Source organism: Manis pentadactyla, chromosome 2, assembly GCF_030020395.1.
Source record: "Manis pentadactyla isolate mManPen7 chromosome 2, mManPen7.hap1, whole genome shotgun sequence".
NCBI classification, from domain to species: Eukaryota; Metazoa; Chordata; class Mammalia; order Pholidota; family Manidae; genus Manis; species Manis pentadactyla.
The window spans coordinates 184,980,922-185,125,100 of record NC_080020.1 but is presented as its reverse complement, the minus strand read 5'-3'; the positions used below and the strand labels follow the sequence as shown (position 1 = coordinate 185,125,100).

Below are 144,179 nucleotides of genomic sequence, written 5' to 3'. Positions count from 1 at the left end.
ATTGAACTTTCCCCCTTCCTCCCCACCATACCACCCCACACACACACCTGCATGGTCCGGAAACCACATACCAGCCTGACCATCTCTGGAGGAGCTTACTCCCTGAAGACCTTCTTTGGGGCCTGGGCATTGCAAGTGGTCTTTAATGTGGATGGTCCCTCAGCACTAAACTGACAGTCTTAGATGATGAGATCACTGACCACAGCAGGAAGAACTAGAACACTCTCTCCACTTGAACCCAGCCACGTCCCTCTCCTCTACTGTCCCCTCAACCTGAGACTTTAACAAGGCAATGGCCCAGTGACGTGGCTCCCAGATACTTTTGTTGTGCTGTTCAAAGGTTTGTAATTGTTATCACCTGACCATTTCCATCAGCATGCATTGTGTTTACTGCATTCATGTTTAAGAACTCAAGTGACTTTAAAGTCACACAATAAAAATGATTTTTCTAGTTGTTTTGGGTTATCTCATTGTGGTAGGCAGAATTCTAAGATGTCCCCAAGATTTCTGTCCCCTCATATTACATGTCCCATATAACATCCTTCCCTTGAACACCAGACCTACAAATATGATGGGATCCCATATGGCACAAGGGATTTATACAGATGTAATTAGAGTCCCTAATCAGTTGACTTTGACTTTGAATAAATCAAAAGAGATTATCTTGGATGGGCCTGGCCTAATCAGCTGAGCTCTGAAAAGAGACAAGAAGCAGCAATAGACACTCTCCCTTTGGCCTGGTAGAAGCAAATGGCCAGGCTATGAGCTGTCTGTGGAGTGAGTCATGCAGCTTGGAACTGAGAGCAGTCTTAGGAACTAGAGCAACCTCTACCAGTAATGAGCAGGAAAATGGGTTTATTCCTATAACCATGAGGAGCTGAGCTCTGTCAACACCTGGAATGAGTGTGGAAGAGACCCCTGAGCTCCAGATGGGAATGCAGCCCTGACAACACCTTGATTTCAGCTTTGTGAGAGACCAGAGAAGAGACCCAAGTTATTCTGTGCCCAGACTTCTCACCCACAGAAACTGTGAGATAATAAATGGGTGCTGTTTTAAGCCACAAATTTGGGGGCAATTTGTTACACAGCCATAGAAAACTGATAGGCTCACCCTGGGGCTACTTCTTATCACATAAGTTTTAAGGTAGGGCCTAATGTAGAACTGTTTCTGTTTCCCTTGGTTATCTTTAGAATTTTCCCCAAAATATTTCTCATGTATCTCTCCATTTTGGCTTTGAGCTCTCTTTGTCTTTTTATCATTATACTCTCAAGTCTTGGCTCATTATCCTGCTTTGAAATAATTGTTAAATATTCGGTCCATCCAGAAATCCTCAGCCTCATGCCACTGTGACCTATTAGGTTCTCCATTGGTTGGCCCAGCATCAGCATTTCAGCACAGCTTTGTTTTTCTCTGCCAGCCTTCATCTACACAACATTCCTTGAGAAGTACTATTATGGAGGTCCTAAATTTAGAGATTGCAAAGTTCACTTGGCTATATCCCTTGAGGATTGCTAAGGGCTGGTATGCCTCGGAGTTCCAAAGAAGATATAATTGGCAGAAAAGGTAACCAGTATTCTCAATTAAAATGAAGTATTTGAATGAATGACACCAAATATGAATACAATAAAAGTTCTTTAATGAACCAATGGAACCCACCAAAATGAGCTTTTGCTGTATTTGATTTAGATTGCAAAGAAGCTTCTCTATGACCAGCACAAGTGTAATTAGTAGTTTTAAAATTAATTAATATATGAATGAATGAATGAAATATTTTACTTAAGCAGAAATAGAATTAAGGCCTGGTAGGAATGGTACCTATTAAACATCAACATTCATGGTTCTTCACTTTTTCACTAAATTGTGTGTCACCTATTTAAATACAAGTGTCAGTAGTATTAGTTACTATTTATGCTTAGTTGTTCTAACAAAAAGGTTTATTTTTAAATTCCATTTAATTGAGGGGGAGAATAGCTAACTTCTCTTTGCATATGTCAGTCCACAAGATAGTAACTAAGCCCCTGCACGCAGGTGACAGACACACATACTATGGAGGGCAAAGCACCTTTCAGAAAATAATTGGATGCCTGGATATTGTCCCAGAAAAATTTGAATCCACAGAGATAATAGCAACTTGAAATTTCTTTATAAACATTTTATAATTCTCAAAAATTGGAAACAATCTAAATATCCATCAAGACAGGATGAGTTAAATAAATTATGGTACATCTGAATGGAGTAGTATGCAGTCACTTAAAATAATGGTAAAGACCTATATTTATTGACATGAAAGCATTTCAGGACAAACTGTTAAGTAAAAGAAAAGCAGGTTAGAAAACAGTATTTACAGCATAAGTAGGAAGAAAAAAAAAGAGACTAGAAGGCTATGTAACAGAAATGCTAACCATGGCCATCCTTGGGGAACAGAGCTTCTAAGCATGTCCCCTGGTTTGCCTAGGACAGCCTAATTAAAAGAACACTCCTTTACTCCTGTTCAGTTTATCATATACACAATACTTCTGTTTATATGATAATTTAGAGGGTCACCCTAGCTTTACTTTATTCTTTGATTTTTGCATTTTAGCATGATTTCTTTTTATCATCAAGAAAATAGCTATTTCCATTTTTGGGGGAGAAAGCATCTTAGAATGTTCATTTCTCATCATTTAAGTGGCTCATCCCCAGGTTATATTAAAGGTTAATCTAAAATATATGTTTTGGCTCACTTCAGTGATGCCTCCTAAACAGCAGACACCATGGTAGGCACAGGGGATCCAAGTCCCCATTCTCCAAGCCACAGAGCTCAGCACCAGCGATCACTGTCCAAGCCCCAGGTTAAGCACTATACATGCATTGTCTCCTTTGACAACTGCAACACAACTCAATGAAGTAAGCACTATCATTATTCCCCTCTTACAAGGGAGGAACTATCAGAGAGGTTCAGCTACTTGCTCAAGGATGCATAGCCAGAATTTAAAACCAGGCAGTTTGCTCCAGCAAGCATGCTTCTAACTATCAGCTGGAGTATATGATCTGGAAGCTGGCAGCAGATAGTAACAGGTCAATATGATACCACATGGAAAGTCCTGTGATAAAAGAATGCAGAAAGCTGTGAGATCACTGAGTCTTGGTAGATACCCCTGCCCAGGATGGGTAGAAAGAAGTGGAGAGTGTGAGTAGGCAGACATTCCAGGCAGAGGCAATAGAATGAGTGTTGGTAGTGCTGGGGTATTGTTAGAGTGGCAAGTAATGGGAGTTGGCGACTTCTAAAGTGCAAAGGGGAAGAGGCCCAGGCTGGCGCATGGAGGGCCTTGCATGCCAGCTAAGGAGCTTCACCTATGCCTACGAGCAACGGCCTACTTGTAAGGATGGGGAAGAGGACCTTCTACAAATTGCACTGGGAACCGTGTGGAATGTGAATTAGAGGGGTGAGGTGGTGCTGGGGGATCACTGAGCCCCAACTACATCATGGCAAAAGGATTCACCATGACACTTTTGGAGTTTAAGCTTCGGGGCCCAACCCCAGCAGGGGCACCCTCCAAGGCCTGCTTCTAATTTTGATTTTATATTGTAGTCTTCCTAAAGGCCCCTCCCAAAACTTTTGAAGCTTCTGGTGCCTTAAGCCTATATCTGCCCTCTGTGAATAGTACTCATCTTGTGCCAGCTTCTAATTCCCAGTGCTTTAGTAAAATTCATCTTCTTTAAATTCTTTTGACTTTAGTTTCTCTTCCTCTTTTTTTAAAGAAATACCTTGTTTTTCTTAATATCCTAATCTATTCTTATCTTCTTGTTTTCATTTTGCCACCTAGTTATATTTGTTACTGTCAAACTTCTGCTGCATTTCATACCATTCCTCTCTTTCTGCTGTACCTCATAATATTTTAAAGTGTAAACAACAACAGAGTCTGGTGAAATGGAAATAGATGCTGTACAGACCCTATCCATCCCATAGCTGGGCTTCTGCTGCAAAGAGCCTCTGAACAGCCCCCGCTGCCCCTTGTTGCCCAACCTCTGAGCGGCTTCTCCTCTCTGGGCTTCTCCTTTCCCTCTTACCTTCTGTCCCAAATTTTCTGCTAATTTATTTTCTTTTAACTCTTTTCTCTTAGCCTCTGACAGGCCTAAAGTCACCAACCCAGTTCCTGTCTTTCCTCCAAAATCAAGCTTTGTCTTCATCTCAGTGTGGCACCCATTATGCACTTCAGCAAATGAGGTGGTTATTATGGGGTTCCCAAAACAGGTGATCCCTTTGGGGGTACCCTGAATTGAGTTAGAGAAGAAGAAAGGTATAGTCTATAAGGAATATGTACATGCAAATTGACTGTATATGCAAATCAATACATAAATTTCACCCACCAATTCTGCCTCTCAGCTTGCCCTGGGTGCTCATCCTCAGCATTGAAGCACATGAACTTTATCATCATTTATGTCCTTCTCACCCTCCCTAAACCCATACCTTCTGAACCTTCTAGCAACACCCTGACTTAAATATTTATCACCAATGACCATGTGTTCTAAATGCAAGCATTTAGATGACCCCATTAGCAGATAAGTTAATAGGGTTACCATACCCATATTTCAGAAAGTGAATTCTTTGAGAGAATGGCTGGTTTGTCTTCTTTGCTTGCTGTCTGGTATTAAAACTAAGTAAATAAGTCTTTGTTGTATAAATAAAGCTCCCCACCCCCTGGAGATAATATGACCTCAAAGTGTGCCTTTCATCATCTTTGCTCATACAAGTCATTCCACCTCCAGGATGGTCCACCCATCTCCCTCTCCGTTGCTGGCTTGAGAGTGGGTCTTCCTGTGCCTACCACACTCTCATCAGCCAAGCAAGCAGGGCAGAGAAAAGAGACATGCACAGAATTGCCTTAGTAACAAGTCCTAGGCCATCAGGTCTCCCAGCAAGGTCAAGCATTATGGTGTTTCTGAGTGCATTTTTCATTCTCCCAAGTCAAAGCAGCCAAACAAATTAACACAGGTCCATACTCATGAGGTCAAATCAGTCAACAGTAATTAAGGGTCTCCCTTAAAAACTGGTTGGTTGGCCCATAGAACTGGTAGAATTCTTGCTCGGGCTGCTAAAGATCAATGTAGCACATGTATCATGATGCCACACTGGTTATAGTTAGAAAGATGTGTGAGCAGAAAGGTCAGAGGTGTCAGCCAGGGAAAGATAGCTGCTGGGCCTTCAAGACACCTCATGGCTTGGACGGTCTTGAGGAATATATCACAGTCCAGCATTGGACTCTCAACCTTGCAGTATTTGAAAATGGACTTAATCAACAAACCCAGAGATGATCAGATTTTCAGTGGTAAATTCCAGCTAACTAAACCCACAAGAGACTGAAATATAAATCTGAATAATAGTTTATTATTTTTACATGGGTTATCTCTTTCTAGAAGCCAGGAAGTTCCAGTCCCCCAACCCAAACTCCACCCTTTCCCTGTGTCATACTAAATTAATAATCTGAAGCTTGCTTGATGAGAGAGAGCAGAGCTGGAACAAATGGTAACTTTATATTTAATTTCTTGATGAACTACCAGTCTGTTTTCTAGAGTAACTGCACCAGTTTACATTCCCACTGGGCGTGCATTAGAGATACAATTTTCTCACATCCTCTTCAACACTTGTTATTGTCTGACTTTCTGATTATAGCCATCCTGCTGAATATGAAGTGGTATCTCATGGTTTTGATTTGCGTTTCTCTGATACTGAGCATTTTTTCATGTTTTTTGGCCATATGTGTATCTTCTCTGAAGAAATGTCTTTTCAGATAACTTTTATTTGGTTTATTTATTTTTTTATTATTGAGTTGTAAGAGTTCTTTATATGTTCTAGACACAGTCTATTTATCAGATAAACATTCTTTTTTATATGTGCTAATGCACTAAAATATTAAGACATTCAGTCTCCTTCCCCTTGCACTATATATTCTTCATTCTAAAACTCAAGATTTTTTTCTGCTTTGGTATTTCTGGCATTGAAATAATTTTATTAAAAAATATGTATGTGTGTTTCAAATGGTAGTAGACTCCTAGACATTGAGAAAGAACTAGTGGTTACCAACGAGGAGGGGTTGGGTAGAGGGGGAGGGGGAAAGGGTAAAGGGGCACAATAGTTCATAATCACAATATAAGTTGGTCACGGGGATGGTAGTACAGCATGGAGAATACAATTCATGATTCTGTAACATCTTACTATGTTAGTAGATAGTGACTGCACTAGAAGGGGTGAGGATTTAATAATAGGGGTAACTGTTGAGCCACTGTATTGTATAATTGAAACCAACATAAGATTATATATCAATGATACTTTAATTTTTAAAAAAACAAAAAAAATATGTATATGTGTTTCTTTGCCCTCAACATCTAAAAGCCAGAATTAGAAAAATGGTGTATCTTACAACTGATGATGACTTGTTAAAGGGCATCTCAAGGTCACCCCTAGGTAGCTATGGTTTTGCAGACAGGAGAGGGAATAACTGATGGGAAGAATAAAAAACTAGAAGAGGTAATCATCATCTTCAGATGTGGACTTGGGACTGTTGGAAGTGGAGCATAGGAAATACTTCTGTAAGTGTTTCCTACTATAGAAAAAAAATCTAAATACTTTTCTTTGGCATATACAAGGAAGCCCCAAATTAGGTACCCAACTACCAAGTGTTCACCAGATAGATCAATGACTCTTGTAGTCTTAGAAACTGACTAGAAATCAAACTACAAGAGGCTAAAGCCCCTAGGCTTTATTTCAACAAACTCTTTTGCACTGGAAGAAAATAGAGGGAGGTCCTAGTAAACTAAAATGACAGATCTGCCAAGCCACATTAAAGAGGCATTTTTATAATGCAAAATGGGCTCTCATCTTGTTTGAGGTTCTTCTGGGTGTAAGGAATAGAAATGCCCACCCATAAGCTGGCTTGGATACAAAAGAGAGGGATGGCATTAGCCACACAGAGATGCTGCTAAGACAACTGACCACCAGGGATGGGCCTTGGCAATCCTCTGGGCAGGACAACCAGTCTCTTTTGAAGCCAGGAACATAGGGCCTCCTATGCATCAATAACCATAATAATAGGTAACATTAATTGAGAGCTGGCTATGTGTCAGACACTGTTCTAATCACTTTGTGTGTAATTAGTTCATTTAATCCTCCAACAACCTATGAAATAGAGACTTTCCTTATGCCCCTTTTAGAAATAAGAAAACCAAATCATTGAGTGGTTAAGTAACTTGCCCAAGGTCACACAGCTAGGGAGTAGGGGAGCCAGGACTCAAACCAAACCAGTTTGACTTCAAAGTCCATGCTCTTAACCACAGGGCCTTGTTTTACTTTTTTCTAGGGTCACAAACTGAACTCCAAAGCCCGGACAACTCCATAAAAATGCACACAAAGGACTAGGTGGGAAATGAAAATGAATTGCTATTGTCTCCATCTTAGATTCTTAATGCTGAGCAGGACCTACCAGATGATCTAGTCCAGTGGTTCTTAAAGTGAAGTCCATAGACCCCAAGACCTTTTCAGGGGCATCTGATAAGGCCAACAATTATTTCATAATAATACTAAGACAGATTTGTCTTTATCACTGTGATGACATTTGCACTAGTGATACAAAAGCAACGGTGGATAAAACTGCTGGTTACTGAGAATGAATCAAAGCGGTGGCAGGAAACTGTACTATGGTCATTGTGTTCTTCACTGCTATGCAATAGCAGTTCAAAAACGAAAGAGCCAGTGCACCTCAAGAATGTCCTTTATAAAGCAATAAAAATTATTCTATTAAATCTCAACCCTTGAGTTAATATGCTAATGGGACAAAATGGGACGTACATGAAGTAATCTGCTATATTCCTAGTATGATCCTGAGCAATGACACTGTGCCATTACTGAGCTGTAAGCGGAAGCAGTCAATTTTATCATGTAACATCATTTTAAAGTGAAAGAACAATTGACAAACAGGGGCTCTTCACGCTTGAGTATGAGGCAGATATCTTCTCAAAAATAACTAAATTAGCCTATTTCAAGGAAAAATGATAGTATTTGTTGACAATGATAAAATTCAAGCTTTCACAGAACATTTTGAAGTTTAGAAAACCTGTACCCACCACAGTGAGCTTGACAGCTTCCCAGTACTTAAAAAACTTTTCTGACAGATAGGTGGTGATATTAACAAATGTGATCTTTTGATATTATATATTTTGTATTATATAATTGATATTGCATAGTGAAATGTGTTAACAACTGGAAGAGCTGTGTAACTCAGTAAACCAATATTTTCCAAATGATGAACATATGATATTATAAAGTCATAAGTGTGTAAACAATCCATTCAAAGTGTAAGATAAACTGATAAATTTTAATGGAATAGGACTGGAAATTAATTCATTTCATATTTGAGTCATCATTTCAAAAATTATTTCATATTCCACCTTTATTAGAATTCTCCATTTTCCAAATATGTATTCCCATAAAGCTGGATTTTCTTCATATTCTTCAGCAAAACAACATATCATGACATATTTAATGCAGAAGCATATATAAGAATCTGAATGCCTCCTACCAAACCAGACATTAAAACATGCTCTTTTCAATATCTTTTTGGTTTGGATATATAATCACTTTTTTTTTTTTTGGTGAAGCAGAGTGAAAGTTTTATTTAGTTACTTAAAGAGAGAAGTGCAGCAGGCAACCTCAGCAAGGAGAGTCACCTTGAAAGGTTTGGAGAGACAAAGTTTAAGATTAAACGGTTATGCACTTAGAAAGTGCGGGCAACCTCAGAGACGGGAGCCTATATAATCACTTTTTTTAAAAATGTTATTTATATTAACATGCAATGTGTTTATTATTATTTGTACTGAATTAATAAGGAAATATTTTAAGTGTATCATTTTTAATGTCTAACATTATTAATAACAATAGAATAACTCACATAAAATAAGCTCCTTGGAGTCTTCAATAATTTTAAGAACAAAAAGTTTGAGAACCTCTAATCTAGTTCAACAATTAACAACTATATTCCAGAAGTTAGTAAGTTTTCTTTAGAAAAAAGGGTTCTATGGCCAAAATAAGTTTGAAAACTGCATTTAAAAATACATGTGTATATGATATGTGTAAAATATATGATACACATACATACATATATACACATGCACATATATATATATAAAAGCATCACTTTACTGCAGAACTCTTCATAATCATGCTATATACTAGTGGGCATCATGATGCTCTAGAGGGAGATGATGGTATGTAGATTTCCCCAAATGAACTTGATCTCCAATTCTTCATTCATGGAAAAGTCTTAGACTACATTTTGAGAAATGTTCATCTAGTACCACCTCCTTATTTTTCATAGAAAACTGAGTCTCAAAGTAAAGTGACTTGCTATAAATTACACTACTAATTAGTGGCAACACTGAGATTGTACTCAGGTGTTCAGACAGCTTATCTGCCATTCTTTCATTTATTATAACCTAGAAGCCTCTCTGGGCCTCTTCTTCACTGGAAGGGATTACAACAGAAACTTCTGCTTATTTGCACCAACCAGTGTTTCTAATCTGTTGCCTCCAAGAGATAATCCTACAAAATGTAGCAGAATGTAGATTCCAAAACCTGCAGAGATTACTTTTATGGGAGGAGGATTATCTGTGTAATCCAATTAACTCAGCAAGCCACAGGAAGAAAACACAGGCTTTAGATTAGCAATGGGGGAGGAGTTGGGAAAAGATATTAATTCATATTATTAACAGGTTCATGAACCTCTCGAGTACATTTACACTTTCCGAAATCCTAATCATTAATCTGCAAGGTGAACTAATAGCTTTTGGAAAGAATCTTACAGCCAGGAATCGAATAGTTTTAATTTTTAGAATGCTTCCTTATGAATGTCCCAGTTTCCTTTGAGAGCAGACTACATTCCCATCCCCCTACTCCCACCAAATGAAGAGTTTATAACTCACTACATTTCCCTCTTCATCTTGGCTGCCAGGAAGCTTTGAGTCAAATAACATGCACCCAGATAACCAAATCAGTATTATGATCCCGTAAATGGTTCCCAAATTCCTGGAAATGGGGGACCATGTATTTCATGAGGTATTAGCTAAATAATCTTTCACCTCTCAGTGGGTCACTTTTGCCATCTATTGAGCCAAATGAAATTACCAGCCACTACCAAATTCCCTCAACAATCTTCCCAGGTCTCTAGGCAACTTCCTGTCTAAACTCATGGTTGTAGCTGCTAAGAATCAAAGTGGTCATCAGACTGTTATTCTGTCTTCCTTTCCAGTGTCTCCTATGCTAATATGATCAATAATTATGCAAAGGGCAATAATATTAAACCCCTTTTATCCCTTGAAGGAAATGCTTATGTGCCCAAGACAGCCTGCATTTTCTGAGTATATTCTAAAATCTCTGAAGATTTATTCATGCAAGGTAAGCTTGACCTTCAACTAAACTCAAATCTATAATTTAAAGTGACCTCTTTGACTCAAATCCTCTCCATTTCAATGCCAAATGGATCATCATCTGCTTTCCAAGTAATATTCGCTCCAAAGGAAGGTTCCTGCTACTGATCAACGCACATTTTTGCATTTCTACTCACAGACTTTAAGTTCTGCTCTCCAATATGTGACTGTAGCTTAATTGACGGAGGAATGCAAAAAGAGATTCACAGGCATCTGACTACTGTCAACTCATTGACTTCCCTCAGAGAATTCTTTCACTTGTCTTTTAAATTTTTCTTTCTTGTCAAAATTGCAGGTGCAGATAAATGCTGGAATCTTATTTCAATCAGAAAGTGCCAAGAACAAGAAAAGATGGAGAATTTTGATTGTCGTTGAGGACAGAGACTCAAACAGCTGGAGGCCTTCCATTCTCTTTAAACTTCTATCCATCTAAGGAAAAAATGCACTAAGGATTTCGCTCAATTTGTGTGGAAAGATGAGGAAATTCACACTGAAATGAAGAACCACACTCCCAAACGGCATTAACCTAGAGCAGCGCCGGCTGCGGGAATAAGAGACCCTGAGTGCCGTTTGGTCCAACCTTTGGCCTAAGGTCAAAGGCACAGCCCAGATGGATTCTTGTGTGGCCATTAGCTGATGACGCGCTTGCTTTTCCTTTTAGAAACGCTGAGAGCCACCTCAAGGATTTTTCATCTCGTCAGATTATCTGTCTCCAGACCAAACAAATGTGTGTTTCAAACAACTTCTGAGTAAACCTAGAAATGATTATGGGAAGGAAAAAAAACTCCAACTCTGACTTAGTTGTCATTCAGAGCCTTTCCCTCAGGATGGGTCAAATGAACTACCTCAGGATCTGTCCAGTGCCTGCTCTTAAACCTGCTGCGGCACGCCAAAGGAATCCAAAAGGTTCTGTAACCAGGCTGTCTCCGCACTTGTCTGGATCCAGGTTGCCAGTGCCAGGGACTATGTTTGAGGATCTCCAGCTTCCAGCCCAGCTTCTGGCATATAGTAGGTGTTCAGTACAGATGGTCCCTGACTAATAATGATTTGATTTAACAATTTTTGGACTTTGCAATGGTGCAAAAGCAATATGCATTCATACTTTGAATTTTGATCTTTTTGTGGGCTAGCGATATGCACTACAATACTGTCTCATGATGCTGCAAAGGGGCCAGGAGCCGCAGCTCCCAGTCAGCCAAGCAATCACAAGGGGAAACAGCTGATACACTTACCATCATTCTGTACCCACACACCATTCTGTTTTTCATTTTCAGTACAGGATTCAATAAATTCCATTAGATAGTCAACATTTCATTATAAAATAGTCTTTGTGTTGATGATTGTGCCCAAATGCAGGCTAATATAAATGTTCTAAGCATGTTTAAGGTAGGTCAGGCTAAACTTTGATGTTTGGTATATTAGATGTATTGAATGCATTTTCAGCTTATACTTTCATTTTATAATGGGTTTATCAGGATGTAACCCCCATTATAAGTCGAGGAAATCCATAATGAACTAAAATGTAGTCCCTTGGTGAATATTTGTTCATTTAGGAAAACAGCAGAACCTGCCCCTAGGCCAGATGTCAACCCTTCCTCTGGTCCTCCTCTCACCCCCAGCCTTATCCTCCCTTAAATCTTCAACTGCTCAGACCCACGCTGTCCAATACGGTAGCTACTGCCACATGTGGCCACTTAACATGTGGTTGATCCAAACTGAAATGTACTGCAAGTGTAAAATGTGCACTGAATTTCAAAGAGTTAGTACAGAACAGAAATGCAAACTGTCTCATTAATAATTTTTATATTGAGTACCTGCTGAAATGATCACATTTTGGATATACTGGGTTAAATAAAATATGCTACTAAACTTAATGTCTCCTGTTTCTTTTTTTAAATGCAGCTTCTAGAACAGTTAAACTAATCAGTGTGGTTTGAATTCTATTTTTATTAGACAGCTCTGGCTCAGATCCTATCTGGCTCCCATCCAGACCTGGCCACTCTACCACGACTCCCCACTGAATTGTCCAACATAGTGTCAGTCCAGCCAGACCAGAGTCCCAGCAAAAGCTCCAGAAAAGCAGAAGCGAGTTCCTGAGCTTTCTGTCTCGGGAGCTGCACAGCAGGGCCCTGCAGCAGGGCATATGCTTTGCTGCCCTCTGCTGGCAACACCCCCGTTCCTGCATCGTGGTCGGGTGCCCAGAGCCTCTGGCCTCCAGCCACACCCCTGCAGGCGGCCCTTCTGGCGCTTCTCCTCTGCTTCCCACTTCCCCATCCTTAGCATTCCATGTTCCAGAACGGCAGTGGGAAGAAAAAAGGAGACTGCACTTTTTCAAAAGGAAGATGTACTGTAGAGAAAGCAGTTTCTTTGTAAGATCATTATGTATTTCTTTCAAAAATAATGAAGTACTTTGCAGTGCCTTACACATCCCTCATGACCAGTGTCACTGGGAACACTTCTTAAATAAACAAATTGCCAGGCCTCTCTCCTGGAAATTCTGGGTTAGAGTTGAAGCCCAGGAATCTGTTTTTAACAAGCACCCAGGTAATTCTTGATCCCTGAGAGGTTTGGGGAATACAGCTATGGAGCAGAACTTCTCAAACCTGAAGGTGCATGCTGACCACCTGGGCCCTTATTAAACGCAGAATCTGACCAGTAAGTCTGGGCTGGGGCCTGAGGCCCCACACTTGTAACAGGCTCGAGGGTAATGCTTCTGCAGCTGGCGCGAGGCCACACTTGGAGAAGCGTGCTTGTAGATAGCAGGGTCGGCGCCCCCCAGTGCATCCTTAAGAGCACACCTGTTCTCTTCAGTCACGATGAGCTCTACTGCTGTCTGCCACTCCCAATGAGGCTTCTCTAAAAAGCAAACTCAAACTGTTACTTCTTTTGTCTGGAAAAGCAAGGATGCCCCCTTTTGACAGCTCAAAATATTTTCTGTAAAATCCAGCAGAAGAACAGTAGGTATATTATCCTCCAAGCCAATTTTTAAAAATTACTATTGGTTAGAAAGAATTCCTCTCCCTGATAGTTTAACTGTTGAGCCCCAATTACTGAAGGGACCCTGGCCACTCAAGCTGATGATGGGGGTGGCTCACTACAGCCGTCTGAGACTGCACCCTCAGAAAGATCACCTCCCAGGATGAAAAACACAGGAGAATTTGGACCTTGGGAAGTGAGTGCCTATGAGGGCTTTCCATGGCCCCCAATCTTTCAACTCAATTTCTGTCTTTATTTCTTAACCCTTTCCTCCTTGGCACTCAGCAACATTTTTAGTGCTTCAGGCCTGGCACTCATCCTGGTCAGGTTGTTACTGCCCCTAGCTGTTTGCAATCATTCTCTGGAAGTTTGTGGGGTGGGGGGAGGAGTGGGAGGGAAGTGGCTCTATTGTACTGGCTTTGGTTAATCTATGTATTTGGGACTTTCTCTTCCTAATAGGGGACTTTGGATTTACCTAAGGCAATGCCTTAATTTCTCAGGAAATCCTGAGACTGCATCATAAACTGTGCAGTTTCCAGATAACCAATGAAATTGTTTTATGAAGCAGAAGCCCTTTTGGAGGGGGACCTTAAATAATCAAAACATGACAAGCACATTAAGAGATGAAAATTATCTGACCTTTCTGTCTGTGGCTTAATTTTCAAGGCTCAGAATATAAGTCTAGCATCTAACCACATATCTTATACACTGACAGATTGGTGGTGGGGTTCTTTGTTTTGTTTGTTTCAAGACCAAGGAAATCATTATTCATCTTAACAGTTAATACCTTCCCATCCTCACCCCAGCATTTTCAAAAGACTCCTTCCATAGTTAGCCACACAGCTCCCATTAAAGTCAAATTTCCTTAGATGAGGAAGTCACTGAATGCCTAATTACACATGCAATGCTGGAAAAGAAATATTAAGACTGCATTTACATTGTCAGCTTTCTTTTCCCATTACACAACAGAAGATTTATCCTTTCATCTAGCACATGAACATGGCTCTTGCAAGCTTGTGGTTCCATGTAACATATATTAGTATATCATTCACTATTAGCACCAACCTTGACAATCTAGAAGTTATGCCTCTCTCAATGTTAAATATAGTCTTTCTTCTGAGCTAGAAACAAACCAAACCAAAAATAATCACCAAATCCCACATCCTGGCTGTCACTTACCCAGACAGAGTGACACTGCAACACCCCAGGGCCCCACAGATCTCCTGTGAGCTGTATGCATTCCTGCCATTGGCTGCACCCACGCAACTCACAAATGCCAGGCACTGGCAGAAAGCCCATTTAAACCTTTATCCAGTGGCATGTTCAGAGGTTTTTTTCTTGAGAGGTTGCCTCTGCCTATGGAAATAAGTGAGTGTTCAGGGATCAGTCATTGTCCAGGGATCAATCTTAGGTCCTATGGAAAGTGACCCAAGGAAACGTATGGGTCACCTGTACATAACACACCTGTATGCCCCTTCACCTACATTAATTTCCAAATGCTTAGACCTTGGAAATTTCATGCAGTTTGATCAGAAGCAAAGCCCAATACCCATGCTTTCTAACTCTAAGGTCAGAAAGTAACTAAAGAAAACCCGCAACCTTTTACTGGGCTGCTGCCAGGGCCTCCGGTGTGTGGGTGTCACCTAATTTTCCAGATGACAGCAGAGAGACAGGATTTGATAGATAAGTAACTTAGCCCTCAACTCTTGGAAACTGCTACTTCAAGGCCTGGATCACCTACCAATTCACATTGCTAACAGTTTCCCAGTAAATGCAGCTGACAGACTGTCAAGCTGAGGCAGCTCCACCACGGGGGCAATTTGCTGAGTGGCACGGCAGATGTCATCATGCTGCACAGAGCCTCAGCAACTCACCTGGGGAGTGATCCCGTCTCCTGGGCTTCTTGCCCTGTGACCCCTGAGATCCCGCCAGGATAAAGCAAGTCCTAATGACCACATACCCTAGAAACTGGCATGTGGGGGCAGGCTGGACTGAGGCCTTGGTGTTCTACTTCTCAGAGCTGCTGTCAAATAGTCCCAACTCTGACTTCCCAGGCTCATGCTGTGAGTCTTATGTTTGTGAGAGTGGGGGTAACAGGAGAAAGCCCCAGAGGATACTTTCTGGGGCTCAAAGAATAGGAAGAAACCTGATTAGTGGCACTGGTCCCTTAGAGCCTTGGCATCAGCTTGTAGCTCTATTACAAGGGAGGTGCCCTGGGGCCGAATTCCCAAAGTCCCTCTGGTTCTTCTCTTTGGGGCTTGTGCCTCCCTAGAGTGATGGGCAAAGGTCATGACCCCTGCCCAGACAGCCAACTCCCACCTTGGTGCCCACAGGCACAGCCAATTAAAAAGCACTGATTTTTTTTTGCAGAGATCCCATAATACATAAATTCCCCCAGTCTGCCAGTCTCTGTCTATCACAGTGCTTCTCAAATTATTTGGTGTTGGGACCCCTTTACACTCTTAAAAATTATTGAGGACCTCAAAGAGGTTTTGTTGATGTGGGTTATACTTACCAATATTTACCATATTACACACTTTCCATTACCTACCAGAGAGACATCATCACACATCACATAGCCTCTGGAAACCACCACTGTAAAGTAGTGAGGGAACGAGAGCAATGGAGGCAAATAACATCTTTATATTTTTGGAAATAGTTTTGACCTCCCAGACTACCCATGTCTCAGAAACCTCCAGAGGTCCAATCACATAGACAATCACTGACCCATTAAGTGACTCTGTATTTATTATCTTATCTGATATCACATTTACTCATCTATTAATTTGTGTACTTGGCCTCCTCCCCTTGAATGTTAAGCTCCATGAGAGCAAGACTAGGTCTTCTTCAACCCTGTACCCAGTTTCTAGCCCAGAATACAATGTGTGCACAATAAATGTTTTTTACAATAATGAATAAATGACTGAGGTAGGTAATGAGGGTAAAGAGAGACCCTCCCAAGGCAAGCACAAGGATGTCTGAGATAATGCACTCAAGTGTGTTGACAGCACCTAGCACACATTTACACTCAACTCTCCTTACTCCCCATCAGGGCTAAGAGGGTGCTTGGTGGCTGACTGAGTCCTACCAGGTCCCATCAGTCTTCACAAGCCAGGTTATGGTCAGGAGTCTGGGACTGCTAACAGCCTTCCCTCAAAGCAAGATCCTAGAGAAATTCTGGCTGTTCCTCAGGCACAGATAACCATCCCTAAACATGCATGGGAGAAATTGCTCCTTCCTACAGCTGGCCTCACTGATTGAACTCAACCAGAGTCCAAGTCCTTCAGTACTGACTAACCAGAGCTGACCAGAGTCAATCACTTCTTAATCTCAGCCCCAGAGTGAAACCAAAAAGAGAATTACTAGAGCCAGAAGATGAAGTCACTAAGCTCTGTTCTTAAACAATCTTTTTAAAAAGTCAGTTTTATGGGATATTTTCTGATGGGCATATCCTTCCCACCCTACATACTCTCCTCCTTTCAGAGTGTCCCCCTGCATTCCCTAGGTCTGCAATACAGGCAAGTCACCTTGCTTCTGTCACCTGGCCAATCCACATTGTGCAATACACAATGTCGTACAATACAGAAAGCATGTGTGCTCTCACCACAGAGCTCCATTAATCAGCAGATGTGTTTCACTCCAAAAACTCAGTTTGCAAGAAATACCACATTGGTTTTCTAGCCACTCCCCCTCCTGTCATGTGGGATATTGAGTGTCAGATGTTATGGCCACCCCTTCCTCCATGACAAGCCCACCAGTAGGCATCACTGAGAATTGCTGTCTCCAGGGGCAAGGGACCTTAGGATGCAGGTATCTTTGTAAAGGATGGAGACTGATGGGGGAAGAGAGACACCTTAGATGGGATAGCCAGAGAAGTCTAGTGTGACTGGAGTGCAGTGAGAGTGAGGTCAAGAGAATGTGGAGGTCAGTTCATGTCCGCCTTGTAGGCCTCAGTAAGGAGTGTGATGGATGTCACTGAATGGTTGTGACTAGAGGGTGACATAGCTGATTTGCTCTTTATATAGAGCATTCTTGCTGCCATGCAGAAAAGGCTGTTGGTGTGGGGAGAAATCAAGAATGACAGCAGGAAGACCAGAGATAGGAGACTATTTTAGAGGTCCAAATGAGAGACAGGGTAACTTGGACCAACAAGTGGAAGTGATGAGAGGTTGTCTAACCAGGATATATTTTGAAGATGAGATTACTATAACTTAGCAGTTTGTTAGATTGATGTGGCTATAACAGAAATAGAATAATCTATGATGATTCCTGGATGTTTGACCTAAGCAAAATCTAGGTGAGTAAGATGGAGGTAGGAGCAGGCTCGAGGTTTCTATATCGAAGAGGTTCAATTTAGGATGCCTAACAGACTTCCAGTTGGAAATGTCATATAGACAGATGGACTTATACATGTATGGAGCTCCAGGGTATTGCAGAATTTGGAGCTGAAGATATATATTTGGAAGATATTGGCATATAGATAGTAGTTAAACCCATGGGACTGCATGTCACCAAGAGAAAAGAAACAGCGAAGAGGAGAGAAGGGCGTAAAGGACTGAGCACTGGGGCACTATAACATTTAAAGGAAAGAAAGAAGAGAAGTCAGGAAAGGAGAATGAGGGGTAGCAGGAAGGACAGGAGGGCATGCTGCAAGAAAGAGATGAAATTAATTGTATAAAATCCTATTCATAATTCAAGTAAGATAAAGACTGAGAATTGACCACTCACTGGATTAGGCAAGGTTTTGATCTTGATAAGAACAGTTTCCTCAAAATGATGGGGATTAAATTGTGATTGGACTGGGTTAAGAGAATGAAGACTTCTAGGCTGAATGGAAGACTAAATAACTCTTGAATTCCCACTAAAATGACAATAAAGGGTTAAATACATAGACCTATGGAAAAGAGAGAATAGGAGAGGTAATGAAAGCATATGAGAGATGTCAATAAAACTTTGGAATCTGGAAAGCAGATGGATGAGTGGTAACTGACCTAGCAGCCTGAAAAAAATTACCTAGAAAGCTAAGTACCTATAGTCTGGAGAACAAGAAATAGTCTCATTCATGCCAAAAACTCAGGAAGGCTCAAGAATTGAAGGTACCAGGTACTTATAAAGGTGGAAGGGCTAGAAGGGGCTCAAAGTAGGAATGAGTGAAAGTCTCCATAAAAGTCCTCTAAACCCCCTGGGTGACCGTCCCTCCACCACCCAGATAAAAAAACTAGAATCCTAGAGAGGATGAACAAGAGGGACTCTGGACTGGGAGAACCAACTCAAGCATGAGAGTAAAATAAATGTACAAAAGTCTCCATTTCCCACTTATGCATTGTGTCTTGGGAAGGTCCTGGAGGATGTGCTCCATCAAAACAAGGGTGTAAAACAAGAAAGAGGAACCCAAGAGTGTAAGGACCCAAAGCTGGAAGTGGTAAAGGGAGTTCCCAGGGAAGCAGCAAAGGGAAGTCCCAGGATGACAGCCATGTGGCAGGCCTAGAGAGCAACGAGGTCAGGGTGGAGTATGAGGATGGAGGAGCCCCAGGAAGAATGCCTCCAAGAGAAAGAAATGAAAAGAATCATGTATTAGCTACTTTACACTTCTAGCAGACAGTTTGGAGATAAATTGTTAATGAGTACAGAGAAAACCAAGCAAAGAAGAAAATGAGGAGACAACTCCAAAGAAACAAATTGTACAAGAAGAAAATGTAATCATAGTACTTAAAAGACTCAATTATGATCATTTACTAGTCATAATAACAATGAATATTGAGTTAAACAAAACTGTAATAGAAATATATGGGAGGACAGTAGGAAGAAAAGGAGGATAATACATATACACACATACAAATTTTTAAAAATCAGTTTTACAAGGCTTATAATAAATTATCTAATTTCTTCCCATCAGTGGTAACTGCTTTCAATTTTTTTACTGTTTTTTTTTTTTCAGAGAAAAAAAGGAGCCAGGCCAACAGCTAAGAGTGAGGAGGAGCGAGATACTGACAGCTTGATGAGAAAGGAAAAGGTGTAAATTGATGATTTCAGAAGAGACTAACTTGACCGTGGCAAAGGGCAGGATCGCTGGGCAAGGCTCTGCGCTCCTGAGATCCAGCAGAGGGGGCTCAACTGTGGGTTTTTCTCCAGCCGCATCCAGCTGCTCAGGACAGGCCAGGAGTGAGAGGAGCACTGGACTTAATCAGAGTTGAGGTTTTGCCAGGGAAACATGGAGGGAGAGAGGGGCAAGTAAACTGAATCATATGTAAGAGAGTGACTTTAGGGATGAACCATGCCATCTAAAGTGAGCATGGTGCCAAGTACTGAGGAGGGCTATAGGGAAGCGGGAAAGCGAGGTGAGGTTGGTGGGTCAGAAGTCGCAGTGGGATACAAGAATGCTGGACCTTGTAAAGACTGAATACGTAGGGCCTTTGCCTTTGGCTTTGCTCCACGCTGTGCCTCATGCGGTGCTGCCGTTCCCACTCTAATTCCTTAGCATTGCTCTTGCTTCTGACCTCTCGGTTAGGTCATCTGGAAGTTAGGCGATTAGTCTCTGCCACTCGGAGGTATGCCTGCCTCAATTCTTCTGATATGTGAGATTCATAGGTCCACAGGCCTACATCACTTCTGCTAGGCAGAGGGAAACCCATTTCCTTTTGCTCATGATCATTTTCTTTCCCTTTCTGAGTTACTTTCCTCCCTTACACCCACCTTTCTCTCCGTGGACCATCCCAAGGCCCAGTAGAAACTTTTTCTCTCCAACCAACCCACTGACTCCTTTGCCTAGGGTACCTCCTGCACCACAGTTGTGTTCTCACTTTTCTGTTGACTACTTTTCTGTGCATCAAATAGAAGGTATGGATAAAGTTTACAAGGCAAGGATGTGGATGCCATCCTCTTCACAGGAAATAATCGACAGCAGTATAGACCTAATCCAACCTGCAATAGTACACACAGTCAGAGGCAGGGCCTCATCGCGGGTGTGTCTCTCATGATACTATAATCATTTGGGAGTCTATTTTTCTCAGGAGGACACCTGATGCAGGGCAATAGCTGGTTGGGGGCTTTGTACTTAAAAGCCCCACATTCATAAGGAAGAATGGATTATTAGTCTGTCAAGAGAATGGGAGGGATTTGTTTCCACAAAAACCCAAGGTTTCCTCTGGCTCCAAATTTTTCAAATTTTCCCTAAAGTAATTGTTCTGTTTTCTATCGTAACAACAATTTTATTATAGCAAAGACTATTCATTGTGTCTCAGAATCCATTCTTTTCTTTTTAAATAATATTACCCCCTACTTTTTGGCTGAACACATGGCTATTAGAATAAAATTATATTTCTCAGACTCCCTTGCAACGGGGTATGGCCATATTTTTAAATCCTGAGCACAGTGGGATGTGACTGTGGTCACACTCTTAAGATACGGGATATGCCATCACTTCACCTTTCCCTGCTCTCATCCTGCTTGGAATGGCAGAGAAACAGGACAGAAGGAGCCAAGGCCCCTGGATGAGCTTGAGGGGCAGAGACACAGTACCTGCCCTGAGAAAATTAATTTCTCTCTTACTCAACCCACTGTTATTTTGAGGCTCTGTTTACTAGTATGTGAAATTGTATCTGGATTAATGGCCTCATCCTTCTCTCTCTTTAGCTATATATGTGTCAGACTTGTACGAAATGCTTAATTCGTGCTTTTACCTTCCCCCCTTCATTCCATTCTTGAGTCCATCCTTGATAAGATTGTCACCTTGGTAATTTTCTCCTTAGTAATGGAAATGTTTAAGTTATATCTAAGATAAGGATGAATCTTCTTTCTGAATGTCTACAATCTAGAAATTCAGTGGCTAGATCCTATTCCCCAGCTTCTGGTGATAAATTAATGTCTTTAGATAAGTCAAATAGCTCATATTGGAGTAATTGAACAATAATCTTTGACTAGTAATCTTTAAACAGAACTAGTTGTCTTTAGTTCTAAGTAACCTAATAGAAATGATTTCCTTTTCAAGATGTCATCTTGCTCCTTCCCCATTTGTATTGTTATTGCTAAACCACCCAATTTTAATGATCATTTAATTATCTTTATCTACAGATGAGTGCCCCTCTTCTGTTGGAAAGCCTATTTTATAAAAACCAAAGCATGGGTAATTACCTATCAAAAGTAGATTTATATAAATTTTAACTGAAACTAGACGAGGCAGCTCCTTTAAGTCATAAAATCATTCAAAATTAGATCCAGGAAAAAGGACAGCATTGAATTTGAATTTATGGAATACCAACAACATTACAATTACCATAGGGAATCAATTCTTATCCATATTGTCTACTGTGGGAATACAGAATCTCAGTTCTGAATTCACCTTCTGGGATGTATGTTGTGGCAGATACTATAGGGGGATTCACTCACCAGTTTTTCCAGCCTGCATTTTCTTGCCTCCTCTGCTACAGAGATGAGGGGAAAATTAAAACCTCATGTTCTCAGCCCCATCTCATCCCCTTGCAGTAAGGAGTCACCATGTGACACAATTCTGGTCAATGAGATATATAGAAATTACTTAAGAACACAAATCACCACTCTTTGGTATATTTCTTCTACTTGATATATACCCAAAATAATTTAAAGCAAGGACTCAAACAGATCCTTGTTCACCCATGTTCACAGCAGCATTATTCACAATAGCCTAAAGGTGGGAACAATCCAAGTATCCATCCACAGATGCATTGCTCAACAAAATGTGTATATACACATAAAGGAATATTATTCAACAAGATGAAGGAATGGAATTCTATACATGCTACAACAGGTAGGAGCCTTAGAAACATCATGCTGAGTGAAATAAGCCAGACAAAAAAGGACAAATATTGTATACTTTCACTTACATTAGGTGCCTAGAATAGGCAAATGCATAGAGAGAGAAAGTAGAAGAGAGATTATCAGGGGCTGGTGGGAAAGAGGAAGGGAGAATTGTTGTCTAACAGGCACAGAGTTTTATGCTGGGAATGATGAACAAGTTCAGGAGATGAATGGTAGTGGTAGTTGCACAACACTGTAAATGTACTTATTGCCATACATATAAAAATGATTAAAGTGTTAAAATTTGTTATGTATATTTTACAATTAAAAATGTGAATTAAAACTCTTTATGCTTGCTTTGTACTTAACAAATTGTTAAGTCTGGATCTCTCAGTTCTATGTTTTGCTTAAAGATTCAATATGCTACTGATTTTAAACAGAATTCTAATTCACCACTCAAGGTTTCTTTAAGGCAGCTTGTTTTTACCCTGTGGCCAAACAGAGAGAGAACCAATAATAAACAGAGACAGAGGATAGTAGCTCCTCAAGTATCTATTTTGTTTCTCCACTTTGAAGACTTGAAGGATAGATGGGATTTGAGAGGAACAAGGAGGAAAGATACACAGCTTGTCACTTGGTGGTGAAAAAGAAAGGAGTCACTTTAGGAGGCAGGCAGATGCCCAGGCAAAGGGGCAGGGAGGAGGGATAGTCTTTGCAGGAGTTTGAGGTACCCTTCCATTTTGGGGTGTCTTGCCACAAGGTTTTATCTGCCCAGTTGGGATGCTCATCAATGAGGGGCAATGTTAGCAAGAAGACTGAGCAGCCATCATGGCCTGAGTCTCTGCACACAGAGGCCTCTCCCCTCATCTCCTTTAGATTCTGGGCCCCTGATTGACACATAGTTCCTACTTGGTAATTATAATAAGCTAACATTTATTGAGTATTTATTTTGCTAGATACTGCTGGAAGTATTTTATACATATTAGCTCATTTAAATCTTACAAAGTGCCTGAGAAATATATACATACTATTTCATTACTTACATTTTACAGACGAGGAAATTGGAGCATAAAAGTTTGTATAATCTGTTCAAGGTCACACTAATAAGAAGTGGTAGAATCAGGCTGGAACACAGATAGTCTGGGCCCCAGATCCCTTGTACTTAACCACTACTTTATACTGCTTTTTAGAGCCCTTGGATAATTGTTTCCTGGGCAATATCTCAGTCCCCACTATGCTTTAACTTCAAAATATTTTTAGCTAATACCCTGTCTACCATTATGGTAGACATTATTACAGAGGAACAAAAATAATGTGTGTGTGTGTGTGTGTGTGTGTGTGTGTGTGTGTGTGATTATACAAGTCAAATAACTTTCTATTTCACAATTATATTATATTAATTAGGGTAATATTAGCTGTTGTTATGGATACAACCCCAAAATCTCATTTGCCTAACACAATGGAAGTCTAATTCTTACTTAAGTGCAGAATAGCTGTTCTTAATCAGATGATGTCTTTTCCATATTATGACTCCACCATCTTGGAAACTCATGGTTTCTAAGGTCATCAAGCTCCTCTGGATCAAGCAAGAAAGAGAAAGAGCATGAGGCTCCTCTGTTAGAAGTTTTTACGAGCCAGGCCTGGAAGTGGCACACATTACATGGGCTCACAAGCCATTGGCTATATCTCAGTCACATGGCCACATGTAACTACAAAGGAGGCTGGGAAATGTCAACCAGCTGTGTGCTTCAGGAAATGAAAAAATCAGTTTTGGGTAAACACATGGCAATCTCTGCCATAACAGCCTTCCTACCCAATAAAGCATTTACATAGTCAATATTTTCACAGTTCTCCTGAGCCAGAAATTTGAGTCATTGCAAAGTGTCATGAGCAGATAGGATGAATCACCAGCATGTGAAGATTTTCACCAATCCTCCTCTCTGACTATATCTATTATTACTTAACCTTATGCCTTTTTTAACCTTATAGATTAAAAAACATAAGCAATGTACAACAGTTTGAATCTTTCACTGATTGCTCCCATAGAGAGGTTTCAGTTAAGGTCTGATAATATAACCAAACATAGATTTCCCAGCTATCAACACTTTCATGAAGCTTGTATTTTAATATCATTATTAAATATTATCTTCTGACAGATCTGATCACAATCTCAAGCAGCAGGATGGGGCTATAATTATAGCCCCTTTTCTGTTTATTTTTTAATAGTTTAATACAATTTTTAGGTTAATTACATGTGTTTACATGTCATACCAGATAAAAAGGGGACAGAAATGGGGTCGCTATTAAAACAAAGAATGACCCCACATAGATCAATGGAATAGAATAGAGAGCCCAGAAATAAACCCATACATACATGGTCAATTAAACTATAATAAAAGAGGCAAGATTACACAATGGAGAAAAGAGAGTCTCTTCAGTAAATGGTGTTGGGAAAACTGGACTGCTACATGCAAAAGAGTGAAACTTGACCACAATCTTACACCATATACAAAAATAAATTCAAAATAGATGAAAGACTAGAAATGTAAGACCTTAAACCATAAAACTCCTTGAAGAAAACATAGGCAATAAGCTCTTTGACATCAGTATCAGAAATATTTTTTGGACAGGTCTCCTCAGACAAGGGTAACAAGAGCTAAAATACACAAATGGAATACATCAAACTAAAAAGCTTGTGCACAGCAAAGGTAACTATCAACAAAACAAAAGGCAACCTCTGAATGGGAGAAGATATTTGCAAATCCTACATCTGATAAGTGAGTGGTTAATATCCAAAATATATAAAGAAGTTATATAACTTAATATTTAAAAACCTGATTAAAAAATGAGCAGAGAACTTGAGTAGAAATTTTTCTAAAGAAGACATACAAATGGCCAACAGACACATGAAGATATTTAACATCACTAATCTTCAGAGAAATGCAAATCAAAACCACAATGAGATATCACCTCATACCAATCTATTATCTATTATCAAAAAGACAAAAAATAGAAGTGTTGGTGAGAATGTAGGGAAAAGAGAACACTTGTACACTCTTGGTGGGAATGTAAACTGGTGTAACCCCCATGGAAGTCTGGAGGTTTCTCAAAAAATGAAAAATAGAACTACCAAACAATCCAACAATTCTGAAGAAAATGAAAACACCAGTTCAAAGAGATATAACCAACCCTATGTTCATCATAGCATTATTTACAATAGCCAGTATTGGGGAGCAAACCTAGTGTCCATCCATAGATGAATGGATAAAGAAAATGTGGTACATACACACACAATGGAATATTACTCAGTCATAAAAAAGAATGAAATCTTGCCATTTGTGATAACAGAGATGGATCTAGAGGCTAGTATGCTAAGTGAAATGAGTTAGAGAAAGAGAAATACTGTATGATTTAACTTTTATGTGGAATCTAAATATCAAAACAAATGAACAAACAGAATAGGCTCATAGATACAGGAAACAAATGTTGGTTACTAGAGAGGGGAGGGATTGGGGCAAAACAGGTAGAGATGATTAAGAGGTACAAACTTCCAGTTATAAAATAAATAAGTCATGGGATATAATCAATAATACAGTAGTAACTTTGTATGGGGATGGTACCTAGACTTATCATGGGATCATTTCATAATGTGTAAAAATATTCAATCATTGAAACTTGTAGAATATTGTATGTCAACTACAATAAAAAAGAAATACCAGTGAAAGAATGTTAAGATAGATATGGTTAAGAATCTGATTAATGTACATAACCCTGAAGCAAAAAATATCAAATAATAAACATGAAATTTTTTTTAAAAACTAAGAATGGCCCCCAAAAGCAATTGGTTTGAGTGTCTATAGTCAGATGAAATATATTTATTTCCTCCAGTGCAATAAGGTAATAGTTAAGCTGTAAGATAAATTAAGGCATGGCTTTTAAAATGCATTAACAGCATATGATGATTTTTAAAGAAAAATCCTATTCCTTAAAAATCTACCATGATATATCATAAACTGAATTGGTACTTGCATCTCTTGCAACTATGCCAAAAATATGTATGTATTTAAATAAGGAGCACCAGTCAACATTCAAAAATGGAGAGTAACTGCTATGTTCAAGCAATATGATTATGGGGAACTTATTTTGTCTTTTCAAAAATTCTCTAATATTTTACATCATATTATCAGTAATTTGTTATCATATATTGAAAAAAAAAACAAAGGAAAAGAAGGATCTGTCCCTGTCCTCAGTACAATTGTAACAAGCCTTCCATTCTTCACTGAGAAAGTTATCACTTCCACCTAGTTTGGCAGAGTGAGTAGTTCTAAAGTGAAGTGTAGGATTTTTTAAAATGATAGTGCCCTGATAAGGACTGAGGGAAATTAATTTTTTAAAGAATGAGAAATAACACTTTATCCTAGAGGATACACATGCACTGGTCAGTCTTTGCTGAACACTGAGGGTGCCCAAAGCCTGCTACCCTGACCAGCACTTTCATTATTAAAAAGCTGTGAGGTGAAGGTACTCTTTGACTTAGAGAATATTTTATTGGCAGAAGCTCCGAAGAGGTCTTTTCTTTAAATATTCACTGTGATCAGTGTTCCCCATCACCTCAGGGATTTACTGAGAACTCCAAGAAAGTCTGTTTTGCATCCTTAGGCAAAGGTTAGCCATTTCAGAAGGTTGGTATGTGTGATTTGTTTTCTTATGGACAATATAATTCTGTCCCTGAAAATCACTTTTTCTCTGTAAGGTCTTTCAGACTGTTTGAACATTTATCAAACAGTTCAAACTGTTTGAGATTCTTCAGCTTATCACTGAGTATAAAAAAGTGCCACTTGTCTCCAAGCCCACAATTTCCCGTTCTGTCTTTGTGACCCAGGCAAGGTGCTGGGGAGTCCTTGCCTTGCCTTGCCTATCCAAGAACACTTAGGGGCATTTGAAGCTTCCCCAAGGGGCAAAGTCAGGCATTCAGGGCCCTCTCCCTCATTTAATTCTGATAATTCAACTTGAGACATATGCAGAGAATTACAGTTATTTATAATAACTGTAGTGAATTATAGTTCTCCATAGCCTGTGTTCAAAATCCAGTATCTATTTCCAACCAATCTGTTACATATATGGAAGTTACCCACTAGCAGAAGATGGTACTTAGGATGGAGAATTATGTCTTGGTTATAGAAAACATAATGCAGGAGAAAAAATAGGAATTCAGACCTGAGAATGAGTCAGAAAAATGTCCCTACTTCTTGGTAGCAGACAATTCTTCACATGTCCCTTGTGTTTCTGCTCTTGACTTGTGACAGTTTTTATTCCAGATTATCCGTTCAAGTAAATAGTCTTAGGAGGTAGAGATAGTGTCTCTCTCCAGAACAGAGGGCAGACTCATTTGCTGTCCAGGATAACAAAGGCAATGGTCATTTTCGTTAAATAGATTAGAGTTCCTCCAGAAAAAGTGCTTCAGAGAGTGAAAACTTGAGATATTGAAAAATTCCTAGTACATCAAATAACCCTCAACTCGGAAAACTTAAAAGCCATGTGCAGATATCTGAGTTATAAAGTGGGTCATTAATACCATGCCCGCCATACCTAAGAATATCCTGTCTTTTTTCTTAAATCAATTACTTTGAAGTTTAAATGTTAATCTTTTTCTAACAACAAATTAACTACGAAAAAAATGGTAGAATCCAGCCATCTTTGAAAGTAACAGATTCGTGTTACTGACTCACCAACTTGGGTTAGATAACTTTGATCCACAGGGAACACCTAGGATGTAGGTATATTTAATATTTTGTTATTAATGACAACCCAGCGATAGTTTAGGAGAGAAATTTGTTCCCAGGATCTATGACTTGTTTTTCAGACTAATACAACCCAATCGTTCAAAAGATATGTAACTACATCAAATTAGATATTTAGTTCTCATTTAGCCTTATGTATATATATATCATGTTTCTGCTACAAGTTAAGTTAAAAGCAGATCTGGCAATTTCTAGTTTGTACTTTACTCTCTTGCTTCCTGCTAAAATGATGGAGCCTTATTTCTCATAAGTGTTACCATTTGTTACCAGTGAGAGGTTCTTTAACACACAATGTTTTGGAAGAGGAGGAGCCAGTATTTGAAAGACAACTTCTTAATAAAAGTGCAAATTACAATCACAGTTTACATGCTGAAACACATTTTTTTACCTATAATATTTGCAAAGATAAACAGTTTTGAGAAGACACTGCAGAAGAATACTGGAAAACAGGCACTGTCATATTTTACTTAAGAGAGGAGTAAATTCATACAGCCACTATACACAGGAATTAGGCAATATATCAGAATCTTAAATGCAGAAAGCTTTAGTCCAGAAATTGAACTTCCAGAAACTTACCATGCAGATACACTTGCATATATACAAAATGAAGCATGCACAAGGTTATTCACTGCAACATTGTTTGAAATAGCAAAGGATTGGAACAACCTGAACGCCATGTAGTATTGCGCCACCATTAAAGAGAATGGCACAGATCTCTATATAATGATACCTTCAAGCAAGGTGCAAAAGAGTGTACATGGTATGGTAGCATTTGTGTAAGAATAAAAAATGGTACCTATATGTAGTACCTGTGTAATGTGTTGACTAGTCTGAACTACATTTCCAACAATTCCTTTTCTTTGTATCTTTCCAGTTAGGGTGGCCCTCAAGAGACATTTTTGCACAAGATTTGGAAGGCAGAAGTAAAGCAGCAGCCATTTTGATGTTTACACTTGGAAGGTGGAAGCAGGTACTTTTGTAGTTCCCACAACTGTTGGTTACCTGTTGGCTCATCTCTTTGGCATGGGGCAACAGCCAGGTCTGCAACTTTGCCTTCCCATGGATTCTCCTTCAGTTTCTCCAACTCTGGACTCAGGTGTGTGTTTGGATTCCTCATGGATTGCAGCCCATACTCATGGGTTCCAGCTAGCTCCTTCCTGTATTACATCCATCTTCCCTCCCCCAGCTGCATGTTCCGCAGACTTCAAGCTCTAGCAACACACAGGAAGATAACAGCCTCACAAGGACTGTTGAGCCAACTTCTGAAAATGCATAAGATTAAATCCCTATAACAAATCTGTGTGTGTATACATACATACATATATAAATAGATATACATACACATACATACATATCACAGATATATATACACATATTTGTATGTAATACCTAGGACAAATAAGAAATTGGGTATTACAGTTGAATCTATAATAAGAAGTAGGGAGACTAGAAAAGGAGAAGGAAGGCTTACCATTTGTGCTTTCAAGTGTTGTACCACTTGAATCTATTATCTGCTTTAAAAGTTAACATTTGTGATGTTGAAAAACTCCTTAAATTATTTTTCTCACATTTGCAAGTGGAGATAAAGATATATTTACCTTTTGCTTCTATTTCTTTAAATAGGTCAGATTTACTTTCTATATTTATAAAGTTTTGCATGTCACAGGGGATTTCAAGTTAGGGGAAAAGGGAACTTAGTATGGTTTTTCTCTCTAGAATCAGCCCTAGGCAAAAGAGGACAAAGCCAGTATATTGGTTCTCATGTGCCCTTTTTCTCTTTATCTTTCTATTATTCTCTGTCAAAGGATCCCATTTGTGGGGACACCTAAGACTTACAATACTGGAAGACACTGGAATGCCCTAAGAAAACTAGGTCTCTTAAAACCTGTATGTCAGCAGCCTGGATAACAGCTGTATAACCAATGTCAAGTAGCCTATCAAAGGTAGCTCATGTCTGAATGGCTTGTTCAGTCCACCTGAAATCAACCATACTGTATATATAGTCACAATTCCTGGGAGGGTTCTTTTTCTCAGGACTTCTGAAATAATAGAGAGTCCATTTTGAGAATTGATATAACATTTGATTCTCTGATAAAGATGATAATTGTCAATAATTGTATAACTTTATAATATTTATAGTGTTTCTACCTACATTACATTGACTCATTTCTCAATTATACAGTAATAGCAAACATTAATTACCATATATCAGGCACTATCAGTGCACCATATTTCAGTGCAAAAATCTCAGCATGCTCTGGTGAATCCTGAGGATACCATCAGTAACTCCATTTTACAAATGAATACATTAAAGCTTGAAGACACTGACACTTGTCCAGTATATCCAAGTAAGCATAACAGTTAACATTTGAACCCAGACCCACCTGACTCTAGAGCTCATGTTCATGACTTCATAGCACTCTTTCTCCCTGTAGCCCTATGAGGAAGGTAGAACAAGTTGTTATTGTTATTGTTATTATTATCATTTCTGTTTTATGAAAATTAAGGACCCACTGGGTATGTGATTTGCCAAGTCTTCATAGATAACACAAAGTGAAAATCAAAATAAGAATTTCTGATTCCATATATCTTACTCTGGTTTAATTAACCCCAGCTGATTGTGACATGTAGAACAGGAGTACATTCTTGTTTGGCCATGTATTCCTTACTGAGGATTATAAAAAACTGAGCAACTGGAAGAATAGTAGTAGTTGTCCTAGATAACTCCTGTTTTTAATTTTTAATTTTTGCACATGTGTTGTCTATTTCTTGGGCATTTCAGTGGGCCTTGTGGTTGGCACAGAAGTTCTCAGACCTCTGCAATTTCCCTGAACCTGATATTCATCACAGCTCTCTGCTCCTATGGGTGCTCTGTAGACCCAACCCTCACAGGAGTGTCTTCTCCCCCTTTCCTCACCTCTAGACCTTATCATCTTGGACAAGGCTTGCTTTCTTTCAAGTGTCCCTTTTTGTGCTACTTCTGCATTCATGTTGGCCATTTGGATATATTTCAAGCTTCTGAATTTGGGGCAGGAATTCTCAGATTTATTCATGAGCTAAACATTTCAAAATCTTATTGTTAAAGCAACAAATTAGGGAATCAAAATAGAAAGCCAGGAATTTAAGAGTGAGGAGCAAACTAAGGGAATAAGCAGGAAGTAGGCTCCTAGGTAAACACTGAGTTAGGACCTATTATTTTACTTTAAAAAATTCTTTTTGAAGTATTTGAAACAAATAGTAAAGAGCATAGAATAACATACTGAACACCTGGATATGCGTACCCCCCATGAATTTTCTTAAACTAATGAAAACATTAGTTAATAGATTCAAGAATAGTATAAAGTCCAATAGAACAAATACAAATTTATAAAACATAACTATTAAAGCACACACTTAGACACATCCGAGTAAAATTGAAGAAAACCAAAGATAAAGAGAATCATTTCTACCTGAAAGCAACCAGAGAGAAAAGAGACATCACCTTCAAAGCTGCACTAACAATACTGGTGGCTGACTTCTCAACAGAAACAATTGAAACCAGGGGTCAATAGAAAGATACCTTCATAAATGCTGAAAAAAATATCTGCCAACCTAGAAATCTATGCCCAGGAAAAACATTTCTTCCAAACAAAAGCAAAATAAAGACATTTTCCAGAAAAACAAGAATGGAGAGATTTGTCACCACCATACCTGCACTTGAAAAGAGAAAACAATCCCTGATGGATGCAGAGAGGAGTGAAGTGCATTAGAAAGGGTAAATATATGGGTAAAGGGTAAACATGGACATTAGCTGTTACAAGCTGTATCTTATGTGGTGTGAAATATATGGAGAATTAAAATACATTAAAACAACAGCATAAGAGTCAGGAGGGGGAGCGAAGAGGAACTTAAGTGTTTGAATTCAAGTAAATGTGTTCTTTACACATTTTAAGGAATATCAGAAAATAAATTATTAGAAATAAATTAGTGAATACATCTTTATGCTAAATTAATGAAAATCATCAGGTCAAGATCAAAATGATATAGATTTTAATAATTTATTATATTAAAATATTTAAAATGAGTAAATCTATATGCTGCCTCATGCCCAATTTATAATAATGCAATGTAAGATGTCACTAAAATAATAGAGCTTTTTAAAGCAAGGAGTAGGATAAAAGTCATAATTTTTTGTCAGCAAATGTGTGAATGTATTATATACTTCATGCTGGACTTTTGGAAATATTTTTTAAATTACACATAAAATTTAAAAATAATTCCATGTACATTAGGATGCAAATTTGTGTATTTAGTATGAAAGAAAAGGACCTTTGGGCAACCCAAGCAGTTTAGGGTGATGACACAGATCCTTGCCATTACAATGTAAAGAAGGAGTATGCCTTTTTCTTATTAATAAAGAGTGGAAGCAGGGCAATTATGAAAGAGGATATGGGAAAGAAGCACAAAGAATTGGAATGTCCACAGTTGTAAAACTACTGCTCCCACTCCCTGTACCAAGGGACGTACTTTGGTGGTGGGGGTAGTAGATAACCCTGATGTTCTTTTCCTCGTGTCAATTCACCTTTGGGGGTTCAGTCGTATGCCTCTTCTCTCTCACTTCCCTTCCTCCTTCTAGCCTATCAAGTAGCCTATCAAAGGTAGCTCAAGTCTTACAGATGCCTGTTTCAATATTGATTTTACAGATGCCTAGAGTCCAGTATTGTATTTTCTGACTGAAAAACCAACATATTCACGTATCTTGCACTGTCTTTGAAGTGACTTGTACCATCACCTGTTAGTGTGATTCCCTAGCACTTGGGGGGCTGGTACACAAGTAGGCAAGGCAATCTCCTTGGCCAACCACACAATGGGTCCACATCACACAGCAAAGTGGGCCCACTGGCTGCATGCACACCACTTGCCAACCATGAAGTGGCACTGAGCTTTTCCCTTTTATTAACAGTGTGCCTTTGTATAGCACTCGTCTTCCTCATTTCCCACCATGCTCTTCAAAGTAAGAAACACTTAGATCAAAAAAGGCTGACTAGTCTATATTGAGCTTAAATCTTTAACTCTTTTCTGAATTTCCTTGACAAAGTATAAGTAATGTTAAGTTTTTCACATTTTCACACTACAGAAGAATTGTAATACTTTGGGACTTGGGCTAATTCTGATAAGTCATCTGTTTGGATGAGGTAGTTCAAACACAGAAGTTGTTTTCATGAAAAGAGAAAGCTCTCTCTAATTCTTCCCCAGGAGGCAGTAAGGGCCTTGAATGTGATGTTCACTTCCTTCAAGAGAACAATGTCCTATGTAAGCAGAAATGTCCTTCAACAAAGAACCTGCTATTTTCAATTCAATATCCTGTTTCAATTCACCACCAAATGCCCATACAGAATGAATGTTCCATGTCAAGAAAATCTGATGAGCCAGCAGATCAAATCAGTGGATATGAAATCAAATTCACATTTTCATGTATTTCTTCTACTGATTTCTATTTATTTAGAAGCAAAATTAGGTACAGATAATTTCAACAAAATTAATTTGTAATATGAAGAAAACCTTTTAAGATAGGATAAAAGTTGTCATTGTGAATTTCCCATGGCCTACAGGGCTCACATAACGTGACCCCTGCCATCTCCAGCAGCCACAACCCAATGTATGTTCTAGTTTTACCAGTCTTCTGTTAGCAACAGGAGCAGGCCAAGCTCTTTCCCATCACAGGGCCTTTCCACTTGTCTTCCCTGCCAGAATTTTCTTCCACTTCTTCTCATCTTAACTTTCACCTCTTAAAAGAAGTCTTCCTTGACCACTCTAATCCAAAGTAGGTCATCTTCCTTAGTCCTTATCACAGCATTCTGTTTCCTCCATAGCACTCATCAGAGGCTGCAACTTTCTTATTTATTGTGATTTATGTTCCATCTCCTCACACTGGAATGCAAGCCCCATGAAGGCAGGAATCTAATTTGTCCTACACTGCATCCCTAGATCTCACCTGGCACTGAAGACTACTAGCCAATGGCATCTTCCTGATGTAGGCACTTTCACATTTAGAAAAATCATCAGTGTGATTCAAACACTAAGTGAATAGATGCCTATCTGGATTTCATGCAGAATTGACCATAACACAGAATTTAGGATATTCTGAAAGCCACAAACCTTAGCCTTTGGGTTTGAGATTTTGAATTCATTTTTGTTAATTCTGCATAATGGCCACTAGAGGGAGACATGGCCAAATACTATACTCAAAATCTAAGATATTTTTCATTAGTAAGTTAAGTCATGCAGACCAATTCTCCTCTCAGTTACCCTGAATGTCCAAACAACTTATTTTAAAACAAATCAAAAAAAATTATGATGGAGAATGTACTTCTGTGGGACAGATTATTCTACAGCTGGGCACCACTCATTTAGAAAGTTCTCTTTTGGGACAAGGGAAAAAGATGGAGTAGGAAGGCAAGGTGGAAACCTCCTCCCATACACACATCAAGGAAGCAACTACAGAAAATACAACTAACCCTGAAAACAACCTGAAGACTGCAGAACAGGCTACCTACACCTAGTGAAGAAGAGAAGACCACACAGAGAAGGGCACAGTGGCAGAGGTCCAGCTGATCTCGACCTCAGCCCTTCCTGCATCCAGCCCACAGGTGGGAGAAAGAAGAAGGGAGCAGGTAGGGGAAGAAGAGCTCAGGAACTCTGCATACCTGACCCTGGAGATCTGCTCTGGGAACACGAGTCCACATTGCATTTGGTTCTGATGATTAGTAGGGCTAGACACCAGGGACAGTTGGAACACTATGAGAGGCTGAGACTCCAGCCACTTGTGGAGGACAGGCACATTCCACTGGTCCCACTAAGACCCAAAACAGACGTGGCAGTCTGAAAGATTTTCCAGCAGTGGGAGGGGTGCCAGAGGGGAGAGGGTTAGATGGAGCTCTCTCCATGGGAGAAAGGGCAGATGGATGATGCTTTCCCAGCCCTCCCTCAGCACATCTGGTCATGCACTCACAGGAGCCCCAGAAGCTCCATCCTCCCCATGGGCAGCCCAGCCCCGAGGTTCACTTGGTCCAGCACCATCAGACTTTGCTGCCTGGCAGGTAGAGGGAGCTTTCCCAGGTTTCCCAGCTCTGTCTCAGCCCAAGTGGGAAAGAGCCTGTGGGAGCCAGCATCAAGGGCTCCTTTCTTCTTAGGGGCAGCCCAGCCAGGTGTGGGGTACCTCTATACTGCTGCCATATGATGTAACTGCGCATCTGTATGGCCCTCCATGATCACGCTAGTGGGGCCAAAGTGCAAATTGCTGCTGGGCCCGCCCCAGAGCTGTTGGACCACCCCACCAACCCCTCTAGCCCAGCACTGCAGCCATCACTGCAGGGCAGGCTAAGAGCAGCCCTGCCCATAATGATCCCACAAGCCACCCACAAAGGGCCAGTTGAGGCTGCCATGGGGGACTGAGATAGGTGACTGCTGGCAAACAGACAGAAAGGTGGCCCCACCCAAAGCCCATGACAGCAACTGGGGCTCCACTACAAGGAAAACCAGGCACTGGAGAATAAAGAGTCTTGAGCTTATGGGCACCACACAGGATGCTTTCTTCATAAAGCCATTACTCTCTAGACTAGAAAGCATAGCAGATCTATCTAACACAAAGGAAGAAACACAAAAACCCTAATAAAATGAGAAGGCAGAGGAATATATCCCAAACAAAACTACAGGATAAGACACCAGAAAGAACGCTAAATGAAATGGAGATTACCAATATTCTTGTAAAGATTTCAGAGTAACAGTCATAAATATGCTCACTGATCTGCATAAAAGTATTAGAGATATCAGGGAGGACTTCAACAAAGAAATAGAAGAGTTGAAAAAGAGACGCTCAGAGCTGAAGAACATGCAACTGAAATGAAACATACAATGGAGGGAATGAATAATAAATTGCTGCAAGTAGAGGAAACAATCAATGAGATGGAAATTAGAGAACAGGAGAACAATGAAGTTGAGGAACAGAGAGGAAAAGAATCTCTAGGAATGAAAAAATGTTAAGAGAGCTGTGTGAGAACTCCAAACAAAACGATATTCACATAACAGGGGTACCAGAAGAAGAAGAAGAGAGAGACAAAGGGATAGGAAGTCTCTTTGAGGAAATAATTGTTGAAAACTTCCCCTATCTAGGGAAGGAAATAGACACCCAGGTCATGGAAGCACAAAGAGCCCCTAACAAAAGGAACCCCAGGAAGATAACACCAAGACATATAACAATTAAAATGACAGAGATTAAGGATAAGGAGAGGGTGTTGAAAGCAGCCAAAGAGAGAAAAAAGATTACTTATAAGGGAAACCCCATTAGGCTATCAGCAGACTTCTCAGCAGAAACTTTACAGACCAGAAGGGAGTGGAATGGAATATTTAATGTATTGAAACAGAAGGACCTTCAACCAAGAATTCTCTACCCAACAAGATTATTATTCAAATTTGAAGGAGAGAGTAAACATTTCCAAGATAAACAAGATAAAAAATTTAATTAACAATAATTAAACTGGCATTACAAGATATGTTAAAGGGAATTCAATAGATGGAAATGATCGTAAGCCTAAATCGTTTTCACCAGTGAAAATAAACCCACAGTAAAGATAGTAAACAATTACTTATCAAGCAAGTATGAAATTAAAACAAAACAGAAGTAGTAAAACCAACTATACATAAAACTTCTCAAGGTATATGCAAAAAATGCAGATTATGACATCCATTATATAAAGTATGGAGGAGGAAAAAGAAAAAAAGAGAAGTACTTTTAGACTGTGTTTGAAATATAACAATCATCAACTTAATATAGACTATTACATAGTTAGGAAGCTATCCATGAACCTTACAGTAACCAGAAACCTAAAGCCTATAATAGATACACGAAAAAATTTAAAAAGAGAAATCCAATCATAACACTAAAGAAAAACATCAAATAACAAGAGAAAAGTATATGAGAGGAAGAAAGGAACAGAGAGGAACTACAAAAACAACCAGAAAACAATAAAATGGCAATAAGTACATACCTATGAATAATTACCATAAATGTAAATGGACTGAATGCACCAATCAAAAGATACAGAGTGGCAGAATGGATTAAAAAAACAAGACCCATCTATATGCTGCCTACAAGGGACTCATTTCAGACCTGAAGATATACACAGGCTGAAATTGAAGGGATGGAAAAAGATATTAATGCAAATAGTAGGGAAAAAAAGCAAGAGTAGCAGTACTTACATCAGACAAAATAGACTTCAAAACTGTTATATAGTTAGTACTGGAAGTTCTGGCCATGGAAATAAGACAAGAAAAAGAAATAGAAGACATCCACATTGATAAAGAAGTAAAACTGCCACTATTACTTTTTCCACCTTCTTATCCTTATCCACTTATGTTTCTCCCACAACCTTTCCCTGACTAAAAGCACAACTGGATAAATCCAGCTGTTTTCCTTTCCTGCTCTTACACTAATCCCCACTAGTAAAGATATCAATAGCAAATATTTATTGACAAAAGCTATATGAATAGTGCTATTATTATCCACATATTACAAATGAGAAAAATAAAACCCAGATGGGATGAGTAAATTGCCCTAGATCACACAGATAGCAAGCCAGATGATCTGCCTTATCAAACACCTGTAAAATATATTAAAATTAATAGAACTACAGGGAGAAATTGAAAAGTTAATCATCAAAGTAGGAAATTTCAATTCATCTCTCCAAATTATTTATAGATCAGGCATTCAAAAAATTAGTAAAGAAACACATGATGAGAACATATTTAGCAAATTTGATTAAGTAGATATATATGGAATCCTGTCCTCAGTAATTATATGGTACATTTACAAAAATTAATAATGACTTAGGCCAGTGAGTTGTGGCATTTTTGGTCTCAAGACCCTTTTATATTCTTAAAAATTACTGAAGACTCCAAAGAGCTTTTGTTTACTTACCAGTGTTTACTGTATTAGAAATTAAAACCAAAAGATGTTTTATATATTTATTAACTTGATAAATACAGATATTTATTTTAGATAACAATAACCCCATTGTATGTCAACATAAACATTTTTATGAAAAATGGCTTTTCTTAAATTAGAAGAATGGCATTGTTTTACATTTTGGCAAATCTCTTTAATGTCTGGCTTAATCAAAGAAAAAAAACAGCTGGATTCTCCTAACAGTGTCCGCATTCCAACTGTTGTGATAGGTTGTTTTGGTCAGAGTCTGTGAAGGAAGTCCAGCCTCACACACAAGAAAGAGAAAGGGAGCCCCGGAGGGCCAGCAATGCCTTGGTGTCTCTTGGAGCTGGCCAGGCACTCAAAGCTGGCCCTGGTGGTCTCCCTCTGAATGGGAGTGATGTCACAGCACATCCATATCAGACAGGGCCACTCTGTGACCATGAGGGACCAAGACAAAATCAAGACCATGAACTCATCCAAGCCACAAAACATCCCTCTGTTCTGGCTAATTTGAGAAACTGCTGCTTCTTTATTAATTACAGCTTCAGCATTGAGCTAATCTGACCTTCAGTATTAGTTTCCTGCAGCTGCTGTAACAAACTACCACAAACTTGGTGGCTTAAAGCAACAGAAATTTATTCTCTCACAGTTCTGGAGTCAGAAATGAGAAGTTAAGATGTTGGCAGCCCTAAAGCTCTAGAGAGAACCTTCCTTCTCTCTTCTGGCTTCTGGTTCCTCTTGGAGTTCCTTGGTCTGTAGTCACATTACTCCAGTGTCTGCTCCTGTCTTCCTATGGCTCCTTCTCTGTGTCTATCTCAAATATCCCTCTGCCTTTTTCTATAAGGGCATCTGTCCTGGCATTAGGACCCACTTGGATAATCCAGGATGACCTCATCTGGAGATCTTTAATTTACTTATGTCTGCAAAGACCCTTTTTTCAAATAATCTAATATTGGGGTTATTACAGGTTTGGGGTAAGATTTATGGGCAATATTTTGGGGGCTACCATTCAATCACTAAACTGTCTATAAGATTTATTAAGAAATCCAATCATAGAATTGACCCTGCTTCCTGACAGCATCCAATTCAGAATAAAGGTCTGCTTTCTGAAATCCTCCCCACAAATCACCTAAGGCAAACCCAAATACTATCTTTTCTAAAGCCATCTTCAAGACACCAGACAGCTCCCTACAGTGTATATTCTTCTCCTTCCCTGAATTAAACTACAACTCTGTTCTTGGGGGTGTTTGGCTGAAAGGCATTGTCATGTGGGTATGTAGCAAGAAAAGGGAGGAATGTTTTAATAGTCTTTTAAGATTATTGTGGATGCTCTTCCCTGATACTATGCCAAACTTCAACAAGTAATAATTTCTTAAAGGCTAGTTGAATGCAAAATCTGAAACCATATCAATGTACTTTATGCATTCTGTTACATTAAAATCCATCAGCCTATTTTGCACTTTGAGTCAATCTTTTGCTTGCACGTAATTTTGAACATCATTCGTTGATTGTTTGGAAAATAATGGTTCACTGAGTTATGCAGACCTTCCAAATGTTGACATATTTCACTATACAATATGTATTTTTTTAATCGCACTGAAAAAGCTGTCAAGCTTACAGCCAGTTACAAGATTTCCTAAATTTGAATTTTCACTGTAAAGCACAAATTTTGTCACTGACAATTATTGTCAGCTGTTTTCCTCAAAACAATAGGTCTCCTACAAACATTTTCAAGAAATTATCTGCCAGATACCCAAGTCTGAATAGCCAAGGTTTGTTGGTCAGTCGTTCTCACCCATAAAAAAAGAAAGTGATGCAAGGGGGAAAAAGAAAAGCAGATTCTTCTCTCAACTCAATGATCACAAGGTGCTTTTCCACAGGCAACCATCATACTTCAGAAAGCAGCAAGAGCACTGTCTGTCCTTTCCAGTTTGCCAAACAGAATAATAAAAAGATGTGTTCTCAAGGTTCAAGACTAATGAAAAGTCTATAATTTTTTTACTGCTTCATCAGGGCCATCCTAAGTGAAAACAGTTTGTTTTCTCCCTGCAAGTTTGTGGTGGCAGAGAATACAATGCCTACAAATACAGTTTGATGCCACTGCCTGGAAGCATGCGTGGCCACCAGCACTTTTACCCACCACCAGTTCAAACAGCAACACACTGAGAAAGGCAAACTCTAACCCAGCATGGTGATGAAAAAAATCCTGATTTCGATGGATTAAAGATGGCAGCGTGAGAGGAGAGACAGAGGCTTATGGATACAATTAGAAAATATAGCTGGTGCAACTAATCCTGAGAGAGCAACAGTAAAGAGGATGGCATCAGACTGCATACACCTGGAGAAAAGAGCAGACTTCACCAAACGGGGTAAAGTACCAGACCTGTGGCTCTGCGGGACCCGAGTCCTTCCCCCACCCCAGCTCACTGGCAGGAGGAAGAGAAATGGAGAAGGGAGGGAGTAGAAGGCTTAGGACTGCTGAATACCTAGTTCCAGAGATCTGCTCTGGGAGCACAAATTTACATTTCATGGTGCTTTCATGAGACTCACATGACTACCCGGTTGGAAGGTTAATACAGGCAGAGTTCCTGAGGAGACTGGATTCCAGCCGCTTGTGGAAAGCAGGGATCCATATCAGGCTGCTCTGGGACAAAAACTTATACCTGTGTGCCTGGCCCACTGGCTCAGGCAGTGGAGACAGGCACAGCAGCCTGGAGGGAGGGAACAGCTCTTTCCTACCCCCAGGCACCAGTACCACTCCCCTGCGACCCCCGACATTGCTTCAGGGGCTGAGCAGCTCCAGAATAGAGCTTCTGGACACTAGAAAGCGCCATATACAAACATGAAACACCAAAGGAACCTGGTCCAGAGTAAAATTATTAATACAACTCTGGAGAAAGATTTAAATGATATGGACCTCGTGACTCTTCCTGAAAGGGAGATCAAAATAAAAATCATCAACATTCTATTGGAGGTATGGAAAGACATCCAAGAACTCAGGAATGAATTCAGGTCAGAGATCCAATTGTTGAAGAGCACGATGGAGGGTATTAAAAGCAGGTTGGATATGGTGGAGGAGACAATAAATGAAATAGAAACTAGAGAAGAGGAATACAAATAAGCTGAGGCACAGAGAGGAAAAAGGATCTCTAAAAATGAAAGAATATTGAGAGAACTGTGTGACCAGTCCAAGTGGAACAATATTCGCATTATAGGGATACCAGAAGAAGAAGAGAGAGAGAAAGGGATAGAAAGTGTCTTTGAGGAGGTAGTTGCTGAAAACTTCCCCAATCTGGGGAAGGAGATAGTCTCTCAGGCCATGGAGATCCACAGAACCCCCAACACAAGGGACCCAAGGAAGACAACACCAAGACACATAGTAATTAAAATGGGAAAGATCAAGGATAAGAACAGACTGTTAAAAGCAGCCAGAGACAGAAATAAGATCACATACAAAGGAAAGCCCATCAGGCTAACATCAGAATTCTCAGCAGAAACCTTACAGGCCAGAGGGAGTGGCATGATGTATTTAAGGCCATGAAGCAGAAGGGCTTGGAAACAAGATTACTTTATCCAGCAAGATTATCATTTAAATTTGAAGGAGGGATTAAACAATTTCCAGATAAGCAAAAGCTGAGAGAATTTACCTCCCACAAACCATCTCTACAGTCTATTTTGGAGGAACTGCTATAGATGGAAGTGTTTCTAAGGTTGAATAGCTGTCACCAGAGGTAATAAAACCACAGTAAAGAAGGTAGAACAGCTAATTATGACGCAAATGCAAAATTAAATTAACTATCCTCAAAGTCAATCAAGGGATAGACAAAAAGTACAGAATTTGATACCTAATATATAAAGAATGAAGGAGGAAGAAAAAGGAGGAGAAATAGAAATGAACCTTTAGATTGTGTTTGTAACAGCATACTAAGTGAGTTAAGTTAGACTCTTAGACAGTAAGTAAAGTAACCTGGAACCTTTGGTAACCACGGATCTAAAGCCTGAAATGGCAATAAGTACATACCTACTGATAATCAGCCTAAATGTAAATGGACTGAATGCACCAATCAAAAGACACAGAGTCACTGAATGGATAAAAAAACAAGACCCATCTATATGCTGCTTACAAGAGACTCACCTCAAACCCAAAGACATGCACAGACTAAAAGTCAAGGGATGGAAAAAGATATTTCATGCAAACAATAGGGAGAAAAAAGCAGGAGTTGCAGTACTAGTATCAGACAAAATAGATTTCAAAACAAAGAAAGTAACAAGAGATAAAGAAGGACATTACATAATGTAAAAGGGCTCAGTCTAACAAAAGGATACAACCATTATAAATATACATGCACACAACACAGGAGCACCAGCATATGTGAAACAAATACTAACATAATTAAAGGAGGAAACAGAATGCAATGCATTCATTTTAGGAGACTTCAACACACCATTCACTCCAAACGACAGAACCAGCAGACAGAAGATAAGTAAGGACACAGAGGCACTGAACAACACACTAGAACAGATGGATCTAATAGACGTCTATAGAACTCTACACCCAAAAGCAACAGGATACACATTCTTCTAAAGTGCACATGAAACATTTTCCAGAATAGACCACATACTAGGACACAAAAAGAGCTTCAATAAATTTAAAAAGATTGAAATTCTACCAACCAACTTCTCAGATCACAAAGGTATAAAACTAGAAATAAATTGTACAAAGAAAGCAAAAAGGCTCACAAACACATGGAGGCTTAACAACACACTCCTAAATAGTCAATGGATCAATGACCAAATTAAAATGGAGATCCAGCAATATATGGAAACAAATGACAACAACAACACAAAGCCCCAACTTCTGTGGGACGCAGAGAACGCAGTCTTAAGAGGAAAGTATATAGCAACCCAGGCATACTTAAAGAAGGAAGAACAAACCCAAATGAACAGTCTAAGGTCACAATTATCAAAATTGGAAAAAGAAGAACAAATGAGGCCTAAAGTCAGCACAAGGAGGGATATAACAAAGATCAGAGAAGAAATAAATAAAATTGAGAAGAATAAAACAATAGAAAAAAATCAATGAAACCAAGAGCTGGTTCTTTGAGAAAACAAACAAAATAGATAAGCCTCTAGCCAGACTTATTAAGAGAAAAAGAGAATCAACACACATCAACAGAATCAGAAACAAGAAAAGAAATATCATGACAGACCCAACAGAAATACAAAGAATTATTAGAGACTACTATGAAAACCTATATGCTAAGAAGCGGGAAAACCTAGAAGAAATGGAAAACTTCCTAGAAAAATACAACCTCCCAAGACTGACCAAGAAAGAAACACAAAATCTAAACAAACTACTTACCAGCAAAGATATTTAAGCGTAATCAAAAAATGAACCAAGAACAAAACGCCTGAGCCAGATGGATTTACCTCAGAATTTTATCAGACATACAGAGAAGATATAATACTCTTTATCCTTAAAGTTTTCCAAAAAATAGAAGAGGAGGGAATACTCCCAAACTCATTCTATGAAGCCAACATCACCCTAATACCAAAACCAGGCAAAGACCCCACCAAAAAAGAAAATTACAGACCAATATCCCTGATGAACGTAGATGCAAAAATACTCAACAAAATATTAGCAAACTGAACTCAGAAATACATCAAAAGGATCATACACCATGACCAAGTGGGATTTATCCCAGGGATGCCAGATGGTACAACATTCAAAAATCCATCAGCATCATCCACCACATAAACAAAAAGAAGGTCAAAAAACACACGATCATCTCCACAGATGCTGAAAAAGCATTCGACAAAATTCAACATCCATTCACGATAAAAACTCACAACAAAATGGGTATAGAGGGCAAGTACCTCAACATAATAAAGGCCATATATGACAAACCCACAGCCAGCATCATACTGAACAGCGAGAAGTTGAAAGCGTTCCCTCTGTGATCGGGAACAAGACAGGGATGCCACTCTCCCCACTGTTATTCAACATAGTACTGGAGGTCCTAGCCATGGCAATTAGACAAAACAAAGAAATACAAGGAATCCAGATTGATAAAGAAGAAGTTACTATTTGCAGATGACATGATATTGTACATAAAAAACCCTAAAGACTCCACTCCAAAACTACTAGAACTGATATTGGAATACAGCAAAGTTGCAGGATACAAAATTAACACACAGAAATCTGTGGCTTTCCTATACACTAACAATGAACTAATAGAAAGAGAAATCAGGAAAACAATTCCATTCACAATTGCATCAGAAAGAATAAAATACTTAGGAATTAACCTTACCAAGGAAGTGAAAGACCTATACCCTGAAAACTGTAAGACACTCTTAAGAGAAATAAAGAGGGCACTAACAAATGAAAACTCATCCCATGCTCTTGGCTAGGAAGAATTAATATTGTCAAAATGGCCATCCTGTCCAAAGAAATATACAGATTTGATGCAATCCTTATCAAATTACCAACAACATTCTTCAACGAATTAGAAGAAATAGTTCAAAAATTCATATGGAAACACCAAAGACCCCAAATAACCAAAGCAATCCTGAGAAAGAAGAATAAAGTGGGGGGGGATCTCGCTCCCCAACTTCAAGCTCTACTACAAAGCCACAGTAATCAAGACAGTTTGGTACTGGCACAAGAACAGAGCCACAGACCAGTGGAACAGATTAGAGACTCCAGACATTAACCCGAACATATATGGTCATTTAATATATGATAAAGGAGCCATGGACATACAATGGGGAAATGACAGTCTCTTCAACAGATGGTGCTGGCAAAACTGGAGAGCTACATGTAAGAGAATGAAACTGGATCACTGTCTAACCCCATACACAAAAGTAAATTTGAAATGGATCAAAGACCTGAATGTAAGTCATGAAACCATAAATATGTTTCTTCTTAGAAGAAAACATAGGCAAAAATCTCTTGGACATAAACATGAGTGACTTCTTCATGAACAAATCTCCCTGGGCAATGGAAACAAAAGCAAAAATGAACAGGTGGGACTATATCAAGCTGAAAAGCTTCTGTACAGCAAAGGACACCATCAATAGAGCAAAAAGGTACCCTACAGTATGGGAGAATATATTCATAAATGACACATCCAATAAAGGGTTGACATCCAAAATATATAAAGAGCTCATGCACCTCAACAAACAAAAAGCAAATAATCCAATTAAAAAATGGGTGGAGTCGCTGAACAGACAGTTCTCCAAAAAAGAAATTCAGATGGCCAACAGACACATGAAAAGATGCTCCACATCGCTTGTCATCAGCGAAATGCAAATTAAAACCACAATGAGATATCACCTCACACCAGTAAGGATTGCTACCATCCAAAAGACAAACAACAACAAATGCTGGCGAGGTTGAAGAGAAAGGGGAACCCTCCTACCCTGCTGGTGAGAATGCAAATTAGTTCAACCATTGTGGAAAGCAGTATGGAGGTTCCTCAAAAAGCTCAAAATAGAAATACCATTTGACCCAGGAATTCCACTTCTAGAAATTTACCCTAGGAATGCAGCAGCCCAATTTGAAAAAGACAGATGCACCCCTATGTTTATCGCAGCACTATTACAATAGTCAAGAAATGGAAGCAACCTAAGTGTCCATCAGTAGATGAATGGATAAAGAATAAGTGGTACATATACACAATGGAATATTATTCAGCCATAAGAAGAAAACAAATCCTACCATTTGCAACAACATGGATGGAGCTAGAGGGTATTATGCTTAGTGAAATAAGCCAGGCGCAGAAAGACAAGTACCAAATGATTTCACTCATCTGTGGAGTATAAGAACAAAGAAAAACTGAAGGAACAAAATAGCAGCAGACTCACAGAACCCAAGAATGGACTAACAGTTTCCAAAGGGAAAGGGACTGGGCAGGAGGGGTGGGAAGGGAGCAATAATGGCAGGGAAAAAGAAAGGGGGCCTTACAATTAGCATGTATAATGTGGGGGGGCATAGGGTGGGATGTGCAACACAGAGAAGACAAGTAGTGAGTCTACAGCATCTTACTGTGCTGATGGACAGTGACTGTAATGGGGTTGTGGCAGGGACTTGGTGAAGGGGGGAGTCTAGTAACCATAATGTTCTTCATGTAATTGTAGATTAATGATAATAAAATGAAAAAAATCAAAAAATTAAAGCAGAAAAAAAAGGACTGAACATTGGCATAGAGACATCTGGATGAATTTAGAGGAGGCCAAAATCTTGAAACTCATAAATCTCTCAGTGTCTTTCTTGCCAGTGGATACCTCTTGCCCTCCTATCTCTGAGGAAACTAACCATATAGTGATTGACTCTTCATAGTAACTTGTTATTAAATTCACTTTGCCAAAAAAAAAAAAAAAAAGGAATCCTGATTTCACAACTATCCTCATAGGGTCTTAGGAAGACTACACCTTGAGAACTTCTGCTCCAGGGTATAAGGCAAGTCTCGACCAATTGCAAAGAATCTGTATCAACCATACAGACAGAAACCTCTACCCATAATGCAATTAAGTTTAGATTCAATCACAAAAAAGAACAATGTGCCCTTACATTCAGAAGTTTTACAACACTTTTCTAACAATTCATTGGTCAAAGAAGAAACCATAACAGAAATGAAAAGCATACTTAGAACTGAGTGATAATAAAAATGCAATATGACAAAACTTGTGAGATGCAGCAAAATTGATACTGATGGAAAATTTATGGTCTACAATGCTTATTTTAGAAAAGAAACACTAAAAATTAATGACCTAAATAACACAAGTTAACAAGTTGAAAATAGCAACAGAACAAGCCAAGAAAAACATAGAAAGGAGATGATAATAAGGATAAGAGGAGAAACTGAAAGAGAGAAGAGAATAAAGAAATGATTTGGAGGATCAGTAACCCAAAAGTTGATTATTTGAAAAGATACAAACCTCCAACAAAATAATTAGCAGAATTGAGGGGGCAGGGCAAAGAATCAGTAAGCTGACAAAATATTACAATTCTTCCCATCTCAATTCTTTTAGATAAATAAATATGTTCTCTGGAAATCAGGATGTTGACAAGCTATCTGAACTCCCACATTCACTGCAGCATCATTCACAACAGCCAGGACGTGAGAACAACCTGTATGTCCCCTGAGAGATGAATGGGTAGAGAACATGTGGTATGTACATACAGTGGAATGTAATTCAATCTTAAAAAAAGAAGGAAATCCCACCATATGACAACATGAATGAACCTGGAGGACATTATGCTAAGGAAATAAGCAAGTAAAGAAGAACAAATCGTTTTATTCCACTTACATGAGGTATCTAAAATAGTCAAATTCACAGCAGCAGGTAGTAGAATGGGGGTTTCTGGGGGAGGAGGAGGGAAAAATGGGGAGTTGTTCAGTGGGTATAAAGTTACAGATATACAAGATGAGTAACTTCTAAAGATCTGCTGCACAACAGAGTGCCTATAGCTAAAAATGCAGTATGGTACACTTTATAATTTTAAACAAGTAGACCTCATATTAAATTTTCTTATCATAAAAAATGGGTGGTGGAGAGGGAGCTCAAGAAGGTGGCCTGAGTAGGGCAGTGGAAATCTCCTCCCAAAACCATATATATTTTTGAAAATACAACAAGTTCAACTATTCCTAAAAGACAGACCCGAAGATACAGTATAACAGCCAGGCTACATCTACATCTGCGAGAACTCAGTGTCTCATGAAAAAGGTAAGACACAAAGCCAAGACCCAGCAGGACCCAAGCACTCCCCCAACCCCAGCTCACTGGCAGGAGGAAGAGAATCAGAGTGGGGAGGGAGTGGAAGCACAGGACTACTAAATAACCAGCCCTAGTAATCTGCACCAGGAGCCCAGACACATAGCATGGTGTACTGGACATTAGAGAAATGGAAAAGTAAAATCTGAGATGGTGACTGCGAGCGGGTGCCCAGAGCTGGCTCCCCTGGGATAAAAGAAAAGTGGGCACTTTTTAAAAGTCTTAAAGGGACAAGAGCTGAACAGCTGGACAAAATCATCCCAGCACAGTCAGCCCAGCAGGCTGGGAATCTTGAGGAACTTCAGGCCCCATAACCCCCTGGGGGATAAAGCAGCCCTGAAGTCTCTCATGGTGTTAAGCAGCCTGCCATTCATTCCCCCCGGCCGGCGCTACAAGCAAACCGGCTGACCCACCACAGCTGTGGAGCAGCCAGAGAACAGCCCCATGCACAGCAGCCACACAGAGTCTCCTCCAAGCGCACAGCTAACTGGGACAGACAGAGGAAGCCAGAGCAAGGTCTGGAAGGCATGAAAGGGCACCATTCTCACAGGAGAACACACCCGGCATGTCTGCCAACCCCCGCACTGTGCTAGGCTATCCCGAGGGCTTCCCCACCCATGGCAGCTCAGGAGATTATCCCAGAGTCTGCTCCCAGTGTGCAGATAACTAGCACATGCAGTGGAAGCCGGAGCAAGATCTGGAAGGCACGAAGGGGTGCACAGGAGAACACACTCAGAGCATCTGTAAACCCCCGCAGTACACTAGGCTATCCTGAGGGCCGCCCCACCCATGGCAGCTCAGGAGGTTATCCCAGAGACTGCTCTCAGTGTGCAGGTAGATGGCACAGGAAGCAGAGAAGGGCAAGGTGACCAACAAGTAGGAAGGGACTTTGTTGTCCCAGCTGACACATGCGCTACCTGCCTGTGACCACTTCTATCGCCATGAAAAGGCAGAAGAATCTGATCCAGTCAAAAATCACTCAGACAACCCCAGAGAGAGGGCCTGGTGTGATAGATATAACCAACCTTCCTGAAAAAGAATTCAAAATAAAAGTCATAATGATGTTGATGGAACTGCAGAGAAATATGCAAGAGCTAAGGGATGAAGTCCAGAGGGAGATAACAGAAATGAAAAAAATCAATAGAAGGTCTTAAGAGCAGAATGGATGAGGTGCAAGAGACTGTTAATGGAATAGAAATCAGAGAACAGGAATACAGAGAAGCTGAAGCAGAGAGAGATAAAAGGATCTCTAGGAATGAAAGAATATTAAGAGAACTGTGTGACCAATCCAAATGAAACAATGTTTGCATTTATATGGGTGCCAGAACAAGAAGAGAGAGAAAAAGGGATAGAAAGTGTATTTGAAGAAATAATTGCTGAAAACTTCCCCAAGCTGGGTAAGGAAATAGTCTCTCAGATCATGAAAGCCCACAGATCTCCCAACACAAGGGACCCAAGGAGGACAACAACAAGACATATAATAATTAAAATGGCAAACATCAAAGACAAGGACACAGTACTAAAGGCAGCCAGAGAGAGAAAAAAGATCACCTACAAAGGAAAACCCATCAGGTTATCATCAGATTTCTCAGCAGAAACCTTACTGGCCAGAAGAGAATGTCATGACATATTTAATCCAATGAAACAGAAGGGCCTTGAACCAAGGATACTGTATCCAGCACGATTACCATTTAAATTTGAAGGAGGGAATAAACAACTTCCAGATAAGCAAAAGTTGAGAAAATTTGCCTCCCACAAACCACCTCTACAGGGTATTTTAAAGGGACTGCTCTAGATGGAAGCACTCCTAAGGCTAAATAGATGTCACCAGAGAAAATAAAATCACAGCAAAGAAAGCAGACCAACTAAATACTAACTAAAGGTAAAAAATAAAATCATCTAACCACAAAAGCAGTCAAAGGAAACACAAAAGAGTACAGAATAAAACACCTAACATATAAAGAATGGAGGAGGAAGAATAAGAAGAGAGAGAAATAAAGAATCATCAGACTGTGTTTATAATAGCTTAATAAGAGAGTTAAGTTAGACGATTAGATAGTAAGGAAGCTACACTTGAACCTTTGGTAACCACAAATCCAAAGCCTGCAATGGCAATAGGTACATATCTATCGATAATCACCCTAAATGTAAATGGACTGAATACACCAATCAAAAGACACAGAGTAAAAGAATGGATAAAAAAGCAAGACCCATCTATATGCTGCCTACAAGAGCCTCATCTCAAACCCAAATATATACACAGACTTAAAGTGAAGGGATGGAAAAAGATATTTCATGCAAACAATAGGGAGAAAAAAGCAGGTGTTACAGCACTAGTATCAGACAAAATAGACTTCAAAAGAAAGAAAGTAACAGGAGATAAAGAAGGACATTACATAAGGATAGAGGGGGTAGTCCAAAAAGAGGATATAACCACTATAAATATATATGCACCGAACACAGGAGCACTGACATATGTGGAACAAATACTAACAGAATTAAAGGAGGAAATACAATGCAATGCATTCATTCTAGGAGATTTCAACACACCACTCACTGCAAAGGACAGATCAGCCAGACAGAAAATAAGGACACAGAGGCACTGAACAACACACTAGAACAGATGGACCTAACAGACATCTACAGAACTCTATACTCAAAAGCAGCAGAATACACATTCTTCTCAAATGCACATGGAACATTTTCCAGAATAGACCACATACTAGGCCACAAAAAGAACCTCAGTAAATTCAAAAAGATTGAAATTCTACCAACCAACTTCTCAGATCACAAAGGTATAAAACTAGAAATAAATTGTACAAAGAAAACAAAAAGGCTCACAAACACATGGAGGCTGAACATGTTCCTAAATAATCAATGGATCAATGACCAAATTAAAATAGAGATCAAGCAATATATGGAGACAAATGACAACAACAGCACAAAGCCCCAACTTCTGTGGGACACAGTGAAGGCAGTTTTAAGACAAAAGTCTATAGCAATCCAGGCCTATTTAAAGAATGAAGAACAATCCCAAATGAATAGTTGAAAGTCACAATTCTTGAAACTGGAAAAAGAGGAACAAATGAGGCCGAAAGTTAGCAGAAGGAGGGACATAATAAAAATCATAGAAGAAATACATAAAATTGAGAAGAATAAAACAATAGAAAAAAATCAATGAAACCAAGAGCTGGTTCTTTGAGAAAATAAACAAAATACACAAACCCCTACCCAGGCTTATTAAGAGAAAAAGATAATCTACACACATAAACAGAATCAGAAATGAAAAAGGAAAAATCATGACGGACCCCCAGAAATACAAAGAATTGTATTTAGAGAATACTATGAAAATCTATATGCTAACAAGCTGGAAAACCTAGAAGAAATGGACAAAGTCCTAGAAAAATACAACCTTCCAAGATTGACCCAGGAAGAAAAAGAAAATCTAAACAGACCGATTACCAGAAACGAAATTGAATCGGTAATCAAAAAACTACCCAAGAACAAAACTCCCGGGCCAGATGGATTCACCACTGAATTTTATCAGACATATAGAGAAGACATCATACCCATTCTCCTTGAAGTTTTCCAAAAAACTGAAGAGGAGGGAATACTTCCAAACTCAATCTATGAAGCCAGTATCACTCTAATACCAAAACCAGGCAAAGACCCCACAAAAAAAGAAAATTATAGACCAATATCCCTGATGAACATAGATGTAAAAATATTCAACAAAATATTAGCAAACCAAATTCAAAAATATATCAAGAGGGTCATACACTGTGATCAAGTGGGATTTACCTCAGGGATGCAAAGATGGTACAACATTTGAAAATCCATCAACATCATCCACCACATCAACAAAAAGAAGGACAAAAATCACATAATCATTTCCATAGATGCTGAAAGACCATTCAACAAAATTCAACATCCATTCATGATAAAAACTCTCAACAGAATGGGTATAGAGGGCAAGTACCTCAACATAATAAAGGCCATATATGAAAAACCCACACCAACATCATACTGAATTGGGAGAAGGATGAAGGCTTCAATCCTGAAGGGAGAAGCTGAAAGCTTTTCACCTAAGATTGGGAACAAGACAAGGATCCCCACTCTCCCTACTGTTATTCAACATAGTACTGGAAATCCTAGCCACAGCAATTAGACAAAACAAAGAAATACAAGGCATCCAGACTGGTAAAGAAGAAGTCAAATTGTCACTATTTGCAGATGACATGATATTGTACATAAAAACCTTAAGGAATCCACTCCAAAACTACTAGAACTAATATCTGAGTTCAGCAAAGTTGCAGGATACAAAATTTATACACAGAAATCTGTTGCTTTCCTATACACTAATGATGAGCTAGCAGAAAGAGAAATCAGGAAAACAATTCCATTCACAATTACATCCAAAAGAATAAAATACCTAGGAATAAACCTAACCAAGGAAGTGAAAGACCTATACCCTGAAAACTACAAGACACTCCTAAGAGAAATTAAAGAGGACATTAACAAATGGAAACTTATCACATGCTCTTGGCTAGGAAGAATTAATATTGTCAAAATGGCCATCCTGCCTAAAGCAATCTACAGATTCAGTGCAATCCCTATCAAAATACCAACAGCATTCTTCAACGAACTGGAACAAATAGTTCTAAAATTCATATGGAACCACCAAAGACCCCGAATAGCCAAAGCAATCCTGAGAAGAAAAAATAAAGCAGGGGACATCTCACTTTCCAACTTCAAGCTCTACTACAAAGCCACAGTAATCAAGACGATTTGGTACTGGCACAAGAACAGACCCACAGACCAGTGGAACAGAACAGAGAATGCAGATATTAACCCAAACATAAACAGTCAATTAATATACGATAAGGGAGCCGTGTATATACAATGGGGAAATGAGTCTCTTCAACAGGTGGTGCTGGCAAAACTGGACAGCTACATGTAAGAAAATGAATCTGGATCACTGTTTAACCCCATATACAAAAGTAAATTTGAAATGGATCAAAGACTTGAATATAAGTCATGAAACCATAAAACTCTTAGAAAAAAACATAGGTAAAAATCTCTTGGACATAAACATGAGTGACCTCTTCTTGAACATATCTCCCCGGGCAAGGGAAACAAAAGCAAAGATGAACAAGTGGGACTATATCAAGCTGAAAAGCTTCTGTACCGCAAAGGATACCATCAATAGAACAAAAAGGTATCCTACAGTATGGGAGAATATATTCATAAATGGCATATCCGATAAAGGGTTGACATCCAAAATATATAAAGAGTTCATGCACCTCAACAAACAGAAAGCAAGTAATCCAATTAAAAAATGGGCAAAGGAGCTGAACAGACACTTCTCCAAAGAAGAAATTCAGATGGCCAACAGGCACATGAAAAGATGCTCCACATCGCTAATTATCAGAGAAATGCAAATTAAAACCACAATGAGATATCACCTCACACCAGTAAGATGGCCACTATCCAAAAGAGAAACAACAACAAATGTTGGCGAGGATGTGGAGAAAGGGGAACCCTTCTACACTGCTGGTGGGAATGTAAATTAGTTCAACCATTGTGGAAAGCAGTATGGAGGTTCCTCATAAAATTAAAAATAGAAATACCGTTTGACCCATGAATTCCACTCCTGGGAATTTACCCTAAGAATGCAGCAGCCAAGTTTGAAAAAGACATATGCACCCCTATGTTTATTGCAGCACTATTTACAGTAACCAAGAAATGGAAGCAACCTAAGTGTCCATTAGTAGATGAATGTATCAAGAAGAAGTGGTACATATACACAATGGAATATTATTCAGCCATCAGAAGAAACAAACCCTACCATTTGCAACAACATGGATGGAGCTAGAGGGTATTATGCTCAGTGAAATAAGCCAAGGAGGAAAAGACAAGTATCAAATGATTTCACTCATATGTGGAGTAGAAGAACAAAGAAAAAAACTGAAGGAACAAAACAGCAGCAGACTCACAGAACCCAAGAATGGACTAACAGTTACCAAAGGGAAAGAGATTGGGGAGGATGGGTGGGAAGGGAGGGACAAGGGGGGAAAAGGGGCATTATGATTAGCAGACATAATGTACGGGGAGTGCACAGGGAGGGCTGTACTCAACAAAATATTAGCAAACAAAATTCAAAAATATATCAAGAGGGTCATACATATCAAGCTGTACAACACCGAGAATACAAGTAGTGATTCTATAGCATCTTACTACACTGATGGACAGTGACTGCATGGGGTATGTGGTGGGGACTTGATGATGGGAGGTGTCTAGTAACCATAATGTTGCTCATGTAATTGTAGATTAATGATACAAAATTTAAAAATGGGGGGGTGCACAAGGAAACTTTTGGAGGTGATGAATTTGTCTATTGCTGGCAGTGGGTTTCATGGGTGTATGCATATGTGCAGCTTTTTGTATATCAATTATACAAATTCTTTTCTGAACAGCATAGGATAGACTGTTTTTTATCGATCCCATCCTGCATCCAGAAATGATTAGCCAGCACTGTGGTTGCTCACCACTACTAACTAAAGGCTGATGAAAGGAGATATCATTAGGAGAGCAAGCCAGAGAACACCCACTGGATGCCTGCAACTGCATCCATCAACATGTTATCTGGTCTGATTTCCATCACCTGCCTGGCAACCATGAGCTTTTGAGTTTGTGATGTCTGATATTCTGCTAATCTCCCACATTATAGAATTCCCCACCACTTCAGCCAAACAGCTGTAGTTGAATGGCTGAGAGAAATCAGTCCTCTCAGAGGGAAAGGATTAAAGGAAAAGGTTTAGCATTTTCCATCACTTTACGATAAGTCACTTATTTAAAGTTTCCATATGTGCAATCTCAAGACCAAGTCAGTAGAGGAGGAATGGGGGGTGAATTTTAGAGATCTTCAAAAACACTGGGTTATCTACTGTGCTGGACTTCTATTTGTCCCCCGATCCTCTCTCCACATTCCCAATTAAATCATAGAGACCCACGAATCTCTGTCCCTATCTACATCTGCATGCGCCTCCATGTGCGTATAGGTTGCATCTCTCTGCAGATATGTCTAGTTCTCTAGTCCCTCTTCATCACTCCTCCCCTGATCTTCCCTTCCAGCATGTCTCTGTAAGTAATGACCTATGAATAGTTTCTGCAGGCAGAGGGGAAGAGTCTGTTTCAGGAGCAGCTGGTGGTGACATAGAGCTTCTGAGACAAGAGTCGGCCTTGGTAGCCTCAGGAGAGCAGAGACCTTAGCTTTGGGAAGGGAAGGAAAGCACCGTGCATGAAGGAACACCCTCTTAATAAGAAGGGCCAACATGCACCTCAGGCTTTTGGCCTTCAGGTTGCCTGGGGTTGGGACTTTCAGAAACTGTGGAAAGAGCTAAGAACTGGGATCCAAACTGACCCCACCCCCATTGGAAGTCCACCCAATTGCAGGCCACCCCAGAGGACTGTCGGAGCCCAGAATTGGGCCCTGGAGCCTGCCATAGCCTGCAGGAAACACATATGGGTGCTCTTAGGAGGCCCTGGCTGCTATCAAAATCAGAGACACCATTCTCAGAAACAGATTGGCTGAGGAGGTATCGAAGTGGGAGCCAGTGGATCTGTGGGTGCTAGCACATTGGAGGCAGGAGCCTTCTAGGCTGTAGCTCCAGTGGCTGTAGTAGGCCAGGACAAGCACACCCATCCTGAAGCAGCACCACGACTCAACAATATGGTGGCATTGCTGTGTGATGTCCCGTGCCTGGGAACTCACACCCAGGGACTGCATTAAGGGCTGCTTTGCCCTCTGGCTTCCAGTGTGTTCAAGCAAAAGTGGGGTGCACCAGCAGAAGATGGAGGTGCAAAGGGGTCAGGTCAAGGTGTCTGTTTCCTAGCAGGGTCACTGCAAATGTCTTTGCTCCTCTCAGGGGACCTTACCCATACAGCTTTCTGCTCTTGGTTCCTGTAACTACTCTGGCCCATGGCCCCTACAGGCCTAGGAGTAGAAACAGAAACTGCTATTCCAAGCCCTGGGTACTACACAATCCCTTGCAGTTTGCCTACACTCAGCAACAACTTCCTAAGTAGTCCCTGTGAAATAATAAGAAATGTATACACTGGTCTCTGCCCCTGGTTTCTGATGCAGAGCTCCTAAAACCCTTGAAAATACTAGTGCTAGAAAATCTTTTGTCCTGATGTTTCATCTTGGACTCCAGTTCCTGTCGCAGAGCTCTAAGACCTTTGTAATTTGCTGAGTGGTAGGAGTGTTTTTTGTTCTAATGAGGCAATGTTTGGTGGGCTCCCGGACAGAGGCTGGTCACCAGAAAGAACAACCCATGAAGAAGTCTGGGAATTCTACACCGCTCCTCCCCAGGGTCCCACCACTCTCAGGAGATGTGGAGTTAATCAATCCTGGTTATATGACGAAGCCTCCATAAAAATCCCCAAAGTATGGGATTCAGAGAGCTTCTGGGTTGGTAAATGTGCCAATGTGCCAAGAGGGTGGTGCACCCCAACTCCACAGGGACAGAAGCTCTGGCACTCGGGGCCCTTCCAAACCTTGTCCTATGTGTCTCTTCTACTAGATGTTCATTTGTATGCTTTAAAATACCCTCTGTAATAAATCAACAATAGTAAGTAAATAATTTTCCTGCATTCTGTGAGCCATGGAACTGAGGAGGGGGGTCCAGGAGGCTCCAATTTATAGCCAAGTTGTATAGAAGTTATGGGTAACCTGGGGAGCTAGTCCTTGTGAATGATGTCTGAAGTAGGGTCAGTCTTGTGGGACTGAGCCTTACCCTGTGGGGTCTTTGCTAACTCCATTTAGCATCATAAATGAATTGAAGTGCAGGATACCCAGCTGGTGTCAGAGGATTGGTCAGTGTGGGAAAAACTCACACACCTGGTGTCAGAAATGTGCGTGAGAGTGAAGAAAACACAGTGAGTTTTTACTAGACATTCTGCTATTAAACTCTCCTTCAACACATAACCATATGTGTGTGTGTGTGTGTGTGTGTGTGTGTGTGTGTGTGTGTGTGTGTGTGTGTTATCTTCACCTTCTTCATCTTTGAATCTAACCCCTAACTCCTGGGTAAAGTATGCTTCCTTGTACCAAGGGCCAAGGTCAATAAGGGTGGTAGGTCCAAACCTCATCCTGAAATCTCTCAAGTGTACAGAAAATACAACTTTTTCTAATTTCTATAACCCAACTTAATTTCTGTTTCAGCCCCAATCCTCCAGGGTCACAGAAACATAAGCTAAATCAGTTCAGGGTCCCCCCGACAATTAAAATACAATTAATAAGTGTAAGAATAGAACTACACACTAGGAATTTGGGGGCCAAGAGGAGGGACACATAGCACAGCCTCAAAGGAGGGACAAAGGAGTGCCAGGGAACTTCCTGGAGAGTGTGATGTCTGAGATGAGACAAAAAGATGAATGGAGTTAGCCACACAAAGAAAGAAAATAGCATGCTAGGCCCCTGGCATAGTCTGAGCAAAGGCATAGCGGCAAGGAGCTGCAGGCCACCCAGACTACAAGCAGCGAAATGTTGTTGGAGTCCAAGGATCAAGGCAGGGAGAGGTGACAGATAAAACAGTGACCAAATCGTGAAGGGCTCTACTATTTTGGGTTAAGGAGCTTTAACTTTATCTTATAAAACAGTGGTCCCCAGAGGGGACGTGCACACTGGAATACAGGAAGAGAATGTTAGAACTTCTGCCTTGTGCTATAATGTTTTATCTTTGTGTACGTTTCATAATGTGCATAATATATTGGCACCATAGGACATGTTATATAATAAACAAACTAATATTAGGCATACACTGAAGTTTGAGTTCAACCTCAGAATTCAACCAGAATCTCAAACTGACTTTGGCCTTGACCAGTGCCCACTTTAATGCCCTTTCTAACATCCCTGAACCTCTATGTAATCAGCGATCCTGTAAAAGCATAGATCACCACCCTGTCTAATCAGTGTAAAGCAACAGTTAAATAAACAATGGTTTGGTTTCATTGTTAGAATATTTGTTTCCAAAATGAGTGAGCTCTCTAGATGTCATTCTGAGTGAATTTTCCTTATGTGTTTTGTAAGTTGAAATTCTACCTGGATGAAATATATGTAAATACATATTTATTATTCCAAGAATAAAATGCTGCAATAATCAATGATGACTGTGAAGATAACAATTTTGCATATAAATTAACTTAAATTTTTCAAATTGTTAAATAAATAGGGAAACAGATTGTCACTTAACATTAAGATTTAGAAAGAGTGAAGCAGCTGGAGAACTGTATGAAGAGCCTTATATTCTTCTTGAGCTAACATGTTTATAAAACTTTAGAGAATAATATAATGCAGAATAAAAAGAATTGTATTATAATTCTAATACCAGTAGACACACCTGGTGTACTAGCCTGCATTCATAACACAAAATCACCTGTAAGAACTGTATTCAGGTTTTAACTATTTAAGTTCATGTTAGACATGAGACTTTCAAGAAAAGGACATTTATTTGGGTGTTCTTTACATCATGTGAAAGCTTAATGCCAATTTGGCCACTTCAAAACTCCACTCTCATATCAAGTACTACAGCATCCACAGAACCCTATCTTTCATCCTGACACAATAAAGAATATAGAAGCATTTTAAAGAAAGAAACTTTTAGAGAGAAATGAAGTAACCAAAACATATTTTGGTTTCACCAAACTTCTACATTGTCCATAGGTGAAGCAAAAAATATCTCTTGAGATTTCCCAATCTATGAATCCTAAATACAAAGTTCTTTCAAGAACACAAGGAACTGGAAAGTCTTTTCCAGAATTTCGTCAAGCACTACACAAAACTGGTAGTGCTTTTACTAGATATGCTGTTGTGTTCTTGGATATGCAGATATTTGGGCACGTGGGAAAAAAATCTGACAAAAAAGTTTGATAGCTCTAAAGCCACTTCTCCTTCTGCTTTCCTTGGTGGATGAGAGGTTTTTGGATCTCTCTAAAACCACTAACATAATGAATCTAATTGATGAGACAATCATAGAATGGAAAACCACCTAGGCATCATGCAATGGTCACTGCATGGAAGAAACAAGGGAAAGCTTAAGAATGATTTAGGAATCACCACATTCAATGTTTCATTTACATCCTTCGATGTAATTCTGATGTTCAAGAGTTCTATGTTCAATAAGGTAATTATAGTACTGCATAATATAGCAGGATACTGGCCGTGGGTTAAACAATGGTAGGACCCTCTCATAATTTTTCATCTAAAAGCAAACTATTGAACATATAAGAAATTTGGGAGCTCTCTTACCTTTTATGTATTACTAAAGATGCTCAAATAAGATGGAACAGTAGCTATTACATGTTTTTAAAGCACTTGAACAAAAGAAAGCCTTAATAATGTACTCCATGGAAAACAATACCAATACAGAAGGGCTTAGTAGCAAGTTGATAGTCACTTACAGAGAAAGTGCTTCATTTGCTGGAACCTGATGAAGAAATAACCAAATAGTTGTGCCATGCGAGTTCAAGTACAGCCTTCCTGCATTATACCTGCTGTGGAGATCCTCCTATCATACTATGCCAGGTAAGATGTTGAAATTGGCATACATGCAATGGCGACTGAGGTACAGATGGAAAATTAAATGCTATTTTGTTATTGTAAAGCCAATTACATTTCTCTCTTGTCTCATTCTTGGATCCCAGGCTCAAGAAAATTTCTTTCCAACCGTTTGTGTTAAACAGTCGGTGAGTGCTAAAAGAAAAGCAAGATACAAGGCAGGGCAAAAATCTTGAGTCTTTTTCTGAAAATATTCAGAAACATCCTTTTTAAGATCTGCACAAAGCTTCAGATTGTGATATTGCTTCAGTGAAATGGCATCAAATACAAAAAACAAAACAAAGAAACAAAACAAAACTGAACAGCCTCATAGATACAGGAAACAAATGATTAAGAGGGGAGCAAAACAGTGAAGGGGTTAATAAAACTTCCAATTATAAACTAAATAAGTCATGGGGATGTATTGGTAAAATAAGTCACAGGGAATATAGCCAATAATATTGTAATACCTTTGTATGGTGACAGATGGTAACTAGACATCATGGGGGTCATGTGATAATACACACAAATATCAAGTCACTATCATGTCCACTTGAAACTAATAGGAAATTGTATGTCAATTATACCTCAATTTTTTAAAAAAAGAAAATATATGGAAACATTTTAAGTTTAAATCATATAGAGCATGTTCTCTGACCATAATGAAAATAAACCAGAAACCAATAAGAAAGATAAAAGGAAAACCTCTACTTATAAATCAAACAACACACTTCTAAATATTGCATGCATAAAATAGGAAATCTCAAGAGAAATGAAAAATACATATATTTGAATGAAAATGAAAATATATCAAAATATGTGGAATTTAGCTAAAGCAGTAATGATTCAGGAAATTTATAACACTTAATGCTGTATCAGAAAAAAGAGAAGACCTCAAATAATAAGCTCAATTTCCTACCTGAAGAAATTAGAAAGAGAAGAATAAAAATACTTTAAAAATGCAAAGCACACAGAAGGCGTGAAGACTTATTTCATGGAAGAAAATATTCAGAAGGCAAATAATCACATGTTAATGTTCAACATCATTGCCCATTAAAGAAATGTGAACTGAAACCACAATGAGATATCACTACCTAATAACCAATATCACTATCTGGTATCAGAATAACCAAAGTAAAATACAGCAACAGCTCCCAGTGCTGGAGAGGATGTGAAGAAACTGGATCATGCCCACACTGCTAATAAATGATACAGCCACTCTGAATAACAGTTTGGTGATTTCTTATAAAATGAAACATGCAGCTATACCACTTGACCCAACAACTGCCCTCCTTGGTTTTTATCCCAGAGAAATGTAAATCAGTGTTCACACAAAAACCTGTACACAAATGTTAATAGCAGCTTTATTGATAATAGCCAAACCTAGAAACAACCCAGATGTCTTTCAACATATTAAACACACTGTGGTACCAAGGAATTCTACTCAGAAATATGAAGGAATGAACCCTTAATATGCACAATAATTTGGATGAATCTCCAGGGGGTGGTGGGGTGTTGGAGTACCATGTCAGCCACTTACGCTCAAATGGTTCCAGGAAAAACTAAACTATTCTTTGCACTATTCTTGCAAGCTTGAAATTATTTCAAAAGGAAAAAAAGGTAAAAGTAACTGGCAGAGGTTAAAGGTTAATTGGACATGAGAGAGGCAGGAGTCAAGAAAGACTCCCAGTTTTCTAGCTTAGGTGACTGGGGTTACCAGTGAGACTGAAATACAAGGTTTCATATCTTAGTAACAGTGTACATTAAATATGGTCACATAAGCTTTATGTGAAGGAGGACTGCATAGACTAGAGATTCCCTTTTACCACATAGCATATTAATTTATTAAGGTTATCTTGACAAATTCCTATATTCCCAGCTAAATTCCAAAAGTTGCCTGTGATCAGCTAGTGTGGTACAAGGCCAAGAATCAGAAATCCTAAGTCTCAGTCCTGGCTCTAATATTATAAAATATAAAAGCATTTTAAAGGAAGGAACTTTAGAGAGAAATGAAGTAACCAAAACATATTTTGGTTTCACCAAACTTCTCCATTGTCCACAGGATAGAACACTTAATTTATTCAGTGTTTGCTTTTCACTTACAAAGTGGGAGTAATAATTCTAGTCTACATAGTACTTTCCTCAGGAGAGAGTCACAATTTGAGTGCAATTAACTGCTTCTAATTTTTCAAACATAATATTCTATTTGATACTCACCTAATAGTAGAAACACAATGTCCCAAACTAATTGTTTTCCAAAAGTGATTCTTTTTTGCAAGCCATCAATTCATTTTGAGGTAATTTTGTGAAACAGAGATTGAACTGAAACTAACACATATAAAAATAACATCATTTAACATTAACCACACTGACAGCTCGACCTTATCTTAATAGGAAGCTTATGCAACATGAGGAGGGTGGGGGAGGAGATAAAAACAACGGAAAGTCAGTTCCTACACAAGACTCCATAGTTTTAATAATTATCAGTATCCACACTTGTAAGTTTTCTCAGAAAGCAGCAGACAGAATTATATACAGTCCCAGTATGAAACTCAATACAAAGAATACAACTAGATATAATACGAGATTCCACCTTAGTATATCAGCATCAGACTTTAATGTCGAAGACCAGATTTGGGGACATACCTTTATTTAAATAGGACTGATGGGAGAGAGATTGCTCAGGTAGACACTGGATCCAAACATGAGGCTTTTGTTTGCTTATTGTTAAGCTCCCCCACCGCCACCTCTTCAGTATCTTTCAGGTTGTTCTTTGGAAGAAGACAACCAGGAAAGCTCAGAGAGAAAAATAGTTTATATATATTCATCACCTCTCCTCACAGAGAAACAGTGATTTCTATAGTACAGGGATTTTTAAAATGTTATTCCCCCTCCCTATTTTAATATGTCTTTAAATATAGACTCCTAAAATGATAATAGTCATAAAATCATGAAATATGCCTGTAGTAGCAGAAAAGGAAGAAGCTAGTGCTTAGAATATGCCTGAATAAAATTCTACAGTCCTTGTGCAGGGTTTGAGAGGCTACATGGAATCATTAAATTTTTAAAAATTCTTATTGAAGTATTAACATATACTGAAGTGCACAAATCCTAAGTGTTTATTTTTCAGTCATGAATATATGCAGAATTTTACCAAATGCCTTTTCTTTCTCTATTAAATTGATAGTATTTTGCCTTTATTCTGTAAATAGAGCTGATTACATTAATTAACTTTTTTTTTTTGGTAATGAAAATTTCATTGAAGTTTAATTGTTCTGTTGAAAGGGAAATCTAGCTAAAAACAGGATCAAGAAATTCTTTAGGTAAATACTTATGCTCTGAAAATTAGGATCTCTGCATAATTAGCAGTATTTTCAATAACTTCAGAGAAGTGCTTTGCAAATTGTAGCTTGCCTAAAAATAAAGATACATATTTAAATTATTAAAATAATTTAATAATTATTAATGTGTCTCTCTCACATTAAATATGCAGATTTCTAGATCCCAGTCCACCATTATTAAATCAGTCTCTGGGAGAGGGCAACTGCAATCTTTTTTTTTTTTTTAACATTCCAGGCAATTCTTCTTTGCCTGCTAAAATTTGAGAACTGTTAGGTCACTCTTAAGGAAAAGGGTTTAAATGGCCCGACTGCTGCTTTTCAACCTCTCATGCTGCCATCTTGAATCTTCTACATCAATTAACTTTTAAATGTTAAGCCAACCTTGCATTTCTGGAATAAGCCCAACCTAGTCTTACACAGTTGTTACGGTCTTTGCTAGGTTTATATTTTTAAGACTAAATTGAAGTTACCCCAAAATTTAGGGGTTAAAAAATTCCCAAATACGAGTTGGTTTAATTTATACCCAGGTTATGTTCAATTTTAGTAAATGTTTCAGGCTCTCTTTTCCACATCCTATGGTTGTATGAAAAATCACCAAAACTTAATGGCTTAGAACAAAAATAACATTTTTATCTATCATGGTGTCCATGTGTCATGAATTCCAGAGCAGCTCAGCAGGTTCAGTTCTTCTCAAGTCCTCTCATGAAGTTGTAAGCTGGATTAGTTGGAGTTGGAGATATCTCAAAGGCTTCTTCACTCATTTCCTGGTGGCCAGGCTGGGGACACCCCAACACTGGAACACCTGGTACTCCTCAGACTCCCCATCTAATTCTGTGTGGTGTCTCCAGCATGTCAGTTTCAGAGAGGTAGGGCTTCTCATACTAGGAGTTTAGGGTTCCAAGGCATGGGTCCCAAGAGAGCGAGGAAGAGGGAAGCTGTATTGCATTTCATGACTTAGCTGCAGAAGTCACCCAGCATCATTCACCATGCTATTGGTTGAGGCAGTTACAAAAGCCCACTGTGGTTCCAAGATTGGAAATATAGGCCCATCTCTCCACAAAGGAATGTCAAGTCACACTGTAAGGAAAACATGTGGATCAGATATATCTTGATGAAGCCATCTTTTGAGGCAACTGGCCATAGCAGCCCTCCACAAGTCCCACAGCCAACTTAGACAGCCATCTCTTCCACGACACCTGGCTTCAGCCTGTCTGTGCGGGGACCTGCCTCTGCCCCCTGTAGCATAGCACCCATTTTTACTTCAGTGTCCTTCATAAACAGCCACAAGCCTGCTCCTAAGGCCCATTTCTCAGCTTCCCTAGATTTAGAGAGTGAAGAAGAGCCCAGTGGGCTTAAGAAATGGGTATGACATGTCACCCAGGCTAGAGATCCTGAGCAATGCCACTGTGCACTTGGGACAACTGGACAGACTCCAGAGTGCATCTTCATGCCAGTGTGCCAAGACAAAATTCTTTCCTCAGAGCCTCAAGCATCTCCTCAGTGAGGGCCTCCTGGAAAGGTGTGTCTGTGGCTCTGTCAGAGCATGACCCAGAGGACATAGGGAATGTTAAAGGATGTGAAGTCAAGAAGTACCATGATCAGGTTTGCACTTTGGAAGGATCGCTATGTTAAAGCAAAGCTATCCCTGTCCCTTACTGCCAGCAACGATGCATACTCATTAGCAAGTATAGAGTGTATGCACTCTCCACCCCAGTGTGTTAGACCGGAGGGGGATTTCTTTGATATGAAGCCTCTTTGAGAGAGAATCATGAGGCTTAGTTTGTTTATGTACACGCTAGGAAGCACACATTGAAGAAAACATGAAATGGAATGGAATTTGTTTTCCTTAGTTCAGAAGACAAATTAGGAATTGAAGTAGCAACAACTTCATATTCTAAAGAATTTCCTCTAAATTCCAGTTTTCATCATCCCAACAGATAAAGGCTAATTTGATGAAAAATGGGTGTAGCAACACCCTTATTAAGTACTTTGGAAATGTCTCTGAGTTGTTCAAAATGTCAGGGATGCATTCAGCAACAAAATCCTATGAAAAGTCATTGCAAAGGTGCTGAAGTGTTTTCACAATAGCCTTTCGTGGAACCCAGAGCAGCAGTAGCAGTTCCTGGTAGGACTGTCTTTTCCTGCACCATAACCGATACTGGACAAGGAAAAAGTATACTTGATTGGTTCAGGAAATCAAAGTAATAAAACTGCCAGCAACAATGCGGCCAGGTAATTAGAAGAAGGCTGGTTGAAAATTTAAACACCGTTTTTACTCATTAATCTCCAACTGCTAAAGACAAACAAAAAGCAAAATTAACACGATTGTAAACTAGGCACTTGTGTCCTGTGGCTACCGTGTTGGCCTACTGAGAGGGAATGAGTTGATCAAAGCCAGCAAGTGTGCCAAGGACATGGGATTAGTGCTGCTTCAGGGAACGCACAGCCAGGATCCATTACCCAGCCTGTTTCGGGGACAGGTGAATACCATAATTAATCTTGGCTTCAATTTGGAGGGAAGCAGGGAACCTACCTGCCCTGCCCACTGAGTTTATGTGTTAATCCCCAAGCTCTAGGAAAAAGTTTTTAAATTGACGGAAAGAGTTTTTCTGCCCTTCCAAATGTGTAGAGAAGAAACAGACGGGTTGCTGAGATCCCTAACTCCAGGCAGTTAGGATGCCTCCCAGGAAAGCCGTTGATTGCTACCTTGCTTGGTTTGATGCACCTAAGCACACAAAGCAAAGGCTCTTCAATGAAGCTAGAGGATTTTCTAATGCAAGAAAATACCCAAGAAACACAGGAGGCCTCACCCCACCAAGATAAACCATAAAAATCCAGATACGTGGAATTGGAGTTGCTCTCAGGGGCAAACTCATGTAATCAATTGGCTCTTAGGACTTCACAAGTTATTCTGAATACAGAAAAATGAACAGCCACCTGTCTTGTCCCTCCTTTGCACCAAATTAGCATTTTTTAAAGCAGTAAGTTGTACAGATTATCTGCATCAGTGATACAAATCTCACATAGGAAATGCTGAGAACTGATGCTAGAATTCAATGCTGAATGAAGTGGTTAGCAAAATAAAACCAAACCATGGAAGGCAAGCCTTCTGAGAGGAGACAACAAAGTGTTGTCAAGAAGATGCTAGAAGGTGCCCTCTGATACCCTAAAATGGAGTGCAGACCACTCTGTCACAGAGGGCCGAAAGAAAAGCAGGTGGAGAGGCCCTTTGGGAATTGTAACACTTGCAATTGAGGCCCCAGAGGGGTACAAACTAGCTTGCCAAGGATAAAAGCCTTAAAAAGAGTATGGTCCATTTCCCTATGCACATTGATAAAGATGTGGCTTCACTGTGACTACCTCCCCACTCCACTCTGTTTCTACCTCACAGTTCTATAACACAACATTACTACACTTCTGAAATGTCATTACTTCCAGCTTTTTTCCTCTTTATTGCCATCTGGATCTGATGTCCTCCTATTAAAAATTTGGTTGAGGACCTGTCTTAATTAGTTTGGGCTGCTACAACAACATACCAAAGACTGGGTGGCTTAAAACACAGAAATTTATTTTTCACAGTTCTGAAGGCTGGGAGGTGCAAGATCAGGGTGCCAGCAGATTTGGTCTGATGAGAGCCCTCTTGCTAGTTTGCAGATGGCAGTCTTCTTGTTGCATCCTCATGTGGCAGAGAGCAAAGACAGAAAGGAGCCAATCTCCTGTCTCTTCTTGTAAGGGTACTAGTCCCATCAGAGCATTATCTCTTCAAGTCCCCATCTTCAAATTCCATCACATTGGGGATTAAAGTTCCAACATATGAATTGGGGGTGGGAGAATACAAACATGCAGTCCATAATGGGACCCATATTAATTTCTGACAACGTCTAACTCCGTATTTGTTCAAAAATCACCTGAGCAAGACCGGGCATAATTCCACTGAGAACAAATTCAGCTGTATGTTTTATATTATTTTTGCTCTTCAAAGTGAGTAGGGGTTCACTACCTATGATACAACAGGCTTGGGATGAATTCCATATGGTCATTCAGCTTGAGTTAAGGAACAGGCTTTAATGGGGAAACTTACGAGCCACAGATCATCAAGAGAAATCTCAGATTTTCTTACCATTCCAGAGAAAGGGATGCTATGGTGAGGTGCTGTGTGTGCTCCAATGAAGGGACATGTCCCTAAAACAACACCTTCTTAGAGTAAGATTGTGAGAGAAAGCAGCCTTGTCAGAATGTGGACAGAGATTTAGAGCCAGGTGACTGAGTTTAGATGCCAACTGCTCAACACCTAGGGATATCAGGGGCCCTTAGGAAGTTGGTAGGAGTAGAAATCCATCTTGGAAAGCTGAGTTTGGGCACTGCCCCTTCCGCTGTCAGAAGGGAGACCCTAGTCCCTCCTGGCACAATATGTGGGCAACCACAGCATTAACTCCCAAGGTTATTTTTGGATGATCCTCTCTGAGGCACCATACTCTTCTATTCATTCTTTAAAAAGTGTTAGTCAGAGGCAGAGCCAAGATGGCGGCGTGAGTAGAGCAGTGGAAATCTCCTCCTAAAACCACATATATTTTTGAAAATGCAACAAATACAACTCTTCCTAAAAGAGAGACCAGAAGACACAGGACAACAGCCAGACTACATCCACACCTGCAAGAACCCAGCGCCTCGCGAAGGGGGTAAGATACAAGCCCCGGCCCAGCGGAACCCGAGCACCCCTCACCGAGCTCCCAGCAGGAGGAGAGGAGTCAGATCGGGAGGGAGACGGAGCCCAGGACTGCTGAACACCCAGCTCCAGCCATCCGCACCAGAGCACAGACACAGTGCATGCGTGGGGTGCTGGAAACTAGGGAAACAGGACAGTAAGACCTGTGAGTGGGTCCCCACAGCCAGTGCCCCTGGGACAAAGAAAAGTGAGTGCTTTTTGAAAGTCTTAAAGGGACAGGGACCCCACAGCTGGATGGAAGTGTCCTGGGAAACTTAGCCCAGCAGCTGGGAATCCCAGGGAACTCCAGACACCCTAACCCCCTGGGCAGCAGCGTACCTCGGAGGCCCCTCACAGAGATAAACAGCCTCCCAGCTGTTTCCCCTCCGAAGCGGCTCTGCCATATCGGAGCCACAGACTGAGGCAGGCCACGCCCACAGCAACCGCAGAGCTAAACTCCATAGCAGCTGGGCAAGAAGCAGAAGCCCCATCAGTGCACAGCTGCCCAGCACAAGCCGCTAGAGGTCGCTGTTCTCCCAGGAGAGGAAGGCCACAAACTGGCAAGAAGGGAGTTCTCCCAGCCGTCACTTGCGCCAGCTCCGCAAACTATCTCTATCACCATGAAAAGGCAGAATCTGAGACAGACCAAAATCACAGAGTCAGCCCCTGAGAAGGAGATACACCTAACCAGTCTTCCTGAAAAAGAATTCAAAATAAAGGTCATAACCATGCTGAGGAGCTGCAGAGAAATATACAAGAGCTAAGGGATGACGTCCAGGGGGAGGGGGAGATTACAGAAATGAAACAATCTCTGGAAGAATTTATAAGCAGAATGGATAAGACGCAAGAGGCCATTGATGGAATAGAAATCAGACAACAGGAATGCATGGAAGCTGATGCAGAGAGAGATAAAAGGATCTCCAGGAATGAAACAATATTAAGAGAACTGTGTGACCAATCCGAAAGGAACAATATCTGCATCATAGGGGTACCAGAGGAAGAAGAGAGAGAGAGAAAAGGATAGAAATTGTCTTTGAAGAAATAATTGCTGAAAACTTCACCAAACTGGGGGAGGAAATAATCGATCAGACCACAGAAGTAGATAGAACTCCCAACAGAAGGGACCCAAGGAGGACAAAACCAAGACACATAATAATTAAAATGGCAAGATCAAAGACAAGGACAGAGTTTTAAAGGCACATAGAGAGAGGGAAAAGGTCACCTACAAAGGAAAACCCATCAGGCTATCATCAGACTTCTCAACAGAAACCTTACAGGCCAGAAGAGAATGGCATGATATACTTAATGCAATGAAACAGAAGGGCCTTGAACCAAGGATACTGTATCCAGCACGATTATCCTTTAAATATGAAGGGGGGATCAAACAATTCCCAGACAAGCAGAAGTTGAGGGAATTTGCCTCCCACAAACCACCTCTACAGGGTATTTTAGAGGGACTGCTCTAAACGGGAGCACTCCTAAGACTAAATAGATGTCACCAGAGAAAATAAAAACACAGCAAAGAAAGCAGACCAACCAAATACAAACTAAAGGCAAAAAATAAAATCAACTACACACAAAAGCAGTTAATGGAAACACAAAAGAGCACAGAATAAAACAACCAACTTATAAAGAATGGAGGAGGAGGAATAAGAAGGGAGAGAAATAAAGAATCACCAGACAGTGTTTATAACAGCTCAATAAGCGAGTTAAGTTAGACAGTAAGATACTAAAGAAGCTAACCTTGAACCTTTGGTAACCACGAATCTAAAGCCTGCAATGGCAATAAGTACATATCTTTCAATAGTTACCCTAAATGTAAATGGACTGAATGCACCAATCAAAAGACACAGAATAAAAGAATGGATAAAAAAGCAAGACCCATCTATATGCTGCTTACAAGAAATTCACCTCAAACCCAAAGACATGCACAGACTGAAAGTCAAGGGATGGAAAAAATATTTCATGCAAACAACAGGGAGAAGAAAGCAGGTGTTGCAGTACTAGTATCAGACAAAATAGACTTCAAAACAAAGAAAGTAACAAGAGATATAGAAGGACATTACATAATGATAAAGGGCTCAGTCCAACAAGAGGATATAACCATTGCAAATATATATGCACCCAACACAGGAGCACCAGCATATGTGAAACAAATACTAACAGAACTAAAGGAGGAAATAGAATGCAATGCATTCATTTTAGGAGACTTCAACACGCCACTCACTGCAAAGGATAGATCCACCAGACAGAAAATAGGTAAGGACACAGAGACACTGAACAACAGTCTAGAACAGATGGACCTAACAGACATCTATAGAACTCTACATCCAAAAGCAGCAGGATACACATTCTTCTCAAATGCACATGGAACATTCTCCAGAATAGACCACATACTAGGCCACAAAAAGAGCCTCAGTAAATTAAAAAAGATTGAGATTCTACCAACCAACTTTTCAGACCACAAAGGTATAAAACTAGAAGTAAATTGTACAAAGAATGCAAAAACGCTCACAAACACATGGAGGCTTAACAACATGCTCCTAAATAATCAATGGATCAACGAACAAATTAAAATAGAGATCAAGGAATATATAGAAACAAATGACAACAACAACACAAAGCCCTAACTTCTGTGGGATGCAGTGAGAGCAGTCTTAAGAGGAAACTATATAGCAATCCAGGCATACTTAAAGAAATAAGAACAATCCCAAATGAATAGCCTAACATCACAATTATCAAAACTGGAAAAAGAATAACAAATGAGGCCTAAAGTCAGCAGAAGGAGGGACATAACAAAGATCAGAAAAGAAATAAACAAAATTGAGAAGAATAAAACAATAGGAAAAATCAACGAAACCAAGAGCTGGTTCTCTGAGAAAATAAACAAAATAGATAAGCCTCTAGCCAAACTTATTAAGAGAAAAATAGAATCAACACACATCAACAGAATCAGAAACGAGAATGGAAAAATCATAACAGACTCCACAGAAATATGAAGAATTATTAAAGATTACTATGAAAACCTATATGCTAACAGGCTGGAAAACCTAGAAGAAATGGACAACTTCCTAGAAAAGTACAACCTTGCAAGACTGACCAAGGAAGAAACAGAAAAATTAAACAAACCAATTATGAGGAAAGAAATTGAAGCAGTAATTTAAAAACTACCCAGGAACAAAATCCCTGGCCAGACGGATTTACCTCAGAATTTTATCAGACAGACAGAGAAGATATAATACCCATTCTCCTTAAAGTTTTCCAAAAAATAGAAGAGGAGGGAATACTCCCAAACTCATTCTATGAAGCTAACATCACCCTAATACCAAAACCAGGCAAAGACCCCACCAAAAAAGAAAATTACAGACCAATATCCCTGATGAACGTAGATGCAAAAATACTCAATAAAATATTAGCAAACCGAATTCAAAATATATCAAAAAGATCATACACCATGACCAAGTGGGATTCATCCCAGGGATGCAAGGATGGTACAAAATTTGAAAATCCATCAACATCATCCACCACATCAACAAAAAGAAGGACAAAAACCACATGATCATCTCCATAGATGCTGAAAAAAGCATTCGACAAAATTCAACATCCATTCATGATAAAAACTCTCAACAAAATGGGTACAGAGGGCAAGTACCTCAACATAATAAAGGCCATATATGATCAATCCACAACTAATATCAAACTGAACAGCGAGAAGCTGAAAGCTTTTCCTCTGAGATCGGGAACTAGACAGGGATGCCCACTCTCCCCACTGTTATTTAACGTAGTACTGGAGGTCCTAGCCATGGCAATTAGACAAAACAAAGAAATACAAGGAATCCAGATTGGTAAAGAAGAAGTTAAACTGTCACTATTTGCAGATGACATGATACTGTACATAAAAAACCCTAAAGACTCCACTCCAAAACTACTAGAACTGATATCTGAGTTCAGCAAAGTTGCAGGATACAAAATTCATACACAGAAATCTGTAGATTTCCTATACACTAACAATGAACCAATAGAAAGAGAAATCAGGAAAACAATTCCATTCACAATTGCATCAAAAAGAATAAAATACCTAGGAATAAACCTAACCAAAGAAGTGAAAGACCTATACCCTGAAAACTATAAGACACTCTTAAGAGAAATTAAAGAGGGCACTAACAAATGGAAACTCATCCCATGTTCTTGGCTAGGAAGAATTAATATAGTCAAAATGGCCATCCTGCCCAAAGCAATATACAGATTTGATGCAATTCCTATCAAATTACCAATAACATTCTTCAACAAACTGGAACAAATAGTTCAAAAATTCATATGGAAACACCAAAGACCCTGAATAGCCAAAGCAATCCTGAGAAGGAAGAATAAAGTGAGGGGGATCTCACTCCCCAACTTCAAGCTCTACTACAAAGCCATAGTAATCAAGACAATTTGGTACTGGCACAAGAACAGAGCCACAGACCAGTGGAACAGATTAGAGACTCCAGACATTATCCCAAACATATACGATCAATTAATATTCAATAAAGGGGCCTTGGACATACAATGGGGAAATGACAGTCCCTTCAACAGATGGTGCTGGCAAAACTGGACAGCTACATGTAAGAGAATGAAACTGGACCACTGTCTAACCCCATACACAAAAGTAAATTTGAAATGGATCAAAGACCTGAATGTAAGTCATGAAACCATAAAACTCTTAGAAAAAAACATAGGCAAAAATCTCTTGGACATAAACATTAGTGACTTCTTCATTAGCATATCTCCCCAGGCAAGGAAAACAAAAGCAAAAATGAACAAGTGAAACTATATCAAGCTGAAAAGCTTCTGTACAGCAAAGGACACCATCAATAGAACAAAAAGGTACCCTACAGTATGGGAGAATATATTCATAAATGACAGATCTGATAAAGGCTTAACATCCAAAATGTATAAAGAGCTCATGCACCTCAACAAACAAAAAGCAAATAATCCAATTAAAAAATGGGCAGAGGAACTGAACAGTTCTCCAAAGAAGAAATTCAGATGGCAAACAGACACATGAAAAGATGCTCCACATCACTAGTTATCAGAGAAATGCAAATTAAAACCACAATGATATATCACCTCATACCAGTAAGGATGGCTACCATTCAAAAAACAACAACAAATGTTGGCGAGGTTGTGGAGAAAGGGGAACCCTCCTACACTGCTGGAGGGAATGTAAATTATTTCAACCATTGTGGAAAGCAGTATGGAGGTTCCTCAAAATGCTCAAAATAGACTTACCATTTGACCCAGGAATTCCACTCCTAGGAATTTACCCTAAGAATGCATCACTCCAGTTTGAAAAAGACAGATGCACCCCTATGTTTATCGCAGCACTATTTACAATAGCCAAGAAATGGAAGTAACCTAAGTGTCCATCAGTAGATGAATGGATAAAGAAGATGTGGTTACGTATACCCAATGGAATATTATTCAGCCATAAGAAGAAAACAAATCCTACCATTTGCAACAACATGGACAGAGTTAGAGGGTATTATGCTCAATGAAATAAGCCAAGCAGAGAAAGACAAACACCAAATGATTTCACTCATCTGTGGAGTATAAGAACAAAGGAAAAACTGAAGGAACAAAACAGCAGCAGAATCACAGAACCCAAGAGTGGACTAACAGTTACCAAAGGGAAAGGGACTGGGAAGAATGGGAGGGTAGGGAGGGATAAGGGTGGGAAAGAAGAAAGAGGGTATTATGATTAGCATGTATAATGTGGGGTGTGGGAAAAAGGGGAGGGCTGTGCAACACAGAGAAGACAAGTAGTGATTCTATAACATCTTACTATGCTGATGGACAGTGACTGTAATGGGGTTTGTGGGGGGGACTTGGTGTACGGGAGAGCCTAGTAAACATAATGTTCTTCATGTAATTGTAGATTAATGATAACAAAATAATAAATAAATAAATAAATAAAAGTGTTAGTCATAACCTGCTAAAGACCGATTAATACAACAGAAGTAATAATGCTTTTTAAAGTAGAAAAAATTTAAACTGTTAATTTTGGGGTGATGTGTCTATTGGGGAAAATTTTTAAACTTCAAAAATAAGAATCTTACAAGTGTCTAAGACTTACCAGGTAACAATAAAACAACAGGTATCAGACTTTGAAGGAAATGTTATAATTTAGTAGAAAGCATTTTCACATATGCTAGAACTAAGAAAATGTACCCCATTCTCTGTATAAGCTATTTCAAGGCACATTCTAGAGCAAGTGATGATGGAAAAAATTCAAGCATAGGGATGTTGCATCAGGAAGAGACTAAGCCCTGAAAACTTTTCATTTCTAGGGATGAGTCTTGGTAATTGGTGTAAATACAGTCATACCAAAAGGAAAATGGACCAAAAGTGTAACAAGCAGTCCACCACAAAGTAAGAAATATAAATGGCTGGTAAAATATGACAGATGATCACTTTTGCCACTGAGCTGGGATATGCAAGTTAAAACCACAAAGAAATACCACCTTCCCACCTACACTATTGATTTTTTTTGTTCTTAAATAACAGAGGAACTAGCTTTACACAGGAACCCAGTGGCCAAAGTTTGGACGATTAAAGCATTGAAAGAACAAAGACTAATTGATTGAAACACACTGACTATATAAAAAGACAAGAGTCCACATGCTACTCAAAAAAAAAAAAAGAGGAACAAAACAAGCAAGCAAATAAATAAAAACTTCTTTGTAGGTGGCCATTACACCAAAGGGAAAGGAATATTCTTCCTTTGCAGTGGGAATTGCATGAAAGACTATCCTAATAGTCTGAGTTAGTAAGGAAGAGCACTCCTTTTCAGAAGAATGCCAGCTATAAATGTAGTGGGAATTGGAAAACCAAAATTTACAATCACTAAGGAAATAATCAAATGAAGAATTATCAACAGATGCTGAAATCATTAGATGAAAGGTTGATGGAGAGCTGGATAGTCACCTGGTGCCAAAGTTATCACCCCACAGATTACTAGCTAGTTCCAAGAGGACTGTCACCACATAAACCCAGTGGTCAATCTCAGTATCACCAATAATGGGATAACCAGAGTTTCATTATGTGACTCCTGGTGTGATGCAGCATTTAGCCTGAATCTAATCAAGCCTTTAGCTCCAACTTCCAATAATAGAATATATGTGGTTATTGTTAAATGACACCACAAGGAAGCAATCAGAAAATCCAGAATTGAGACATTCTAGTAACAATTACCCTGGTCTTTCCAAGTCAATATCATAGGGAAAAAAAGCTGAGGTAGGGGTGGAGGGCAGAAATGAGGAGGGACAGGAAAGGGGGTATCTCTTCTAGATCCAAAAACACTTCAGAGACTCAACAACCAAATGAATCACGTTTCTTAATTGGATCCTAATTTGAGCAAACTTGCTGCAAATGACATTTTGGAGGTAAGTGTGGGAAACTTGGATGTGGTGATATTATTGTAGCTATATAGTAAACTGTTCTTATTTAGATAGGCATACACTATTATTTAGGGAGAAATGTTATGAATCTGTATTTACTTGAAAAGACTGCAACAAAAAAATATGTGAAGTATGACAAAATGCTAAAATAATCATTAAATTTACATGATAGGTATATGGTTTTTATTATACTACTTTCTCTACTTTTATGTACATTTACAATTTTCCAAAGTACAAAAAGTATTTTTAGCATATATCATTTCTGAGGGTTTGAGGAAACAGACCATCCTATACACATTATTGGCTGGATTGTAAATTGGTATAATTTTCTTAGAAGATAATTTAGAATACATAAATTTTATTTCAAAATATACCTACCTTTTGACATAGGAATCCCATCATTAAGAATCTATTCAATGACTAGGGACACAAGTACAGAGGCTGTATGTATAAGGATATTTATTATAGCATTATTTATACTATAAACAAATATGAGGCAATAGGAAATGGTTAAATATATTTTGACAATATGTCACATATTATCTTTGAAAAGAATGTTACTGTTAAACAGAACAAAGTGTGTATATTTACTGTATCTGTTTGCTAGGGCTGCCACAGGAAGTACCACAGACTTGGGGGATTAAACAACAGAAACTGATGTTTTCACAGATCTGGAGGCTGGAAGTCTGAGACAAGGCATTAGCAGGGTTGGCTCCTTCTGAGGCCTCTTCCTCAGCTTACAGATGGCTGTTTTCTTGGTGTCTTCACATGATCTTCCCTGTGCCCATCTGTTTCCAAGTTTTCACTTCTTTTTAAGGATACCACTCATATTGGAGTAGGGGCCACACTAATAGCTTCATTTAAACTTAATTATCTCTTTAAAAATGCTACCTCCAAATATGGCCACATTCTGAGGTATTGAAAGTTAGGACTTCAACAAATGAAATTTTGGGGACAGAGTTCAGCCCATAACACTTACTGACACGGGAAGGTGCTCATGATTTTTAGGTTAAAAAGAAACTCAAGGTTCAGCTATATGTCAATAAAAACTAAGTTTTTAAAAACTCAAGGAGTATCCTGGCTTAAAGATGGCAGCATGAGAAGTGAGACAGAAACCTCCTCCCAAAACCCACATATAATATGAAAATATAGCAAATACAATCCTGAAAGAGCAACAGGAAAGAAGGCTGTGGCAGACTGCCTACACCTGGGGAAAAGAGCAGACCTCACGGAAAAGGGTAAAGTACCAAAACCACAATCTGGTGGGAGCCAAGCCGTTCCCCCATCCGAGCTCACTGGTGGGAGGAATAGAAATGAAGAAGGGAAAGGGTGGAGGCTTAGGACTACTGAACACCCAGCCCTGGAAATCTGCTCTGGTAGCACAAACCTACGTTAGATGGTACTCTGGAGATTAGTGGGGTTGGAAGCTAAGACAGGTGGAATACTTGGAGAGACTGACATTCCAACCGCTTATTGAGAACAGGTACCACAACCACCTGCTCCGAGACAAAAGAAAAGTGGACACTCTGAGAGACTTCCCAACAGCAAGAGGGCTGCTAAAGGGGCAAGAATTGTACAGAGCTAGCTACTCAGGAGAAATGACAAGTACACAAAATAGTCCCAGCACACCCAGCCCCACAGGTTGGGAATTTTCAGGAGCTTCAGGAGTTCCATTCCCCTGGCTGGCAACATAGCTCCAAGGCCCCCCACTGCAACACGCAGCCTGCCACTCCTTCCTCCTAGCCAGCACTGGCTCGCAAACTGGCTGCCCCCACCATTGAGCCAGGCCAGCCAGGCCCTGCCTATGGAAGCTACAGGGGCAAAGCATAGGGGCCCATCACTGCACACTCGGCCAACTGGCCCTGGCAGTGGAGGCAGGCACTGAAGCTGGGAAGCAGGAAAGAGTTCTTTCCTCCCTGGCAGGCAACAGTGCTGCTCACCTGCAACCTCCACCATCACTCCAGGGGGTGAGCAGCTCTAGAAAATAGACATTCTGGGCACTTGAGGGTGCTGCCTACACCAAGTTATTTTTACAAATATGAAATGTCAAAAGACTCTGGGACAATCCAAAATCCAACAAACACCAGAAAGAGGGCCAAGTGAAACTGAAGTCACCAATCTTCCTGAAAATGATTTCAAAAGAAAAATCATAAACACGCTCACAGAGCTACAGAAAAACATTCAAGATCTCAGGGAGGAGCTCAAGAAAGAGATAGAAACTTTGAAAAATAAAGTATCCAAAATGAAATATAGAGTGGAAGGATTTAAAAGCAGATTAGATGAAGGACAGGAGATGGTAAATGAAATAGAAATTAGAGAACAGGAATACAAAGAAGCTGAGGCACAGAGAGAAAAAAGGATCTCTCGGAATGAAAGAATATTAAGAGAACTATGTGACCAATCCAAATAGACCAATATTCACATTATAGGGGTACCAGAAGATGAAGAGAGAGAAAAAGGGATATAAAGTGTCTTTGAGGAGGTAATGGCTGAAAACTTCCCCAATCTGGGGAAGGAGATAGTCTCTCAGGCCATGGAGGTGAAGTCTCCCAACACAAAGGACCCAAGGGAGACAACACCAAGACATATAATAATTAAAATGACAAAGATCAAGGATAAAAGCAGCCACAGAGAGAAAAAAAGATCACATACAAAGGAAAATTCATCAGGCTATCATCAGACTCCTCAACAGAAATTTTACAGGCCAGAAGGGAGTGGCATGATATATTTAATACAATGAAACATAAGGGCCACAAACCAAGAATACTCTATGCAGCAATATTATCATTTAAATTTGAAGGAGGGATTAATCAATTTCCAGATAAGCAAAAGTTGAGAGAATTTACCTCCCCTAAACTGTCTCTACAGTGTATTTTAAAGGGATTGCTCTAGATGGAAGTGTGCCTAAGACTAAATAGCTGTCACCAGGGAAAATAAAACAACAGAAAAGAATGTAGAACAATTAATTACTAAGCAAATGCAAAATGAAATTGAGTATCCATAAAGTCAGCCAAGGGATAGACAAAGAGTACAGAAAATGATACCTAATATATAAAGAATGGAAGAGGAAGAAAAAGGAGGAAAAAAAAACTTTTAGATTGCGTTTGTAATAGCATACTAAGAGAATTAACTTAGACTGTTAGATAGTAAAGAAGCTACGCTTGAACCTTTTGTTAACCATGAATCTAAATCCTGCAATGGCATTAAGTACATATCTATTGATAATCACTCTAAATGTAAATGGTATAAATGCACCAATCAAAAGACATAGAGTCACTGAATGGATAAAAAAAACAAGACCCGTCAATATGCTGCCTACAAGAGACTCACCTGAAACCCAAAGACATACACAGACTAAAAGTGAAGGGATGGAAAAATATATTTCATGCGACTAATAGGGAGAAAAAAGCAGGAGTTGCAGCTTGTATCAGAGAAAAAAGACTTCAAGACAAAGAAAGTAACAAGAGACAAAGAAGGACATTACATAATGATAAAGGGGGCAGTCCAATAAAATGATATAACCATTATCAATATCTATGCCCCAAACAAAGGATCATCTACATATGTGAAACAAATATTCATAGAATTAAAGGGGGAAATAGAATGCAATGCATTCATTTTAGGAGACTTCAACACACCACTCATTCCAAAGGACAGATCAACCAGACAGAAAATAAGTAAGGACACAGAGGCACCGAACAACTTATTAGAACAGATAGACCTAGCAGATATCTACAGAACACTCCACCCAAAAGCAGCAGGATACACATTCTTCTCAAGTGCACATGGAACATTTCCAAGAATAGATCATATACTAAGCCACAAAAAGAGCCTCAGTAAATTCAGAAGGATTGAAATTTTACCAACCAACTTCTCAGACCACAAAGGTATGAAACTAGAAATAAATTTCACAAAGAAAACCAAAAAGCTTACAAACACATGGAGGCTTCACAACATGCCCCTAAATAATCAATGGATCAATGACCAAATTAAAACAGAGATCAAGCAATATACGGAGACAAATGACAACAATAACTCAACATCACAAGATCTATGGGATGCAGTGAAGTCTGTGCTAAGAGGGAAGTATATTGCAATACAGGTTTACCTCAGGAAAGAAGAACAATCCCATGTGAGCAGTCTAAACTCACAATTAACAAAACTAGAAAAAGAAGATGAAATGAGGCCCAAAGTCAGTAGAAGGAGGGATATAATAAAGATCAGAGCAGAAATAAATAAAATTGACAAGAAAAAACCAATAGAAAGACTCAATGAAACCAGGAGCTGGTTCTTCAAGAAAATAAACAAAATAGATAAACCCCTAGCCAGGATTACCAAGAAAAAAAGTGCCTACACGCATAAACAGAATCACAGATAGGAAAGGAAAAATCACTACAGACACCACAGAAAAAGAATTATGAGAGAATACTATGAAAAATTATATGCTAACAAACTGGGTAACCTAGAATAAATGGACAACTTTCTAGAAAAATACAACCTTCCAAGACTGACCCAGGATGGAACAGAAAATCTGAACAGACCAATTACCAGCAATGAAGTTAAATTGGTAATCAAAAAACTACCTAAAAACAAAACCCCTGGACCAGAAGGCTTCATTGCTCAATTTTATCAAACATTTAGTGAAGACCTAATACCTCTCCTCCTTAAAGTTTACCAAAAAGTAGAAGAGGAGGGAATACTTCCAAACTCATTTTGTGAGGCCAGCATCACTCTAATACCAAAACCAGGCAAAGACACCACAAAAAAAAGAAAACTACAGACCAATATCCCTGATGACAACATATGCAAAATATTCAACAAAATATTAGCAAACCAAATTCAAAAATGCATCAAAAAGATCATCCATCATGATCAAGTAGGATTTATTCCAGGGATGCAAGGATGGTACAGTATTTGAAAATCTATCAATATCATACACTACATCAACAAAAAAAAAGGACAAAAATCACATGATCATCTCCAGAGATGCTGAAAAAGCATTTGACAAAAGTCAACATCTGTTCATGAAAAAACTCTCAACAAAATGGATATAGAGGGCAAGTACCTCAACATAATAAAGGCCGTATATGACAAAACCACACCAACATCACACTTAACAACAAAAAGCTGAAAGCTTTTCCTTTAAGATCAGGAACAAGACAAGGATGTCTACTCCCCCCACTTTTATTCAACATAGTAGTGGAGGTCCTCGCCATGGCAATCAGACAACACAAAGAAATAAAAGGCACCCAGATTGGTAATGAAGAAGTTAAACTGTCACTGTTTGCAGATGACATGATATTGTACATAAAAAAACCTAAAGAATCCACCCCAAAACTACTAGAATTAATAACTGAATTCAGCAAAATTTCAAGATACAAAATCAATACACAGAAATCTGTTGCATTCCTATATACTAACAATGAACTAGCAGAAAGAGAAATCAGGAAAACAATTCTATTCACAATTGCATCAAAAAGAATAAAATACCTAGGAATAAATCTTACCAAGGACATGAAAGACACCTGAAAACTACAAACACTCATGAGAGAAATTAAAGAAGATACCAATAAATGGAAATACATCCCATGCTCATGGATAGGAAAAATTAATATTGTCAAAATAGTCATCCTGCCTAAAGCAATCTACAGATTCAATGCAATCCCTATCAAAATACCAACAGCATTCTTCAACAAACTAGAACAAATAGTTCTAAAATTCATATGGAATCACAAAAGACCCCAAATAGCCAAGCAATCCTGAGAAGGAAGAATAAAGGTGGGGGGATTATGCTCCCCAACTTCAAGCTCTACTACAAAGCCACAATAATGAAGACAATTTGGTACTGGCACAAGAACAGACCCACAGATCAATGGTACAGAACAAAGAGCCTAGATATAAACCCAAGCATATATGGTCAATTAATATATGATAAAGGAACCATGGACATACAATGGGGAAATGACAGCCACTTCAACAGCTGGTGTTGGCAAAACTAGACGGCTACATGTAAGACAATGAAACTGCATTACTGTCTAACTCCATTCACAAAAGTAAACTTGAAATGCATCAAAGGCCTGAATGTAAGTCATGAAACCATAAAACTCTTAGAAGAAAACTGGCAAAAATCTCTTGAATATAAACATGAGCAGCTGTTTTCTGAAAACATCTTCTTGGGCAAGGGAAACAAAAGTAAAAATGAACAAGTGGGGTTACATCAAACTGAAAAGCTTCTGTACAGCAAACAACAGCATTAGTAGAATGAAAAGGCATCCCACAGTATGGGAGAATAGATTCATAAATGACATATCTGACAAGGGGTTAATATCCAAAATAGATAAAGAACTCACATGCCCAACACCCAAAAAGCAAATAACACGATTAAAAAATGGGCAGAGGAAATGGACAATTCTCCAAAGAAATTCAGATGGCCAACAGGCACACGAGAAGATGCTCCACATTGCTAATTATCAGGGAAATGCAAATTAAAACCACAATGAGATATCACCTCACGCCAGTTAGGATGGCCAACATCCAAAAGACAGGGAACAGCAAATGCTGGCGAGGATGCGGAGAAAGGCAAACCCTCCTACACTGCTGGTGGGAATGTAAATTTTTCCAACCATTGTGGAAAGCAGTATGGAGGTTCCTCAAAAAACTCAAAAGAGAAATACCTTTCTACCCAGGAATTCCACTCCTAGGAATTTACCCTAAGAATGCAGCAGCCCAGTTTGAAAAAGACATATGCACCCCTATGCTTATCGCTACACTATTTACAATAGCCAAGAAGTGGAAGCAACCTAAGTATCCATCATTAGATGAATGGATAAAGAAGATGTGGTACATATACACAATGGAATATTATTCAGCCATAAGAAGAAAACAAATTCTACCATTTGCAACAACATGGATGGATCTACAAAGTATTATGCTCAGTGAAATAAGCCAGGCAGAGAAAGACAAGTACCAAATGATTTCCCTCATGTGTGGAGTACAACAAAATAAAACTGAATGAACAAAACAGCAGCAGACTCACAGACTCTAAGAAGGGACTAGTGGTTACCAAAGGGAAAGGAGGTCGGGGTGGGGTGGGAAGGGAGGGAGAAGGGGATTGAGGGGTGTTATTGGCACACATGGTGTGTGGGGGGGTCACGGGGAAGACAGTGTAGCACAAAGAAGACAAATAGTGACTCTATGGCATCTTACTACACTGATGGACAGTGACTGCAACGGGGTGCGGTGAGGACTTGATAGTATGAATGAATGTAGTAACCACAGTGTTTTTCATTTGAAACCTTAGCAAAAAAAAAAAAAAAGAAATCAAGGAGTAGAACATGTACAATATGATCCCTTTTTTTTTTGAAAATTAAAAAACAATGAAAACAAAACCTCTGGTATATGTTTATATGCAGTTTGAAGTATATTGAAATCATTCTGGAGGGATAGATTTCCAGATGTTAAATATGGTTCCCTGGGGAATAATAGTTAGGGATGGAAGGGAGGAACAGATTTCTACTCTTTTTGTACAAGCATGGGTTACTTTTGTAATTGGAAAATTTTAGCTTAAAAAATACAACTACAACGTAGATCCTGAAAAAAATCAATGTATTTTTCCTGGAAAGAAAGTGTCCTTATTGAAAGAAGGCATTCAATCCCAGATAGATTAAGAAAGACAGGGAAATGGGAAGAAAAGCAACTAAAATTGAGCCAAACTACAAATAACATAAAAGGGAATAAAAAAGCATTGTTCTCATATGGACTCTGATAATTAGAGAAATATGGGCTTAAAGCTGTCTTTGAAACATTTTAAGATTTCATTGAACTAGTAGAATTAGAAGCAGGGTTCATCTCCCTTCCAAAGTACTACAGCAGGTAAAAACAAAACATCTTATGCAGTTAAAGGAAGAGAAGAAAAGAAAGGAAGGAAAAGAAATGCTTTAAAATTAAATGTATAAACAAAGAGAAAAAAATTGAGAGATAAGGGTTATGGTAATCAATGCAAATAAGAAATTTTGGGAGTCATATGTGCTCGGCACTGTGCTAAGTGCTCTACACTTTTCAGATAACAGAGTCAGCCTGTAACTCTTTCTGGATTTTGTGTTTGAAATAAGGCTAAATAAACCCTGAAGAGAACTCTAGGCAGCTAGCAACAAATATCTTGGTTAGAAACCTTGGGAAAGGAGACTTCCCCCAACTGTCGGGGGAGATGTTGAGAGGTGGAAAGAACTAGCTATATGGTCAACTGGGCTGTGAAGACCACAGGCCCTTACAATGAGCCCCAGACAATACCTGGAGGCAGTGGAGACCCTCCAAGCCCAGTTGCCAAGAAGACAGGGAGGTGGTCTTACCAGGGTTCAGAACCAGCTGTACCCAATCTGCCCTACGTCCTCCAATGGCTTGGCACCATCTCAAGACTTGGGGAGGAGAACTGTGGCCACTGAGATTGCCTCTTGTCTGCCAGGTCAGAAGAATAAGAGACTCAAAAATTAAGTTTTAGAAAAAAAACTGTTACTTCTTGCATGTCTGAATTTTTGGACTGAGATTCATATTGGCTATACATACTCTTCTCATTTAATTTTCTTACAGTCCTATTATCTTCATTTTACAGAATAATTTTCCTGAGGTCACAAAACTAGTAAGTAGCAAAACTAGAAATCATTGCACTGAAGCCCATGCTAGCTACTATTCTGTGCTGCCTGGAATAGGTTTTGCCTTCTCCTTACCACCTGCACCTAATCCCTATTCCCAAATCTTTCTAATTAAGGCAGTATCCCTTCTGGGATCTGCTTTTGAGCATCCCCCCCACAAATTTAGGTGGCCGTCTTTAGGCCTTCCTAAATCCTCTGACCCCATCTGTATCACAAACCATACTGTATTTTAAGTTCGTTCTCCTCCACTACACTGGGAACTCTTGAGGGCAGGAATGAAGTATCACTAGTGCTCGGCACATAGTAGGTGCTTTAGTTCTACCACAAAAGAATGTAACTTGTATTTGTTTCCTCACTAAACTCAGAACTTCATAAGGTTAATGAACACATCTGGTTTTATATACTATTAAATCATGGAACCTAACACAGTGCTTGGCACAGATGAGATTTTTCAATAAATATTTTTGAATGACTAATTCTATAAATAATCTCCTTCAGTGTGACTGAGTCACATTGAGAAAAAGCAGCTTCTTGACATTCTTTTTCTTGTAATGATTTAGTATATTATTTCTACCCTTTAACATTGAAAATTTTGTCTTTATTTTCCTATTTTCATCCTCAAACTCACATGAACATGGTCTCTACTATTTGATAGTGTGAGATTTTGATTCAGCCTTGGATTTATCCTAATATGGCAAACTGCTAGCAATTCCTTTCATCTTTCCTTACTTAACTGTCAGAATGTCATGAATCAGAGGGAGAGACTTAGAAGTTAAGTGTACAGTTAGCCTCCAATTACAAGCTTGCTTTTCCGTGCTCCTGTCTGCACTGGCGCAAATACCATCCTCTATCGCCCCTTCCTCCCTTCCCGACCGGCTGTCTCCACGTCTTCAGGAGTGAATGACTTATCCCAGCACAGGGGTTTCTCTTCAGCAAAAACTATTTCCCTTCCCGACAGGCTGTCTCCACGTCTTCAGGAGTGAATGACCTATCCCAGCTCAGGGGTTTCTCTTCAACAAAAACTTCACACGTTCCTGGGTGTGACCCTCTCACGAAGGAATCTAATCAACGAGGAGGTTGATTACGTATGATTATGACTAAAGACGTGAGATCATGAAAACGTTAAAACAGTATTCGCTAGGCAAAGCTGTAATATTTTTTAAAATATATGATACAGGCGCTCATTAGAAAAAGCAAGGAAAACGTTCCATTTTACCTTCCAGGCGGTTTACCTATACTGACAGTCCCGCGGACAAAACGAACCTAACGCTCCACCCCTCGCGGGTCTGCAGTCCGAGCCTGCCCCTCTGTGTGGGCGGGGCTCCGGGAGCCTCCCGGACTCCAAGGCGGAGGGGGCGGGGCGGAGGTGGAGCGGGCAGGGATAAGGCGGGCCCAGGCCTCCAGGGGCGGAGCCGCGGTGGACGAAGGGCAGGCTGGGAAGCGGCGCCATATTGGCGTCGGCCGCGCTGTATTGTCATAAATAGAGCCGGTTTTGTGGTGTTTTCGCTACTCGGTTGGATGCCTCGGCCGTAGTAAGTGAGAAAGTGAGCAAGCAAGCGAGCTACAAGCGACTGGAGCAAAGTGGGCAGCGGGAGAAGGGAAAAACAAGAGAAAGACTCCAGTGCGAAAGACACTCGCCGGTGAGGAAGACGCAGGAAGCGATGAAAGAGATGTCTGCGTAAGTGGTGGGGGGCCGCGGTGGGCTGCTTAGGCGGACGGAGGTGGGCTGGGTGGTCCGCCCGGGACCCGGCTTCCGCTCCCTGCCTGGAGCTCGCGCTGGTGGTCTTCCCCGCGCCCGGCGGGTCGGCAAGGGCACCTCCCCTGCAACCGGCGGCTCACCTGGTCACCCCTGGACAGACTCGGGCACTCCGGGAGTCCCCATCTGCTCTCGCCGTCCCGCCTTCCAGGACGCCCCAAGACGAGGATGCGGCGGGACAGAGGCGCCCGTGTCCGTGGGGAAAAATTGTCGGTCACTCTCCTACCCCCAGCGCTGTCTGAGCCGGTCCCTGCTCCTGTCTGCATTGGCGCAAATACCATCCCCCTACCGCCCCCTCCTCCCCTCCCGACCGGCTGTCTCCAGGTCTTCAGGAGTGCATGACCTATCCCGGCTCAGGGGCTTCTCTTCAATGAAAACTGTGGTCTTTTCGCCCTCCCCCGGCCTCCCCACCTACCACAGTATACCTATCAGTCTGTTCCTCCTGCTGACACTTTGATAAGTCAGAAGCGGTTGCTGCGTTTGGCAAGATTTTGTTGTAGCTTCTTACGTTTTGGTTTATTTTAAACACAGAAAAATGAAGCAAACAACATAAGCATCATTTGTGTAGTCACCATCCATCTCTCCCAAAGCGTAACATTTTATGTGTGTGTTAGTGTGTACGCATATATCTTTATTTAGAAGAAATTAAGCATTCCAAATCCATCTGAAGGATTCTCCTACCCCCTCCGGACACACACGCACACGCGCGCGCACATACAGACACACACACACGGAGTTCACAGTCTTGAATTCGATGTTTACTGCTGCATTTTTAAAATGCTACTACTACATATGTGTGTGTCCACAGTAAGTGGCATTGTTGTACTTATTTTTAAGCTTTGTAACTAGTACCACACTTGCCATTGTGCTACTTGCTTTAGTGCGACATAGTGTCTTTGAGCTTTGCCCAGTTAATATTTTCAGCTCTAATTCATGTTAACTACTGTATTGTATTCCACTGTAGGGATACACCCTAATTCAGTCCTTTTTCTGTGACTTCTTTAGGTTCTAAGTTTTAATGTTAGAGAGTCAGCATTCTAGTGCATGTCTTGTATATTTGTACTAGAATTTCTCTAGGGTGTTTTACCTATAAGTGAAATTTGATGAGTCGAAGGGAATGTGGAGTTCTTTAGCTTACTCTTTTTTTTTCTCCCTATTTAGATTAGGGTGGCTGAGAACCATAAATTTGTAATTTTAGTGCTCGTAGGGACCGTAATAGCTAACTTTTCAGCAAATAAATAAGAAAGTGGGACCCAAGATCATAGTATCAGGATTGATGTAATGGAAGGGAGAATAGAGTGGTGGAAAGATCTTGGGGTTTGGAGTTAAGGTTCTGGCTCTGCTTATCTTTTGAATCTTAAGTACGCATCTGTAAAATGGCACTTATTCAATACCTATCTTGGGGTTATTGTTGGGGTTAATTGATTAAATGATAATGTGTAATCAGTCTGTCTCATCCATTTACCACATACATATCAATACACACAATACCAAAACAGCTCTCTGGCTCTCTCAGAGGTAAAAAGCTAAATCTTCTTTGAGTCACTGAGTCATTTCAGAAGGTGTACAGGCTATTATAGCTTACATTTGATTCTGCCTACCTAATGAAATCTTTAGCCAAAGGGTATGCCTTACCATGTGAGCTTAGTATTGATAAGCCAGTGTTTTGACCAGTTAAAATTAAAAAGCAGTCACTTCCGTTAATGTTTCTGTGTGTTACCATTTACAGGGCTAATTTATTCATTTAAGAGATAGCTCTTTATTTTGAGATTACATGCTTAATATTGGTGTTAATGGTTCTTCATGAGAAGATGGTGAAGGTAGATGGTAGGATTAGTTGGTTATTGTTTGTTTTTACTTTCTTTTCTTAGCAAAGTAAAAAGTTTTACCAATGCATGTTGGTCCCTAAATTTATTTTGAAATTACTGGTCTGTGAAAATCCCAAATCTCAGAAATGCTGTTGAACTTTGTTCAAAACTATGATATAATGATGGCTAGGATCTTTTGGAGGGTGGCTTATATTCTGTCCTTTGAAACGTTGCCATTTAGTGTGAAAAACTTGATAATTATTCAATGTGAAAATGGTCTGGGTATAAATGAGGGGAACAATGAAATCACAAAGTGTTAGGACTATAAACTCTGATTCCAAAGCAAAAAAGATGTTAATGTAGGTTTCTCAAGGACAAATCTAGTAGTAATTTCTTTAAAAGCTAGAATATTTCACAAGGACCTTCTAATGGGATGTTTTTGTTTCTTTCCTGAGGGGAAAAAGAAAACATTGTTTTTACTTGGAGCTTTCTTTCAAGTGGCTGACTGCTTTTCAAAGACTGAATCTACATGGTACTTGACTTAAGTCTTCAGGGCATAGTGAAGGTGGCCCTGGGCCCAGCTCCCATTCAGGCGCTTTGCATTTGAGCTGAGTGGTGTTGGCACTGTTGTCCTGATGTCAACACATGCTGCTTTCGGCTTGAAAAGACATCCTAACGAGAAAGTTGGAGGCTGTATAAATAGCCCTTCATCAACATAAATACAAAATACCCTTTTTTCCTTAAAAAAAAAATGCTTGCCCAACTGTTAATACTAAGTAAACTTTTACAGTAACTGAATTAATGAGTTGACTAAAATATTCAGTGTATCAGTATGACATGATTCTTAAATTTTTGTCTGCTGTCTCGTTTTTCTTGAACAGAAACACCGTGCTGGACAGCCAGCGTCAACAAAAGCATTATGGAATCACCTCTCCGATTAGCTTGGCATGTCCTAAAGAAATAGATCATATTTACACACAGAAATTAATTGATGCCATGAAACCATTTGGAGTGTTTGAAGATGAGGAAGAATTGAACCACAGGTATGTCATTTTTAAATAGCAAATATTTTACAGTACATTATTGAACCATTAATTCTACAAACATATATCAGGTACCTACTGTGTCCCTGCCTACAGGTACAAAAATGACAAAATGAAGTCTTGGCCCTGCTAGAGCTTACATTTGAGGTGGAGGTTAGGGGAGGAGACTAACAATTAGCCAAATAAGTAAAATAAATATAGTGTCACACATGACAAATGCTGCTGAGAAATATAAAGCTGGGAGTGGAGGTTGTCAGGGAATGCCTTGTTGACATTTTAGGAAAAATTTGAAGGTGAGAGAGGGGGAGCTTTGTGGATATTTGAGGGAAAAACACTAGCCAAAAGGCTTTGAGGTAGGGGTGTACCTAGTGTACTTAAGGAATAACAAAGTAAGGTAGCCTGGGTGTCTGAAGCAGAGTGAGTATGCAGGACAGTATGCGCCTAACATGAGGCTGGAGGGAGCTTTGAGGGCAAGCTTGTAAGCCATTATAAAGGTTTTTGGCTTTTACTCTGATACGGGAATCTCATAGGGTATTGAGCGTAAGATTGATATGATTTGCTCATGTTTTAACACAGTTACTTCGGCTGCTATATTGAGAAACTGAATGGGGGCCAAGCGCAGAAGCAGGGAGACTAGGTAGGAAGGTATTATAAGATTCCAGGGAGGACATGGTTGTAGCCAGAACCAAGGGGATGGCAGTGGAAGTGAAAGAATTCTGGATATAATTTAAAGTCAGGATTGTTTAATGACTATGAAATATGTAAAGAAGACAAATCAAGGATGATGCCAAAGTTTTTGGTCTCAGCATCTTGAAAGATGGAATTCCATAACCTGGGGAAGGCTAAGGGAGAAGCAAGTTTGAACAAATAAGGAATTCAGTTTTCTGTATGTTATCTTTGAGATGCCTAAACTTTTTTTTTTTTTAATGTGGACTTGGATATGCCTTTGATTGCAAGTTTGTTTTAATATCCAATTGCTTTTAAATAATAATATTTCATAAAAATAAGCCAGTAATTACCCATTTTATCCAAAGACCTCTGATTGTCAATGAAGAGAATGCTAACCTCTATTATTGCCACACTGAACTGATTTTATTCCATAGTAAGGCCAAGAAAGTTGACAATTCAGTTGGCCTCTACAGCACTGTTGAAGGTAATTTTTATTTTAAATTAGGTTTACCGAATTTTTGAAAATAGTTCAAAGACCAAAATACTACTATCACATTTATCTTCTCTTTGGAACACTTAGGGACCTAAGAATGCGAAAGAGACGTGCCATGTATCAACAAATGTGATAGCATTAGCATGTGTATAATATGCTTTTACTCTAGCACCAACACAAAGGTACTGCCTAAATGTTTAATTACTTTTAAAATAGTTTGGTTTGGTTTAGTTTTAATCTGAATCGTGTTATTTTTTTGTTATAGGTTGGTTGTTCTTGGCAAATTGAATAATTTAGTAAAAGAATGGATTTCTGATGTCAGTGAGAGTAAGGTAAGACTCTAAACCACATTGAATTCTTAGTTGCATTATGTCTTGGTCATTAGTCCTGGTAATATGATGCAGGAGATGAGAATAATCTGAAGTACATTAAATAAAACTTGGGTCTTTAGTGTTCTTGGTAATGAATTGGTCTAGACAGTTGAGTCTCTAAATAAATGAGGATTTCCCCAGAGGTAGCCAGTGTCTAACTACACTTACACATACATGTCTTGTTTGACTGGCATGTAGAAAACCAAAATTTAAATACCAAGAAATTTTACTTAAAAAGCCAGATTTCAGAAATCTTAGGAAATGTTAGTTCTGGCAACTCTGGGCCTGCTTTCATGCAAGGCAGGAAAAGGCTTGAATGGAATTGGGCTCCTGCCCCCCAGTGCCTCCTGGCTGCGCCCTCTACTCTCTGCTTTCTGTGATACAGCAGCTGTCACTTATCAGTCAATTTCTGTGTTGGTATGTACTTCCCTCTTGCCTGGCCTGTGAGACTTAGGAGTTTGCAAATCCTAATTAATAATCCATACAACTTTCTTGCCCTCCAGTAGCTTAACTCTTTCTTCCAAAGTTGTTTACATTTTTCTTGCTTTCTTAGAGTATTTTGAATTGAATTTTCATTTGTCTGAGAATCATTGCTACGAATGTTATTTTACTGGCCATACTAAAATGTGGTGTAGGGTATGTTCAGCTGGTTGATACTATTTGCTCCTTCACTAAGTGGCCCAAACTGTTGTATTTTAACTTTTTGTTTGTGTTTTATAGTTTTCTCATCTCTCCCTTAGCATCATTCACGTGAAAGTTAATGTCTCACAGTAGTCAGTGGTTCTGTAAACTCTTCTCCAAATTTGCATGGATTTAGAAATTAAATAAAATGCCTGTTAGAATTCTTTCTTTTCTAACTTTTATTATTTCTTCCTGTACCTATGATACATATTTAAAATAGGTTCTTTTAAACAATGGACTGTGATTAAGGTTATGAGGGACCCTAAGTCTGTAGTCACTGAGTTTTAAAGATGGTCTTTATACTGCTTTCTCTTGCTACCAGTTACCTGCCTCATTTCTGAGCTCTCACCTGTCACTTGAGGTTTTCAGATAAGGTGAATTCCAACCAGGTGAAATGCTAGTCATGACTAATTTTAAAAACTCATCTTTATTTCTCTGCTACTAGGTGATCAAGTCCTTAAGAAAAAGACCTGTCTTAGGCTCCAACACAACCTCCTGACAGAGCTCAGGCATTAAACAAATGTTAGTGTACCTGCTGTCCAGTCAGTCCATCATTGGTATGGGGGTGCAGACCAAATACTCAACTTGTTATAGTTATTTTAAAATCCAGAGTAACAAGCCTTGGGGCTTATTTATGTCAGCTATTGTGGTTTGTGCTGAGGTCTTTGCTTGCATCCCCATTCTAGGATGCAGTCTAAGATTAATTAAGTGTTCTCACAAAAGAGGCTAGATTTTGTTGAGAGATGGCACCTTGTTTTTACTGCATGGTTTCTTTGTATCTAGAATAAAAATCAAGTATTCTGTTTGAAGGTCAAAGTTTGTTTTTTAATAATTAAATTGCTTTTTCTCACATTAGTGTTTTAATCTGCAAAAAACCAATAACTGATTTCCATTTAATTTCTAGGCATAACATAATTATTAAAAATTTGAGACCTTGCCACAAATTGGCTTAAGAAAGCAAAGTGAATACAATACCTAATTATTTTAAAAATCAAATTGTTTTTAACATCTTTCATTGTGTGGATAAGGCAATTACTCATTTTCTATATCAATTACAATTTCCTTTGATTTATGCATATTTTAGTTTGGAAAACCTGGAAGATTTGAGTTAGTTCAAGCATTAGTTGATTATTCTACACACAATTTGGATATTTAAATGTCAAACAGACTTGCAACCTAAATCATTTTAGTTAAATACTATGGTTTTGGCAAAAATACTTCACTCTGTGATTCAGTGTATCCATTTCTTATAAATCGTGCAAGAATCATGCTTTTCAAAGTGGGAACATTAACTAAAAGGACCTGTCTTCTCTATTCTGTTTATGCATGTTAGTTACCAATACATTTACTGACTCCTTTCTAGTTTTGTATTTATAAAATTACTTGTGATATTCTAGAAACGTTTATATCCATTAAACAGAGGAGGTAACAAAATAGCCTGTTGCACAGGTATTTTTATTCAAGTTAATCAGCAGATACTTTTCTTTGGAATTTAAACTGGGTGTTATGAGGAAATAAGAGAAGTAGTAGGCATAGTTCTCATCTTCAAGGAATTTAAATATAGTTGAAGAAATAGAACTTAAATACAGGAGGGAAAAAAGGTCAATAAATGTAGTATAAAAGAGGTTTAAAGGTAATACTAGTAAAGGAGCACAGAAGGGGGGAAAAAAGCTTGTTACAGAGATGGGGAGAGAGACAGAGAAGGCTTCATGAAAGAGGTGGAACTCAAAAGTGAACTTTGGAAAATAGGTGGTATTGAAGTACCCAGAGAGGATGGGCAATCATTTGAGGTGGGAAAATGGCAAATGCTATGGAAAGAGATCAGATTATGTAACATGTTGGCAGCTTCAGAAGGGAAGATCAGGAGACAAGGCAATAAAGATTCATAGGACCATATCGTGGAGCCCCTTTGGATCAAAGGGTCCTTACCTGAGTAGTCAGAGTACAGTGGCATGTTTTGAGTGGAAGAGTCACATAATAATTTAAAAACATCAGTCAGTGAATTTTGTACAAAATGGAGTAAGAGAAAATAAATACAAGGACAAGCAAGTAGCTTATGATATTATTAAATTGCCTAGAATTGGGGTGGTGGTTGAACAGAAAGAAGGCAACATATAAGGGATATAAACTGAGAATTGGTAAGCCAAGAAGAAGAATATTACATATGTGCAGTAAGGAAAATGAGGAACAGAAATAGAGAAGTTAGGAGAGATACCTGGTTTATCATTGGAAGAGCCTTTGCTTGTTTCAAGCATGGATACTGAAGTGGATCAGAATGTCTGAAAATAATCTGACAGACAGTTAGAATTGGCTCTAGAGAGAGCTGAAAAGTAGCTCAATCCAAAAGATGTTTAAGTTGTTAAATTAGCTCTCATAAGGAGCTCATAATAAAAAATGAACCTACTTTCTTGCAGAAAGGTTGCAGATCTAGAATTAAGAAGTTACGCATATCTTTCACAAAAACTAAAGGGGAGATGGTGTAAGTCAAGAGTATGATACTGTAGAGAGCTGAAAATGCATTGGTTTTGGTAGTTAAGAATTCCTTGGTGACTGTTGAGTACTAGAGCCAAAAACAGGCAACTGGAGGGGACAAGTAGACTCAAGTGATAAAAAATGTTTTTCTTAAGATAGAGTTGTGTGCATGTGTAATGGGCATGAATTTGTTTTGTCTTCCCTCTGGGAATACCTTCACTACTTCAGACTACAACCAGAGGAGCTCTGAAGTACTTTTACAAATCTCAGTCTACCAAATTAACAAATGTAGTATATATCAGTAGCATTTAGGCAGTTTTCATGCTAAATAATTTGAACAACTGAATGCCTTTTGTTTATATTTTATTTTAGAATCTCCCACCTTCTGTTGTGGCTACTGTTGGTGGTAAAATTTTTACATTTGGCTCCTATCGGCTTGGAGTACACACCAAAGGTAACTGCTCTTCTATGTTCTACTGATAAGAACTTTTAATAACAAACTTACTGTTTATAATCAGAAAATATAGAAGTTCCATTATCTTACTAGAACTGATCATTATTAACAATTTTCCTATAGTCATCTTACATACTTGCTTCTGTATGTGTTTGTGTATACTTCTACAAAAATATAATTTATACTTTACATTCATGAAAAATACTTTGATTTGCAGGAGCTGATATTGACGCACTTTGTGTAGCTCCAAGGCATGTGGAGAGATCTGATTTTTTTCAGTCTTTTTTTGAAAAATTGAAACATCAAGATGGCATTAGAAACTTAAGAGTAAGTATCCTCTAGTATTTAATATTTTGAACTTGCTAACAAATAGCTGTAAAAGCTAGGGCTTATAATTGCTGAAATATTTCTCAAGAAGTTACTGTATCTTGTTAAAATAATGGATAATTATTAAGAACATGGACTGTATAATTATACAGACATAGGTTTGAATTAAAATCTAGCACATACTAGCTCTTTAATTTTGGTCAACTTACATATTCTTTCTGAGCCCCAGTTTCCTCAGCTGTAAAATTGAGATGTAATGATAACTTTTTTACAAGGTTTTTCTTAGGCTTGATGAGATAATTTACATAAATCATTTACTATAATATCTGATAAATGGTTGATGGATATCAAATGGTGGCTACTATTTTGTATAAGATTCATTTAGTAGTAACTTTGTATATCTAGCCATTCAGGAAACAATTTCATAACCAATTATTTGACAGACACACTTTCGTCTCACAAATATGATAGTGAACAAGATAGTTTATGGAAGGGGGGAGGGACTGGAACTAAACCAACAGGTAGTTTTAATGCAAACTGAAGTGCTAAGATAAGAAGTTCAAAGGGTCTGCATTTTGGGGTGTCTGGGAATGCAGGAGGACACTAAGAATTTGTTAGGTTGGGAGATTATTAAGGAAGACTGAGAAAGGCATTTCAACTAGATCCAAACTATATTGACTTTTTTTTTATTTGTCATGAGCTCTGATTATATTTTAATTTCTAACACTACTGCTCTTTGTAAATAATAGGTTTTCAGTTAAGCTTAACAAATAGTAAGCACCCAGATGATAGCAGTTCTGCCTGTCAATTTCTGATGAATATTTTTAGGAAGATGATTAGTGGATTTCTACTGTCATAGACATTTTGTGCATCTTAAATAACACAATCACAAAGTAGAAGGGCTTACTTAACCTAGAATGTGAGATGAAGAACATTTTTACCTTTTCTATTGAGTTAAATACAAATTGGGAGCAAAGGTATTCACATTATTGGCAGTTAAGGATAGAGAAAGGATTACACTGGGTGAGAGAGAATTGTTTTCCTCTTTTGTAGGCTGTAGAAGATGCCTTTGTACCTGTTATAAAGTTTGAATTTGATGGAATTGAAGTAAGTGTTTAATATTTTTCTGGCTTTATTCACCCATGAGATTTGTTGTTTTTTAATCACACTTCATAGGTAAGAATTAAAAGAATTAAATAGTATTTAAAAGTCCCTTATTTTTCTCTCTCCTATATTTACTATTTACTATCTTTTCTCCATGGAAAATAACCTCCATCCCTACTACCCCCTGGTTTTTATATACACCCTTCTCAATCCCATAATCTCCTAAACTAGCAATAATTTTAGTTGGAGCAGTACTCAGTGCTTACATTATGATCTTGTTCTAAATAAATAAATAATGTTTAGTAAGTCATGTTCAATAAATAATGTTCAGAATGGAGCACAAAATATACTAGATTACCATTCTTTGCTGTGTGGCATTTTGTTTTCTTGGGAGTTAATAATTATTTTGCATTTTGTTTGTTTTTTATACTTCACGACTAATTCAAACCCTGTCTCCTAGTTGTATAAACCTCCTCTACATAGTGTAGATTTCTTAGATACTCTGTCATTATCATCTTGAAAAAGTAACTTGATGACTCTTCTTACCTGTCCCAATCCACACTGATTGTTTTCCATGACTGAAATACCAGCTGTCAGTCACCCTGACATCTGTCTTTACTATCACCCTGGGATGTCCTTTTGCTTCAAGTTCTTCTTTCTTGACTTACTATTATTTTAGTGGCACTCATCCACTAGCTTCCTGAGAAAGAACACATATTTTTTGAGATCTTGCACTTTAAAAATGTCTTTATTCTGTTCTCACACCAAATCAATATTTTGGCTGAGTACAGAGTTCTTGGTGGGAAATAATATTTCTCAGAATTTTGAAGGCCTCACTTGCTTCTCATTGTGTTCTAGCTTCCATACTGCGTTGAATACTGTGATGCCACTTTGATTCCTCGTCCTCTTATATGATCTGTTCCTCTTTGAACACTTATATTTTTTTTCCCTGGTCTTCATAGTTGTAAAATTCATGGTAATATACTTCGGTATATGACTTTTCAACCAAATACACTAGGTACTCACTAGTCGTCTTTCAGTTTGGAAACTCCTGTCCTTCAGTTCTTGGAAATTGTATTGAATTCTATTGGATTTCCTGCCTTTGTATTCTCTCTCCTTTCTGGAACTCCCAACTTTTGTATGTTGGACCTCCAGGACTTTTTTTTTCTTTTTAATCTCTTTCTTCCCACTTACTAACTGCATCTTTATATTTTTGTCTGCTTTTTGGTGTTTTCCTCATCTTCCAAACTTTGTTTTTCCTCTTCTGCTGTCATATTTTTAATTTCTAAGAATACTTTTTTATTCTCTAAATGTTCCCTTTTATTTATGTATGGATTTGTTTTATAGCCTACTGACCTTATTTCCTGGATATAATATCTTTTATCTGCTTTCTTAGATTTGCTGAGTCTGTTACTATTTACCCATCTGCTTTCCAGCTTTCACAGTTTTTGCTGTTGTTTCCTTCTATTCCCTTTGTCCTAGTGGTTTATGTATTTTAGTGGAGTTTCATGAGGGAGTGAATGTAAATGTATGTTGGATCTTCCATCTTTATCTAGAAATTCACTCATAAAGTTTTGGTCTTTTTTTTTTTTTTAATGCTTGGCCTGTATGCTAAAATAAAAATGTTTTCCCTTAATTTGAAATTTTAATTTATCCTCACAAAATTTAGTGGTGACTTTCCCATGTGAGATTGCCTATTTGGGCCTTTTGAAATTTTGGTAGAACTTCCTAAACTAATAATTAAAACTTTCTACATTTTTGAGGTGAGGAAGTGGGGAGAATGGACTGGAAGGAGAAAAAGTAATACTTTTATCTTTTGCATCTTTCCAAAGATTGATCTAGTCTTTGCAAGACTGGCAATACAAACCATATCAGATAATTTAGATCTAAGAGACGACTCTCGACTGAGAAGCCTTGATATAAGGTGTATTCGCAGCCTAAATGGTAAGCTTCTAAAGTAAATCTCTGATAACTTTGAAAACAATGGACAGATATCTTTTTGTAGAACTATTATAGATTTTTAAGGGATTGTACTCAGTTAAAAATGATGTTGTGATTTTCTTTATATAGATAAATGTGACCACATCTAATCATCTTAAAAAACACTGATTTTATTTGAAATGTTATTTATGCTTATAGTAGTAGTACTCAAATTTATTGGTCTCAGTCCCCTTTACACTGTTAACATTTATTGAGGACCCCAGTATGGGGTTATGTGAGTTATATCTGTTAGTATTTACTGTATTAGAAATAAAAACAAAAATTTTAAACAATAATAAACCCACTATAAGTGAATATAAATAATATTTTTATGTATGAATGGCATTGTTTTGCATTTTTACAAATCTCTTTAATATTTGACTTGATAGAAAGCAGATTCTCATACCTGCTTTTACAGTCAATCTCTTATAATATTTTGTTTTGATTGAAGCATAGGGAAAAATCTGGCCTCTTAAAGATATGTAATTGGAAAAGGGAGGAGTATTTTTATAGCCTTTTCAGATAATTTTGGATATTCTTTGACACTACAACTAAACTTAACCAGCAACAATAGCTTTTTTCTTTTCAACAGCTTTATTGAGGTATAATTGCATACCATAAAATTCATTCTTTTTAGGTGTACCACTAAGTTGTCTTCAGTATATTCAGAACTGTACACCACAATCCAGTTTTAGAACATTTTCATCATTCTTAAAAGTTGCCTTATTCTCACCTGCAGTCAGTCCCCTTTCTGACCCCCAGTCCCAGACAACCATTAATCTACTTCCTGTCTTTATAGATTTGTCTTTTCTGGAATTTCAAGTAAATGGGATCATAAAATATGTGGTCTTCTGTGTCTGGCTTCTTTCACTTAACATAATGGTTGTGAGGTTCATCCATGTTTATTGCATATTATCTAGTTTGTTCCACTTTATTGATGACTAAAAGTGATTGTTTTTTAAGGTTAATTCAGATAATAAAATCTAAAATATTGGTTAACTTCTTGTATTCTGTTACATTAAAATCCACTGGTCTGTCTTGTTTTTGAATAGATAATTTACCCAATAAGGGTTTTGTACTGTCATGCTTTGGTCACTTGGAAAACACTGGTTCACAGAGTTATTTGGATCTTCTAAATGTTAACACACATTTCATCGTAAAAGAGCAAAACAAAACAAAATCATACCCATTAACATCACCAGAAAAGTCTTTCAATTATTGGAAAGCTGTCAAGCTCATAGGAGCAGACACTAGTTGTCCAAAGTTCTGATTTTTATTTAAAAGCTCAAATTTTGAATTTGTTTTCCTTAAAGGAAGGGGCTCCTTTGTTCATAACTTTAGGAAATGTCTGCTAAATGCCCACTTGTGAGTAGCAATAGATTGTCTGTCAGTCATTCTTTCAAGTAAAATTGATTTTCCTTGAAAAAAGCTGGTAGTTCAACTTACCTCAAACACATTCAAACATTGCACATACTCCTTTCCTATTTTCTAATTGTAAATGTGTGGTGGTGAAGAATATTGTCTAATAGTACAGTTGTTGCCACAGCTTTGGTTAGTAAGGTACCAGCAGTGTCATCCACCACTGCTTTTGCACTGTCAGTGCAAATGTTAACACAATGGAACAAAGCTTTAGTATTATGCTAAAAATAGGTTCCCGGGGTACACAGACCCCGTTATTGAGAACCACTGGATTATAGTAACTTTCATTGCATTTTTCTGTACTTCCAGAGTGCAACAGTAAATCACAGTATTTCTGAATAAGGTTTACATTAAAGCATTAACAGTATTATAACTTGGGAGGCATTTAATTAATAGTAAAGTCCAATATGGAAGAGAGCTAAAGAGATAATTCAGACCCATCTCTTATTTTAACATTGGATTTATTACTTGTGTGCTTTTTAATTGTTTAAAACCAAGGTGGTTACTCATATATAAGTGCTAAAATACAAGTATGTAGAGAAAATACTCATATTTTCTTAGGTTTGTTATTTTTGGCATTTGAGAGTCTGGAAGTTGAAAGTACATTTGAATTAGCTGGTTTTTGTTTCATAGTGAAAAATGAATGCTTTATCTTTTTTCAGGATGTAGAGTTACTGATGAAATTTTGCATTTAGTGCCAAATAAAGAAACTTTCAGACTTACCTTAAGAGCAGTCAAATTATGGGCAAAACGTAAGTATACCAGGTCTTTTTATTTTATGTTAACATATAAAATTACTGTTTTCAGTTGCTAATGAGAGAAGTACATACAGAAACTCCTGAGCCTACTGATATTGGTAGGGCTACTGTAAGTTTTGGAGAAACTGTTTCTTTTTCAAGTGCAGTGTTTTTGGTGCTCTGATGTGTGACTCTGCCGCCTTCTTTGTGTGAAAACCAAAAGCTATCTTTCCATCTTAGGTTTCAGCCAGGCAGTGAAAATGAGTTAGAACCTAGAGTAAAAACCTCACTGGTCTTTTGCTCTCTCTTTGGTCAGGACCATCTTACCCATTTTTGTCTCCCCATCACTAGTTTATAGTGAGTATTCAACAAATTTATTAAATGAAGGGCCTACAGTGATAGTTTTGACTTCTCTTTCTCTTATAACACTTAGCTAATAAAACCTGGAACTAGTTTGTTTATTTATATATATATATATATATATATATATATATATATAGGGTATGGTTCATAAAAGGCTGAGTCCTGAGCTGGCATAGCACAATTGTATTATTTGTAACTACATTTAAGTAGTGCTGCATTTCTGGCACCAGGTCTTACATAATCTAAAACTGTGTTTTCCAATAAAATTTTTGGGGATGATGGAAATGTTTCATATCTGTGCTAATACAGTAACCAAGTGGCTACCAAGCACTTGGAATGTGCAGCTGAGGAACTGAATTTTAAGATTTATTTAACTTTAGTTGATTTAAAACTAAATAGTACCTAAGTAAAAATACATCCACCCAAAAACGCATACACAAATGGTCATTGTAGCATTATTCATAATAGTCAAGAAGTGGAAACAACCACATACCCATAAATGGATACCCATAAAAGGTGGTATATCCACAACGTGAAATATTACTTGGCAATGAAAAGGAATGGAATCGTGGTACATGTAATACATGAACATTGAAACCATTATGGGAAAGAAGCCAGTCATAAGAGATCACATGTTGTATAATTCCATTTATATGAAATGTCCCAAATAGGCAAATCTGTAATGACAGAAGGAGATTTAGTGGTTGTCTAGGTCTGAGGGTGTTGGGGAGAAACAGGAAAGATGTGACTGTTGAAGGTTTCTTCTTAGAGTGACAAAAATGTTCCAGAATTGATTACAGTGATGGTTGCACAACTCTATGAACATACTAAAAACCATTGAATTTTATTCTTTAAATGGATTAATCTTATGGTATGTGATAAAGTGGTTCCAAAAAAAAAAAAAAAGCCATGTGTGACTTGTGGCTACCATATTGGACAGTGTATAGCTAAAAAGACCCCAAGCAAGTATAATTTGTCCTTAGGCTTAATTATCTTGTATAGTCAGGATAAAGTAATTTGCAGTAATGGGGTATCATGAGCAATTTGACTTTCCTTACAGATTAAGTATCATGTTTGGCAATTCTTAGATACATATTTTTCACATTTAACATATCTTGAATTGATACTCTGTTCTCTTAGACATAAGATAATGCTGTATTATATAATTAAAGGCATCTTAGGTTTGCTGAAATATGGTAATACTTCTTTATAGATTGCTATAAGAAACTGATGAGAAAGGAGTACTATCAGTGGTGTATTGTACTTACTTTATGGGGAAGTATCCAAATTCTTCAAAATTAGCCACCAACTTTACACTTGATTTTAAAATACCCATGAACATGATTATTAATGAAATGTCAATTTTTCCCTATTTGTAGACCCTCCAAACTTCTTCCCTCCTTTCATTTCTCTTTCAGCCATAGATAATGAAAGGTGGGAAATTCCAGTGTTCTAGCAGGAGAGCCCAGCTGGGCAATCAGAACTGAGGCAGAGAGCAGAGGTGTCTGTATTGGAGGGGGAAGTACAGCATAAGATAAGCAGCTATGGTTTACTAATAAAACTGTGGGGCTAACAGTGTGATGCCTGTGATTTTAATGCTTCTATAGGGGAAAAGAGTTCTAAGCAACAGTCTTAGGAAGAACATTATCCTGTTTCTTACAGTTGAATGGTATGGATAGTAGGTCCTAACAGTAATTAACAAACATTAATTTTCTAGGGCGTGGTATTTATTCCAACATGCTGGGATTCCTCGGTGGTGTGTCCTGGGCAATGCTAGTTGCAAGAACTTGCCAGTTATATCCAAATGCAGCAGCTTCTACTTTAGTTCATAAGTTCTTTTTAGTTTTTTCCAAGTGGTAAGTATTCATGTGCATACTTCCAATATTTTGTAACCTCTGCCTATATAAATTTGTTCAGAAATTTAAGAGCTAAACATAGACTTTTTCTGTTGTCTTACATTCCTTTTTTAAGTTAAAAGTTTAAAAAACATCAGATTTGAAGCAACAATGGGACATCAGATGGAGCTTTCTTCTAGGGAGTTTGTAAATGTGGACCCTGCCTAAAGACAGTGGTCACAATAGATTTGGTTCTGCCAGTTATGTAGAAGTTAAGATTGTCTCATATGTAAAATAGAGATGATAATCAAAGCTACTGCATGGATTTGTTGTATTTTCAGTAAACGTTAGCTGTTGCTGTTAATTAGCAGATTTAAATCCTTGAAAGCAAATGAGAAGGAAGAGAAAAATTCAGGTTTAAATTAGTTAACAGATAATAGGCAGAGCACTATTTGCCCTTTCAAAGAACACTGCTTTAAAATAAGCAGATTTTTCCTGTGTAAACTTCCTTCCTTTATCCATTTTTTTTTCAATACCAAATACCAAAAACATTTGCTGTATGCAAGTTGGAACAGAGTCTAGTGATTTCAATATTGCATATAGTTCCTGAAATGAGGTCCTATGTGAGTTAATTTGCCTCATTCGTATTAGGGAATGGCCAAATCCTGTGCTGCTGAAGCAACCAGAAGAAAGCAATTTGAATTTGCCTGTTTGGGATCCTCGGGTATGTGACTTTGAAAATTTCATTAAACCTTTTGGAAGGGGATGATTATCTAAATGGCTGTCTGGTTAAAAAAAAATTCCTCTTGTCCTTGTGCATCTTCTTTATGTATAACAATAATCCTTTCCCTCCCTCTGCTGTTTTTTGGTGTGAATGATTTGTATCTCCAGTGCTGATCCAAATATTAGGTCATTAAAAATCACCCATGTAAGACTAGATGAGTGGGTGTATCAACGAAAATGTCACAATCCATTGTTTAAAAGTGTCTTACAAGTAAGGTACTAATAATAAAGTACTGAAGTATATAAAAGATTTACTTTGCAGCACAATAAAGTTGATCCATGGTTTTAAGCTAGCATGACTCTCACCTTGTATTACAGTTTGCTTTTAGAGTGAGTGCTTGTTCCTCTGAGTAACCTAGGCGAAGTCATCCTTTGAGTGGGTGCAAAAAGAGGGTTGAGAACCATTGGACCAGATAATGCTTTTGCAGCTATGGTGTTTCCTTGGTTCTGAAAGACCATTGTTTATAAAATACATCATCAGTTTTAACAGCTTTCTAGGGGAAAAATAAATCTCTAAGGAATTTCCTTTGACTTTGACTATCAAATACATCTGACTTCAGAAATAAATTTAGTTGGGGAGGGGAAATGTACTTCTTAGAATTGAGGAAATGTAGTATTAAATTTATATTTCATATTCTTCAGACTTTTGGGGAAATGAAGTGAGGACAACTGAAATAGGAGAATAGATCAATTATTCTGCTTCTAATTTCACAGGTAAATCCATCAGATAGGTATCATCTCATGCCCATAATCACCCCTGCCTACCCACAACAGAATTCTACGTATAATGTGTCCACATCAACTCGAACAGTAATGGTAGAAGAATTTAAACAAGGTAAACCTATTGGCCCTATTGCCCTTTACATGTTTCCACAAGTTTTTGGTTGACAATAGTTTTATTCTCTATTGCAGTTACGCCTGTTCTAAAAATTTTTTCAAATGTGTATTTGTTTTTTTCAGTAATTGATTTTCCAAAATACATAGTAATTTTAAATAATAGCTAGAAATGGAGCCAGCCCAATCTGGTTGAAATTGATTGTTGTTCTGAGGGAAAAACAGTAAATATACAGGGTTTTTTTACTCAGTCTGGTGAGATTAGAGGTATTGGGGTAAGATGATATAGGAACTGATACACAATGGTCAGTTTTCAAAAATTAGTCTGTCTTTTTTTAAATTTAGGTCTTGCAGTCACGGATGAGATTCTTCAAGGGAAATCAGACTGGTCCAAACTACTTGAGCCACCAAATTTTTTCCAAAAATATAGGTATTTGAAGTTTTTCCAAAAATATAGGTATTTGAAGTTTTGCATTGTGTCTATGAGTGTGTGTGTGTGAGAAGAATGTTAAGCTTAACAATGTTAATATATGATAGATGACATTTGTCACTTACATTTCAATACGTTTCAGAAAAGGTTAGCAGAAATACTAAGTGATGAGAGATTTTCTATATTCCAGTAGAATCTAATCCAGTATTAGTGGGGGGGTTTTGTTTTTGTTTTTTGTGGATTGTTTTTTAATTGCAAAATCTTTTAATTGTGAAAATCAGAGCATGTTTTAATTTTTAGAAGTTGTGTGCCTCCACTAGCTCCTTTGTTCATTGGGAGGGAGAAAGAAAAGGTAATGATGGAAAAGCAGACCCTAACAATGTTTCTGGCTCTTCTTTTTTGATTGTTGCTGAAAATTCTTCATAGACATTATATAGTATTGACTGCCAGTGCATCAACAGAAGAAAATCATCTAGAGTGGTAAGATTTATATTTCAAGTTCTCTACCTGCTGTGTAGTGATAACATATTTATATGATACAGTGCTATGTATAAAACACTTTCTCCATTTTCAAAATTATGAATTCTTATTGGTGATTGGTGTACCTGACCATGGGTCATCAGTGTTAAGAAATACCATCAAATTAATGTTTTCAAAATCAGAAATAGCACAAGATGAGGATGTGAATCTTTTAGTTGCTTTTCAGAGTCACATTTAAGCATAACTGTGAGTCATTTTGAATGATTTTAGTGCCTGGCCTCTTACTGAGTTTTCCACCCTTGCCGTCATATTTTCCCCATCAAAACTAGAAGGAAAAAACATTTTATATATTCTTTTGGTTTAGGAGATGTTGTCATGAAAGGTTTCAGAATTTTAAGCTTCTGTCAACAGACAAGAGAGATTTGTTTGGACAAGGAACAATGCATTCTTTCTAGTGCATCAAAATTAATTTCCTCAGCTTCCAGTGTATTGATATCCCTAGTTCCATCAGCAGAAGATGTTAGGTCACCAGAAATAGTTGTGCTTTCCTCAGGTCTGACTTCTGGAAAATGAAAGCACTATACTGTCTCATTTTTGCTTAGAGAGTTAATGCTATTTCATTGATAATTAAAGGGATCTTTAATTCACTGAAACAGTTACTTCATTTGCCTAGATCAGGGGCAGGAAACTATAGTCTGGCCACCTGTGTTTTATAAGTAAAAGTTTTATTGGAACACAGCCGCACTCATTTATATATTGTCTATGGCTGATTCCCTGTTACAGAGCAAGTCAAATAGTTGCAACAGAAATGGTCCACAGAGTCTAAAATATTTACTGTCTGGCCCATTACTGGAAAAGGAGTAACTCAGTGTTTTGTGTATCTGCTCTTGGAGCACACACAATTATAATGTGTAAGCTTTGTGAAGTGTTGGAAAATGTAAAAAGGTTCTTGTAGTTATTCTTTGTAATTCATAAAATCATTAATACATTAGCTGACAGCAGTCACATTTCCTAAGTGAGGTATAAAATAAAGTTGTAGAAATCTGATGAAACTATATTTTACTAGTATCTGATCTGATTTTAGTGAATTCTTTTTAAAATACAATATCTAGTACCAATTTTCTGAAAATCAGGGCATGCTTATTATATGGATTAAGTGCCAATTATTGGCTTTTTGGTTCACATTACTTAAACGTATCTTAACCTTTAGACATTAGGTCTATAGACATACAGCCTTAGGGTTTAGACATAAGATTTGAAAGTAGAATAAGATTTAGAACCAGATTAACCAAGTTTTTTTTGTTCATGCTCAAATCATGACTGTTTTATGGTTTTAACAGGAAGGGTATTTTACATACTGAATGCACTAAATAGATCAGTTCTTCTTAAAAAAGGGAAAACACACTTGAAGTTCACTTAGAAACTTGACATTTACTGAATGGTATTTGAAACAGAGTCCCTAATACATTAGACTGAAATTTTTAAATGAACATGTAAGGCATATGCTATTTGGTTTTCTTAGATGTAGCTTCCAAATTTTAAAATGGGAAAATCTTCTGTGTTTTTACCTTAGGGTTGGATTAGTAGAATCTAAAATCCGAGTACTTGTTGGAAATTTGGAACGGAATGAATTTATTACTCTTGCCCATGTAAATCCTCAGTCATTCCCAGGAAATAAGGAACACCATAAAGAGTAAGTTAATTATTTTTTATGACTACATTTCTTAAATAATGTTATTTGACATATACATTGTGTAAGATCAGTTGTGAGATTGTCATTTAACAGGGATTGATGGGGTATAATAGTTATATTTGAGCCTAAGTGGTCATGTATTAAACCTAAGTACATGCTGCATTAGTAACCCACAAACCCCCAGCAAAAACTCTGTCACAACATTTGGAGCATTTTCAAAGTCGTGTAATATTCTTCATAACAACACAGGATAATTTACCAATATTCTTGGTGTCATTTTTAAGAATTTGGTCAAATGATTGAAATTTGTATTTGTGTCTCCATAGACACCTAGTTTTAATTACCAAATGGCATCTATAAAGTTGTAAAAAAACTAATGGAAATTCTTCAATATTATTTTATAGCAACAGTTACGTATCAATGTGGTTCCTCGGAATAATTTTTCGGAGAGTTGAAAATGCAGAAAGTGTTAACATAGACTTGACATATGATATACAGTCTTTTACTGATACAGGTAAGACTTGGTCATCATAGAGCTGTGGTTCTCAGGCTTGGCTATCGTGTAATATCATCTGCCATGGATCTGTCTGATATAGTTTTGAAAGTTCCACAATTGGTTAAATGAATATGGTACATCTACATTATAGAAATGTAGGCTGCTATTAAAAGTAAAGGCATGATGAAACAATTTCCAAGACATATTAAGTGGGGGGAGGGGGTATTGCAGAACAGTGTGCTATCACTTTTTATACTTAGATAAACAAGTAAAAAAATAATATATGCATGTTTGCTTATAAATATATAGAGTATCGCTGGAAGGAAATAGTTTTTTAAGAAGTGACAGAACTGGTTGCTTCTGGGTCAATGAACTAGGGTGTGTTGAGACAGTAATAGAAGACTTAACTCAATAGTCTTTTTTGCTGTTGTTTTTTTTAATACTCAAACCCTTTGAGTTGTGTCCATGTGAATGTATTACTGGTTTAAGAAAGAAAGAAGATTAATGGAACTGTACAGGTGAGATTCTTAGCATGCACAGTGAAGGTTTGTAATCAGTCATGAAGGTGACCTGATTCTTGCATTTTTTTGCATGAAATAAATGCCAGTACAAGCTTGCTGAATATGTTAACAGAATCCATTGTGAAGAGTCTCTCACATCTGCCTAGCTCCCTAATAACACCTCTGTGGACTATCTTAATAAATCTTCAATAAATTTGGAGTTGTCTTAAATATTTGGAATAGTGTACATTCATACCCTTGGCTTGGCTCATCGGAGTTTTCTAAATTCTTCCAAACTAGCTCTCATGGTTATAGTGAAAATGCAGATTCCTGTGTGTCACCTTGGGATTACTGAATCTCACTCTCTGGGAGTGGAGCCAGGGAATCTGCAAGTTGAACAACCACTCCTGGTGATTTTTATAACAGGCATTCTGGAATGAAAACATAGATAGAAATTTTCCATTCTAATTTGGGCTCATGTTTCAAAAGGGGGGAGGTTGGAAAGCTCTATTTATTATAAACTTACCCTTTCCTCCAGATAGAAATACTAAGTAAGGCCCTAGTATATTAAGTAATTTAGTGTAGTCACTATGCAAAGAAGCCTCACAACCTTATTCTCATTAAGCTTATAATCTAATTGGGCATTCACAGTTAACATGCAATAAATAATTTATGCCATAGTTAACAAGACTGATATTCTTAAAAGGTGGGAAAACATACTAGAATGGGAATCTAGGGCTGTGTGTACTCTGATCCCATCAGGCGTTCAGGGCTATTGAGCCTCATTTCCCCACCAGGAGGGATAAGGATGTGCTTGCAGATGGTTTCTGACGTTTGGCATTCCAAGATTGGTTTAGTAAAAGAAGCTTCGTGGAAGAGGAGAACTGAGTTGCATTTTGGATATTTGGTATAAGGATTAGCTTAGGTTTGGGCACATAATTATCAGAAGAGATTGCCTTTAGGGAATATAGCAGAAAACAAGACTTGAGAAAATACTTTTATGCATTTATTTTGCTAATGAGATTCGATTATGGGAAAGTCTTAGAAGTTGAGTATAAGAAAGCTAATCAGTACTTGAATAGGATTGTGACATAGTGAAAATGTTTTACAAATATTCTGTAAAAGGGGTGTATATTTGGGTGGTGATGGGGAAATATCAAAGGTATGCATTTTAGGAAAAGAAAATAGTCCTTTGTTCAGAAAGAAGTTTCCCATTTAACCTATTGACCTTGTTACAGTGTACAGACAGGCAAACAATATAAACATGCTAAAGGAGGGCATGAAAATCGAAGCAACTCATGTTAAAAAAAAACAACTTCATCATTACCTACCAGCAGAGATTCTTCAAAAGAAGAAAAAGGTGAGTTTATAATCTTAACTCTCCAGTATGGTTCCACTCAAATGAATGATCCTGGAACTAAATTTGCATTCTTAAAGCTCCCAAATCTATTGAGAAGAAAGAGGGAAGAAGGTATAGAACAATTCAGTTGGGGAGTTGAATCTCACCTTTATTAATCACAAAGATAATTTGTTCAATCAGAATTGAAGCCTGTCATGATTCTCATTTGTTTTTTGAAATCCTAAAAACAAATTCTAAAACCCTCTTTTCAGCAAAGTCTTTCTGATGTCAGTCGAAGTTCAAGTGGACCTCAATCCAAAAGATCATCTCTGGACAACAGCTGTTTGGATAGCTCCAGAGACACTGATAATGGAACACCTTTTAATTCCCCAATATCTATAAATAAACCTTCCAAGCCTGATATTCCTCCTTCAGGAGAAACAGAAAGGTCTGTATTTTTTAATTGTCTTTTTCATCATCAGTTTGAGGATAATAAAACTTTTCTATACCTTTGTTAAATATTTTTGTTAAAAAGATTTTATTATACCAGTTCTAGTCATTTTCTTGTATAGAAATACTTGACAATTTGTGATCATCTTCTGGGGCATGATACAGGTTTATGAACATGAGGGACTAGATAAATACACAGAAATGCACAGGTTTTCTATTCAGTTTTTTCTCTTAATTCTCACTGGGTCCTCTGCCTTTTTCTTCCCTTTTCTTTCAGTGAGATGTTTAAGTAGGAGTACTTGAAAGAAGTAATCCTAAATGTTAAAATAAGAATGCTTTTAATAATTTGAATTAATCATAATTTAACACTTTTAATAGGAATAATGCTGAAGCTGCTGCTATAAAAGTAGAAAAGCTGCTGAGTGTCCCACCAGCTCAAGGACTATCTATTCCAGTTATTGGTGCAAGTAGGTATATATACTTTTGTTAGTAATGATAACTACATATATATTTAATTACTAAAGTCTTCTTTTTTCCTTTTCAGAAGTTGACTCTGCAGTAAAAGCTGTATCACCCCCAGCTGTGTGCACCATTCCTACTGTAGTAGGACGAAATGTCATTCCTAGAATCACAACACCTCACAATCCTGCCCAGGGACAGCCACATCTGAATGGAATGTCAAATATAACTAAAAATGTTACACCCAAGAGATCCCATTCTCCATCCATAGATGGGTCTTCTAAGAGATTGAAAGACATAGAAAAGGTGAAGTTACAACTTTAGTGATGATTCCGTAGTTGATTTTCATAAGTTAACCTAAAATAGTATTAAACTCAAAATTCTCCATAGCTGTCTTTGTTTTATGTTCTGTTAGGATTTGACTGTTAAAAAATATTTACCCAAATCCTAAAGGAACAAAAATACTAATTGTTCATCCTAAATTCAGATTACTAATGCAACTGAAACCTTGAATGATTGGTCTAAGTTTCTCCTTGACATACACAAAAGCCATTATAAGTAACTAAATAATCATATTTAATTGTGTTATAATGTTGATCCCTTCTGCCTCCAGTAGGTGGTGGTAAAACTATTTTATTTGTTATGATTTGAATTGATTTAACCAAAAAAATCACTCAAACTGTAGAAATAAAGAATGGCAGCTGAGTTCAATCTAATTTAAATTCTCTTCTCTTACCATCCCCCGTTTTAGTAGTTCTGATGATAGCCTAAGCACCACTAGTTTCTCAGTTTATATAGATTTGTATGGTTTTGTATGTGTGAAGATTTGTGTGGTAATAATAGCAACTCATTTTAATGTTTATATTTTAGTTTATTCGACTGGAATCAACATTTAAGGAATCACGTGCTGCTGAAGACAGAAAAAGAAAATCAGTGGTAAATACAGTAATAGTGTGCTTCAGAATGTTTACTTTTAAAGAACTGTATCAGGAAAAGTTCTACACTTGAAAGCAGATCAGATTAGATCTGTCAAGTTTTGGTTGTTTTACTTCGTGTAGCAATAAGTTTTTTGCATATAGAAAAGAAAGCTCTCACTTGTATATAATTCTTGTATTTTTAGGATGCCATTGGAGGAGAGTGTATGCCAATTCCTACTATTGATACATCACGCAAAAAGGTAACAGCCTTATTCATAAGTAAAGAACATAGGTAATCTACAGGTACAAAAAGCTTATTAAGACTCTAGCACTACAAGAAGGAAAAGGGTAATAAGATCTTGTTCCTGTTGTCAAGAATCAACAGTATAGTTGGGACTTAGGGATTGAAACAGCAAAATATATGGTTGTAAATGTATGTACCTTAAAAGTCTAGAAAAAGGAGTAGTTTAAGACTTCATGATTTATTCAGATTGTGTTCAACCTTTATTTTTTACTTATTTGTAAAGAAGAAGTTCAGTGCTCAGCCACTACTTGTTAGTATATCTTTTGTGCATCACTTCCTTACTGTCAAAATTAGATTTGTTAGGAACCATTATTAATATTTTGGAAGAATGGAAAAGTACTGGTTCTGTAATAGATACCTTTAAAACATGAGCGAAAGAGCCCCAAATCTCAATTAAAACATTTATTTTTCAAAGAATTACCATTAAAACTAAAAATACAGTATTATTAAGCATGACAAACTAATAAGCAAGCACTCAAAATTATCAGCCTTTTGTAAATCAGAGAAAGCCCTTGAGAGTTTACAGTGAACCAAATGGTGTACTTTCACCCATTAAAGAATAAAATGCCTGTCATCAAATTGGCTGTTACCCTGCCAGGTATCCCAGGATGTATTGACCATTACAAAGCAAAACAGTGTCATGCTTTCTATTAGGTGATATTTACAAAATTTCTTTTAACATAAGTGGTTTACAAAAATATGGGTATATAATTATATTATGTGATAATGAAAGAAAATTTGAGATGGATATTGAAGTATTAAAAGCATGAAATGGCTTATCTGGGTTTTCCTTTAAAATATTTCAAGTACAAAGGTAAGGATATAAACAAAACAAATGTGGCAAGATTTTAATAATGTTTGAGACTTGGTTGTGGCATCTAAGTCTTCATTGTCCTGTTCTATACTTTTATGTCTGTCTGAGATTTCTCATGTTGTTCTGAACGGATGTAGGTATGATACAGATACTTGTTTAGCCAAGGAAACACAAGAGCAGAGTTAACTCTTGCAATAATCTCTTGACAAGAAGCTAACATTCTGTTTTCCATCACACAACTGTCTGTATTTTGTGGGTCCGCTTTCTCAATTTCTTAGGCTTTGCCTTAATTATATAATAATCTTCAGTGTCCTCAAAGCCCTCATACAGATGTCCCTAAGTTTTACTATCACTGAAATTAGCCTGACTACAAAGTCAGTTTGCCTGAAAACTTCTAAGTATCTCACAAGTTAGATTACAGGTGCTCTTCTCCATGAAAGTATTACGGAAACTAATTGAGGGGTGGAACTGGATATCCAGTTTTCCTCTGTAACACATGCTCATTCTTCACCTTATACCCCAAGAGTCTCCTGTTTAGTGACCGTGCTCTTGCTACTTCTCTGCCATTGCCTGATTTTGAGGACTGTGTTTAGTATGCGTTTCTCAGTCCAGGAGTGGTGATTGATTTAACAGAGTCCTTTCTGAGGATACCTTCTCTGAGGATCACCTGCTATCAAATTGTCATCTGCAGTATTACAGCTTTGCATTGGTGGTTTTACTGCTCTAAGACTCCTCCCATGTCTACCCTTCCCCAGCCTTCTGCTTTTCACCTGTGATTGTTTAAAAAAAGTCCCCAGAACAAGAAGTGCCTGTGAACACTGGGAGAAAATATTCAAAACATACTTAGATATTTAGGAACCTAAGGGATTTAGAGAAAAACTTAAAAGAGTTTTGTGGCTGATTTACTTGTTGGGCCTTTATTATATATATTTGCTTTTCCTTCTTTGTTTCTCTTTTTGTAATAGAGACTGCTCAGTAAAGAACTACCAGATTCTTCATCTCCAGTTCCAGCAAATAACATCCGGGTCATCAAAAATTCCATCCGACTAACACTTAATCGGTAAAAGCAGTGCCTCCTTACTTAAGTGAATATGCAATCATTTAGTGGCATAGATGCAGCCACTCTTTTTAAAATAGAAGTGGCTGTCATATAAAGTAAGGTGAAAGTTACAGTCATCAGCCCAACAACCTTGAAGTGGTTTTTGAACATTCACACTTTGACCTGCAGATGCTGTAGCATTCTCTCGCTGATTGCTACACACACTCCTCTGAGGATCACCTGCTATCAAATCGTCACCTGCAGTATTACAGCTTTGTATTGGAGGTTTTACTGCCTTAACTTTCGATGCTTGTTTCTCTATTGTGGGAGCCAGTTCTTGGCTCTTTGGACACTGATAAAAGAAGTCCTGAACTTTTTTTTTTTTTAAGTCTTATGTTGTAATCATTGTATAGAACTGAAAAAAGTTGAAAACAAAAAAAAGTTGTCTTGTAATTTTCCAAATGTTAACACATTTACTTTAGCATTGAAGCCACTTTGTGCAACTTGAGGTAAATGAGTGTGAGGAATCTTTTCTGCTTTTCCATTTATGTACATGTACTTATTATCTGTTGTGTTGATTTAAATTATTTTTTTCCAGATTGGCACATGGGAGTATTTAAACTTTTATTTTTTTGTGCCTTTCTATCCAAATGTTGCATAGTTACCAGGGAGGATTAGTCCAGTGATTACATAAGAGTTGGGCACCATAAATTCTCTATATTTTGCCTCCTATGGAGGCCTATGAAATGCATCTTTATTAAGAATCAAAGTAGAACCAAGATACTGAAAGTCAGTATATGAGTGATGAAATTGTTACATATCCAGTCTCATACCATTCTTGTTAATGTTAATTAACTGGTATTTTTTACTGAGGAGCAAGTCATTCCAGCATCAACAATAAGATACCTTAAAGTATGGCAAACTTGTATTTTTGAGGTGTAAAATTAACTTGGCATGATAATTCCTGATCATTACTTACCCCACAACTTCAAACAGTGTCTTCATGGACTAGGCATGCAGAAATAAGCAGTGGATTTTATTGAAATCTAAAGGCATTTTTGAATGACATTGTTACCATTAATTGGCTCAGGACCTTTGTAATTTTTATTTAATTATATGAGTTATCTTTTTTTACACTGCTTTTTTTCAGTGCATTTCTTAATATTTTTTAAGTTTCATGAACGCATGCTCAGTTTATTAAAATCCATAACCATGTAATTCTTGTAATATGTTGATTCAGTGTTTTGTAAATGAAGTCGTATGTATTTTCAGAGTATTTTTGTATGTACTGTAAGATACCATCTTTTCAAAGAGAAAACTTTAAAACCTTTACTGTCTCTCTTTAGTCTTAATTTTTTAAATATGGTTTATGCTTGAGTTATTCTTAAAGTGAAAATATATAGATTGCATGGCCAGGAATGCTGGTTTATATTACCTTCTTCAGCTTTCATTCAGCACTTAATAGATTTGGTAGGATAGACACAAATGGTACATTAAATACTGCAGGGAAAATACTTTGTTGTGTATCTTACAGGGCTCATGAAGATGCCAGTCAGCAAGAAGTAAGAGAAGTCCCTTTTCTCTTGCAAGCCTTTTACAGTTTTGAAATACTTGAATTCTGATTGTCAGAGAGCAATATCCTTCTTTCCCCACCCCTGTTCCCTGACCTCCCTTTGTGTCTGAAATGGAAATTCTAGTGTTCAACTTTTACAAAGGAAAGCTGCTTCAAAGTAAAGAAGAGCAAGGAAAAATTAATGATTGTTCCATTATTCACTTTTTACATAGCGGAAGACAAGAATGAAATCCGATAACAAAGTTTTAGTTTCCTTGGCAAAGCTTTATTCAAATATTTTGAGATTTGTTCTATAAATACTCCATTTGGGCACAAGTGAATGATTATGGAAGGACTGAATATCTGTCACCTGACTTCATCCTTGGAAAAATTCTTCAGTAAGAGATTTAAATTTTATATATGTGATGTGTTCACATTCCTGTATTTAATATCTAGCTATTATCCCCTTGTTATCATCAGTCCTCAAAATCTCTCAAGAATTCCCTATATATATATATATATATATGTTTACCCTGTTACATAAACAGATTCTTAGGAGTGACTGGTGGAGTTCTTCTTTAATAAGAAAATAATAGACTTTACTCTTGTACTTTAGTCATTTCTCTTGTTTAAGTGTCCATCCATCATGGGGTTAAGACAGCCAATGGTTCAGCGTTAGACTCCTCAAGACTCTGAGACGGTTTGGTCAGAAGTGAAGTGCTTTCTAACCTGAACAGTAGGTAGAACATGTGGTACATCTTGTTACCATAGTGGGAGACCTCCACTGTGCTGATTCCAAGCAAGTAAAAGCTGGGGGAGGTATGATCTGGGATGGGAAGGGATGGTCAGGCACTGAGTAAATGTGTTTGGTTTCAAGTGTGAAGTTATACCTAGAAATGTATTTTATAAAGTCAGGTAATCTGTTCACCAGTATGAAGATAGATGCATGTTCATTTTCACAAGGGTATTAGATTTTTTAATCTCATTTTTTAAAAGTGACTGGCTCTGAAGAACAGTATATATTAAAGGAAAACAATTATCTGCTAGCTTAAACCTTAGGGACTTCACTAATTTGAGACAGGGTACATGGCTTAAAACCTTGTAAAATTGGGGCAAAAGAATGAATTTTAAAAGACTTGTGCTTACAGTATGAGTAACTGTCTTAAGGCAGGAATTTACTTAACATTAAAATGCTTACTTTAATAGCAATGAAGTGAAAACAAGCAGTGTTTGAAATGGGCTTATTTTCCACTGTGTCCTGCAGCTTTGAAATAGGAATTCCTAACTTGGCAGTTATGGACCCTAGGAAATTCTACCAAATATATTAAAAGTTTTTGTTTATATGTATTTTCTGGGAGGAGTTTTCATCAGCTTCTCAAAGTGGTTCAAGACCCTAATAGTAAAGTGTTAGGAACCACAGCTTTCCAGGATTGAATATCCTGGACTCAGAATTTTTTTCCTTAAGATTTTTTTGTGGTATATTTCTGAAAATGTACTGTGACTCTTAAAAGTGGGCTGATGGAGGACTCTGGAACACCAAATTTCTCTCCAAATTTATATATATATATTTCAGATGAAACTATCAGTATTTAGAAAAATGCTTACTATTGGATTTATAAATGTCCTTATGTTAACTTAGATTTCTTAAAAGGTCAAACTAGTCAACAAATTTCAATCTAAGATTGATCAAAGAAGAGAATGATCATTAGAAATGGTAAAAGAGTCTGTCATTAAAGATCCTAATTCTTTGGTTTCAGTAGCAATAAAGTTCTGTCTTGGCTCCTCCATGTTTGTCGTTCTGAACAGGACAGACTGAACAGACCAATAAATAGAATAGTTCTTTAAAAGTTGTGTGTGTTTAATAAATAACTACCCATTAAATCTCCCAAAGCTTGTAATTTAGCTCATGATGATAGTACCAAATAGTACAGATAATGGAAGAAAAACCAGTCTCAATAATGGTAACTATTGCCTTAGGAATTTTTTAAAGAATTGTACAAGGTCAAATCCTTAACAGATTCCCCACTTTTTTTTCCCGAAATAATTTTTCTGGTATAATTTTATATTTGAAGTCAGTTGAACATAAGATTATCATTAGGTTTGCTATAGTTTTTAAGCTGCTGCTTAATTTTAACAAAGACCTACATAGTCACCTTATAAAGTATTTAGGATATCTTTGAGGTAAATGGTGCTACATCACTCCACAGTGTTAATGTAAAATGAATGCAGCTGTTTGTCCGTTCTGGATAGCTGTGTAGTTATATTTTTCCTGCCTTTTATTTGGATTGTCTTCTTAGCTGTACACAGAAGTCTCATTACCTGTCTGGAATAAGAAATCAAATAAACTTGCTTTGATAAATAGGTGTTAATGATTCGTATTATTTGGGAGTAACTCAAAAAGTACCAGACATCTTTAGTTTCAAGCTGAGAGCTAGTCTTGTCGTTTACAACTCAGACCCTTTTTGGCAGGTAATAGTATCCACTACCTGATGAAATATGAAAGCAAAGGTCATAGTCTGTCTCAGAATTGCTTATGAAACTTTTACTAGCAAGCAGTAGTACAAAAGTAGCTTCTGCCTCACATACTGGGGGCAAAATTCTGTCACCGTTTTAATCAACATCAGGCCATCAGAATCCTCTACTAATGGCTGGACAGAGGGTCTTGGATTTAGCAATCAGAACTGGGTCCTATCTACAGAAGTACAAGTTACAGAGCTTGTTACATTCTAGTTAATGAACAGTGACTTGTTCTTAGCCAATTGACATATTTTGAATACTAGTAATTCACAAGAGCCTGTGTCTACATAAGATTAGTAAGCCATTCATGGCACCAATGGAAATACATTTGACATTTTATTAAGCTAGTTAGCAAAACCTCTGTGTTGACTGAGCTATGAGTAAAACGGCTTCTAGGAGTGACTTGTGAAGTGTCTCCCTGATTGGAAGACCATCTGACTATCTCTGGAGTGTGAATTTCTGATTAGGATAACTCACCACTCCTAGGATAGGACTTTAACACAATTATCACACTATGCTGAAATGTGTTATTTAAAGTAAATGAACATCATAACAGACTGTGGATCCAAATGTGTTAAGGTTTATTAAGGGCGAAATATAATTTACTGCTTTTAAAACACACATGTTCTAAAAACTATCTTTTATGATAGTTCTATCTAGCCAAACTTTTACTTATTAGTCCTTAAAAAGACAAAACTCAAAACCCTTCCTTGCCAATCTGATTATTGACATTTGGGGCCTAATGGCTGCATAAAGCCTTCCATGATAACCTGGCCAGAGTGCATCATCCCACCTTCTTAATGTGTTACATTACCTTATTTAACATTTCAATTCTACATATGTAACGTTCAGTTTACCTCTTTGTTTCACCTGACAAGGTTGTAGGTCTGAGAGTAGTAACCTTTAAGAATCTGTTGTGTAGGTACCCAGAAAATGATCAAGAGGAAAATGCATGAGCCTTATGTGGTTTTGATTTTTTTTTTTAATTAAGTAGGATTATCTGGAAGAGAAGCTTGAAGGGACTAAGAGGCAAACAGAACTAGTGAAAAATCACTGAGACATGTTCTTCAAACTTCTACAACATGAAGATGGTTAAGGTATGTTTTCCAAACTTTTTCAACTCTAACACTTAGCAATACATTTTATATTGCAAGGTAGTACATATATACATGGCTGTGTGTATACATAATTTACATGTGTATATACCACATACATAATTAAAACATTTCATAAAGCAGTGCCTTCCAGGAACCCTCCTACACTGTTGGTGGGACTGTTAATTGGTGCAACCACTGTGGAAGCAGTATGGAGGTTCCTCAAACTAAAAATAGGAATACCATTCGATCCAGTAATTCCACTTCTAGGAATTTACCTGAAGAAAAAATCCCTAATTCGAAAAGACATATGTACCCCTATATTTATCACCACACTATTTGCAATAGCCAAGATACGGAAGCAACCTAAGTGTCCATCGATAGGTGAATGGATAAATAAGTACATATATACAACAAAATATTATTCAGCCATAAAAAGAAAAGAAATTCTGCCATTTGCAACAACATGGATGGATGTAGCAGGTATTAATGCTCAGTGAAATATGCCAGGCAGAGAAAGACATACCATATGGTTTCACTTTTTTGTGGAATATAGAAACAAAGCAAAACAAGGAACAGAACAGCAGTAGACTCAGACACTGAGAGGTGACTAGTGGTTACCAAGGGGGAGGGTTTGGGACTGGTGGGGGTAAGGGAGGGAAACAAAGGGGCACAATAATTCACAGTCACAGTAAGTTCATAACAGGGATGATACTACAGCATGGAGAATATAGTCAATGATTCTGTAGTATCTTTTTACATTGATAGTAACCACACTAGTGGGGGTGAGGATTTAATAATATGAGTAACTGTTGAACCACTCTGTGTACATTTGAAACCAAGATTGTATATCAATGATACTTCAATTAAAAAAAAATGCCTTCCTTACTATGTGATACAGGTTGATGTTTTGTTTTCTTTGTTTCAAATGCTAGCTATGATTTCACTAAGGCAATTGCACAGCCTTTCCTGAGTCATGACCTACAGTTTGAAATACACTGCACTAGACATTCTGTCCCCAGAAGTTTCATCTCAAACTTGGATCACCTTTTTGTATTCACTCTGTCTATTCTAGAATGCAAACTGTTACAGTAAATGGCATTGGAGAGTAGTATGAAGTGTATGGGAGAAAAAGGAAGTATAGATACTCTTTTCTCCCAAGGAAAAATCTTACCCCCAAAACTTAAATCTTTGCATGAATTGATAATAATGGGAAAAATGTAAAAGTCAAAATCAGCAAAGAAGAACTGGATATTTGGATGTTTATTTTAGTATTGGTCAGTTGACCTTGGCTGCCCAAGGGATATCATCAATCCCCAGAAGGTGGACAAGAGGTAAATGAAGAATGGCAGACATATCATATTGACCAAGAGTTGCTCAAGTGAGATGCATGAATTACTCATTTAGAAGATTTTTATTATACACAGCTGTCATATAATAGCCTAACGTGGTCCAGGAACTCAAGAATACTAGAGAATTGGGGTCCAATTGTAAAAGTATTACTATCTCCTAAGAATTCTAGACCATAATTACAAAAGCGTTCAACATTTACTAAGCATTTAGGATATGCCTTCTAAAGCATTATTACACTTAATCCTTACAAAGATCCTAGAAGTAGCACTGTTATTATTTTACAAAAGAGGAAATTGAAGCTTAGATTATATGACCAGCTCCAAACTGCGTAACTATTACTTGGCAGACTCAGAAGTATGATTCAAAGGTTACTACTCAACCATATCTCCCATTTATGAAAGAAGTTAGATGGAGCTATGGATCAAATCCCTGCCACCCTGAATTCATCCATGGGGTCTGGAACTTTTGAGGTTAGCCTGGCCAGCAGCATCAGTGGTCACTTTGGCCAGGCTTCAGGGGCACTGTGGCCTCCTGCAGAGAGCCCAAGGCTAAGAGTCAGGAAAGGCCAGTTCAAGCCCAGCTCTGCCACCTACATCTGTGTAATTTTAACTGACAGTCAACCCCCCTGTGTTTTGCTTTCTCCCATCTGATACACTTGCCCTTCAAATCTCACAGGGAAGCTGTGGCAGGAAAGCATTCCAAAAGATTGGCAGGGCTCCTCAAACAGGATGGACAGACAGTTAACCTCCCAGAATAACAGCTATGTAGTATTCCTTAGCCATCAGTCTAGGTTGGAACAAGAAGAAAAGGGATCCAGGAGAAATATGCCAAGGGAAAAAAAATGAAAATGAAGGTTTACCTGACATGAATGATCAGAGTGAAAGAATATTAACATTTCTGTCAAAGTTTGAGAACAATCAAGTAAATTTTTTAAAACAACACATTAGTTTAAGGGAAATAAAAAGCTAAATAAAAAGGAAATAAAACTACAGTATACCACATGGTTCAGCTGTGATTATTCAGTTATGATAATGTAAGTAGAAAGTATTTAACCCCAAACTGTAACTATACTGGGAGTGTGGGTTGCGGGGAGGGAGAGCAGGGTAGGAGAGTGAAATCCCCCTCTTCAGTAGTAGTAAGAAAATATCTAAAACTGGAAAGTCTGGAATAGTGTAAGCATGTTATTTGGAAATAATAGGAGAAAAGTAAATAGGAACTAGGAATAAATAATAGAAAAGTCTTTGAATGTTGAAACTAATTACTTCTAGGGGGTAGAAATCAGAAATGGGGAAGAGGAAGGGAGGAGATGACTTTTTTCTCTACGTGTAGAACTTATATTTTAAACTAGTAGATCCCCTATCTAGCCAGCACACAGCAACAGAATGTTGCAGGCTTGGGAACAGAAAGACCTCAGCCACATTGCTTACCACTCGCAGGACCTTGGGCAAGTTGCTTAACCTTTGGGTTCCACATTACTAATCTATAAAGTGAGACTATCAATACCTGTTTCATAGGAGTACAGTGACATGGTTAAGAGGCTCTGTAGTCAGACCCCTAGGCTCAAGTCCCAGCTCTGAATGAATGACTGTAAGAAATTACAGAAATTACTTAATTTCTCTGTGCCTCAGTTTTCTCTTCTGAAAAATGATGATTATAATAACAGAATTTACCTCAAAGAGTTGCTAAATGGATTAAGAGAGACAATCCAGAAGATCCTGGCACATAGTGGAGTTCAATAAATAACACTGAGGCATTATGAGGGTTATACAAAATAGCACATCATGAACTACGCAGGACCATAATGGGCATCCCCTTCTCCTAAAAACACATCAGAAGAATCAGGGAAGAAGTCCAATGTCTCTCCCCACCCTGAAAGTAAGAAATCTCTACCTGCCATGCAGTGATGTGGAAAGAAGTGGTCCCTGTCCTGCCACCAAGCCCCCTCCAAACGTACTTCTCAGGACAGATGTTTTACTTAGAGAAAATGTGTAAGACTCCTTTCATTCATATAGAGCTCCACCAACTTGTTCTCCAGTGTACTTGAAGGTTACAACAGGCTGCGATGAAAAAGCCTGTCAGGTGCACTCTGCCAGCCCAGGAGTCCCAGCACTCCTCGCAGAGCACACATCACCAATGTGCAATAGATGCTCACGGCTTACCCCAAGCATCCTCTGGTTTCAGATCAGACTACATCTGTAGAAATGGCCACACATGGAGAAATGGCCACAGCAATGATCTAAAGCAACACCCATACCCAGATGTGCCTAGACCTCATTACCTCCCACCTCTCCTGGGAGTGAGACAAGACTGTCTAACCCAGATCCCAAGTCACTTCCTGCCAGAGCTTCACAGCAGTTCAAAGAACATCTTAAGTACAGGTTCTTTCCAAATAGATTGGTTTCTTGAAACAAGAAGTTAAACACCAGAAAAGAGGGGATTTCTGAAAGCCACCCACTAGGATGGTCTGTTACTTGGTAGTTTCAAATATTAAGAAAAAAAAAATTGGCGTTGATTAGGCAGTATCTAATCTCCCTGAGCACAGGAAGTGAAGGCGATTGAGTCTGATTTACAGGAGGCCCTGAGGTTGCACAAAGCAGCCACTCTTTCAACAAGGCCCACTCACTGCCTGCAGAGACAAGACACCCGCGGTGCCTGCCTCCACGGAGCACACAGAGGGGAAGCACCATCAAATTCCCTGGGAGCTCTGAGCCAGTTAGCTGCACCAGTGTCACCAGGTGAAGGGGCTGGGGAAGGAGGGAAGAAAGGATGAGAATCGTTCGACAAGGTTAAGTTGATGCGGCCAATGGAAGAATAGTAGCCATGGGATCATTCATTTCATAAACATTTATTGAGCCCCTAACATTCACAAGACATTGAGTTAGGCACCCAGGATGCAAACAAGAATGAAATTTGTCCCTACACTGAAGGACTTCTCAGACTGGGGGAAAGTTGGTGACATCTTGGTTCCGCTGCACTGTGGTAGCACAGCAGAGGGATCCCTTATTTCTGCTTGGGCAGGGATGGTGTTAGGAAAGAATAACCTCAGGGATGGGGGTTATGGGACAGTTAGGAGTTTTCCAGGCAGACAAACAGTGGAAGAGGTGAGAAAGGGGAAAACAATGCAAAGGAAACCAACGTGCAGAAGAGGGAGGTTCTGGGAAGCGGATACGGTAGTAAAGCTGTGTGAAAGGAATGCTGGATGCACTTGGGGGACAGGTATAAGAAGCAGCTGGCAATTTAGGCAGAGTCCCACTACCCGTGGATGGAAGAGATGGCAGGTAGGGCAGAGGCAGGGAGACCGCGAGGCTTCTGCTGTGGTCCACCTAAGAAATGCTGGAAGAGAAAACCAAGACAGCAGAGAGGGCTCAAGTTTTGAGAGGCTTCTGAGGCGAATGGATGAGATCTGCTAACAGGCTAGCTTAGGGGAAAAGTAGAGGACAGTTCCCGCTTTCATTACAATACAGATTGTATCATCATGTATCAATTCTGAGAATACACGGTTAGGGTTGGTGTGAGTGGGTCATGGACTCAGATTTGGCTGTGTTGAATTTGAGCTGCCTCATGTTCATCCCCTGGAGCTCTGCAGTGGACAGTGGGAAATATCCGTTTGGAGTCCAGGCAGGCCTTGGCTGGACCTCCAGATTTCATAGCATGGCAGGGTTGTCTTTAGAGATATTTTTTCAGGAGAACCAGCTTCATGAGAGGGGTTCTCTTACTAGAGAAACAGGAAGGGGGCTGTTTATCTAACTGGTCAGCTTGGGGAAGGAACTGAGCATGTGCAGCCCAGCCCCTGGGGGCTCACTCCTTCTTGATCTGTAGCACCAGGCATTGAGTGGTTCCCCTGGGACTGCTGTGATTTGGTCTGTAGAATGAGTCACATGGAGCAGACCCAAAGCATGGTCTCCACAATCAGCTTTATCAATAATAAAGCAAATGCTTGATCCACCCATCTCCTACAAACGCGCAAGGGAGAAAGCAAACGTTATTGAAATGACTGTCGAAGTCCCAACAATATTAATGTAAGGTTTGTTTGCTGCCCTCTTCCGTCTTCTGCATTCCAAGCAGGTGGTCAGGTCTGTAGTAGTTCCTTTCCTTCTAGCAGGGTGAAAACTAGCCATCTGTGCTTGGTGTTCCTGGGGCCAGGGCTTTGAGAGCTTCAAGAGGAAAGAGAAGAGACTCTACTGTGAGACTGGGAAGATGGGAAATACCAGCAGGTCCCCAGGGACTGGGGTGTGGGTGCTGCTATGTGTCAGCTTGCTGGAGAGGTGACAAGTCCTCAAAGAGGGCAGTTGATCAGTATAGGTAGGAAAGCTGGACGCCAGGCCCAGGAGCATTCACTTTGCCAAAGATTCCTTTGCTGTAAGCATCAAGGGACCAGGTGGCTGGACCAGAGAATATCTCAGTAATGATCAGGCAGAGCCAAAGACAAATGACTTTGCCTAGAGGGGCCTCCCAGGAGAAGCCCACTGTGGCACACCCCTGGGGGGAAGGGGGAACACTCAACAACAACTGAGGTTAATTTCCTACCAGCTCAGTAGAATGGGGGCTCAAAGTCAGATTGAATTTACTTAAACAAAAATCAAGAAGTTGTTGTTTCCTTTACCTCACAGTTGGAAGACTAATATTCACAGCTCCAACTGTAGTTATGAGAACAAAGAGGTGCTGGGAGTACTGAATGAGGGAATTCAGAGTGAAGCCAAGGAGTGTGGGCAAAGCCTGGACAATCTCAGATGAGCGGTAAGTGAAGAAAGAGAGGGCTGAAAAAATGAAGTTAGCAAAGCAAGAGACACTAAAGAGGAGAGTCAATAGCATTAAATACTGCAGAAGTCGACAAAGATAGATTGAAAGCCATGTGACGTGGCATTTAGGATGACCTTAGCAGAGCAGCGCTGTGAAGGTGGAAGCGAATGCAAGGAATAAAGGTCACATTCTCAAGAAGAGCAGTAGGGGAAGGAGGGAGAGATCAGGGGTCACAGGTCAAGGTGGAGGGAAGGTTTATTTTAACTTGGGAGATTTATGAACAGGCCTCAAGGTTGAGGAGGAGAAGCCAATGGAACAATGTTGGATACTTAATAGAGCTAGATCCAGAGGAAAAAAACATCAGCACATGTGGAAGAACTAGCCCAGGCAGGGAGTGGGAACATGGAAAGGAGGCAGAAGTGGTGGTAGGCAGCTTCTCAAATGATGCCCAGTGACCTCTCCCTCCTAGTTTTCACGCCCTTGTGCAAGCCCCTGCACTTACTGACTCACTTCTAACAAACAGGATGCTGTATTCATGGTGGAATACCATTTCTGATATTGGGTTATAAAAACACTGTGGCTTACATCTTGCACACTCTTGCCTTGCTCTTCCTGGGATCACTCCCCCTGGGAGAAATCAGCTGCCATGGTATAAAGCATCCCTACGTAATGATCCGCATGTGCGACCTTAGAAGAGGATCATTCAGCCCCAGTCAAGCCTTGAGATGACTACAGCCCCAGCCAACAGCTTGAGTGCCATCTTGAAGGCGAGGTTCCCAACTAAACCACAGCCAGAGTCCACAAACTGTTAAGATAATACATATTATTTTAAGCCACTAAGGTTTGAATGCAGCAATAGGTAACTAGTAAGTAGATAAGTTTGTGTGCAAGGAAGGCAAACATTTGAGGGAGACTATACTAGACAGCCTTCCATTTCTGTGCTGAGAACAAGTTGAAAAGAGCAACAAAGTTTTGAAATGGCCATGGTGGAAGAGGGGAAATTTAACTAGCTAAGGGTTCATGGAGGAATGGAGCAGCACTCTTAAGGGTCTGACTGAGACTGGTGACAACAACACTGAAGCTACTTCAGTATACATTTAAAGTACTGTTGTCCAGCTACCTCAACATCTAAAAATAGAAGAGAAAGAGATGATTGAAATGACCAGGATTGGGAGTTTATAAGATGCTGGAGAAGAAAGCCAAAGAGGCAACCAGCTAAAGATGCTAGAAACAGATGGGCTACAGTGATGGAACCACAGGAGGGGAACAAGAGGTGGTTAGAAGGTGGTCATGGCTGGATGGGCAGAAAATGGCAGTCTCCGTGAGGCTGATGAGCTGATGTGATGGGCTGAAGAGTGAGAACGAAAAGACCCCTGGCCTGTGTTGGGAGGGGAACAGTTCTGGGTAATACAGATTGTGCTGTCATTGAGTTGCTAAATGGATGTGTGCTCATGGGTGTGGGTTTCCAAAATGGAGTGCCCTCTGCCAGCTCCTCCAGTCTGACTCAAGCCAGCCTGAGCTCCTTCTGTCCCATCACCATGAGCACCATGCTTCAGCCACAAAGGGCTCGTACAGTTCTAGTCTTTCACATCTACCTGGGTTGCCCTCCTTTCTACCTGATCTTTTCCCCAACGCATTTATTTTCAACATTCAAGCTCCAGCTCATGTTCGCCTTCCTTAATGAGGCTCGCACAAACATCTCCAGTCTGTGTTAACACCTCCCCCAGCCCCAGCCAGCACTGCACTTGCTGCAGCTCTGGAGTCTGCTATATATTATCACTAGGTGGATGGGGTTTTCTGATTCCTCCACTGGAAGGTGCGCACTCAGAGGGTAGAAAGTGTGAGCCAGGATCAGTAGGTAGCTGATGTTCCCAGCAGAGTGGCTGATTCAGTGCTCAGTACTGAACTGAATAAAATAGTTAAATAATAAGGCCAAAGACACTGAAGAGACAATAAGTGCCTGAGGAATTCTGAGATGAAAGGCTGTGGAAGACAGCTACTATTATCCCCTCAGCACTTGATTCACTGTGCATTTGCCAACACTCATGACAACTATGAAAGGCAGATCTTCCAGAATCATCCAGAACTAAGGCTCAAAGATTCAGACACCTGACTGTGACTGGTGTCTACTCCTCCTTAGGGTCTTGCCCAGTCTCAAGACTAAAATCCATGAATACGCTGATAACTCCCAGATTTCATCTCCAGCCCAGACTGTTCCAATGCTGAACTCTAGACACGATTACCAACTACCTATTTCTAATAGCCCTCTCAGACTTCACATTGTCTATAATAAACTCACGATTCCTTCCTAAAATGTGTTGCTCCCACAGTTGTCTTCATTCTAGTAAATGATGACCCAACTCTACCAGTTAGGACTAAAAACTTGGACTCCTCTCTCACACCCACACCCGTCATCCTATGGCACTTCTTGTCAACACCATCATCAAAGGGTGTCCAAATGCAGCCGCCTACTCCCCTGCTACCAGTGCTTGCTGGGAGCCACCAGCACCTCTCACCTGGATTACTGCAAGAAGCTCTATACCAGCTGCCTGTTTCCAGGCCTGCCCCCCTTCAGCCTATTCTCAACATAGCGGCAGAGAGCTTTCTTTCAAATATAGATCCAATCCTTTCACTCTTCCGCTGAAAACCATCCAGTAGCACCCATCTCATAACAAAAGCAGAGATTCTCACATGGCCTGCCAGGTCCTGCATGATCCAGGGTCCTGTCAGTCATTGCTCTGATTTTTAAAATAGCTTTTTCAGATATAATTCATATACCATATAGTTTCCCTACTTAAATGCATAACTGTGTGGCATTTAGCATTTTCACAAAGCTGTGCAGCCATTATCTCAATACATTTTAGGATACTCACCATTTCAAAAAGAAATCCTATACCCTGCAGCCATCACTGCCCTACTTTCCTCTCTCCCCACGCTGGCAACCTGCTTTCTGTCTCCATGGACTTGACTGTTGTGGATATTTCCTATAAATCTCTTTCATTCTCTCTCTTACTCGGGAAAACCTCTTCTCCACCTTCACTACCCTTGGCCTCCTGGTTCTCCCCGAACACTCCCAGCACACACTCTTCTTAGGGCCTTTGCACTATGTTGGGTTCCTCAGCCTGAAACCCACTCCCCCAGGTCTCCACACAGCCACACCGAGCCCTCTTCACATGTCTGCTCAAGTGGCACCTTCTCAGGAAAGCCTTCCCTGATCTCCAACAAAAAGGCACTCCCTCTCTGCCCTTACCCTCTGACCCTACTTAATTTTTTCCATGTCACTTACCATTATATATAATATACATCACAATACTTTTATACATATTATATATTTTATATATGATATGTATATATATTGCATTTGTGTATATATATACATATATGTATTTCTTTTTTAATTGTCTTTGTCTCCCTGCCACCCATGGAATATAAGCTCCAGAGGCAGGTGTCTTATCACTTTTTATTCCTAGTACCTTGAATACCTGAAATATACTCTATAATATTGTCAAATGAATGGCAGAAACAGGATTTGAACATAAGTCTGTCAGACCCTAAAACCTATACCCTTAATCATTATACTCTGCAGGGCTTAGAATGAGGATTTGAACAGGTGGTAGAAGGCAGAAAGGTCTGACACCCATGCTCAATGGGGTGGATGCTGAGGTAGGCTGCCCAGATGTCCCTCAGGATGGGCTGTTCATTACCCCAGCTCCTGAGAGTGATGGCAGCCAGCAGCTGCCAACCGCATCTTCAGGGCTTGCTCTGGTCTGAAGAGAACCACCTCACACTAGGCCACTGCCCTTTTCCAGAGCAGCCTGTATCCAGTGGTCAATGTGAGGTATAAAGCCCACCCCAGGCTCAAGTTAAAGAACCTTCTTAGCTTCAGAGCTCCCTGTGGCATGGACTGAAGCCTTTCTGGTGCCAGCATTGAAGTTCAACTTTCCCCTTTGTCCATCCTGTTTTCTTCCACCCCCTGCCAATAGGTGTTGATCTTGAGGACACACCCCCATAAACTGTATGTTCACACATCTATGTTGCAGTACTTCCTGGGGAGCTTAACCAGTGATGCTCAGAATAAATCATCCATGGCTTTCCAGAAAGGTCAAAGGATCTTTGGGAATTTGGACACAGAGCAAATAAGCTGGGCCTCTGAAAGTCAAGCCAAGAACCAGACAAACAATCCTGTGCATACATGAGTCTAGTCCATCACATCCCTTTTAACAAAGTAATGTGGCAAAGAAAAGAATGTGGTATGTACAGCCCACCATCACCTCCATGACTCTGGGGCATCCCTCATGTGAGAGCAGCTCCATTTCTTGACCTAAGCTTGAGCTGTGCTGTGACCTCATCCTGCAGAGCCAAATGTACAGTGACTCAATCAAAATGTCCTCTCAGCTACATTTCCCGCCCCCACCCAAAGGACCGTGGTTATCTCCCTCTCCCCCTTCTGGAGCATGGCTGCTGAGTAGGAAAGACATGGGAAGGGGAAAACAAGGCAGCAGCAATATCCCTGCTAGAGGTCTAGAGAGGAGCAGGCAAATATTAAATTCATACCTGCCTGTTGGCCTTTTAGTTGAATAAGAAATTAAAAGGCAGCAGCTTGAGAGTAGGTATCAGTTATCACAAGTAATAGTAAAGGCCAAGGCTTATATAGAAGAGACTGCGTGCCAAGCTCTGTAAGCACTTAACATGTATTCCCCAGCTGCATCCCCGTCACAGTATTGTGGAGTAGGAGCCTTATTATCACCACCATTTTGCAGATGAGGAGACTGAGGCACAGAAAGCATAAGAAAAGCTACTTACAAAGGCTACCCAGGTTTTAAGTGGTTTTGGCCACTACACTGCCAGAGTGTGTAATTCATGGCAGGAGGCAGTGCCTGTGTAATTCATGGCAGGAGGCAGTGCCTGGGGACAGGGGTACACTGCCTAGGTGGCCCTTCTCACAGCCGACCACTATCCCCTAGGAGCAAGCAGAGGGGAAACCTGGGTTAAAGAGAACATGGGTTAAGGAGAACTACAAGGGCTTCTTCCAAAGCCCCCCTTCTTCCTGCCTGGTGTCCAGGGGCTGTATGTCTCCCCCTGGCTTGATTCATGGTGTCTGCTTTCTCTTTGATGCATTCATTCCTTCCAGATTTTTTACTTTCTTTCCATTTACTCACAGGAAAGGTCTGCTGGGGCGGAAACATCACGCATGAGTTAAAGAACAATGGGTTGCTGAGGTGCTGGGGTGGCCTTGAGTGTGGTGGTTGAATTGTGGTTCCTGAGCTTCCTCCATGCAAGATCTGATCTGATCTGACATGCCGCCCAGCAGGGCCGATGAAGACACTCATCACTTCCTCCCTCAACCAAAGGAGCTAATAAAAGAAACTTTTCCCCTAGTGGGCCAGTTGGCCACTGTGTTGATTAGAGCAAGATCTCTGTGGACTCTGATTATTTATTTGTCCTTTCAAAGTATTATTGTGTTCTTGTCCCTGTAAGTCCCAACCCCTCCCAACACATACATAGGAACTTAACTGTGTTTCCCCTTGGGCATCTCCGGGTAGAGTTGCTTATTCCTTCACTACTCTTCTTGGACAAAAAGTAAGATGATTCCTTACGTTCTGGATTTGAGAGATATGAGAATGTACAGGTTTAGATAGACTGATATTTCACAAGATGTTTTCATTATCACCCACTAAGAAGCCTCATCAGACTTTTTTTTCCTAATCACCCTTCTCCCTGTGACATTACTGTATGTCAGCATATCTCAGGGCCACAAACCATGGTAATATCTAAGATTTTTTTCACACACCTCTGCTGCCCCAAGAAATAACTTTGGCCTCCTTGGGGGTAATACCTGTTGAGAATACATGAGCCTAGAATCAGCAACTGAGTTCCCCACCCTGGCACTCTTTTCCTTCTGGGTGGTAATTGTTGACATCCTGCCCCAGTGCTGCCTTTCTTGCTCATGGTTGTATATAAACTCCCATCTACCTCTTGCAGTCAAACTTCAAGCCTAAAGCAACTTCACTCCTAGGTAACTACCCAAGAGAAATGAGTGCTTATGTCCACCAAAAGACCGGTTCAAGTATGCTTGTAGCAGCTTTATTCTTAATAGCCAAAAACTGGGAGTAATCTAAGTAATCTTCAATGACAGAACAGATAAATTAGGATTTATACAATAGAATATTACCAGCAATAAAAAGGAACTAGTTACTGCCACACAAAACAACATGGATAAATGCAAAAACATAATGTGAGTGAAAGAAAACAGACACAAAAGAGCATATACTGAATGATTTCCTATCTGAGGTTCAAGAACAGGCAAAACTAGTCCATGATGACAGAATAGTGGTTTACCACTGAGGAGACTTAGAGGGAATTTTTCTTTTCTACCTTGATCTGATTATTATGCAGGTGTACTTAGGTTAAAATGTGTGAACTTACATAAAAATTCTAGCTGTAGAGTTATACTTAATCCTATGCAAATTATACCTTAAAATTTTAAACAGGTCCTTGAAAGCTCCTTAAAAAATTCTAGCAGGGTACCTGGTTCAGATGCGGATTTCAGGGGCCCAGCCAGAGACCTATGCTAAGGAGGAGGGTCAAGAAACAACACTGTCCAACTCTCCCAGGTAATTCTGATACAGGTTGTCCTAGACCTACACTCTTAAGAGTTTCAGCAGAAGGCATTTACTGTCTCCATTAGCTTCTTAGTACACATTCCCATTCCATAAGCCTAAAGAACTTGGAGTGAATGGAACAAATGTAGCAAAATGCTCCCTGAAAGCTTTAAGGAATGCAATGGAAATAGACCTGAATGTCTGTCCATAAGCTTAAATTAAATCAATGTGCAGACAAACTGGCCCATAGGAGTGAAGGCTGTGACGTTGAAGGCAAGGAAAAAGGCAGAGACCCTTAGACTAGAACAGTTTTTTTATTGTGGTAATTGAGTAGTACTCTGGTTCCAGCCCATCCTAAGTCACTGTGTAGTGGAAAGCAGAGATTCATATTTGGACCCTAATACTAGCTCTTCCTGTTGTGAGCTGTGTGACTTTGGGAAAAGTACTTAAGAGCTCAGATTTTCAGTTCCTTCACTGGAAATAAATAGAAAAATGAGAATAATAGAATTTACTGCATGGGGCATTTGTAAGGATTGAAAGAGAGAGAAAAATGAAAGGACATTATATCATATGTAGGGGAGGAAAAAAAGTCTTTTTCCCTCTACCCTTTTAGGTTTTCTACCTAGGGCCCTGTAAATTAGACTGACAAAAGACAGATTAACAGGAGAAAAACAAAAAAAGTTTATTAACATATGCATCATGCATACACATGCAAGTACCCAGTGATGAGTAACTCAAAGGGGTGGTTAGAACTTAGGCTTATATAGCATCTTAAAAAAAGAACAACAAATCTCTAGAGGAGTGACAAGAAAAGGAAAACTACTTTGAGTTTCTAGGGCAGCAAACTGTAGAAGGCAAATTATATATGGAAGAACTAATGGAAAATAAAGGATCGTTAGTAAAGTTTGTTATGTAAATTCCTCTGGTGCTGTCTCTGGGCAGGAAAGGGTTTAGCATTATCTCCAAGTGACTAACCTCTGTCCTCCCTGGTAGAGAGGGGAGAGGAACACCTTTGTAAATACCTGCCCTGCTTTTAGACAAATAGAGGTGGTCAGAGAGCTTTCATTGCATCTACTTCTTCTCAGTTGCCCTCAGGTCAAAATACTACTTATGTCAAAGTGGCATATTTTGGGGTGGCATATTCTGCTACCATTTGTTTATCTGGCATGTAGAAGGAGCTTGTGAAGTGTAGCTTTCTCCAGTCTTTCCTGAAATTTAAGTTCCTATTTAAACTAGCTTCAGCCCCTCATTCATATATTAAATATTTTTTTGGCCCCTGTTTTGTGTCAAACACTGTGCCAGGGCCTGGAGCTAGAGGGATGAGTGAGATATAAACACTCACAGTAGGTGGAGTGGGCAGTGCAACCTAGGAGTGCAGGTACTGGGGATACCCTGCAAGTGCAGGGAAGGCTTCTCAGAGCTCTTACACTAGCTGAGTGTAGCAGAATAAACAGAAGCTGTCAGAAAGGCAAGTTATAAGGACAAAAAAAAGCCTTGTGTGACGAGGGGCTCTAGGTGTGTAAACTTTCTGAGTTCTCTTCCAGGGGGTACATAATTCGAAAGTTAGCATCTAGTGAGAGATTGCCTGAGTGCCAGGCACTGGATCTGATACTGTAAGGAACACAGGGATGACTAAGACAGTCCATGCTCTCATGAGAGCCATCATCTAAATCTAGCCCTCCCCAAACCACTAGGGTGGTAGAAAGAAGGGGATAGGAATTACACACGTAATTTGTATTTATCCTATGTTATTAACCAACTGCTAATCATCAGAAGGGAGGAATGAGGTCTTAGGTACCTTTACTATTTGCCCCCAGAACCCAGTAACAGTTTCTGACCATGGAGGAAGTTAGCAAGCAGTGCTGACCAGCCAAGGCCAACCACTCCTATCATCCTCAAATTACATCACTTATAAGGTTCTCCTTCTTGAAAATCAATTGCCAGGAAATGTTCACAAGCTACTAAAATCACACTGTCTCAGGTGGGTCAGCAGTGTCTTTTTCAGGCTACCTCAGGCAGAATCCAAAGGCCACCATGTCACTTTGTCATATAGCCAACCTTTTCAAGAAATGTAATGCTCTATGGAATTGGGTAACTCCTCTAGGGCTGTGAGAGTGGCATGCAGGTAAATGTTTAACATCAGCTCTCAGGAAAAAAAAGCCCTAATTTGTTTACCAGAGTAAACACTCCCACTCTCACCAATTTCAAGCTACCAATGTGGTATCACTGAATGTGGAGTTGGAAAGAGATGTATACAATCAGCTCTTGCAAGAGGAAAGGAGCCTGTTCCAGAACACCACTGAGTCATGTTCTACTTGGACCCTGAAAGGTAACTGACCAAAATGATTTGCAGATGTTACCTCCCGGATGAATAACAACATATTCTTAGAAGGCAAAAAGCATTGTTTGAAACACCTTTGGTCACTTTTAGAGCTTGGTGTAGGCCTCAGGGACAAGGGTTCTATTCTTTGGACCAGGCTACCTTCCATGAGGTCCCATCCCTTCTCTGCCCAGTCATCTCTTACCCATCCTTCTATTCTCAGCTTGAGTCATTTCCTCAAAGAAGTCTTCCCAACACCCCAGCTCAAACCAGGTCAAATCCTCCTACCAGAGCTCTTGAAGTCTCACACAGTCCTTCCTGGACTCATCATAGTTTAATGTTAAATGTTGTTTGTGTGATTATTTGATTGCTATCTTTGTCCCTCTAGAACTAGTCTCTGAAAGGGCAGAGGCTTATCACCATTAATTCCTCCCTAGCACATGACAGGGTCTCAGAATATACTTGGGACAATGAAGTACATGGTGTGGAAAAGTAACTAAACCAAAAGAGCATCAGCACATGGTGGAGCCAGAACTACCTTCAGGATCACCCCCATGAGCTCTCCCTCCTCTTCACCTTCATTCAGTATCAAGGTTTTTGGCTCCAGAGTCAGTTTAGCCATAGGATCATCATCCAGTAGAAGAGAGAATTTTCCACCTCTGATGAGGACGCCTTCTAGCAATAAGCCACCACCAGTCTTACATGGCTTGTGTACAATTTAGACAAAGATCTCCCCTCTGGCCAGATTCAGCCCTAAGGACTGCTGGATTTGATACAAGATGCTCTTTGGTGAAGAAAAATGCACCAATTCCTCAGAACACACAGCTTTGTGGGCAGCACTGAGACTGGGTTTCAGCCCTCAATCCAGCATCTTTGTGCAGTGTACAAACTGCAGAAGTGTTCATAGAATCCCTATTGGCTTTTCCTCCTCAGGAACCAGCCTTGCCAAGATCCAGGGAGAGTTCCAGGCAGAGGGAGAACAGTACAAAGTCCCTGAGGCAGTACTGAGCTCAGACATTGAAAAACAGGAGACTATGGTGGCCTGAACTCAGTGAAGACAGGAAGGAATGGGGGTGAGGGGAGAAGGGAGTCAGAGAGCTCAGCAGGTGCCAGAAATGGCAGGGCCTTAAGTAAAGAACTTATATTTTATTCCCAGGTATTCTATTCTTTTTGATGTATTTAAAAATGGGATTTAAAAAAATTTCTCTTTCTGCTTGTTTATTATTTGAATATAGAAACAACAGATTTCTGTATATTGATTTTATATCCTATGACTTTACTGAAGTCATTTATTAGTTCTAATAGTTTTTTGGTGGAGTCTTTAGGGTCTTTTATATATGGTATCATGTCATCTGAAAATAGTGACAATTTTACTTCTTTACCAATTTGGTTGTATTTTATGTCTTTTGCTCATTTGATTGCTGTGGCTAGGACTTCTTTTACTATGTTGAACAAAAATAGTGAGTGGGCATCCTGTCTTCTCCTGATCATGGAGGAAAAGCTTTTCACTACTGAGTATGATGTTAACTGTGGGTTAGTCATATGGCCTTTATTACATTGAGCTATGTTCTCTCTACAGCCCCTTTGTTCAGAGTTTATATCATGAATGGGTATTGAATTTTGTCAAATGCTTTTTCAGCATATATTCAGATGATCATATGGTTTTTATCTTTCCTTTTGTTAATGTGATGTACCAAATTAATTGATTTGTGGATCTTGAACCATCCTTGCATCCCTGGAATAAATTCCACTTGGTTGCAGTGAAAATCCTTTTAATGTATTTTTGAATTCAGTTTGCAAATATTTTGCTGAGGATTTTGCATACATAATTAGGAATATTAGTTTATAATTTTATTTTTTTTGGAATGTCTTTGGTTTTGGCATCAGGTTGATGCTGGCCTTGTAGAATGAGTTTGGAAACTTTCTTTCATCTTCCATTTTTTGGAATAGTTTAAGAAGGATAGGTATTAACTCTTCTTTAAATATTTGGTAGAATTTTCTTATGAAGCCAAATGGTCCTGGACTTTTGTTTGTTGGGAATTTTTGATTACTGATTCAACTTAATTACTAGTAACCGGTCTGTTCAGATTTTCTATTTCTTCTTGGTTCAGTCTTGTAAGATTGTAAGTTATTAGAAATTTTTCCATTTCTTCTAGGTTACCCAATTTGTTGGCATATAATTTTTCATAGTAATTTCTTGTAATCTTTTCTATTTCTGTGATGCTGGTTGTAATTTCTTTCATTTCTGATTTTATTTACTTTAATCCTCTCTCTTTTTTTCTTTCTCTAAAAGTTTATCAATTTTATCTTTTCAAAGAACTGGCTCTTCATTTCATTCATCTTTGGTATTTTTTAAAATCTCTATTTCACTTATTTCCACCTTGACCTTTATTATTTCCTTCCTTCTACTAATTTCAGATTTTGGTTTTTATTCTTTTTCTAGTTCCTCTAGGTATAGGGTTAGACTGTCTGAGATTTTTGTTTCTTGAGATAGGACTACAATGTTATAAACTTCTTTCTTAGAACTGCTTTTGCTGCATCCCCAAACTTTTGGACCATTGTGTTTCTGTTTTCATTATTCTCCACATTTAAAAAAAATTTTCCTCTTTGATTTCTTCATTGACCCATTGGCTGTTTGTAGCATAACGGCTAACTTCCAAGTGTTTGTGTTTTTTCCAGTTTTCTTTTTTTCTTGTAATTGATTTCTAGTTTCATACTGTTGTGGTCAGAAAACATGCTTGGTATGATTTCCATCTTCTTAAATTTATTGAGGCTTGTTTTGTGGCCTAATTTGTGATCTACCCTGGAGAACGTTCCAGGTGCACTTGAAAAGAATGTGTATTCTTCTGTTGGGGATAGAAATATTCTATAGAATGCATTACTATATACAAATTACAAACTAGCATAAAGAGAAATTTTTTAAAAATCTCATTTACAACCGCATCAAAAAGAATAAAATAGAATAAATCTAAACAAAGAAGTGAAAGATCTGTACTCTGAAAACTATAAGACACTGATGAAAGAAATTGAAGATGACACAAATAAATGGAAAGATATTCCATGCTCATGATTAGGAAGAATTAATATTGTTAAAATAGCCATACTACCCAATCTACAGATTCAATGCAAACCCTATAAAAATACCAGTGGCATGTTTCACAGAACTAGAGCAAATATTCCTAAAATTTTCATGCAACTACAAAAGACCCCAAATAGTCAAAGCAATGTAGAGAAAGAAAAACAAAGCTAGAGGTATCAAACTCCTGGATTTCAAACTATACTACAAAGCTACAGTAATCAAAAAATATAATGCCAGCACACAAAAAAAGACACATAGATCAATGGAACAGAATACAGAGCCCAGAAATAAACCCATGCTTATATGGTCCATTTATATATGACAAAGGAGGCAAGACTATACAATGGGGAAAATAAAGTCTCTTCAAAAAGAACCACAATGAGGTATCACCTCACACCAGTCAGAATGGCTAGTAACAAAAAGAAATAATAAATGTTGGCAAGGATGTGGGAAAAAGGGAACCCTCCTATACTTTTGGTGGGAATGTAAATTAATACAGTCCCTAGCAACAGAGTATGGAGGTCTCTCAAAAAGTGTGTTTTATGTATACAATGGAATATTACTCAGACATAAAAAAGAATTAAATCTTGTCATTTGTGGCATGGATGGACCTAGAGGGTATTATGTTAAGTGAAATAAGTCAGACAAGAAAGATAAGTAACATATGATTTCACTTATATGTGGAATCCAAAAAAATACAATACAAACAAACCAGAAATAGACTCATAACCACACAGAACCACATAGTAGTTGCCATAGGGAGGGGGATGGGTGAAATGGCTGAATAAAGAGGCACAAACATCCAATTATAAAACAAATTAGTCATAGGGATAAAAGTACAGCAAGGGAAATACAATCAATAATATTGTAATACTGTATGTTGTCAGACAGCAACTACGCTCATCACAGTGAGCATTTAGTAAAGTACGTAGTTGCCAAATTTATGTTTTACACCTGAAACCAATATAATATAGCATATCATCTATATTTCAATAAAAAAAATGACTTATATTTTAAGTGTTTGGTGAAGTCATAAAATTGGATAAAACAGGCTTTTTGTTCTTATTGCCATTATCTATTGACAGTGAATGGAGAATAGACCCTAGGGAATGTACCAAGGCCATCCCCTTCTCATATACAAGAGTTGAGGGCCAGGTCCTGCTGGACGTGAGCCTAATTATATTGTGAACTTTCCTTTCTCTACCTTACCCCTGGGGAAAATAAACATCAAGGGTGACCTAAAAGAGGTGGACATTTTTTGTTATATGTAACCCCTTTCCCTTCTTCTGGGATTGTTCCTTTCCCTATTCCACACATGTGATTTGAATGGGGGCTGTCATGCTCTTATAGATCCTGCTCTTGGCCACAGTTCTGGTAGAAACTTGGCCCTATCTAAGCCAGTCAGAATTCTTCCCTGGGATTCTTAAAATATGGACCAGAGAGGCCTGAGTGACTCCTTTCTAATGCATTCACTTAGTTACCATTTTTCTCTTTGGGAATGAGTATTTCTAACAAAGTACTTAGGTATAAAGGATACATTGGGAATAAAAAAAAAGGATACAGTCCCTTCCTCCAAGGATTTTACAATCTAGAGGGAAGGACAGATATGAGTCCCTCCCACTAGATCATAAAATTACAATGAAGACATTTACTACAAAAGAGAAGCTTTGGTGCTTTGAGAACCTATTATGGGGGAATTGACCTGGTGAAATAGGTCAAGGGTGGCTTTCCTGAGGAAGTGATGACTGAGGAAGGAGGTATTGAGTTGAGATATAGGCATTGGGAATAGCACATGAAAAGACTAAGTGGCAGGAAAGAGCATGATGAGTGTAGGGAAACAGGAGAGTGTGTGACTAGAGGAAAGGGAGAAGGGTAGAATGAGGCCTAGTGCCAGACAAGAATGGGGTGAAGAGGCTGTTATATGTGTTAGGAATTGTGTTTGGTTCTACTATAGAGACCTGAAATAGGAGTGGCTTAAATAAGACAGAAATTATCATTTCTCACTGAAAAGTTCTTATAGATAGAAAGTAGACATCTTTATCTCAGGCTCCTTCCACCATTTTCTCTGTCATTTTTAGTGCTAGTTTCTATCTTCAAGTTCTTATACTCTCCTTATACTATAGCACTAGCTATCATATCCAATTCCAAGTAGAAGAAGGAGGAAGGTAAAAGGGCAAAAATGACAAAACTTCCAGCTGAGTCAGCCTTTTGTAAAGGACTTTCCAAAGGAGCTCAACTTAATTACTTTTGCATATATCTCAATGTCCATCCCTGGCTGCAAGGGAAGCTGAAAAATGTAGTCTTTTCAGCTGAGTACATTGCCACTTCCAACAAAATGGGAATTCTGCTATCAAGAAAGAAGGGGAAAGCTTCAGATGCCTTTGAGATACCCAAGAGGAGAGGCCAGGTAGGCATTTGGGTACACAGGCCTGGAGTTGGAGAAAGGTCTGTGTTGGAGAACAAAGCTGTGATCCTCTAAATAGTGATGGTGATCGAAGCTGTGGACATGAATGAGATCTTTGAGGAAGACTAAGAGGACCTAGGATGGAGCCTTGAGAACTCACATTTGATGGCCAGGTAGGAAGCTGAGCTTTCCAAGGGGAAAGAGAAAGGAAGGAGTGGATGCTGGGAAATGTGAAGCTATGGTACCACCATTGTGGGGAGGACTCCTATCTTCAGGGAAAGAGAAGAAAGCCTCCTTGCAGAGAGTTAAGTCACAGAAAAGGGTTGTGGGATGGGGAGGGGAATGATTCCCTGGTTCTCTCACGTCTTATACTTTCCCCTTCCTGTGACGCAGTTATTGAAACTTCTTTCTGTTATTATGTGCCTTCCAATAAATCCTCTCTCTTGTCTAAGTCAGTCAGAGTCTATCCCTTTATTGTTTATTAATATAGGTAAGTTGAAGCTTAAGGAATGTGCAAAATAACTCTATCTCTGTATCATTTGGAAAGAGGAATGGGCTGCTGATTGTAGATGAGTTTCAGGTCTTCTGGGCACCTTTTCTGGGCCTATATTGGGTGAGTCCTAAATGTGAGTTCTCAAGGTCAGACTATGTCCTCCTAGTGTGGCCCACAAAAGGTTCCATTTGTTTGAGTGAACAAATATCTGTGGATTGGGAACCACTATGGCCTGCTAATTGCTCCAGTACTCTTGAAGTCATTGGCTTGGTCAGAGTTGGGTCTGTTTAATAATTTACTTCCCCTCTCCTCCTCCTCCACTCACCCACCCTCTCAATGACCCCAAGGCAGAAGCACATCATTCATCTTCTAGCTACTATAACAAATAGACCTAATAGCAACAGAAAAACAAACAAGGATTAAGGCCTGTTGCTAACAGTTGTGTTTCTGACCACAATATGTATCTAAAAGGGAAGGGACAGCCCATGTCCCAGTGGAAAAAATGTGTTAATCATATAAATGACATTGCTGAATTTTCAAAGTGATGTTACTAATTATCTATACATTAATTCAACAAGCAGAAACTATTAATCAAACTCTCTAACCACATGAGAGGAATAGCAAAATCAGATCTGACCAAGTAGAAGGAGTTTTAAGTAGTAGGAAAAGGACCAATAAAATTATTGTCCATTTTTGGTGGTGGGATAGTGAATGGTTTCAGTGGAGAAGACTGATTGATAAACCATACCAAAGTTCCACATGACTTTGAGTTCCCTAGGTACTGGTATAGACAAGAACATGGAAAATACACATCCTCTCTATACTCAATCAGCTAACCAAACCAATATATTCACTTTCACACTGGCCATCACAGACCATAGCTTCTCTGAAGCTCCCTTTCCAATCCAATCCAGTTACACACACACAAACCATTAACTGTACCATTGTTGGAAATTAACTTGGAAAATAATTCTCAATCCTCATCCATTTCACAACAGAAGTTCTTGAAAATGGTCATTTTAACTCAAGTCAGTCTTAGCAGCTAAAATTTTGCCTCTTCCTGTCTACTCTCTTGAGAAGAAACTAGGCAACCAGGACAAAACAGGAAAAGAGAGCATTCGATTCAGGAAAGACAATAAACAGTACTTTTCAAACAAATACTTTTATTCTAAGGGGAATTAGTCATGAACAAGTGCTATATATCTCAGTGATTCAAGGTCTGATCTAACTAGTGGATAATTGTCCATGAGAGATTATGTCTTGAGAAATCTTACCACCATGACCCAAGCTTGCATGAACTGTCCACACATTTCACCATTTTGAAGCCTTCACTTGCAAAGTTTTTAACATTTAACCCTTTTTGGCTTCCCCTGTAAGGGATGTGAGGCTGTTGTTTGTTCTATATCAGTCACTGAATTAAACAGAACTCAGCCACCTCTGAATAAGCCAATTTATTCCTTGAGTCAACTTAAGTAATTTTCACTTAAGTCATTAGTAATTGAAGGTGGGGGGATCCTTCTAGTCTACAACTTTTAAGAGTCCCTAAGTCATTCCCTGATAGCAAATTAAGAGTATAGTGATTAATACCAACTCTTTTGGGCCAAAAAGATAGCCTAGGTCTGATTATCTGACTAGGTAGTCCCTTATAAACTACCTATTTGCCCTCTTGGAGGGCACAAGCTGACCGCTACCCCAAAATGTCTCCTTCCATCCCACCCTACCAGTTAGGGTGGTCAAAACTTCTTGGCCTCTCCCCATTTAAATGAAAATGCCCCTCAGAAGAACAGCACCTTTACTTTAGTCTGATTTATGGAGGGGAGCAAATAATAGAGGGGAGGCTTTCTTTAGTCTAAGATTTCCACTCAGACTTCCCACTTAATATAAAATCACTGTCTCAATCCACTCTTTTCACCTGGCCTCCCAAACCATTGCTGGGAAGGAGTTTGCAAAATTTTTTCAAAGGCAAGCTGGGAAGCAGTACTGTGTCAGTTAAGGGCACAGACACTGGATTGAGTTGAGATCTGCTCACATACTCTCTGGGTGACCCTGGGCATGTGCCTCAGTTCCCACATCTGCACAATGGAGATTACAGTCACACCCTAAAGTTTTAGTTATGATGGTGATGATAAATCTCTCTCCATTCTTCTCTGATCCATTGAAAATAAACTTCAATTCCCTAAAACTATCTCCTCTCTGTGTCTCTGTCCTTTGACATGAGCCTTCTAGAATGCTATTCTTTCTTATTGAGACAACCCCTCTCCCCAACTTCACCTAACACACTCAGGTCTTACCTTAGATCTTACTTTCTCCTGGAAACTATCCCTAAGTCTGTGGTGAGTAGCTACGTAAATATTCCTACCACATCCTACACTTCGCTTTCCCAGAACCTGTCCAGCACTGCCTGAGGACACACACTGTGTCTACCTTGTCTGAGGACTGAGCACACAGTTTTGATGAATATTTTTTTTGAACTAAGGAATGAACCAATAGATAAATGGATGAATGTTAGACAAAAGCTTACTAACACCAACTTATGGAAATTCCTACAGATATTTCAGTGGAGAGGGTATGAGAATGGAATTACCCACAGAAAGGATCTTTACCATCAAATATAGATTTAGGACCCAGATGTTACTTACTTGCCCTTTAAAAATTGATGGCATTTGATGTCAAGAGCTCAAAACAATCTATTGTTTCATTTATCTCCTCATACGTAGTAGAAATGTACTATCTGGATAACAGTACCAAGAAGTTTCCTTTAGATATTTCTTTATTCATTTTAGCAGAGGACAAACAGGAAGGAAAAACAGGAATTGAATCCCCTAGCATGTAGTCATGTGCTTCTCTTTCTTAGAGCCTTGGTTACAGTGGAGATGTGAATGACATTTAGATATGAAGCCAGTGACTTCAGATCTCAGTCTCTGGTGAAATAGGGTATTTCCATTTGGTAATCACTGCTCTAAAAAAATGGCAATCGTGTGTTGTCATTCTGTTGAACAGAACTCCAGCCCAAAGGAATTTCCCTGGGAGTCCTGCTTCAGCCAACTCCCGGGCCACTTGGTTTCTTGCCCACTTCTGAATGTGAGGTCATCACCATTACCCTTGCTATTTAGGGCACTGTCACAGGCACTGAGAAACAAAGGGGTAGGAGGTGGATGTGGTATCCATCCAGGAGTGAACAGAGGGGACATACAGAGCCAGGGAAGGGACTGAGGCTCTGTTCCTGGAGTAAGTGACCAGTCAGATCAAGGAGGACATGAGGGAGCAGAAGAGGTGGCCAAACTAACACTTCCTTTTGAAAGGATGACAGGAAAGTGAAAAGGGCAGATAAGGCAGGAGTGTGCTAGTGAGGCAGGACTGACAGATGCACTTGCAGGGGAAGGAGGCATCAGGAGGAGAAGCTGAGCTATACAAGAGAGAAAGGGATTAACGGAATGAAGTGCAATGGGAGACAGGAAGAAACCAAGATCAAGAATGGGGAGAAAACTTCAGGTTGAAAGAACTGTGTCCTCCAAGATGAAAACAGAGACAGATTTTCTGGGAAGAAGAGGAAAGAAAGCACAGGACTTCATACTGGAAACTTGCAGTCCTGGGATCAAATGCCTGTACTGTGACTTGGAAAAAGTTCAAGAGCTCTTGAAGCTCTGGTTTCATCATCTGCAAAACAGGATAACTGATGCTTATTTTGCGGATGAAGTATGTATATTACACCAGCCTAGTGCTTGCAGCTGCTACATCAATGAGAGCAGCTCTGATTATTTTGTTAGTCATCTCAGGAAAGCAGAAGGTAAGGACTTCTGCAGAAGGGAAATAGGGAGAGAATGGTTTGGGGCCTGAAGGGAAGTGAGCCACCAGGGCAATAAAACAAACACACAATCAGAAGGTGACTAGATGCAAGGCCAAGAGGTAGTGAAGAACCAGCTGAGGTTAGAAAGCAGGAATCTGGGGCAGTCCATTGGTATCTCTGGGACTTGAACCAGTAGGGATCAGCAGCCTGAGTTGAGGGATCAGCATTTTCAAAGTGCGGTCATTTCTGTCAACATTGCATGGACATTCACATTATTAAAGGAAGTGGCTTGATTGCTTTAGATTTAGGGAAGCTCATCTTTTATGATGATTTGCACAACAAAACACTACCCCAGTGCCTGTGATTCTCCTGCAGGGCTGAGACCATTTCTGGGCCCCTCTCCACCACTAGAAGAGGTGTCCTATTTGTCACACATCAAGGCCAGAACCAGACTGTCACTAATGTTTTGGTTAGAGTCACTGTCCTAACAGCCTTTGCATGTGTTGGAGAGTGAAGTGAAAGTTCCTAAGGAAGGAAGGCCAGACATGTGCCCAATGACAGTTTAGGGATTATGCCTTTGACAAGCTACTTTCTACTGTTTGCTGATCACTTCATTTTGACCTGAGTTGTCAGTGACCTGAAGTAAAAAGAGTAGAAATATCTTAAAATGGGATTTCTCAACATCAGCACTATAGACATGAGGAACCAGGTAATTCTTTGTTGAGGGAGGCTTCGAGTGTATTGTCTAATGTATTTAGCAACATCTCCGGCCTCTACCTACTAGATGCCAATAGCAGCCCTCCCCACCCCAACTCATTTATAACAACCCAAACTGTTTCCAGACATTGTCAAATATCCCTTAAGGGGAAAGTTACCTATGGTTGAGAATCACTACCCTAGAAGAACAATGATAATCCTTGAAAAAAAACATCCTTGTATCTATATTTTATCATTTTGAACTCAGCTGTGGTGATCTTTCTCCTCCCAGCAGTTCTCCAAGGCCCTTCTTCCTCATGATCAAATCCCATACTTGTTGCATCCCTCATCTGGGAAGGCACATCGAAATAGCTGCAAAAAAATGAATCTGAAAAGAACTACAGAAAGAGAAGAGCATTTCATCAGGAGTAGTTCCAGTTTTACAAAGCCTGAAACTTATACAATTTGGGAAGTCCATTTATGAACACTAAAGCAAAATTATAAACTTAAATTGCTAGGGTACTTCATGGAGCTTTGGAAGAGGCTGGGGCTAAGCAAGGGGCCCTGAATCTCAGGCTTTATCAGTTTCCCAGTGAGCATGCTTCTTCACATCATGCAAACCTGAGTCTTGATTCAATTTTCTTCTCTTGCTTGACCTTTTCTTCTTTGCTTTGGCAGAATACTATGTTGGATAACCCCAAATATGATATCCAATGTCTTAAGACACTATCCCTTTTGCTTCTTTTTTTCTCAAGTTATTAAAGGTCCAACCATACTGCTTTCTGCAAGAGGTACAGAGCTGACCTGAGACTATGTAAAAGAAACCATCTAGATCTTAATTTCCCAGGCTATATGGAAAATGAAATTGTTCTGCTTATTAAAATAGACTTTCTTCAAATTCTTGTGACTTACTAAAAATGACCATTAACATTTTCAGTTGGTTCCATTTTGGTTTTGGTAAGAGTTTCTTCTGAACTGAGTTTCACCAACAACATTGCTGACGTGTATCCTTCACTTCCTTTTTTTTTTTTTTTTTTGACACCTATAGGGACTGAGACTAAGGGATGTGCTGCTCTTGTTGGCAAACAGACTTTATTTGTTAACCCCCCGCCCCCGACCAGATTTTCTCTTTAGACAGGATTGGCTGAGACCCAATGCTCCAATGACAGCAATAAACCATGTTTCCCTCTTGAAAGCACTCACATTTACTCTCATTAATGTTATGTGTAAGAACCTCTTGTGAGTGCAACATAAACCAGGCTTACTTGGGAATCCAAGAAAAAATAAGGCCTTCACCTTACCCCAAAGGGGTTTATTTATGATCTAGTAGGAATGACAGATAAGTATATACAAACAACAATAAAATAATAATAGTAATAACTTGAGTATGTACTATGTTCCTATATGGTTTAAGCACTTCACAAACATTAACTCACAAAACATTGGGCAATACATTATACATCATGACAAATGATAAATGTTACCTGAGAAGGCATATTAATTATAGCTGTGGGGGAGAGTACCAGGAAAACTTCATGGAGCAGGAGGGATTTGAACTGAGCCCTTGAAATCACTACTCTTCATACAAGCAGGGGTGCTCCGAGGCTTCACACATACACACTGTTTATCAAACCCTTACCTTCTCAATATTTGAGGCTACTTATAAATTTTTTAAATGCAGTCGTGATCAAATTGTTAAAATAAGAATTAAAACACAAAGATCACTTGAAGGATGGGAAGGGAGAGGTTTCTGAGAGAACGTAGAAGCTTTCTTAGCATTGAAGTAAAATCCACATGTCCTACTCCAAAATACTAGAACTGATATCGGAATACAGCAAAGTTGCAAGATACAAAATTAACACACAGAAATCTGTGGCTTTCCTATACACTAACAATGAACTAATAGAAAGAGAAATCAGGAAAACAATTCCATTCACAATTGCATCAAAAAGAATAAAATACTTAGGAATAAACCTAACCAAGGAAGTGAAAGACCTATACCCTGAAAACT

The 144,179-nt window shown here is 38.9% G+C and overlaps 1 protein-coding gene across 6 annotated transcripts; it reads left to right on the top strand.

The window, feature by feature from the left end:
• Window positions 1-84,900: 84,900 nt before the first annotated feature.
• Window positions 84,901-128,187, top strand: PAPOLG (poly(A) polymerase gamma). 6 transcript variants are annotated; one of them, XM_057497182.1, is made up of 25 exons: window positions 84,973-85,159; window positions 87,927-88,088; window positions 89,516-89,582; window positions 93,147-93,228; window positions 93,446-93,555; window positions 94,609-94,662; window positions 96,492-96,603; window positions 98,721-98,810; window positions 100,876-101,014; window positions 101,645-101,717; window positions 102,491-102,611; window positions 102,956-103,040; window positions 103,467-103,520; window positions 105,094-105,213; window positions 105,618-105,727; window positions 107,448-107,569; window positions 107,821-107,996; window positions 108,377-108,465; window positions 108,543-108,763; window positions 109,328-109,393; window positions 109,578-109,634; window positions 111,458-111,552; window positions 116,595-116,697; window positions 126,828-127,037; window positions 127,949-128,187. In XM_057497182.1, exons 1-23 carry the CDS (start codon window positions 85,143-85,145, stop codon window positions 116,641-116,643), a joined length of 2,271 nt encoding a protein of 756 aa, XP_057353165.1. In that variant the 5' UTR covers window positions 84,973-85,142; the 3' UTR covers window positions 116,644-116,697; window positions 126,828-127,037; window positions 127,949-128,187. The 6 variants fall into 6 exon arrangements, with proteins under 6 accessions (XP_057353163.1, XP_057353164.1, XP_036781925.2 ...); XM_057497180.1 differs by lacking the exons at window positions 126,828-127,037; window positions 127,949-128,187 and adding an exon at window positions 113,317-113,481 and having other exon boundaries at window positions 84,901-85,159; window positions 116,592-116,699; XM_057497181.1 differs by lacking the exons at window positions 126,828-127,037; window positions 127,949-128,187 and adding an exon at window positions 113,317-113,481 and having other exon boundaries at window positions 84,901-85,159.
• The last annotated feature ends 15,992 nt before the right edge of the window (window positions 128,188-144,179 follow it).

Coding starts and splice junctions, on each gene's coding strand:
- PAPOLG (XM_057497182.1), top strand. Junction 93,229..93,445: donor GCTTGGAGTACACACCAAAG/GTAACTGCTCTT, acceptor TTTGATTTGCAG/GAGCTGATATTGACGCACTT. Junction 109,635..111,457: donor TTGATACATCACGCAAAAAG/GTAACAGCCTTA, acceptor TTTTTGTAATAG/AGACTGCTCAGTAAAGAACT.